This window comes from Saccostrea cucullata, unplaced genomic scaffold, assembly GCF_032062105.1.
Source record: "Saccostrea cucullata isolate Sc308-1 unplaced genomic scaffold, CSIRO_AGI_Scuc_v1 ctg380, whole genome shotgun sequence".
Lineage (NCBI taxonomy): Eukaryota > Metazoa > Mollusca > Bivalvia > Ostreida > Ostreidae > Saccostrea > Saccostrea cuccullata.
This window is the reverse complement of record NW_026934466.1, coordinates 97,040-225,675: the sequence shown is the minus strand read 5'-3', so window position 1 is coordinate 225,675 and position 128,636 is coordinate 97,040. Positions and strand designations below refer to the sequence as shown.

General features: G+C 32.4%; 3 protein-coding genes, 1 long non-coding RNA gene and 2 pseudogenes across 5 annotated transcripts; 1 reads left to right on the top strand and 5 right to left on the bottom strand.

Moving 5' to 3' along the window:
* Positions 1-7,530: 7,530 nt before the first annotated feature.
* On the top strand, positions 7,531-12,164 carry LOC134240815 (uncharacterized). The gene is made up of 5 exons (XM_062722891.1): positions 7,531-7,603; positions 8,919-8,947; positions 10,363-10,440; positions 11,139-11,280; positions 11,786-12,164. The coding sequence occupies exons 1-5, from the start codon at positions 7,547-7,549 to the stop codon at positions 11,891-11,893; spliced, it is 414 nt and encodes a 137-aa protein (XP_062578875.1). The 5' UTR covers positions 7,531-7,546; the 3' UTR covers positions 11,894-12,164.
* Positions 12,165-21,470: 9,306 nt separating this feature from the next.
* On the bottom strand, positions 21,471-22,853 carry LOC134240819 (beta-1,4-galactosyltransferase galt-1-like; annotated as a pseudogene).
* A 19,090-nt stretch (positions 22,854-41,943) lies between these two features.
* LOC134240813 (uncharacterized) lies at positions 41,944-52,795 on the bottom strand. Of its 2 annotated transcripts, none has more exons than XM_062722890.1 (2): positions 52,545-52,795; positions 41,944-43,828 (listed from the first exon to the last, which is right to left on the bottom strand). In XM_062722890.1, the coding sequence occupies exon 2, from the start codon at positions 43,800-43,802 to the stop codon at positions 41,985-41,987; it is 1,818 nt and encodes a 605-aa protein (XP_062578874.1). In that variant the 5' UTR covers positions 43,803-43,828; positions 52,545-52,795; the 3' UTR covers positions 41,944-41,984. The 2 variants fall into 2 exon arrangements, with proteins under 2 accessions (XP_062578874.1, XP_062578873.1); XM_062722889.1 differs by lacking the exon at positions 52,545-52,795 and adding an exon at positions 44,230-44,337.
* Positions 52,796-60,768: 7,973 nt separating this feature from the next.
* LOC134240809 (uncharacterized) lies at positions 60,769-63,205 on the bottom strand (annotated as a pseudogene).
* A 2,562-nt stretch (positions 63,206-65,767) lies between these two features.
* Positions 65,768-106,228, bottom strand: LOC134240808 (scavenger receptor class F member 1-like). Its single transcript, XM_062722887.1, has 8 exons — positions 106,168-106,228; positions 104,521-104,763; positions 103,884-104,138; positions 102,644-102,775; positions 100,833-100,973; positions 100,427-100,567; positions 66,449-66,580; positions 65,768-65,943 (listed from the first exon to the last, which is right to left on the bottom strand). The coding sequence occupies exons 1-8, from the start codon at positions 106,226-106,228 to the stop codon at positions 65,768-65,770; spliced, it is 1,281 nt and encodes a 426-aa protein (XP_062578871.1).
* Positions 99,308-100,337, bottom strand: LOC134240812 (uncharacterized). The gene is made up of 3 exons (XR_009986528.1): positions 100,211-100,337; positions 99,563-99,703; positions 99,308-99,402 (listed from the first exon to the last, which is right to left on the bottom strand). It is a non-coding gene; the product is annotated as an uncharacterized LOC134240812 (long non-coding RNA).
* Positions 106,229-128,636: the final 22,408 nt, after the last annotated feature.

Here is a 128,636-nt window from a genome sequence, read left to right as displayed (position 1 = left end):
TATTGGGCTTTGTACAAAATTACATTTTCTGCCATAATTTTGTGATTTTATATGAATCCATCTACATGTATCTATTTTCGTGTTATCCTCTTATTTACATGTAGTTGCTACTAGTTATCAGACTACTGTAAATCACTTTTTATTCGCGAGAACTTTATTTTCGCGTAATTATGCGAGAAGGTATGCTCGCGAAAATTTCATTCTTGCGTATAATAGAATTCCTTAAGATTATATAGAGAAATGACCACAATTCCTGAAAATTTTGTCTCGCTAATAAAGAGTCAATGACTATCTCGCGAAAATAAGGTGTGGCGAAAATTAGGTGATCTACAGTAACTATTTTGTCGATCCCTGATTATCCTATACCTCTTATTTTTTATCTTCAGATTATTTGTGTGTTATTACTTAATTATTTACCATTCCATGCACTCTTTTTAGTGTTGTATTATATACTCATGTGACTGTTAAGGCACATGAACCTCTTGTATCAATTGATAAAGTCTTATCTTTTCAAATTCGAGTTGTGACTTAATAATATCAAATCTGAGAGTTTATGTGTTTTTTATATATTTTAAAAAGTTTATTGAAAAGTTTTAAAAGTATCAGTATTATGAGAGCTTATATAAGCTTGTTCACTGATGAGATTTGTTTCTGATGGTTAACAAATGTATATTGTATAAAGATTTTTACAGAGTTAATATGTATTTGTTGAGGTATATTCTATTTAATTTTCAGACCGGTATATACATGTATTTAAAGCAATATGAGCTGCATGTTTGAGAATCTAATTTTTCTGTTAAAATATGCTGTTATGTATAATTAAAACCTTTATGATGAATTAGACTAAAAGAAAGTATTAAAGTATTTCACAAAAATGATTTTGTGCAATGGAATGTATAGGATTTTATAAGAAATCAATATTGTACTTGACGACAATAATGTAATTTTGCTTCATTCTATATATAAGCACTTAGGTCTTCCATCGAAAATATGAACAATAGAAGTTAATAAATGTTCTTATGTTTTTTTTATTAAAATAGTTTATTACATTTTTTCAACAAAAATTTTCGATATCAAAGTTGCAGCTCATATTGCTTTAACAGAACACATGGGTTCAGCTTTGTATTTTTTTTCTATTTGACAATTTTGTGACTTAATTATGAAAAAAAATAAATCTTACATTGAAATTGATATATTTGGTCTTTAATCTATGATGAAAGTCAGGTTAAATCAGATAGAAACTGATTATCCCCTGTTCAGTGTTATAATATTGATAAACATTTTCGGCATTTTTTTACAGAGTTATTTTTTTTTATGTCTGTCAGATATTACATGTATTATAATCTTGTACATTGTATTGTATGAATTGTTACTTACTGATATTTGACATTTAGTCAAAGAAAAAATCCATGTTGAAATTTATAGATACACAGTTTTATGTGTAAATAACACTGTAAATGTACAATACTCAGTATTTTTTAATTACATATTTTATTAGGTCACCTGAGTAACTCAGATGACCTATTGCTATCCGTTTTCGTCTGTTGTAGTGCGTCGTGTGTCGTGCATATTGTGTAACATTTGAACATTTTCAGCTTCTTCTCTGAAACCACTAAACCAATTTCAACCAAATTTGGTATACAGCATCTATGGGTGAAGGGAAACAAAAATTGTGAATTTTATGGTCCCCGCCTCCCTGGGGCCTGAGGGGTGGGGCCAAAACCACTAAAATTATTGCAATCTTTAAAAATCTTCTTCTTTACTCCTGGACATCAAGCAGGCAAATTGTTGGCATGAATGTAATGAGCATTGAGTCGTCTACCAAAATTTTGAAATTCATGGCCCCAGGGTCAGAGGTTCTGGTGCTAGGGCAGGGCCATATAGATTATATAGTGAAAATGCATTAATTCTTTGAAAATCTTCTTCTCTGCTCCTGAGTATTAAATAATCTAACTAAGCTCATAGTTATGATGAGCAAGAGTGCCTCTTTCAAAATTGTGAATTTTATGGCCCCAGGGTCAGGGGTTCTAGTGTTAGAGCAGGGCTCTGTTGATTATACCGGTATAGTGAAAATACATTTAATTCTTTGAAAATCTTTTTCTGTGCTCCTAGGTATTAATGCCAATGATCCAAGTATATATATATATATATATATATATATATATATATATATATATATATATATATGAAACAGAAAAAAATCCACAGTGCTCGGTAGTTTACAGGTAAATCTTTTTAAAAAAGAAACACGAAAACCTTTAGTTTAGCTTAAGCGCTTTCATTTCAAATCTTCAGAAGCTTTATAATACGTAACATAGCAACATAACGTCATAACGTCATAATAAGCGGAACATTACATACAAACGTCTATTGTGACGTCATAGTCAAACTTTGCGGGAAAACTGTAGAATGAAAATAATAAGTACAATTTTTACAACAATTATGCTCAATTGTTCAGTCTAGGTTTGAACAAATGTATAAAATGTTTTTCTTTCTCACGTCTCTGAATATCACTTTCACTTGAAAGTTTGTAAAAAGGAAATATAGTGAATTGTTTATTTCCACAAGATATGTTTATCACAAGAATGATACGACAAGAGCTACCTATGCATCTGTTGTGAGCAATGATACCATGCGGACTGGATCGAATCCCAATGCCACGAGAAATCAGAAAGGAAATCAAGCATTGCCCCCAGAACAAAGTCTACGACGCCATTACACTCGATGGACAACGTTTAATAACGCGAAACGAAATTCGCCCCACTCCTATCCGAAAAACCAACGAATTATTAGACGGTACAAACCCTCAAACATTTATAGAAATGAAAAAACAACTTTCATCGGACGTGGTGTGCGGCACTATTTTTTAGGAGGCGGCAAGCCCAACCAAGGACAGAGGCACATACAACAATTATATCATCAAACAACGCAAATTTAGTTGATGTTGAGGAAACAAATAAAACCAAGGAATCAATAGAAGTTGATCCTAAAGTGTTTAATCTTTCAGATAGGATATTAACTAAAGCAGAGATAAAGTTATTATCTAGAGGCTTGAAATATACACCCACCCCACGCATGAATAACCAAGAACTTAAAACGGACATAAAGGAATACACAAGGCGACTACGACTAAGGGAATACTTTTACGAAGATAACGACGAATCAACAGAAGATAGTGAAAATGAGGAACCAGAGGACCTGGTTAGAAATAAATCCCACTTTATTCCAAAACGAGGTAGAAACCGAACTCTAGATACGGTATGTGAAACCCTAGATAATATAAACCTACCTAATATTAAGAAGAATATTAGATCTAATCTTACAAAAGAAGAGCAAAAAGCTTTAAATGACTTACATAATGACGAAAGTATCGTTATCAAAGAAGCCGACAAAGGAGGCGGAGTAGTCATCATGAATAAAACATATTACGAACGTAAGATTTTGAATATGCTACAGGACCCTAACTACTATGGGAGTATTAATGCAAATCACGAGACAAAAACTTTAGCAAAGATAAAACAACTTGTCAGTGGGCCATCCTCGGGAGATATAACTGCTAAGGAGAAAGACTATCTCATAAACTTTGAAACAAAAGAGAGTCAATTTTACGGATTACCAAAAGTACACAAGTCATCAGAAATCAAAAACGCCATACAGGCTCAGAGAGGAGAGTATATTTGCTGTCTAAGTCCTGAAGATCTCTCTTTTCGGCCAATCGTAGGAGGGCCTAATTGTTCAACTCAAAGACTGAGTCACTTGTTAGACATTTTATTAAAGCCTTATTGTGAAAAGGTTCCCAGTTTTATAAGAGATGATATAGATTTTATCAACCATCTACCAGAACATATTCAACCTAATACGAAACTCGTGTCATTCGACGTCGTGAATTTATACACAAATATACCCGTGGACTTGGGTATAAAAGCGGTTAAATACTGGATTGATAGATACCCAGACTTACTACAGGATCGTTTTGAGCAAGAATTCATCTTAGAGGGATTAAGACTTATACTTCAAAACAATACATTTGCCTTCGGAGTAGAGCATTTTATTCAAACCAAAGGAACAGCGATGGGAACAAAAGTGGCTCCCACGTATGCCACCTTAACATTGGGATACCTCGAGCAAAAACTCCATCAACGACTTGTCACTCTATGGGGAGAAGAGGACGCTGAAGCTATAACATCAAAGTGGAAACGATTTTTGGATGACTGTTTCATTCTTTGGAATGACAACATTGAGAAATTATCAATTTTCCACCAATTATTAAACGACTTAGATTCCAACATTAGATTTACCATGGAAAGCAGCGGTATGGAATTACCATTCCTTGATGTTCTTGTCATCAAAGAAGATACCAAACTTTCAACGGATATCTTCTACAAATCAACTGACACCCAACAGTATTTACATTTTGGATCCTGTCACCCTCATCACACAAAAACAGCAATTCCATACAATCTGGCTAGACGTTTATGTGCTATCGTTAGTGACGAAAACACCAGAGATATCCGACTGAAAGAACTCAAGTTATACCTTTTAAAACAGGGATATCCTCAAAACCTGATAGATAACGGGATATTGAAAGCCAAAGGATATGAACGGTCAGAATTACTGTCTACAAAAACCCAGGAAAATAAAACGGATATAATTCCATTTGTGCATACCCACAATCCAAGGAATCATAATTTGACCTCCGTAGTACACCAACTTAACAACGTTTTGAAAACGGACCGGTCAACACAACAAATATATAGAGATGTAAAATTTATTAACAGCAGAAGACAGCCCAAGAATCTTAGAAGAATTCTGTGTTCGTCCCATTTTAAGAATAGTTACAAAGTGACTAAGTGTGAAGACGCGCGTTGCGGGACGTGTAGACATATAATGGAAGGATCAACTTATGACTTTAATGGAAGACAATTCACAGTCAATGCAAACATGTCTTGTGCCACTAAAAATGTAGTATATGTAATTACGTGTGCTGGATGCCAAGAATTTTATATCGGGGAAACGAGCAATCAATTGCGTGCCCGGGTGCGTGTCCACCGACAACATATTAACTCTCCGGAATATCGGCAAATCCCTCTGAGTGAACATTTGGATACTTGTGGAAATAAACAATTCACTATATTTCCTTTTTACAAACTTTCAAGTGAAAGTGATATTCAGAGACGTGAGAAAGAAAAACATTTTATACATTTGTTCAAACCTAGACTGAACAATTGAGCATAATTGTTGTAAAAATTGTACTTATTATTTTCATTCTACAGTTTTCCCGCAAAGTTTGACTATGACGTCACAATAGACGTTTGTATGTAATGTTCCGCTTATTATGACGTTATGACGTTATGTTGCTATGTTACGTATTATAAAGCTTCTGAAGATTTGAAATGAAAGCGCTTAAGCTAAACTAAAGGTTTTCGTGTTTCTTTTTTAAAAAGATTTACCTATATATATATATATATATATATATATATATATATATATATATATATGATGAAGAAAGGTGCATCTAACAAAAATGGTTATTTTTTATGCCCCCCCCCCCTCACCCGGGGGGGGGGGGGGGGGGTATATAGTCTGAAAATAAATTAATGCTTTGAAATCTGATCTTTGGTATTAATCTACCATTTCATGATAAAATTTGCAAAATTTTTAAATATGTGGCCCCAGGGTCAGTGGTTCCTTTGGGGTGAGGTGCACGACTGATTATAAAATGGAAGTGCATTTTCTCTTTGTTACTCTGAGCTACCTCTGGGCATTAAGTAAATAAATTAAGCATGCTAAGTTTATAATTTTGATAAGCAATGGTGCCTCTTTCAAAATTGTGAATTTCATGGCCTCTGGTTTAAAACACGAACCAAATTTAATTGTTTGAAAGTTGTTACACAATACTCAGGTGACCTATAAGGCCCGTGGGCCTCTTGTAACTCTGTGTATACATAATAGCTAAATAAAATACCATTGCACTTGATGTTTTTAACCTTTCTTTTCATAAATAAACATTTCCCATACTAGCTATAATAATTATTATAGTATGGGGAAAGATATATTCATGAAAAGAAAGGTTAAAAATGTCAAGCCCCTGTGCTAGATACTGTTATTACATTGTTAATATTTCAGCATTAATTATTTTAAAAATACATATTTTGCCCAAAATAATACATGTTAAACAAGCATAATACTCTGTGCAGTTGTAATTTATAAATAATCATATAGTTTGAATGTTAAATTTTTTCCGCATAAATAATATATGCATAATGAGGAAATATGCATTTGCCCTTTTTATCTTTATTTTGATTGGTTGAAGGGTTAAATTTGTTTTCACGTACTATATGCCTTTGTCATGCAATTTCTGTATTTGACAATGATAAAAAAATATTTGGGTCAGTGAATGAAATCATAGTTGGTTAATTTGGTCATATTTTTTTTTTAATTGAGAAAGGTATTAACTGTATTTAACAGTATTAACAACCATTTTCTCTTATAGGCCATAATTATTGGAGTGTCAATTTAGTGGACAATTTTAGAAGAATATGATTACTAGTATTCCTGGTGGAAGAAACAATATGTTTATTGAGAATGGTGCTCAGCTGTTATCAGAGTATAAAATGCTTTATGTTAGTTCATGGTGCAAGGTTATTGTATTACATATATATATAACACATGTATGTACTAGCACTTGTTTTGAATCAATAAAAAATTCAGACTGTAACCTTTGAAAGAGTTTTCTTTAATTTATAAAACTTTTTCTTTGGTTGGAATTGTGGAAAATAAAATTGTCTTTTTTAAAATTTAAAATTACCTGATCATGGATTTTCATATTTATGAATTTGCACTCTATATTTTGACCAATTAAATTAAGATGTACATATAACCATATTTGAAAGCTTATCAATAGAAAAAAAGAGACTGCTTCTTTATCATGTTTGCATCTGTAAACAAACATAAACGGTAACTAAAACAGTATCAATATCAGTTTTTCACACATTTCTTCAGAAGGAGGGGGGGGGGGAATATACATGGGTTGGTTTGAAAAACATGAATATCGCTGTCAAATCATTATTTCAGCAGCTTTTCTGGAGAAGAAGAGAATTATTTTTAATGAAATAACTTTAAATTCCCACCTATATGACTATTATAATGCAGTCACACATTCATGATATTACTATATATATAATGGATGTTTATAGTCTGGTTTTCATATGTATGAAACACTTATGCCCTGCCTATATATTTCAAGTGTCTCAAATTCAGTACATGTATGCATATTTCAAGGTCAAGAGATCCAACTCTGAAAGGACATAGCAAAAAAATTATTCTTTGAATATGGCCTTATGGGCCAGGGGCATGAGAATTTCTGTAAAAATTCATGCATGATAAACATTATATGCATAAAATATTTATTAATTTATTCATTTATTTAAATAAAAAAAATTATCGAAGGAGGGCTTTTCTCGCGGAAAAAAGAATGCCAACGGTACAAATTTTAAGTTATATTTTTCTGTTGACCTTGACATTAGATAGTAAATAAACACTGAAAATGGCGGACAGCCTGTCCGTCTTGACAGTTTTTGTGTCCTCTTTGCTGATCAGACAGGTAAGTTAGGAAGAAATTGATAAATTGAAATACCATTCTATTTATTTCTCCCAAAAATTCTATTGTAAAAATCCTGCTGAATTTGCTGGTTATGAATGTTTTCTTTGTCAGCTGTTTTCTACGTCGATGTGGCGTGATTTCTTTAATTCACTATCAGCTGTTTTGTAAGTGTTGTATTATGGTACACCTGGATTTGAATAGGCATAGCTGGAGGAATTTAAAAAACACAGACATTGAAAGGGAACTGTGCAGAATAACTTATTATGAATCAATGCAGAGTTTTGTGTTTATTGTCACCAATCTTTCATTACCTGATTTGATTACGTCACCAAATAAATGGAAGCACAATTAACTTTGTAAGACTTACAGTTAATGCCTATTTTCACAAAAAAAGTGTCTCTGAAAAATCAAAATTTCCCTACAATAATACTGAACAGATCTATAGGAATAATTTTAGCTGGGGGACCTAACAGTGTTTTATTGGAAGGGGGGGGGGGCACTACCAAAAATCAAAGTACTCAGAAGTACAGAGAGCCGGGCTCATTTACAGAGTAGAATGAATTTCTTACATGAATCACGTTTATATTTTGATAAAAAATTATTTTAAAATTATCAATATAGATGATAAGACACTGACAGTGAGTTTTTCAATCCTAATACCACGGTCCGATTTTGTCAGAATCAGAATTAATCTGGTACCGCAGCTGAATGTAAACAAACAGGCCAGTCTGGTTCCCTCTCCTGCTTTACCTCGTATGTGTAGAGAACTACGATAACATTGGTTATCAAAAATCCTTACGCTAATGAACTATGCTCTTTGACTTAGGATGAAGTTTTCAAAGTCATTACTACTAATGTTTATTTATATAGATTAAACTTCGTTTTGTTTTTGTTGTTTTATTTAGCGTTTGTATTATCTCAAAAGCAGTTGAAAGTAAGAACTATATTTTTGTACGTAACTTTAAAATGGCAACTATGGGGTCAACTTCCTGCCTTGAACAGGATGACATAAGCCGGCAATTGCTCTTTGAGCAATAAGCCCGGCTAAAAATCCTTGACCGGGGGGGAGTGAGAAAAAAATATGTTTTTCTATAGTATACTACATTGTATAGATCTACTAAATTAGATAGACCGTTCTATCATAAAAATGATACTGTCCTACGGACCTGGTTGGCTTGTCCAGAGACACTGTAGTGAGTTAGATTATTCTTACTTCTACGAAAATAATTTATAATCTTAGTAGTGATCATGAAAATTAATACAGATGATGTGTTAATGAGTGCAGTAATACTCTAGTAATTTTTTTTTATTTCAGGTCGATGCTTATTACTGTGATAGTGGGAAGTAAGTATGTTTTGTGAGATTCTTATATTTACTGTAATTTTGATTAAAGTTACACCTCTTTAGTAATAATACTCTATATGATGGCCTACATAAATTGCCATACTCAAAGTTTAGTGCAATTGCTAGGTATTAGTTATTCTGGTATTTACATGTATGAATTAGTGCTACATATTTTCACACCGTATATAACTTTATTGTATAGTCTATTTATAGTCTCTATATAATCTATACAAATGCAAACAGTTCATAACACTACATATTCACCGGATTTTAGGCCGTATTCACCGGAGGGTCAATGCGCGTGCAGCGGCATTGTGACGTCACAATCAAAATATCGAATAACGTTGTAAACAATGGTTGCAACGGCTGCAGCGAGCTACGTATCTGAGCAGGAAAACAATTATTCAAACCTATTTCAGGATTAATTTTTAACATCTGGACGTCTTACACATCGCGAAACTCGGTAAGGAAAACACAGAGGTTACAAACAGTAACCTGGATTTTTTTTTTATTTACAACAATGGAATATCGCAAATGAAAATGATGTCGTCATACAGCCTTCAATGTCTTATGTATTCAAATCCCGACTATATAGTAAAACAATTATGGACTCTTTTGGTGTTGAATATGGTTTGTTATTCAACAGAAAAATATCCATATTGACCTCGGCTTCGCCTCGGTCAATATGAATATTTTTCTGGTGAATAACAAACCATATTCAACACCAAAAGAGTCCATAATTGTATAATATTGTATTTATAAATGATTTCTTAACGAGTTAGTGGTAGTCATTAATTAGATTTTGCTTGTTTTTTTTTTTAAAGCTTGTACATGTACACATAAATTCCTCAGTAAGCAGAAGGATATTTCACATATTGTTGTTTAGTTAGCCCCTTTGGGATGGGGTTGGGAGGGAGCAGCAATCAGATTAAAATCAGATCTTTGTTATGCTCTGAAATTCTGATGGTTGCTAAATTTCAGAGTGTAACAAAGATCCTAATGGTGGGGGACCAGGTAAGGACATTGTTTGTTTTCCAGTCAGTTGGAAGCATAATTGTTTTCTTTCTATCTGCATTAAGCACCTTTTGAAACATCATGTGTTTATACACCCTGTTAATTAGTTTTACTATGCAACAACAGATTAATTAATGTCATAATTATATGTATACCCACTGTGTTGCTTTTATTACCAGAGCAACCAGTGTTGACAGTGAATTGAAGGATTAATTAATTTAAAAGATTATTGCACAATAGAAAATATTAATTTAAATGTTTTACAAAAAAAAGTTAGACAAAAAAAGAATCTAGGTACACTTTTGTCTAGATTTTAAAGTCACGCATTTCTGTTAAAAGCCTATGCATTATTTATCATGTTTATTTCACATATTATACTGTTTTTACTTTTTGATTTGTAGGTGTGAGAACAATGAATACTGCTGTGGAGAAAACATATGTTGTGTTTCATACACAGTTTGGGAGCTGTGGTATTTCTGGTAAGTCATGAATCTCCCTCCCCCCTCCCCAACATAATACAGTCATGCTTTCTAGTCACCAACATGGCACAGTGGTAAGAGCATCTGCTTTAGAGTCACGAAGTAAGGAGTGATCCTTTTGTCACTGGTTCAAATCCAACAGTGGGATGTGGAAACTGATCCTTCAGATGAGAGTGTATAAACTGAGGAACTGTGTCACAGTTGATGCTGGCACAAAAAGAACCCCTCACTGTTCAATTGTCCTGAGGGCCCCACTGACTCTCCACTGACAAGCACTGGTACTTGTGGACAGACCCCCCCCCCCCACATTCAACCCCGGGGCTTGTCGGACATTTTTTTCACAGGGGGGGGGGGTGTAGGGTAGGGGTCCTGTCCACAAGTACCTGTGCTGACAAGTGGTAGTATCTCTGTAAGAGGCGTTAAACATCAAACAAACAAATAATTCTTTCTTTATTGGAAATAAGGATACAAATCTGTGCTGTTTCAAGAGAATGAAAGAATTAGCTTTATATTTAGAGTTTCTCTAGTCAGTATCATTTTAAATTATAACATTTATGAAATTAATATCAACATGATCAGTGAAATCAAACAACAATCATCAACATGATACATTCTTCTTCTTTTTTTTTTCAAGTTTTATTTGGATGTTGTTATTTGAGGCCTTTATATATATGTAATAAACTTCTTTGTTTTATTAGGTTTGGTTTGGTGTTTTTCATGATCTTGTTAACTTCCTGTATATACATGTGGCGATCTGGATACAGAGAGAGAATTATTTATTTTGGAACAATCCCTCCATCCTATAGTCCTTTGTCTCACAAAGAAGCACATTTACATACCGTAAGTCACAAAGGAAAACAAGAATTCTTACTGAACTTTTATTCTTGAGCAACAAATATCTGCAAGTTTCACAATCTTTTTTTACTCATGAATATTTTTCATCGCAAACCAATTATTCACCTTTGTATTTATGTACATGTAAGATGTTGAATCTGTTGCGAAAATTAGTAAATTTAGTTGCAGATTGATTTCAGACTGAAAAATTACAAATAAAAGTTGTTGCGATTGATTAATATTTATGAGTAGAAAATGCATATTTTTTCAAATGTATGTATTATTGCTAGAGAAATGTGAGAAATGCTTAAAAAAAAGATGAAAGAAAGACATCTGTTTTGAAAACATGCTTATATATTTTAAGGGAAAAAACTGTTTCCAACTTTCAGTAAAGTTGCATGCTATACTGTAGTACATGCAATGAATTATATGATTTTTATTGGTTCAGAACTTTGCAGCACTTTTCTAGTCTGAATTTTACCTGACAATTTTTTTGTGTTTTATTTTGTAGTCCCGATACTCAGATGAATTTGGTCCCTTGTCAGGAAATCCAAGAATGTCACCACCCGCTTACGACGAGGTTGTCGTCCATGGATACCATCAGAAGCTTCCCCAGTGAATATTGTGAAATATCGACAAGTGTTGGTCACTACTTAAAGTGAGGAATAGAATTAGTGAGTTGTTGATGGAATATGAAAACAAAAAAAGTATTTATTTCATAATTCTATGTATTACTTGCTGAATGTTTTTTTTTTTTTGGAGATAGACATTAATTAAAAAAGGTGTGCTTTAAGGTACTGCTACATCTTTCAGGTCAAGGTTACATTTAAAGCAATATGAGCTGCAACTTTGATGTCAGATTTTTTTGTTGCAAAATTGTAAATAACTATTTCAATGACAGAAAAAAGTAACGTTAATAAACATCTGTTGTTTATATTTGCAATGGAAGAACTATTTATAAGCTTCAATTGAATCAAGATTACATAATTGTTGTCCTGTATAATAATGATTTCTTATATAAAACGGTATATTGGATTGTATATAGAAGTCTTTCTTCTGCTTTGTTTTAGTCTAATTGATCATAAAGGTTAAAGCTACTTACAAATTTAACATAATAACACATTTTCAGAGCAAAATAGAATTTTCAAAAATGCAGCTCATATTGCTTTAAGATTTTAATTACCTTTTAAAAAAAAATATTTTGGTTTTTCATATGCTTTAAAAGAAGAGAGATATATTTTATTTCAGATAAGATTTCAAAAAGAATTATCCTTAGTCATCAATTGTCATTGTACAATCAGACCTGAAAATTGACTTACACTGTACCTTAATTATTTAAACATGTTAAAGATAGATGCTAGAAATATTTTTTACATATTTGTTGATTGTTGTCAAGTTGAATCATTTTGTTGCTGAAATAATGAAAGTATATATACATATGTAAATACTTCTACAAAAAAGTATAAAAAATCAAAATATTACTGCAACAATGACATTGTTAATTAACAATTAAACATTTTTGTTTGATATTGTGTATATGTATTTCTGTGCAATAATGATTGTAAATCTAATGTTGTTGATAAAGTCTTAGCTAAATAACAACATACTGGGGTTACAAATGAATCCCGAAAGAGTCATGTTTCATGTTTCAAGAGTCATGTTTCATGACTCTGAAAGATATTTCTCTATCATTGGTTCAATCGAGTTTCATCCATATTTAAGAGGAGGGGATTTCCCCCAATGCCAGACAATGGCCAGTTAATACTTACTGTACAATTGATTCAAATTGTTTCTTGCCAAGTAATCGAGTCACAAAATTTCTCTGTCAAAGAAAAGTTTGAAATTCATGGATGTATGACAAACAAATTGAAGTTGTAGTCACAAAATTTCTCTTTCAAAGAAAAGTGTGAAATTTACGGATGTATGACTAACTTCAAGGAAAAACATATAAAAGAAAGTTTCTCACATCATTTGACATGGAACAAGTCATTCATTTTATCATTGGTCACTAATTAAGGGGCCATTTATCAGTTGGATTTGGCAACATTACGTTCAGAAAATGGCCTTTAATTTATTTTAAATGATTGCTACTTCATATTACATTGATTGCTGAATCTCATTTTATGTGATGTATCTGTAGTTCATCAGAACCTAAAGTTAATTTTGTGACATGCAAAAAAAAAAAAAAAAAAAAAAAATCAAGAACGAGAGAAACTCCCCTCTCCCCCTTTCTTAAAATTATTTCAGCTTCTGTTAATTTTTTTTTAAGCTTACTTAGATGGTAATTCTAAAAAAAGGACTATCTTATTAAATGTATTCACTTCTCTTATTAGATAAAAAAAAATTGATTTAATGTCAAATTGAAAAAAAAGTATTTTTTAAAAAGCAATCTTTTGAGAGAGCTATTGACAACACAGGAGTAAAAGTCAGGGTTGTTTTTTTATGTTCAGAGATGAAGATGTATATACATGTATATGTACATGGTTGGTATTGTAGAGTATTTTTGAAAAAAAATATTGGTGTATAGAGTTTTAGTTTATGAATCTTGTTATTTTTCTTGTTGATTTTTTTTTATTTGTTTGTCAAAGGATGTCAAAGTGTACTTTCATCAATGGAGATATGAACTCCATTGAATCATTTTATGTTAGTTCCATTTTCTTTTGTAATTAGTTATATTATTTTTTTCATTTATTTTTTTAAATTTTGGTTTGTAATACTCACATTTGTGGTCAAGACAGACATGTCCATATATTTTCAGGAAAAATTGTAAGGATTTTTCAAAGAGTGTTTTGCGTAACATTCAAGGAAAAATTTGAGGAATGCTTTCTTGCATTTTCACCAGCTTGAATTATATAGAAACAGAAAGATTACATTTAGTTATTATATTGTTAATTTCAGTGTTTAGAAATCATCTTTTGCATGTAACTTTCAAACAAATTTAATGTAGCCTTTACAGGCCAAGTAACTGAAACATATTTATGGATAAAATTTGTCTTGAAAGTACATGTATCAATACTCCTGTTTGCTACTTGAATGCAGTAGGCTGGGGCTCAAAGTTAACAAAGTTTTCCACATATCCTTCACTTTTTGCATTCAAAAAAATACAACATCCAAGTTGTGTATTGTCAGGAATTAGACTGACATTATTAAGCTGTTACTTAATATTAAAGACCATCCAAATTCAATCAATGGCTAATTAAAAAATAAAATGAGTGCATTTTGCACATTGCATGGTTTTTTTTTCTTTTTTTTTTTTATATATATATATATATTAGGACAATTTTTGTTTTGTTTGAAATCGAATCTTCATTCCTTTCCTGAAGCATTTTTTTGCACATATTTGATCTCATCCTATAGTTTTAAATTTAATAATCAATCAACTTCTTTTAGAATTTTAAATTCAGTAAAAAAAAACTGAAGAGAGAGTAGGACTAACTTAGTAGCAATAAGAATATTCTTCCTGTTTAAAGTGAACAACAGCAGTACAACAGAAAAAAAAAAAACGAAATGTCTGACAAAAAAAACCCAGTAGCTTTTACTACAGATAATGGTATATACCTTGTCTAAGTTTATTTCCATCAATGCTGGTGTTTCACCCAATTCGTCATTTCCCATTGTGTTTTCACAATCAGTTTGTAAATGCACGTATCATTTATTCAGCATTTCAGGGTTCACACAGTATTTTTGTTTGATTAATCATTTACAATGTGTTTAAGTTCATTATTAAGTGAAAATTGTTATAAATGTTTTTGTAACTTTGCAAAGTTTTGTTGTGTTACATTGTATTAGTTGTAGATCACTTTTATTGACCATATAGTTTATCAGCATCAGTCATGGCATTTTCCTTCTGTAAGACAACGTGTAATTTACTCTTGTAAGAAAAAAATTAAAATAAAGATTATTATAGAATGTTTCTTTCAGATTGCATAGTGTGCAAACCCCCTATTTTCTTTTTTTTTTTTTTTTTTGCTTTCTCAGAAAAAGAGAACATTTTTTTGTTAGGTTCAAGCATTAAAGATCTTAAACTACCCACCCAGTTGTTTTGTAAAACTGAAAGATGTTTTTTTCTCTTTCTCTCCAGGAAAACATGCACTATTGTTAGTCTTGTTTATTGAATCTGTGATCATGTCTCGTAATTGTGATATCATGTTTTGTAAAAATCATTTATCATGAATGTTGATTGTGATATAGTATTTTTTTGTCTCGCTGTAAATTATTAAATCATCTCTATTTTAAATTGTTTTAGTGTTTTTGTTATATAGGAATGAAATATGTGGAGATTACGAAGAGTAATCAAGCTCAGAAGTTAATTAGACAATGCAAAATAGGAGCCATATGGCACGCCAAATTCACATGAGATAAACAACAATGAGAGCGTTTACAAACCGTAAACTATAGTTAAGAGTTGTTAATCATAGTTTCACAAATCGTGACCTCGTTAACTATAGTTAACGGTTTGTAAACTATAGTTTACAAATCATGAAACTGTATTTATCAGATAATCTATGTTTTGCCATGGAGGAAACATAGTTATCGCGTTAGTTTACATCCTATAGATTACAGTCCGTAAACTGACTAAACCTAGTTTATCGATTGCCCCATTTTTGTGAATTTGGCTCGCCATGTGTTCCTTGTCATTATCCTTGTCATGGAAATAACAGGAAAATCCGTCGTCAATTCAGTGTATAAATAATGGACTAAACAATTAGTATGAAAAATGTCAGTCACCATTTGACATTTGCTGACAAGGTCATTGTATCGACCGTAAAACTTACGAAATGATGACTTTAAACGAGATTGCTGATATGCTGATGTTTGATGAATTTAAGACACCTAGCAAAATTGATAGGCATCATTTTGGGGGTGGTTTACAATGTTTTAAAGAAACATTTAACAGTAAAAAAGCTTAGGACTCCATGGTCACCCTATTTTTTAAAAATGAGTGAAAACAACAACGTGTAAGAATATCTAAATAATTATTTTAAAAAATCAAAAATTGAAGTTATCCACATTTGTCTGAACTTCAATCAGATAGTGAAAGTGATTTCATTGCTTTAAACCTCAAAACAAATTTACAATAAGATACACCTGACAAAAACAGCCAAGGTCTGAAAAAAGCAACGAATTTTAAAAGCACAAAAATAGTCTGATATGTCATTTTCTTAAATATTAGTACTCTTGTTCAATTCCTATTCAGGGAGGCAGTTCAATATCTGGAGAAGTCTAGAATGCAAATTTTTGCCAAAAAAAAATCGAAAGGTTTATGGGAGGATGGAACCAGAATCAGGAACCCACTACTTTAAATTTTGTCATGACAGCGTCCTAACCCACAGGCCATGAAGAATAAAGTAGTTTTGGGGATAAACAGAAAGTTAATGTTTTATCAAACCAACAATATTCGCCAGATCTTTCATTCTTTCACTTTTTTCATTTTGCAAACTTGAAAAAAACACCATTCAGAAAGAAAAAACAAGTCAAGGAAATCATAGGATCTGCCATATTCCAGTATATGAAGGGCAATACTCAAAAATGCGTATTAAAAACAATCAGAAATTGGATAAAAATGTGTTTCAATTAGAAGAAAATATTTAAGTAAAATCATTGAGGCTAAATCCTTGAAATGCGTTTTTGTTGCTTTCTGAGCACAGAGGACATTATTTATTGAACAGCCCTCGTATGTACAAAACAATCGAATCGGTCTCTGTTTTTAGAAGACCTATTTTCTGTGGTATTCATATGAAGCAGAAAACTCTTTAAAAATCTTATACATGAAAAAAAACATATATATGTTGCATTCATATACTTTCATTCATATGTCAACTCGATATATTCCAGTGAACTTGAAATAAATGACACCAAAGAAACTGCAACATTCTTTTCAAATTTGGATACTGTAAAATCACAAATTTTCGTGTGGACAAATTTTCGAGGTTTGAGGAAAAACGTTTGGTTTGTGGGGACTTGAATTTGTGGTTGGAGAATGTTAAGTAGTAATGTTAATTAAATTTTACATTTCGTCATGGTCATAAATTCTCTCTATGTCTCGAAAACAACAAAAATTAAACCCCACGCAAATTAGTGATTTCACATTATTATACTATGTCTAGGAAAAAATTGATGATAACGACAAAATTTTATGATAAACGTAATACGACTAAATACTATCGTCAACTTCCCTTATTTTTGTAGCAATATCGTAAATCACTATCACTTTTTTGCATGCATGTAAGGTTATAAATGTACTCCAACCAGATGATTCGATGTGGAAGGTTACCTGATTCCCACGAAAGAACAATTTATAAAGCGAGGCAAGTTAATGACAAGAAAAAATGATTAATCAAGAAAATCAACAGACTTGTTTAAATTCTTCATGTCGATTTAATGACGTCAGCAGGTACAAGCTATAATTAAGTCCAAGTGACTGAGGTTTTTCAAACAAGTTGCTAGACCCTTACCTACACACTGGATTGTCAACAGCCGTTTGACCAATCATGACAAGGAGCATACACATGATACAGTGGCGTAACCAGTAAACAAGGAATGCTTAATCTTCTATGGCACCTGATCCCACATCTGAATTTTTAGAGGTCCGTGTTTGCTCTGCTCCTTCTTTGTTAAGTTTGTATTGTATAAGGTATGTTATTTGTGACAATCTGAGGAAAATTTTAAAGTAATTTTCCTTCTGAAACTTAATTGAAATACATGTATATATGTCTGATACACGACCATTGCATGCATCAAATATTTAGACTAGTAACTTTGCGGATTTGCTTTGTATTCCTAATGTTTTTTTTTTTTTTTAGAAAATTTAAAAAATGTATGACAATCTACAAAGATGTATTCTAAGTTTAACTAAGTTCTCATATATTTAATGATTTAGTCGGGGGGGGGGGGGGCTTACTTAAATTCTAAGTAATATCATAAATGACCTAAGTTTAAAATGCTTCATGATCCCGGGGCCAGGGGTTAAAATGTTTGCATCGTTGTAAGACATCTTTCTATTTCATCACGATAAAGTTAAAAAAATGTTTAAAAATTTAAATCAAACATTAACATCAAAACGGACTATTTACTAATACTTTTACAGATATTAATAAAGCTTATTGACAATATACGTGTATATTTGTTTTGACAATAAAAATGGAACTCGTAAATTTACTTCCATTCTTATTTGTCACCTACTAAATTATTACATTTAAAAACGTAATTGACTGTACACAAAAGTACTCTGACGCTGGTGTTTTTAATCATAATTCAATCATTATAGACTAATTTGGTATATCATTTTTAATTTTAGACAATATTTTATTCACAGTTGTTATTGTGAAAAGGATTGGACAGCAGGCTCGGCCTATTTTAGCCCCCATTTTTAATTTGGAATAAAAGACACCACAGAGTCCGAGTCTGACACATCTGTTACATATTGGGATATTTTTCTAGAAAATTACATTAATCATATACTCTATCCATAAAAGTTTATGATTAAATGAGGAACAGTTGCATTGTCCATTTTCCCCTATATATTTTTACATAAACGATTATTGAATTTATATATCTCCAAGGTGATTCGACTCACTTTTAAAAGCATGTTCTACATACAAGCCATTTCTAAAATGAGAAAAGCTGTTGACAAATAAGCTGATGATACAAGTATATTAACAGTCTCGTTAAAAATAATGATTTTGCGAATTCTATTGTCATTACAATGACGTATAAAGCAAATGCAATTTATCATCAAGTAACTGTTGACTCATTTTTCAAACCATTCTATTATTTACATACTCAAGAGGAGTTTCCATTGCGCAATATTTTGCGCATCATAGTAAAATGAAGCGTATTTACTGCAACTTTTTTTGCTTAATTATTAAAATTAAACAAAATTAAGAAAATATAGGTAAAAAATTGTAATTACAATTTTATATAACTGATTTTTGAACCGATTTTGCAATTCATAGGTAGGTTGACGTCGTAACAGTGTGTTTTTGACGTTATGATAATCTGTATATCTTAAAGAAAGGGGTAATAATAAAAATGTTATTAAAGAAAAAGTAATAAACATACGCTCTTCAAAATATAGAAATTGATAATGTTTTCATTATTATCATTATGTTTTCATATAAATCCCCTGTGCCCGTCATATTTTGTAGTACTCTATAAAAACAGGAAAAGTCGTTAATTTTGAGACACCCCCTCTGGTTACAAGACGGTAGAATTTGTGCTTCTTACATATATTGTATAATATAGTATTACTCATCAAATATTATCGTTTAAACAAAAAGGCTATTGTAGTCTTTGGATAATTGCTATAAATTGGTATTTTCCTATATAATCCTATAGTAAATATACCTGTATTTTGAACGGTCCATCAAAAATACCTGGACTGTAGATTTTCCCCAAACTTTGCATATACACTAAAGTTAATGTAAGTCATATGTGGTATAAAAATGAAAAGTTTTTTATTGTAGTTTTTACACAATAAAACCCCAGTCGGCCCCCTTAAATGCCTACAAACATTTCCGTTTAACTGATCACAAAAAGGAGCACACAGCAGATGTGGTTGGTCGACAAGTTACCATGTTTCCTCCATGGTACCTAGCGGCTCCCAATTAGACGTTTTAAAGATCCGTGTTTGCCTTGTTCCATTTTTATATATATCGTTCAAATGAAAGGATTTATAGCCCAGAATTCGCATTAATACCATTTTACTGCATATGTAAACATGAGAAGTCTGTGACGATACATATAATCGTTCTGCACAGATTTGGTCGACAAGGTTTTTGTCAACCCATGTTGAGAGTATATATCCACACACACTGTCGCCGATATCAATATATGAAATATATTGAGATAACGAACAGTATTCAAGCTCAAATGTCCATTAAACAATACAAACGTGGAACAGAGCAAACACAGAGCTTCAAAATATTAGATGTGGGATCAGGTGCCATTGAGGGGCGAGCATACCTTTTTAACCGATCATACCCGTTTTATGGTCCTCGTCATGATCGGGAAACGCAGAAAAATCAGTCGACAATTCAGTGTGTAAATTATGGTTAAAAAACATAAAAACGTCAGTCAGCTTTTGACTTACAGGTGATAAATTGTATTTGCTGACACCGTCATTGTATCGACCATAGAACTTACAAAACAATCACTTTAAATGAGACTGCTGATATTCTTGTTTCATCAACATGTAAATAACCTTCCTCGTCTTAGAAATTGCTGATACGTGGAACATGCTCTTGGGTATCAAATAAACCGAGAGATGTAAACACCATATGCATGTGATGAAGGTATATTGCTACATAACTAAGCTAGGGAAGTGGACGATTGAAAAGTTATTCATCATGTTTATTATATAACTTAGTTGGTAGATTACCATTAACTATTACCAAGTAAATTATCCAAATAAGAAACAGATGTGTCAGACTCTGTGGTATCTTTTATTTCAAGTTCACCGGGATATATCGTATGAATATAAGAATGGAAATAACCATTGTTAATCGACAATTTGTCGTCGATATATCTAAACGTCGAGTGGAAAGTCACATCAGATGTTTTTTTTTCTTTCCACTTATAAGATTATATGAATAAAAAATAGGTCTGCTAATAACGGTGCGCAATTGGTATCCATGGGAATTACAATAGACTGTTGGAAGACATGGACTCAAAAAACAACATAGATATTGTCAATCAGAAACTCAATCAGAAATACCACATTAATATTTGCAGTTAGGAAAGCTACATAATATCGTCGTCGCGAGTTCGAATCAGTCTTCGTGACGTGGGGACTTGTCCCTTGGATAAGAACTATAAACTGAGTCCTGAATAGCGGTAGGTGCTGGCATGAAAAACATCCATCATTGCTTCTTGGCCACGAGTGCAGAATATGTCTATAAATGTATTTGAAACTTTTTTCGTCTCAGTTCGAGTAAAAGAGGTCTCGAAATGGACTTTAAACAAATTAAGAAACATAATGTCGTCGACAATTTGTACAGAACGACAAAACTGCACATCATTATACATATCTTATACCATCTTCGCTAGCCAAGGGTTTCTGATACGCTACTCTCCTCATAAAACCAGTGTATGTGGAGAGTAGCGCATCAGAAACCCTTGGCTAGCGAAGATGATCTTATACACTCACGATTGAAATAAGTAAATCAATGCTATTTTTGATCAGTTTATTGGTTTTACTAACTGTTGTTTGCATCAACTTGTTTCATTATATTACTAGTGTCTGAGCGTGGAGTTGTTTTTAAATAGTCTTATCTATTGAGTGCATTTTTCACACGTCTTAGTAATTCTTTTCTATATCTATACATTGAATCATCTTTGACAATTCTATCACAGTTCATGCCATAGTTCCAATCACAGGTTCGATAATGATATATTAAAGCAACGGTTTCTGGAATTGAAACGGTCTTAAAATTTTCCTTAATAGGTCTACTTAAATGGTGAATTCCTTGTTCAAAAACTCTTAATGGATAAGCAATCATTTTTGTTCTAACTTTACTGACTGTTGAAGTTCGCATTGTAACGTTTGACGTCAGAAGTTGAATAAATTCATCATTTTTGACTGGCTCTTGGTTTACAAAGTTAGAATCAAAGAAAACACTTTGAAATCTAAAAACAGCCACATCTTCCTGCTTTGAAAGGGAGTCCCTGGCCAAGGTGTGTAAATAAGGTAACATGGAATTCCATGTTTCTGTTTGTTGAGGAACGATAAATTCGTCAATGTCATTAAAAGACACAAACTCCGACACACGAATATTTCTATACATGCAATCCCAAATAGCAGCGGATTGTCCATGATACCAAATTTCATGTGACTCCATTGTCAAATTCCAAGGGAAATGTGTAACAATCCCCAGTTCTGAATAATACTGAAGCAATTGGTTGATATCACGTCTTTCTCTGTTGTATCAAATATAAATATGTTCTGTACCTAACATTCTGGACAGTTCTGTAAATTCAGTTAATCTTAATACAGTGGACCCTCACTTATCCGGACACTTTGGTTCCCAGTCAATTTGTCCGGATATGTGAAGCGTCCGGATACCTGAATCACTAGTTACAAAAATAAATAACATTTCAAAAATTCCGTCCTGATGAAAATTCGTCCGGATACTGAAGCATCCGGATATCCGGCGTCCGGATATCTGAAGGTCCACTGTATATTGATAACTCCGAACAGGGGAGGGACGCACGTGGAAAACTTGAATTTAAACTGTTGTTCAGTGACTTCAGGTAGGACTTTTATGGGTACAATCTGCTTCATATCTTCATCGTTAGTCAAATTTACATTTTGAACCCTACCACATTTTGGGGGTACTTCACATGAGCACAGATAAACTGAATTATCTTTAACGTGGCTTTCACACGTTGGGTAGAACTGCACCTCCGATTGAAAACCTCGTTAGTGTCATTGCTTTGCAAAAGACACCACAATCTGATGAAATTACGCGCTCTACCAATCAGTATAAAACGAACAAATTGGCGTCCTCGCGTGTATCAAAAAAGACGGAATACAGATATATCCAATTATAAGGAAATCTTTCTCTAAAGTTATAATTCATGTAGATTTGAACAAACTTGAATCTACCCTACCACAGGATGCTTCTACATGAGATTCATCTTTCCTGGCTTTGTTGTTCTTGAGGAGAAGATTTTTAAAGATTTTTTCTATATATTCATATGTTTAACTTTGATACCCCATTGTGGCACCACCCTTCCGGGGGTGGGGGGGGTGGGGGGGTGTCATGATTTGAAGAAACTTGAATCTACACTACCTGAGGATGCCTCCACAATTGAGTCTCATCTTTCCTGGCTCAATTGTTCTTGAGAAGATTTTTAAAATATACCAATAATTTTTCACTACTTAATAATTTATTTTCTCCCCTTTGAAGAGAGCGTGACCTTTCATTTGAACAAACTTGAATCCACTTTACCAAAGGATGTTTTGTGGCAAGTGAGCTAAAAGATCTATAACAATGACTGACTGCCTAATTTAAATGTAAAATATATATTATACATCAAAATAAACTCTTTGACAAGAAGTTTCTCAGATTTGTGCTATTCTTATTGTGTGCGTTGTACGATTGCTATTTCCATATTATACGATCTCTTCATAAAAAGATATACAGTGTTTTAATTCTAAAAATATTAAGTTCATACTCCCAAGAGCCATTAGATAACAAAAGCAGCAAATGTTGGTGGATAATGAGAACAATAAATCATTTCAAAGAAATTCGATGTTTTGAACATCGTCGATTTGATTAGTAAGATTTGCTCAGAATTAAAGTAACATCAGTATCCAAAATATGTTGTTTTGTTATTTCAGGTAGGACTAATACTGGTGCAATTATGAATTTATTGTGCAACACCTCGAACGCATCTTGTGTCTTTTAACTCCATAGAAACTTCTTTCCTTTTTCTAAGTGTCGATGCAATGGTTTGTCAACTGATGAAAATTTCCTAATAAAACGCCTTACATTCCTGCAAAGACCTAAATAGATCTTAATTCACTAACGACGCTTGGAACTGGCCACTCAGCCACTGCTTCACTTCAATATCTGGATCGGTGACATTCAGTCTTTAGAAATGATGTGTCCCAGGTAGGATACCTTTGTAGTAAATAAATAACATATTTTGGTATTTAACTTTGGACCAGCCTGATGCAATATCTGAAAAAGATGTTGTAGGTTTTTAGCGTATCATTAAATGATCTGCCTACAACAATAATGTCATAAAGATATACTAAACATTTATCCCAATGACACTTGTTCGGGTAATAGATTGCCATTATATTCGTCTGACACGTCTTTCGAATTACTTCGCAGCTCTTTGATTAACCTTCAAGGATGAAATTACACTTTGCAATGCAAATAATCATGTTTTAAGGAGGCTGGAGGTCAACAAATTAACCACAAGATTTAACATATCTTTTAAGATATGATATCTGAAGCTGTCAACTATCATTTGGCTAAGAAAAATTTCATACATTTTATTTTTTAAATTTGATCATTTTTGAATATCTTTATATGGAGCTCTTCTTGTAAAATGAGGTCAAAATAGTCTGAAATGGCCACAATCCCAGCCCCTTTCAGGTCTTCAACAAAATATTAAAAAAAAATGGGTGTATATAACATTCACATTTTATATCTAAATTATGATGTCATGATGGTCTCATCTTTGAACTTGTTAGAAGTTTGTTAATCTTATATCAAAATTACAATTGGATTTGGGGATGTTTACTTCTCCCTGGCACCTGATACTACCTCTAATGTTTTGGAGGTCCGTGTATGACATTGCAAAACATAACGACCCAACACTACAAAAAAAAAAAAAAAAAAAACGAAATATGTTATCGAGTTTGGTTATGCTTAATTTTTTACTTTCCCTTACCTTACAATTTTGCTTCAAGTTTGCAGCAAACAAAATTGTTCGCAGGAGGAAAATGTTCTTCTTTATTCTCAATTATCTTCCGTTGAAAAGGGGAATGGTACTTCCTTTCTAAGAACTTAAATCCCATCCACCCAGAATGTTTTGTGGCAAGTTTGGTTGAAACTGGCCCAGTGGTTCTTGAGAAGTCGAAAATGTGAAGAGTTTACAAACAGCAGATGGACCCTGGACACTCGAGACTTCGGCTCAGATTAACTTTAAAATACAAGCCAATCTGCAGGCATGCTTATGAAAATTTCCTAAGATGTGTCTTAAGACGCGTCTTGGGATATTTCCTAAGACATATTTTAGGAATATCTTAAGATAGGTCTTGAGGTGTAAACGAAAGCATATTAGGGATTAAGTTAAGATGTCGTAAATTCCATCTCAGGCATTTTCTTTCTTTGAAATAAATTCTTAGTTGTTTTCCTCACACCGGCGCTTCTCAAATAAATCACCTACCGTAAATCTGTAATTTTTTACTGTAGAAATTTTTTAGCGATTTTGCGCGTGCATTGCATTCGGAAAAATATTTTTGTTTTAAATAAATAAACATGTAAAGAAATTTTTTCTGAAAGCGGGCGTTTTTTTTAACTCAGTGAATAGGCGTCGGTAAGCACTGTTCATTTTTTAAAAGAAACCTGTTTATGCTACTATATATAATATATATTTTAAAATTACTCGTGCCTGTAAATTGCCCTCATTATATGCAATATCGTCCTATGGTTTGACAAGCACTGAGGCCCCTTTTAATTATTTTGCCAAGAAAGGGAGGCCAGTTATTTAACTTTGTATCATCACGGGCGATAACTCGAACTCAGTGCATTTACTAGAGAGTTCTAAATGTAAACACGGCGTGTAAATTTTAGGTGAGAAATAACCAAACGTTAAGAAAATTATTCATATTTTTGTCTTTATTTATATATTTTAGGTTAAAAGGCATACAGAACCTCTTTAAAGTCTGTTATAATTAATTTAGAAGTTATTTTCAGTGCAAATCCTTTTGTATTTTTATCAAAATTGTTTTGGAGCGATTCTGCAATTTCTTGCCACGTTGCGAGTATATTAATTGGTGGTATTCTAATTGTGCATATTAATTTGAAACATTACCTGATATGAAAATCTTCAGTGATTTTTATGTTTAGCGCCAGTAACAATTCGCAAAATTTTGAAGCGTAAAAATTAATTAACAGCTTTTTGACCCAAATTCGCAAAAATAAACCGACATAAAAATTTCCAGATTTTCCAAAAGTCATTTGAGAAATTGAATGTTTAAGGAAAGTTTGCAAGACTAGTAAGCAAGTAATATCAGCCCGAGAAACTTGTTTTTAATTTAAGAGGTAGTCCACTGAAAATCAGGCAATGGGTGGCACATCGCATGTCATGGATTTTTATTATTTTTTGCATATAGACTTATTTAAGCAAGTGTTTACACATGACAACATCAAAAAAAATTTTAGTGCTCCACTAGTCGTATTTTTGGTAATTGCTCAATTTCAAGTGCAAAAAGGTCAACATGGGGGTAAAAAAAAATTACTATGTTTTTATTTTGTTTTATATGTACCAGATGCGCAAAACCTGGATGTGTCTATCAATATTATTTATACCATAGACTCTTATCTTTGATTTTAGTGATGAATAAGACTCCAATTTATATTTCTTTAGAAAAAAATATGTGGTCCAAAATTGAGATTAGCAAGTAACTTTTTGAATTCATTATCCAATTTTCATTACGTTATAAAACCCAATACATTTCAATGACATATTTTTTTTCTCATGTTATTATGAATACAAAGTACAAACTTTTGAGTCACTCAATAAAATCAGTGGGCACCCTTATATTGAGAGAAATAAAAGGAGTCAAATTTACCTATGTTTTACAATTTTTCACAATTAAACCGATCCCGACCGGAATTATATAAAGAAGGAAATACTATAATTGTAATGTTAAATTTGGCTCTTTTGTTGTAATATGGCCAAAAAATTACTTGATTTATTTTTGTACATGTCTTATGGGCGGCAGTTGTCTTTAGTTTTATAACTTTACAAATTTTGCATTATTTTCAATCGGGATCGGTTTTATTTCAATCGGGATCGGTTTTTACCATAAAACTAGAAATATTCTGCATTTGTTTAATGTATCAGAAAAAAATATTCTTGTCTTTTATTTCTGTTCAGTTAGTCAACTGTTTTAAAATTAATTTATCCATGGATTCAAATGTTTATACAATTTATTTAAAATACTAATGTCTTTTACGTACATGAAGATTACAATCATGTATAACATCTGTACGATTTCTTGATACTCGGTATTAAAAAACAAGTATTTGTACATGCATTATGCAACAAATGAGAGTAAACAGCTTATCTTTATTAAATATCTTATTTCCAACTAAAGTTTTTTTCATTCTCTCGTGAATTAAAGACTTCAATTCTATCATTGGCGAAAATATACTTGCACTACCGAAATGCAGAAAATATTTAAATGTGCACAGTCTCGGCTTTATCCAATTTTTTAAAACCTGTCATCTATAAAAGCCGTTTCCTCTATATTTTCATCTTATAAAATTTAATTTTATATTAATAAGAAAATAAGTTATTTCATATATAGTATTATGATTTAAGAGCCTAGAAATCGCAAGCAAAAAGCCGGGACGGGGTGAGGGTGGGGAGGGGGGGGCAAGGCGGCATATTAAAAAAAAACTTTCATTAATGGGAAAACATTTTAGAATTGGCCAACATGGTCACATTTTTTAACTTCATATTGAATGTGAGTATGTGATTGTTTCAATCACCAAATTTAACCAAAAAAAAAAAACCCAAGCAAAAACAATACAAAACAAAAAATACGCCCACGAAATCTTCCGTTTTAGTGGCAAATTGAAGTGGGGAGTTCAACAGTAATTTTCCTCAATAAATATTTTTTAAATCTTATTTTTCACTTTTTCAATAAAATATTTTAAATCGTACCGCGGATCGTTTACTTTGGTTTGACTGCATAGATAAGTATAATCAAGTGTTGTTGTTTTTTTTTTGTTTGTTTGTTTTTTTTTGTGTGTGTGTGTGTGTGTGTACAAATATCATGAAATAAATATCTCAACTCCGTTGACTTGAATTAAATGTTGCGTAAATCTAAAATATTCATCTTTCCTTGGTAATCAGGAGAAAATAAAATCTCTTCACATCCCAATTTTATAAGAAATATTCAATATAAACAATTAATTATTTGTACGCATAGCCTAGTAAATCAGTTTAAAAAATTAGTTATCGGACATGTACAAAATTACTTTTCAAAAGGGACTTCTAGCTGAGACGTCGCCCGTGAAAAAAATACATTTCATACATAAAAATATACGATTATTTAACATGTAGGATAATGCACTCTGAAAGGTAATTGAACAGAAAAAGAGAAATTATTTATTTTTAATCGTTTTATTTGCGCTTTTATGCAAAGAATTTACAAACTTCTTTCGAAAACTTGTAACTATTTAATTGTGACGCAATATTAGTCAGGTATATGACGTCACTGATACATCAATGGAAACGTGGATTCAACCTGAATAATACTGCCAATCTTAATCTAAATATTACGTTTGGAGGAGAAAATGAATTCTATTTTGAAAATAAAGTAGTAATTTTTTGTTAAATAATTTTATTTTGTGTATATATTCTAAATATTTCACTAGGATTTCGATAGTACGGTGTTCAGCAGATTTACCGATGCCACGGGAGATAACTCTTACATCGCAAAATTTCATAAAAACGTCTATATATTTTGACAGAAAACTACTATCAAAAGTGTTTTGCCCACCAATTTTATTTTTGAAACTGAAAGACAAAATATTTCTAGATTTAGTTCAGCGTGAATTATAGTCCTGTTAAATAAGTATTGGAAATTACAGTTCGTTGTTTCTGACCTAAATTCAATGGTTTATATAGGGGAATTCAAGAACACGAAACAAAAGGATATTTTACTAAATAAGCAATTTTAAACAAATCTTCGATTACCTTATTCCATTTGGACTACATTGATATTGTTTTCAATAAAATTTCAAATATTCGTCACATTCGATGTGCCGCCTATTAATACAACCCTGCCTGGTTTTTCGGCGGACTTCCTCTTAAACCCTTATTATCAATAAAACCAAAATAAAATTTTAAATTGGATCAGAAGAAATATTTCTGTACATTCAAATAAATAGCATTATATAGGAAAGCAATACTGTACAGGACAACAATAATGTTATTTTGCTTAAATTAAAGCTTTCAAAAGGTTCTTCTCTTGCAAATATAGAAACAGAAGTTTATAAATGTTCTATTTTTTGTCATTGAAATAGTAAATTACAAATTTGCAAAAAAAATTTCCCATGTCAAACTTGCAGCTTATATTGCTTTAAATGCTGTAGGTCAAATCTATTTAAATTTTCCATCTTAATTCAAAAATCTCATTTGGAGATTCGTTAATGTATTAGACGCTCTAAATTAATAATAATAAATATCTATACTTTTTCATTTAAATAGATAACTGTCCTTTTTTTGGTTTAAATTTTGATCATACAACAGCCTTGTGCATAGGTCTCATTTCTGTATACGTCAGAATTAAACATTTTATATTTATTTAAATTATAAATAATATAGGAATTTTGTCAAGGAATATAAAGATAAAAAACTAACATCATTTCAAATATATGTGATTGATTGCATATATGATTAAGGTTTTCTGCGAACATGCTGCATATACGCAGGGATGTGCCAAAATCAACGACTGAAATGTTTGCCGCAAGTTAACAGCAATATTTGCAACAAGTTTGCAATAATGTTCGTCTAAAGTATGCAGTAATGTTTGCATCAAGTGTGGTTAATCCGATGTTTCTGGAGACTTGCAGCAAATCTCCTTTGAATGATAAATTGTTTGCTCTAAGCTTGCTGCATACTCGCCGCAAACTTGCTACAAAAACAAAGGCTTTGTCAAGGCTGTCATATCTCTTTCAATGTCAGCAGCAAGTTTGAGCAATGTTTGCAGCAGACTTGCAGCAAATGATTACAGCAATCTTGTAGCAAATGTTTGCAGGAAAGAATATTTTTGGTAAGGAAATTGACATACATTGTTCTATTGCTAACTTTGTTTTTAAGTCAGATGATGCTGTTATTAAGTATCCTGACAAGTAAAATTAATAATTTTGATTACGTTGTTGGTGAAATGACAGTTAAAATATTAGTATCTAGAACAAAAGTTTCTCTTCCTTTGCTTGCCATATCTATTTATTTCTTATGTTAGAAGTGATTAAATGTACCAATCAGGCAATGTACATATTTAAAAATATGAACTTTACAAGATATTTTACATCATGGAAGGGAATTACTGCCAAAAGTATATGTATCTTGATTTTATTCTAATTCTGCCTACTTCTCTATTCTTTGTATTTATTGTAACTTTATGTCACTTTATTAGTTTATTAGGTTTATTAGTTTAAAGTTTGAAATGCTAAGTAAGCCTTTTTGGCTGTGAATCAACAATCATTTTTAGAGTCAGTTACCACAGATGTATTTAATGTCAGTCCTTAGTACTTTTACTGTTTAACACACATTCGATATTGTTATCCAGATGGAAGGGGATTTTGATGTGTTGCCAGATGAATTGAAATATATACATTATTTGCCAGCTCTATAGAAATATGTTTGACAGATTAAACTATTGCAGATTGTCACGGTACACCCATTCTCAATATAAGGGCACAAATGCCTCTCTGATTTTTTAAAAAATGAAGTTCAAGAAAACAATTTTTCTATCAATTACCTTTGAAAGAAAGTATCTGAAGATTTTGTTTCCAGATTTTTTTTCATCAAATTATAATACATGGAATAATGACAAGACGATAAAGCAGAGGGTGATTTTATTCAGAAATGTAGCTTGAAATGTACGTTACTCTTTCTTCAATGTCCAAAAAGATATGTTTAAAAAAATGTAGTCATTAAAATCACAATTGGAATAGCTCATCTTAACACCAGCACATCCTACCAACTCTGTCAGCAACATATTTTCTCATCATACGAACGTGCGTTTGATTTTTCCTTTCAAAAAACAATGGTTACTTTTTGATCCAGATGTATAAAAACATTTTTTAAATATATGCTTTAAATTCTTCTCTCTGTTTTGTTTAGAGCGATCAGTTTTGGAATCTTGTCATTTTCTATAGATACTGGAACCTAACATGTACAAGTAGTAAAATTCTATTTTGTAGTTACTGTCTTTGTAACATATATCCATGCCGATTTAGAAAACTACGTAAATGTAACGTAAATTTCAAGATATATTTCTGTTTAATAAAAAGCTTAAAATTCATCTAAAAATTCATCGTTTTGTTTCAGTTTATTAAAAAAAGATTCTCTATGTAATCACATTGTGTTATATGTCGCAATCACAACTATGAAGACACGATTGCCTCAGAATATGAGTAGGTTACGTACATTTCAAGCTTGTAATAATATGTAAATTAGTAATAAGAAAATTTTGAAAAAAAGCAATTATTGACATAAAAATCATTTTAATGAAGCGTTTTAAGGCAGTAATATAAGAAATCATAATGTAACAAACGAGGTTATTTGTCATCAACTACATGAATGTCACGTCACTTCGGTAACGTTCATTTCACATATTATTGGAGAGTCCCCTCAAACCTCAGTTCATTACCATTCTTTTGTGCTATTTCGCTGAAATTGACACCAGTCGTAGCCTAGTTACTTCTACCTGTGTGCAAGGGTACAGACAAAAAATATAAGAGTCAGACGTATTTTCCTATGATCTAACAAATGCTCGAGTTTGGCCATTGAAATTTAACATAAATCTATTCCGAATATATCCATCGACAGTTTGTTAACAATTTCATTTAGTATGTTGCCACATCGTTTTTCAAAACACTAACATAAGTGCTTTTCAGCAGATCTGGAAAAATATAACCCAAAATGCAATAATTCAAACAAAACTGAGTATTGTGTGCCTTTCAGTATTTTAAATGTACGTGACCGTCTTGTGTTCTGGGTTTAGGCCTATTTGTTTCTTTTTTTCTATTTTTTGTTTCTTTTTTTACCAATTATAAGCCTATACATACCTTGTTTTAAATTATCAACAACAATTAAATTAATATTGACGAGAAGTCGCATATTAAAAGTAAACAAACTGCAAAAAGGTTGCCAAAGATGAATTTAAAACACTTTGAAATAAATTTTCTAGCATGTGGTAACAGTCTAAAACATTTACGAGGATTAGGGGTGCATTTATATGGATTTATGTGGCCAGTTGTCAAATGGATTGTAACGATAATTTTGTTTCGCTCGTGTAAACGCAATTCATTGACTAAATTAAAAAAACAATGTCAGTTAGAAATACGTAAAATGTACGTTACCATACGTAACGTACATTTCAAATATAAAAATCAATTCTCTTCCACAAGCGTACGTTAGACACGCAATATATTGATACTATTTGAACTTGCATATCATAAGAAATTCATCATACATGTTTCGTAATCAGAAATATATACCAGGTATCAAAATTATATTACATATAATTGACCTTGATATATTTTTTTTCCTCAGCAGAAACGTTTCTTTTCATTAATTTTGGGATTTAGTCGACCTCCAACCTTTGAAACTTTCCTTTGTGTACACATTCGAGTGTATGAAAGTAGGAGAATACATGAAAATTCGTGCGAGATTCACTTAATTCGAATTTCATGGTAACGTACATTTCAGTCACATACATTTCAAATGATCACTTTTCATGTAAAAAATAATTTTTAATTGTGTTAAGCAAAACGTCTTTGCCAGTTTACAGGATACAAGGGGTTGCTTATTCAGAGTCGTCTCATATTTTCTACTTAATATATATTCTTAATGGAAGAATATAGGTAACGTACATTTCTTTCTTATCTCTACGATTGAAAATGTCTTTCATTCCGTAAACATATTTATAAAAGTTGCTCAAATTGTTCAATTTCATGTTACATTATCTAAGTAGGAGTAATTACTCTATTGAAATTTCAAATTTAGCCCATCAATAAATAAAGGAGAACAAAACTATCAGCTGTATAATATTTGTGTTTGCTTGTAATGTGGTTGAAATAGAATTAAGCGACAGGGACATTGCACAATAAAAATTATTTATTATCATAAAAAAATGTATTTATTGTTATGAAAAGAAATATATATGATACAAGGTTTAACTTATCAGAAAATTTTTACTTAAGAATCAAAACTATATATTACACAGAGGGGATTCAGAATAATATTTGCCTCGGCGACAGTAACGTACATTTCAAATAAGCTACTATATTTGAATTTGGAACTCCTTAAATATCCTTTCAGATCGATAATTATATGAATTCTTATTCATTGTTATATGACTATTTATAATGTTGATTTAGAAATTACATCAGTGGTATTTCTTTTAAATGAAAATGAGGCGACATCATTTGAGCCCTTATATTGAGAATGGGTGGGTAGCCAAACAATGTAAAGGGCATAAATAAAAAATTCAAAATGTGTTTCTTTCAGTTGTAATGAAAGATGTCTGGTTTTCTAATTGATTTTATACTATTATAGTACCAAACTAATTGGTTTTGGTATAAAAATGAAAAAAGGAAGGATCAATACCCATAACGAGATCTTAATACTGTATCATAATGTGTTATTTCATTACTATTTTCACTGTCTTACACTTTTCCTAGGTCATGTTAAGAAATGGATTTAATGAATACCGGTATGCAAAGAGCAAGTTACCTGTTATATAATGTCCAACAGAAGATACATGTATATGGAACTTTTTGTCATTTTAGGTTCCAAATAGCTGAGCATACTCAAAGTAAGGAGAGAAAAAACACATTTTCTTTATTTTTGCACTAAAATCAGTTTCACCACAATGTCTTCCTCTAACAACCTGTGCCAAACTTAGTTCAATACATCAATTCTTTAACACGCATTATGATACTTAAGTTATAGTATTACAATTCCTTTCTTCAAATCGATATATTATGACCTTTTTAGTGACATATGTTACGTCCATATAAAATATAAAAGAAACTGCCAAAGTTTGGCTTGTGCGGAAGGACCGTAAATCGAAGGTAAAATATCAAGTACTAAATAAAATAATAAAATTATTCTGCATACTCATTCTATTTTTTAAAGCACCGATCAATTTTTTTCAGCAACTTAGAAAGTACAGCAAAATTATTACAAAATGCACATTGTGGCACCATTGACTCTTTTGATGATTAGTGGAGCATGTGGATCGGAAGTACACCATTCACTTAAAGGTTAGTTTTATAACTGTATTCCATTTTTGTAATTGATTTCATTTAAATGTTTTTCAATCGTGTGCTGATTTTATAATCGTAATTATTGCAAATGATTTTTTCCTGGAAATTGAATAATCAGAAAGTGAAAGGCATCATCATATCAAATGTCTTATTCTTTCAGGTCATTTATTTCAATACCTGAAATCTGCTCCATGGCGTCATACAAAAACATTTGCCAAGATCAAGACTCCGATATCCATTGATATAATATCCAATTACAGACTTCAGACAGGAACAATTATTAATGGCAATAATTTCGGTATGTTAATAACTGATTCTTCCTTTTGCAAACTCCACTTTGACAAAGTTCTACAATGGAATATAATAACAAAGATATGAAAGGAGTCGATACAAGTTTTATTCAACAATTTGTAATAGATCTTTGATGTCAATATAGAAAAAGGAATATGTCCTGAATGAGTTTTACAGCTTTATTAAAACAGCTAATATATTGTGTATTAGGATAAGCACCTCTTGTCTTCTCCTTAATACTGGATTTTGATAAAAGGACAAGTTTTTTTCATGTCAAAAATTCAATATATTATTTAATTAGATGTATTTCATAATGAAATATCAAGAAAAGGCAAAGAAAGCAAACTCACAGTTCATGAAAACAAAATTTAATTGGAGCAAACAAACATGGACCTCTGAAAACAAAAGAGGAGGGATCAGGTACCATGGAGAAGTAATCATCCCCTATTGACCAGACACATCCACCTTGGGCACTTTTTAAATCAGTGTGAAAATAAATGCACAATAGTTTGTATGAAAACTTCAGTTAACAGTTGACTTGATGGTATACTAGGATTATATTAGCTGACAAGGACATTGAAATGACGACAGAATTAGCGAAAGGTTGATTTCAAACGAGACTGTTGGTAGCCTTGTTTCATCAACTTATTTGTCAAAAGTTCTCCTCCTTTAACACTTGTTTTCTTGTTTTTAAAAATCAAATGTTACAAAACATATCTGTTTACAAATTTACTTTAATTTGACTTTAAATGCAGGAAGCAGTAAAAATTGTGCAGATATCTTAAGAAGACAACCTTCTAATAGAGGAAGGAATGGAATTTATACAATCTACCCTGAAAAGAAAAAACCAGTAAAGGTTTACTGTGACATGACTACTGATGGTGGAGGTTGGACGGTAAGAATGCTAAGAGTGAAAGTTTTGTATGTGAAAAAGTGTCGATTTATAACATTAATAAACTGAAAAACTTGAATGAATTACAGGTAATTCAAAAAAGGTTTGATGGTACAACCACCTTTTATCGCAACTGGAAAGACTACAAGAAAGGCTTTGGGAACATGTCTGGGGAATTTTGGCTTGGTATATATATTTTGGACTTAAAAAAAAAATGCGTGACAGGTTCTTTATTTAAATAAACTGTTGATGTTAATAATTTTAATAGAAATTCAATATCTGAATAGGTGATGAAATAGCAATATTTAACTAAACTTTTTAAGCTTTATATTTCTATGAACAGGGAACGACATCATTCATGTTCTAACTAAAAATGGGGATCAAGAGTTACGTTTAGAAATGACAAAGTTTTCTGGATCAAAAGTTTATGCAAAGTACTCCAGATTTTCTATTGGGGACGAATCTAAGAGGTTTAAACTGTCGATCAGTGGATACAGTGGGAACGCTGGTAACTAAAATTTATTTCATATATACTGATAACTTATTATTATCTTTTTCAAAACTTTAAATGAGATAATTTTTACAGCGTTTATTTTTCTATTACATCGTAATTAATGATTTTAATCAAATGTTTTTTCTACAAATAAAATTACAGAAAAATATATTACTAGAGTATATTACCACAATTTATATAGCCATGTCTTTAATTTTAATATACAAGTCTTGGACTTTTTGATATTATATTTTGTATTTATGTATTGATAATTTAGCTCAACTCACGTTCATGTAGAAAATGATACATAAACAAAAAAAAAATCATATTGAACGATATACTGAAATGCCTTTGTGAAAATCAATTAACACTAGAATTTATTTTCAAAGACAAAGAATCCTTATGAGAAATTCAATGATTTGCAACAAAAATGAAATTCCTGTGCAATACAGGTATATTCATCTGTTTTCTTAATGATTATATAAAAAAAACTATTAAAATAGTTCGGGAAAATTCATTCAAAGATTTTTGTGGAATATCATGTAAAGGAATCTGTCAACGTAAATAAGAGGCCAATATTTCAAAATTTATAAAACATTTCGGGGAATGGTATTTATATTTGAGAAAGTACTGGAATCCAAAATCTGCAACCAAAGCTTATTTATTTGTAAAATGTTATTGAATATTATTGCATTAAGAAGAGACATGCATAAACATTTTCCTATTAGGAAAAAAATGCAGTACTTACTAAAGCAGCATTTATATGTAGATCCATTTTTGTCTTTCTGATAAAAACAAATTCCTAAAAAAACCTAATAGTAGTACTTCTTTTTGCCATATGCCTCATCAAATATACATGAATTCGGATTAATTTGACTATTAATCATTAAAGCCATGACAAAAACTGCCAATCATTGTTTATCTATTTTGTCGACATAAAATGATTTACTTCTCTATTATCATTGAAGGAGATTTCATAACTGGGTATCATAACTTGAATGGAATGGCCTTCTCAACCAAGGACAATGATAACGACAACTATGGCAGTAACTGTGCGGTCGCAAAGCATGGTGCTTGGTGGTACAACGCTTGCTCTAACTCTGATCTGAATTCCAAATACACACAGAAACAAAGAAATTCATTTAGTTATTTAAACTGGGGAAATTCACCACAGAATATGAGAGAAACTAAGATGATGATTAGAAGAAAATATTGAAATAAATAATAAAGTAGTTAAAAATGAGAATTTGTTTTGTTTTTTATCTTTAAAATATTCTTATTATGTCTCTCTTCAAAAATGGGAGTCGAAAATTTACTTAAGGTACTTACTGAAAGTGCACAACAATTTATGTAAGACTTACGGAAGAAGTTTGAAATATGGACCAAATAAATTCCTTTATCACATGTAACATATAAAAATATAGCAATTAAGTTGTTTTGATTTCTATACATTGAATGTTTTTGAACTGTATGAACGACTCGTAACATTTCGACAAAAACGATAAACATCGTACATATAATATCATTTTACCTCTTTTCTATCAACTATATAAAATATTATAAAAATATAGACTTATATGTACCACAGTGAATGTAAAATGCAATTTGAAAAAAAAAAAATTGGAAAACTCTAGGAAATGAGATTCTTTGCAGGATAATTTAAACTGACCTTTATCAACAAAATTTTACGAAGTCATTACCAAGTTACCATGGCTTACAAAATAAATAATGATTAAGAAAAGAAGGAGACAGCCTTTCACAGAACATTTTCAATAATAAAAGGTTTAGATGATGAGACAATTCTGATGATATTAGCAGGACAATTTGTGTTGTGCTGTTGCTATAATCATTTGAATAGGACTATGAAAAAAAAATGAATGACAAAACACTATTATTTTTAAACTGGTACCGAGAAGACTGCCTGATCAATATTTAAGGCTGTTGATGAGTGTGCCTGGTCTACGTACAGGAGATGTTTACTCATCCCAGGCTTCTGGTCCACCTCTGATATTCCCAGGAGTTTGTATGTGTTTTACTGGATTAACGAGATTAATTGCTTGTTATTGCAATACAATTGCATCGATCGAAAGAATTTTTCTGCACGACCTGAAACAAAAATAAACGTGTAAGTAAAAAAGGTGGAAATACAATGGACCTGATTTTATCAAAAATTAAACAAACTATAGAACAACTGCACATTCGACAAAATATTTACACAAAAACGACAAAATATTCAATCATCATAATTGGGCATATTTTACATTATTAATACAGTATATTCATTATATAGAAAACAGCTCACTTTCGGTTTTGATAATTGAAACATTTTTTAGGAGATTGTCTCCACCCCACTCCCTTAAACCGTTGCTACTTAGCAGCATTTTGAAAAGTGAATTTTGTAAAAATTTGTTCATCAAATGTGATCGATCATTTTCACCTTGGAATTCTAATCATGAAACCGGTTCTTAATAAAACATAAAACATGTCAATGAATTGATACTCACAACGCTATGATATGTTCAATTAGAATTTACACTTAATTTATGTTTATCTCAAGGGGAACATATGTCTAAAATGTCTTTGTGTGAAATTTTCTAAACTTCGATATTTCTTCCTTGCCACTTGCGTTTAAATTTTAGAGATAAAAATAATACCTTAATATTGCTAATTTTTACACAGAGCAACGTGCAAAAACAGTGTGAAATGCTAAAAATAGATTATTTTCAGACATCATTTTTTTTTACAAAACAATGCTCTAAAAAACCAAAAAAAAAAAGTCAAATCACATTCAAAATCAACATGTATTTAAACTTTTTGACTTGCATCTTTAACATCATGCACGAAAAAATTATTAATCAGCACAATGTAAGTATCACCAAATTTTTCTGTCGTATCTTTAACAATTTTTTCATGCATAATATGTGATATCTTAGTGAAGAAAAACTCAGAAATCCAGTTCTTCTGAAAGGGTTCTAAAACTGATCAATCTTCTAAAAGTGCACCAGTTCATTCAGTAGTGAAACATCTACATTATTTTAACACAAGCAGCAATATTTAGCTATAAGGCCCCATGCTGAAGGTCCGTTCTTCTGTCATCTCAGTGGTGTTATCAGTTTACCACAATCCTAGGCAAACAATCAAGTTTATTGGCCTCTACACTTTAGTTTTTAAATCACATTAGATTGAAATCAAATGCCATACAGAATCTGAAGTTGCACATATAATATGGAAAATTGAAATATTCCTTATTCATACGCCCATCATCACGCATTCATCAACTATGCCGACAAGGCTCTGTTATCGTCCAGAATCTGTGGCCAATAATTGTACTTCCGTCATTGTGACTTTGTCCCTTCTACATCATATACGTTTGATAGAAGTAGAAATTGTGTGTAAACTCATTGCTGATCATTGATATTTGCGTATATCAAAGTATTGAACTGTTATTGATCATCGTATGTATATTCATTACATTGTGCCATTGAACAGTTTTTTATTTGTATGCAGTGCATTAGTATTAATTTTTCAATTTATCTGAAAGTAAAGCCATAACAAAACCCTGCCATATCATACCGGGGTAGTTTCTTTATTCTATCGAAATAAATGATCTTTGAGTTTATAGACTGTATCTCCAAGTTGATTCGATACGCTAAAGCATGCATGTTCTTTAAACAAACCATTACTGAAACGAGACAAACTGTTGACAAATAAGTTGACGATACGAGTATGTTGACAGTCTTATTACTGAGGTTGGCTCCTGTTATTAAAGTATTGAGAATTTTATGTCTAGTATGTTTTTAGAATCTACACACATAGCTATAAAAAAAATCAAAACAAAATATGGGGGTCAGTGCGCTTCTTTTAGCAAATTGGAGCAATTAATATGACCTTTTTTGCACTGTAATTAATTCTATCACATAATTCAATTTTTTCGAAGTTTTACTATCATATTTTTTATCCAAACGAATTATTGGACCAAACACAGCCTATTTTCATCTTTACTATTCACATTAAATACAATGTTTTGGACAACAAAAAAAGTTTAAAATTACTTTGCATATTCAATTATTTGACCTTTCTGCACTCAAAAAATATTATTTTTCTGGAGTTAACAATTTAGAAAGCAATAAAATCATTTGAAAGTGATGACAATTTCCTGAATTTAAGCAGAATGGTTAAAATTATCTTATATCTTAATATTAAGTCGCGTATTGACTCACATTTTGCACATCATTCCAGTATATACCCCGGTACATGTAGTACTTGTCTACAAAATTTTCCGTTTAATTAATCACTACAAGGAGCAAACAGCTGTTCGTAACTGGTCAAGTTCGCCTACGCCTACATGGTACTTTGCTGCTCCCAACTCCGACGTTTTAGAGGTCCGTGTTTGTCCTGCTTCATTTTTTTATATATCGTTCCAATGGACTTTCTTAAGCCTGGTTGTTGTTCTTATCGTGATATTTCCTTGAAGGATCTAAAGCAAAGAACTGACATTGATACCATTTTACTGCATATGTAAATATGATAAGTCTATAAAGATACATATAATCGTTCTGCGTTGATCTGGGTGACGATAGTAAGGTACAAATTGTCAACCATGTTGAGAGTGGTTTAAATCTCCATATGCATTGTTGCCAGTGTCAATATATGAAATATATGGAGATAACGAACAGTATACAAGCCTAAATGTCCATTAAATAATACAAGATAGGAGCAGAGCAAATAACGACCTTCAAAATAATAGAAGTGGGATCAGGTGCCATGGAGGGACGAGCATACCCTTCCCACCGGTCACAACCTCCGATTGCTTCTTGTCATGATCTGGAAACACAGAAAATCCTATGCACGTTGCAACGGGGGGGGGGGGGGGGGGGGGCAGTGGGTGCTGGTCCCCACATTTTTCCCCAACATTACCTTTACTATATTGAAAATGTTCATTGAAAGATAGGTCCCCCAGTTAATACTACAGTAAAGTAATATAAAGGACATGCATTATTGTATGCAACCCCCCCCCCCCCCCCCCCCCCATGGAATAGGATTTTCGAGTTTTGGGCAATGATTTCTTTTTTTTTTTTTTTTGGTTGTCAACTTTTCATGGTAATTAAAAAAATTTTTTGTCTGGCTGCCCCCCTCCCCTTTCAAAAACGATGCTACGTGCCTGTCCATCGACAATTCAGTGTGTAAATAATGGTCTAACAATTAAAAAAAACGTCAGCATTTGACTTACGAGATGATAAACTGTATTTGATGACATAGTCATTACATCGAACACGGAACTTAAGAAATAATGACTTTATATATATAGACAGGACTGCTGATATTCTTGTTTCATCAACATGTAAATAACCTACCCCGTTTTAGAAATTATTCATACATAGAGCATGTTCTTGCATATCGATTCAACCGAGAGATATAAACCTCTTATGCAGGTGAGGAAGTATATATTCTGCTGCATTAGTAAGGGATGTTGACGATTGAAAAGCGAAAGACATTGCGTTTATTATAATCCTTGCTTGTTAGATTACCTTTATTTTTTTTTCAAATAAAATATCCTGATATGAAACATATGTGTAAGACTTTGTGGTACCTTTTATTTCAAGTTCACCGGGAAATATCGTATCAACATAAGGTTCAAAATAACCATTGTTAATTGACAATACGTCGTCGATATATCAAAATCGTCAAGGCCAAAGGAGATGTTTTCTTCTTTTTGCGTGTAAGAATTTGGACAAAATCTGTTCATATGAATACAAAAATAGGTCTGTTAATAACGGGGCGCAATTGGTGTCCATGGGAATTCCGATAGATTGTTGGAAGACGTGGTCTCCCAAAACAATATAGATATTGTCAAGAAGAAAAACAAGCAGATCTCGTATATGTTTGGAAAGCCCACATTAATATTTGAAGTTAGGAAAGATACAAAATATCGTTGTCGTGGGTTCGCATCCGTCCAGACGTGGGGAATGGTCCCTTGGATGAAATCTTATAAAGCGATCCTTAACCGGTCCTTAATAGCGGTAGGTGCTGGCATGAAAAACATCCATCATTGCTTATTGACCACAAGTGCCAAATATACTTTTTATACATGTATTTGAAACTCGTTTCATCTCAGACTGAGTGAAAGATTCTCGAAATGGATGTTCTTAAACAAAAAAAACCAATATAGTCGTCAATATGTACAGAACGACAACAATTTACATCATTATACATATTTTATGCACTCACAATTGAAATAAGTAAATCAGTGCTGTATTTGATCAGTTTATTGGTTTTACTAACTGTTGTTTGCATCAACTTGTTTCATTATATTACTAGTGTCTGAGCGTGGAGTTGTTTTTAAATAGTCTACCCTATTGAGTGTATTTTTCACACGTCTTAGTAATTCTTTTCTATATCTATACATTGAATCATCTTTGACAATTCTATCACAGTTCATGCCATAGTTCCAATCACAGGTTCGATAATGATATATTAAAGCAATGGTTTCTGGAATTGAAACGGTCTTAAAATTTTCTTTAATAGGTCTACTTAAATGATGAATTCCTAGTTCAAAAACTCTTAATGGATAAGCAATCATTTTTGTTCTAACTTTACTGACTGTTGAAGTTCGCATTGTAACGTTTGATGTCAGAAGTTGAATAAATTCATCATTTTTGACTGGCTCTTGGTTTACAAAGTTAGAATCAAAGAAAACACTTTGAAATCTAAACACAGCCACATCTTCCTGCTTTGAAAGGGAATCCCTGGCCAATGTGTGTAAATAAGGTAACATGGAATTCCATGTTTCTGTTTGTTGAGGAACGATAAATTCGTCAATGTCATTAAAAGACACAAGCTCCGACACGCGTATATTTCTATACATGCAATCCCAAATAGCAGCGGATTGTCCATGATACCAAATTTCATGTGACTCCATTGTCAAATTCCATGGGAAATGTGTAACAATCCCCAGTTCTGAATAATACTGAAGTAATCGGTTGATATCACGTCTTTCTCTGTTGTAGTAAAAATAAATATGTTCTGTACCTAACATTCTGGACAGTTCGATAAATTCAGTTAATCGTAATATATTGATATCTCCAAACAAAGGAGGGACGCATGTGGAAAACTTGAATTTAAACTGTTGTTCAGTGACATCAGGTATAACACTTATGGGTACAATGTGCTTCATATTTTCATCGTTAGTCAAATTTACATTTTGAACCCTTCCAAATTTTGGGGGTACTTCACATGAGCACAGATAAACTGAGTTATCTTTAACGTGGCTTTCACACGTTGGGTAGAACTGCACCTCAGATTTGAAAACCTCGTCAGTGTCATTGCTTTGCAAAAGACACCACAATCTGATGAAATTACGTGCTCTACCGATCAGTATAAAACGAATAAAATTTCCTTCCTCGCGTGTATCAAAAAAGGAAGAATATAAATATATCCCATTATAAGGAAATATTTCTCTAAAGTTATAATTCTCAGTTGACATTGTTATGTTAGGATTTCGAATAAACTCTGATTGCTCAGCAAAATGCTTCTTCGTTGTTAACATCTTCTTGGCAATATTTGAAGTTTTATACTCCATAAAACTTGTTTTTGTAAATATAGGTCTTTGGTAAGACCCTGACTTTGTGGTGCTAGCCGTTTTGTTTTGATAAAAATTCATTTTATTTTGTAGAATTTTCTCTGCAATTCTTATGGCACTCTCTCTAAGTTTCCTATCAAATTCTTCTTCCTCAAGTATTTCGAACTTAGAAACCGTTGTTTTCTTTGATATTTCCTCCTTCTTGAAGGACTGTTTCCTGGATGAAGTAAATTTTCCGGAATTTTCTGATACTTCAGTATGATCATTAAATTTATCTTTTCGTACACTGTTTTGGTGTAGTTTTCCATTTAAGAAAACGCGATCACTGTGTCCTTTCAACTTCCGATCAACTTTCGTTTCTGATTTGTCTTCATCATATTCGAACACTGAACTGTAGTCGTCGGACTGCCTAACTTCCTGCCCTCTCTCGAACACACTCTTGTAGAAATAAACAGTAACCAGAATGTAGGCGCACATGATCAGGACCACCATGTGAAGAAGTCGCCGACCTCTCATGGCAAAGTTTTGTCTACATTCTATAGCTGTGAAAAAAAATGGACAATTAACAAGTTTTTGGACAGTATTTATCAAGATGAAAATAGCCAATGTATGAATATCTAGCTGAAGAATCATAAAGATTTAAATGTGCTCACTGAATGAATTTTCTAGTTAATTCTTCGTAGATTTCCTTTATGAAAAATGCGTTGTTATGTTCAATCTCTGTTTTTTAAAAAGAAATTAAGGAGCAACAGAAATTGTTGCATTTTATTTCAAGTTCAAATACTTCTGTATTGACATTGTTACTTTTGCTTCAAGAAAGTAAAACATAAGAGGTATTGGTAAGTAAATGATGAGAGAGAGAGAGAGAGAGAGATCACCTTAATATAAACTTTTTTTAAAGCAAATAAAAATAAATTTGAAAACATTAGAATATCTGTCTTACCTGGGAGAGCATTGATTCAATTCAAATTTCAGATAACGACCTGACATATAACACTTTGATATGTCTATTTTATGCCTTCAATATCTTATCTGCCGTTTACAATGGGACACCGCTACACTTGATTCAACTATAAAGTGTACGGTCATATACTTAAAACACTGAGATTGTAAACTAAATAGCGATAATAAATACATAGATAATGATGGGATGTGATTGAAATGTTATAACATGTTTCATTATGCAAAATGTAGAGAATTCTTTTTAAAAAAACATATACATTTATATTTCTTTACTTCTGTGTAACATTCAAATGTATAACTCTCTTAATTAATCTGAATAATATGGTCATAGTTAGAACAAAATATGGACTGATTTTTTTTTTGCCAAAAAATCTACAGTATCAGGTGAATTAGCGGAAATACATGTTGATCATATCTGGGTATTTTACGAAAGAAAGACATGCATTAACAGCAAACTGTAAGCGAAACATTGCATTCAATAAATAATGTCATCAGCTCGATGACATACAACATAGAAATTATATGCCATATGCCATTAAGCTTGACTTTCTCTAATTATTGAATCTTTAATGAGTTGAAAAACCACTTTTTATCCCACAGTTCCATTGTGAGAAGCTGGAAAACAAGGGCTAGTCGAGACACTGCATTTAAAATGAATAGCCAAGAATCAGTAAGTTAAAGTGAAATTAAACGCTCCATTAAAGCTGCTGTAAAAAATTGTTCAGAATCCCAAAGATATATTAACAGAAATTATGTGTAATTTACAACAACCAATGTCTGTTTTGTACACACATGAGCAGATACATTTCCATGAACAAAAATGATATAATGGACATCAAAAATGGGTACCGTCCTTGGCGACAAGATCATACAACAACCGACGTATATTTGCGAAAATTCATCACTGAGTATGTTTGATTGGCTTTAAGACACATAGCAAATTTAATAGACATCATTTTTGGGGTAGTTCACAAAGTTTTAAAGAAATATTTAATAGTAAAAAAAGTTTAATACTCAAAGGTTACCCAATATTTTGACAAATGAGTGAAAACGACAGCGTGTAGGAATATCTAGCCAATTATTTTAAAAAATAAAAAATGTCCATGTTTGTCTGAAATTCAAACAGATAATAAAACTTGAATCCATTTTCTTTAATCCCTCAAAACAAACTTACATTGAGATACACTTGACAAAACAGCAAAGGCCTGAAAAGAGCAAAGAATAGCATGAGAACAAAAACAGTTTCATATGCAATTTTCTTAAATATTAGTGGTCTTGTTGTTTAAATTTTTATTGAGAGAGTAATTTCAATTTCTGGAAGAATCTAAAAAACAAAATTTTTGCAAAGAAGTGAAAAATTTATGAGAGGAAGGAGCCAGAATGAGGAATCCACTACATTAAATTTCTACATGACAGCGTCCAAACCCACAGGCAAGAAAGAGTAAAGGGGTTCCGGGGATAAAAAGAAAGTTAATATTTTGTCACACCAACAACATTGGCCAGCACTTTCAATCTTTGATTTGTTTCATTTCCCAAACTTGAAAAAACACCTTTCAGAAAGAAAAAGAAACAAGAGGCCCAGGGGCCACAGCGCTCACCTGAGCACATCGGGCTTGAATTTATCCCCCTCCAGGCGTTCATCATTTGAACAAATTAGAATCTACACTACCTGAGGATGATTCCATATAAATATCACTAATCATAGCTTTGAAGTACTTGAAAAGATTTTAAAAGGTTTCCCTATATATCCCTATGTAAAACTTGGGTCGGCCATTTTGGCCCCACCCTAGCCCCGGGGGTCATGATTTGAACAAACTTGAATCTACACTACCTGAGGATGATTCCACATGAGTTTCATCTTTCCAGGCCCAGTGGTTCTGGAGAAGAAGATTTTTAAAGATTTTTCTTATATATTCCTATGTAAAACTTGGGTCGGCCATTTTGGCCCCACCCTTGCCCCGGGGGTCATGATTTGAACAAACTTGAATCTACACTACCTGAGGATGATTCCACATGAGTTTCATCTTTCCAGGCCCAGTGGTTCTGGAGAAGAAGATTTTTAAAGATTTTTCTTACATATTCCTATGTAAAACTTGGGTCGGCCATTTTGGCCCCACCCTTGCCCCGGGGGTCATGATTTGAACAAACTTGAATCTACACTACCTGAGGATGATTCCACATGAGTTTCATCTTTCCTGGCCCAGTGGTTCTGGAGAAGAAGATTTTTAAAGATTTTTCCTATATATTCCTATGTAAAACTTGGGTCGGCCATTTTGGCCCCACCCTTGCCCCGGGGGTCATGATTTGAACAAACTTGAATCTACACTACCTGAGGATGATTCCACATGAGTTTCATCTTTCCAGGCCCAGTGGTTCTGGAGAAGAAGATTTTTAAAGATTTTTTCTATATGTTCCTATGTAAAACTTGTGTCGGCCATTTTGGCCCCACCCTTGCCCCGGGGGTCATGATTTGAACAAACTTGAGTTTACACTACCTGAGGATGATTCCACATGAGTTTCATCTTTCCAGGCCCAGTGGTTCTGGAGAAGAAGATTTTTAAAGATTTTTCCTATATGTTCCTATGTAAAACTTGGGTCGGCCATTTTGGCCCCACCCTTGCCCCGGGGGTCATGATTTGAACAAACTTGAATCTACACTACCTGAGGATGCTTCCACATGAGTTTCATCTTTCCTGGCCCAGCGGTTCTGGAGAAGATTTTTTAAAAATGCCATTAATTTTTAACAAATTCATGATGATCTCCCCTTGGAAAAGGGCGTGGCCCTTCATTTGAACAAACTTGAATCCCTTTTACCCAAGGATACTTTGTGGCAAGTTTGGTTGAAATTGGCCCAGCGGTTCTTGAGAAGAAGATGAAAATGTGAAAAGTTAACGACAACGACGACGACGACAGACAACGGACAAATTTTGATCAGAAAAGCTCACTTGAGCCTTCGGCTCAGGTGAGCTAAAAACAAGTACAGGAAATCATGGGATCTGCAATATTCCAATATACGAAGGGTCATACTCAAAAATGTGTTCTAAAAACAATCAAGAATTGAAGAAAAATGTTTAATACGGACATGTGTTTTATTTAAAAGAGAATATTTTAGTTTAATCGTTAAGACTAAATCATCGAAAAGCGTTTTTTTTTTTTTTTGTTTCTTTCTGAGCACCGATGACATTATTTATTGAATGTCCCTCGTATGTTAAACATGATAAATTCAATCTATCGCCAAATTCTCTTTATTATGTTTTTTTTTCAAATCTTTTATTGTCTTTAATTCGATACAGAAGAAAATTTTTTTAATCAAGAATATTTTCCTATAAGAAGAAGGTTATTGAAAAAATACATACAAAGGTATCAACAATCTCGTTTAAATCTAACATTTTGCAAATGTTATTGTTTGCAATATGTCCTTTAATCAGTCGAGTATTGATTGATGTTTTTTTAACAAATTGTTTTGCCTTGTTCTTCGATGTGTTTACGGATTTTACATTTACCCGAGATCATGACAAAGAGCACATTTCAGTTGGGACTGTGGACAGGGGATGCTTACTCCGCTTTGTCACCTGATCCGATCTCTAATTCAGAGGTTCGTGCTGTCATTGCTTATAATTTTTAGTGTTCCTGTATTATATGCTTCTACTTCTTGGTATCATCTGAGTTAAATACGAGAATGGCATGTACGTTTGCAGAATTCGGTTGATTTAGGTTGCTTTATATGTATATATCTTAAATATAATTTATCATAGGATTTCTTGGATTGATGCTGTTAACATGATAAATACCTAGTGAACTGAACAAAGTCCCTAATTTCACACCAACTAGCATCTTTCTTTACATAAAAGAGGGAAAAGTTCATATTTTTAAGGAGATCTGCAAAGTATCCATGAAGAATATTACTTATATTTTACTTTACATAATATCATTTATGCTTTGTCATTTCAACGGCAGAAATCTTACTTAAGAAGAAAAAAATTCCCAAGGGTCAGCACGAAGGTGAATTCCTCTGTTTTTGATCTGATAAGATCACTGTCTTCAGTGGAAAAAAAACTTTGGACGAGAAGATTTATCTAATTTGCACCTTTTTAAATAAAATCAACTTTATCGATATTTTTAGTCTGGACTTAATCTATGCTTAGCACGAATATGGATTTAAAGATAAGTATCCCAAATTCTCAAGATCTGCTGTTATCAATATCTGAAGGCAAGGATGATGCACTGTCATATCATATCAATATTTATTTTTTTGTTGTTAATCGTTTATTTTAAATGTGTTTGTCATATTTAATTGTACATTGCCCTATATCTTTATACGAGTGTATAAAGGGATGGGTTAGTGATGAAATATACTGTATATCTAAATTAATGTAGAAGTATTAATTTTTTTTCTAAGAAATTGCCGAAAAGCTCATATAAAAGATATGATTTTTTAAAAAGTAAACATAATCTTTAATGATGTATACCTTTCATATGGATTCAATAATTCAAAAGTGAAACTGTTCGATTGAAATTTGTTGGTACACCATAAAATATTAATGTGTGCAACGTTATGTATCTGAAAATGCCAAATTGACACCGAAAGACATTGTAAAGACATTAAACATTTCATAAATCACAGCATTTTATAAAATTCAGAAAAAAATATGTAAAATTTCTATCAGATTGGTGTCCTATTTTCTTACAGATGCCTGAGAGAAAACACGCGTTAAATATTCCAAGGTTTAAAAAACCCAGTGTTATATAGAATAGATTTGATAAACTTGCTTCAAATTCATGGATGACAAAATATAGTTGTATTTTTAAATCCGAAAAATAAGATAAATAATAATAATGTGGAATAAAAGGAAAAGGAAAAGGTGATATTTTATTTTGGCAAAAGAAAGGCAAGGGTCACAAGCATGTTTTTATGTATTTTAAGAAGTTCAGTAAAACAATGCAATGGTGACTTTTATGTTCAAGTTGCATTTAGGGAAGTTAAACAGATTTCTTACAAAGGAAGTCCAAATACCTGTACCAGGGTTATTTCCTGTATCTGAAAATGCATTTAAAATACGCTAGGGGAAATACATTCAATTCACAAATTTTCAAGGTTTGAGGAAAAAAAATGGTTTGTGGGTATTTGATTTCATGGTTGGAAAATGTTTATTGTAATGCATTTGAAATTTTACATTTCGTGGTAGTCATCAATGCATGGGTCTCTTCATACATTCCCAAAAAGCAAAAAAAAAAAAAAAATAATAATAATAAATAAAGTAAAATAAAATAAAAAAATAAAAAAAAAATAAATAAATAAAAAAGGAAGATGTACAATATCTGATAAGTCATTGGGAATGATATTCATCAGTGTCTTTGGGCCGTCCCTGAAGGTGAATATATGCTGGGGATAAAAGATGGATAAAAGACCTAATACGCGTGTTAAGAGAACAAGGGGATGCATGGAGGGATTGAAACTAGTAAGAATATGTATTACGTACTTTCCCTATTTTTTAGATGACATTTTACATTATTTATTGATCGGCCCTCCTGGGACTATTAAGTTCGTTTATTTTTTTTAAAGATCGATAGCATATGTACTATCAAATTTAAAACAAACATTCGTCAACTTGTTCAAAACTATTTAAGAAGACTCTACAATTATCTAAGAATCAGAAAATAAAACTTAAATTATGAAGAACTAGGCAGGTAAAAATACTAGTATTTATCATTAAATAAAAATGCTTCCCAAGCGAATTCCATTCAGAAGAAGACTAACAAGGTTTAATTTTTGTAATCCTATTGCGTACAGAAAAGTAGTTAATAAACACAATACATATTTGAAATTGGTTATTTTTCCTAGATACCCCGGCTTTACATTCAAATGAAACACAGGAGTGCATTCTTGCATTTTCAAGATATTCAAGGTTACATTGATATTTCGTACAACTTTGAACTTTCAAACCATGTGTTGAATCTTAGTTTTTTTTCCGTGAATCATTTTAAAATTTATAAAGCAAAAGTTTTTTTTTATAGATATTAGACGTAAGACGTGCTTAATCTCAATAAAAAAAAACGAGATTACATTGTAAATCAAGATAAAAAAACGAAGGGATCTACCTTATCGGGAAAAACTCTCAAAAGAGATTACGTGGTTTAAGAAATCACTTTGAAATGTTTAATTAAATTTTTTACAGTTATCTGTTTAAACAAATGTTAACTTCATACACATATGGGATACCTGTGACAAAGGAAGATATAATCTATAAGTTAATTAGGGTTCGGGTCACTACTTTACTACAGAGTTATTTTGAGCTTCCCTTCTATAGAAAGGTTGAAATGTTTATTAGTTACGTAACTTTCTCTATTGATTTGAATGCAATGTTGAATAAGCACCGCATTTTAAAACGACAAGTTTGGTTTGATTTTGTATTTTAATGTGAGTTTTTGAATAAACATTATTTTTTGTGAAGTGTTAATAAGTGCTACATACTTCACACTGGAATTACAGACCCTAAAACTTGCTACTACACCCCAGAAACGAAACGAACCTTTCCATGCAAGAAGCGGACCGTACCGTGCACAAAGTGAAAAGTACCGTGCACAAAATGAAATTAACAGTACGCAAAAAACCCCGAAACGTACCATGCATAAAATGCAACGAAAAGAACCGTGCAAGAAGCATACCGTACCATTCACAAAACAAACCATAAAGTACAAACGAACTGAACCGTACAGTGCAAGTAGTGTAGTAGCAAGATTTAAGATCCCATTTAGCACAGAAAATGCCTCGGGATCATTGAACATCTTAAGCTTGAGTCAAAATACCTACAGTGTATGTTGTACTGAAATGTTATAGAAGTATTAATATTAAGATTTTTTTTTAATATATTGCATCACAAATGTGGTATCATCTCCAAATTTAGATACTGATTCAACGATATATAAACGATTGACAGGATAAGAAAAAATGCCTTGTGTTTAAGTTAGTTTCATAATATCGGGGTCTGGTCTTTAAAATTTGGGATCTACCGTAAAGATACATACTACAAACAATTTTTTAATCTTATATACAGAAACGTCAACGTCACATTTTCTTATTTAATTTTTTTTTTCATTTGAAATATACAAGTAATTAGAGAATCTATAATGTGAAAAAAGTAAAAAAGTGAAATATTTCTCAAATACACAAATTATAATGAACCATAAAGTTACATTTCCCCGTGTTTTTTTTAAAAACCAAATAAAATGTATATGGCTTGCAAAATTACTTTGTTCACAAAGAAAAAATTAACTTATGTAGTGAGAGAAACACATATTTAAACTGAAACTAAAGAAAAATATTTCATTTGAATGTAATGAACATTTATCCTTTACATGCTTGACATTTTCTAAAAAGAGGACATTTGAATATCTGATAAAAATGTTCCAATGCAGTTAATACATCAAATTATAATATAAAGCAAAAGATACATGTACATGTACATATGTGTTCTTCAAATATTTCCTATTTTTGCTTTGATTTTACAAAAAAGTACCCCGAGGTTGATTTTTAAACTGATTCTGGAAATTCTGGATTCACTGACGAGACAAGATCTTCCATTAATATTGAAAATTTCGATAGGAACTAATTGTGCTCCTTTATTAACAAACGTGTTTTTGTGTACATTTAGCAATGAAGAAGGAGAAAGCCCAGGCTGTTGCCGAAAACTTTTTTGCAACCAGTAATGATGTTTTATCAATCAACTGTAGTTACTTTGAATTATCGACTTATTATATGCCAATGAACTCAAAAAAAATACACCACAGAGTAATTATCACCTGTTTCATCTGTTTATCGACTATATCTATAAGATTGTCTGGCATTAACAACTACTCAGTAATTAAAATTTTATGTCAAAAGAAAGGAATTTAAGCTTTCCATCGTCTGATTGCATAATCATTTAGTAATATTAAACTATTACCTAAATAACGTCCAAGTTTAAAATAATAGTTTCATAATACAGTATCTTTTTCATTTATTTTTCTTATGCCGAAAATGAGAATCTTTGTTAGATATAAGATTAGAAATGCATTCTTACAGCTTTGATACGACGTACAACTATCTATTTTCATTGTCATACAGTTCAGATGTCTAAAACGACTACTAAAACGATCTACTAATGTCTTAAAGTAACAATGGTTAGGTACAAATTGGGAACTGAAAATAAAATACATGTTCTAACTCATAGCAATCATGCAAGATGATTGTGCATTCCCCAGTATCACCTTATCAAAAACAGGTGTAAAATTTACATATCAAAAATATCGCCTTACCTGTACCCCTTGTAATAGACCCAAAAAGATTCTGCAGACATGCTCCAAGAACTGATAAATGACCATGGGGTTTTCATGCAGAGGGAAATAATTGATCTCAATCTTGGAGACAGATATTTGTGTGATTTCAATAGGTTATCATGGAGGCCAATTCTGAGCCTTAACTCTTTATGCGCCTGCATGTTATGTAATTTTAAGGGTAATTAGTCATTCCAGACGGCTTAAAATAGTTTTGCAAAAACTTTGACCATGATGAGGTGGCGTTTTTTCTCTCTATTTACCCCAGTACTTGGAGTATTTGGGATTAATTCGAGATTAAACGTTAGGGTGTAACTGGCGAGGTGAGCGAGGAAAAGTGTTGAAACACATATACAGAGGGTTTTGAAGATTAGTAGTGGCGGATCTAGCCAAGAGTTTTAAAAGTTTGTTTATTCGTCAGCGGTGACGAATTCCGAAACACAATACAAATATTTATTATAAACTCGCTACATATATAGATATATACCCAACTCTTAAGTGTTCTGCACTGGATGCCGCCATAAGCCGCCATAAACTGGTTAACTAAACAAAACTAAAAAAAACCGTGCACTTTTAATTTCAAAGAGTAACTATTTTTTTTATATAGATTTCTTTTTATACAGATAAAATAATGCAAAAATACCTTATCAGGTCACTCATTATATTCCCATATCATCTTGCATGAAAATAAAAATATACCCAGAAAGCTGAAACCTTCTTTTAAAAACCAAGAAGAGATAGAAATCAAACTTCTATCTAAACCTACGAGGTTCGTTCAATACATCATTTACGGACCTCTTGAAATACATGAAAACTAAAAAAATATTGTTTGGAACCGTTGCGTTTCTTTATCATAAATTGACTCCTTTTTCTTTGATTCCACATTTTTTTTTATTTATAATATTATTCGGCTAAAATAAAGTGCATCAATGTTTAGTCATCCAACAAGCAAGTTTATCAAATCTTCTACATTGTTAAAACATTTGTTTTTTTAATAGACCGCTTTCCTAACTAGAACTTTTTAACTGTGAAAAAATAAAATTAAATATATGTACATTATGATAAACAGTATATACTGCATTGCTTATCGAATTACATTCGTAACTTGTGCTTTTTGCAATTACATGTGCATATTTAAAGTGAAGATAACGTAATAGTGATAATGACTATGAAATTGCATGAAATTGTATTTTACTGTAAAAAGCTGTAAATTTCATAATGAAGCTCTCTTTTCATTGTGAATTATAAAATTGTAAAAGATTTTAAAAGAATACGAGGGTTATTCAAAAAGCCTACCTACACGCTTCTTATAATAGTCGAAAATTGCTGAAAAAATCTTATATAGTGTTGAAAGGTGTAGGGATTAGTTTTAACACTTCGGAATTCAAATCATTACGACTATATGACTGAATTTTCTATTTCAAATTTTCTCTTTTACAAATACTTAAGAAAACACGCCTTAAATGTTCCCAATGTCTATTTGCATAAATCATTTTAAGGACAGATGATACAAACAAATTTTTCTTTGGAGGAGACTTAATATCATGTCACAAGTTTAGAAAAGTGGATAATTCTTAGAAATGTTTCTTCTAAGAACCGGGAAATGAAATAGACTTGGAAAATATTAGTATTACTTCAAATGAAATAACAAAGATAGACAAAACACACCCAGTAAAGGTTTACAGGTGAAAACAAATTTTGGAATATGTTACCTTGGTGCTTAGAATGTAATATAAACTTTAGAAAAATATACCTAGCTAGGTGAATTTTATTAGGAAAAGCAAAATGGTCAAAATCAGCCTACGTGATATTACTGATTTCTTGTCATTTTGTTTTTTCTCATAATATATACCTGGATTGGTATATTTTCTTGAAGTTTATATTACACTTTTAGCACCAAGAAGATAATTCTAAGAATTATCCACTTTTCTAAACTTGTGACATGATATTAAGTCTCCTCCAAAGAAAAAAAAATTGTTTGTATCATCTGTCCTTAATACATACGTATAAAAAGGATGTTTGATAAACTTGGGTGATGGATGGAAAAAAAACTTGTTTTAACTTATTATAGTCAAAAGAAATTCAAAAATATCATTTGGAATCAGAGGTCTCGAAAAAGGTGTCGACCTATTATTGCAAAGAGTCGCAAACTCCAAACTTGGGGTTTCTTTTTACTCAAAAGATGTTGTAAAATATGGATATACATCCACAGAAATGATCTTTATTGTAACTCACGTTAAAATCATAACAAAGAATGTTGTTAAATTTTTTAACCGTAAGGAAAGTGCAAATACCGCTCCCGAGGATAAATTTCTTGTACATGACAACTCTGATGCAAATAAACATTAAGAATCGAAGAAAAAGGAGATTTACTTTAGCCATCCCCACATTCGCTAGATCTCATTCATTGTGTTTTTTTCCCCAAAACACAAAAAAAAATTAAAAGGAGGCTTATTAATTTTGTCATAGGAAGTGTTATTCATCAGTGAATATAAGACAACCTTATAGACGAGTATACTGAGGTAATTGGCCATGGCTAAAAGACAACGGGAGTTAATAAATTAAGGATTTCAATATATTATGAGACTGCTTTGTGTGTTGTTCTTATTTCTAGATTTGCACTACTGTTGAATGTTACTCGTATATAAATAAATACCAGTACACTTTTAATAATATATTAAAAATAAAGAGATAATGAACATTATTCAAGATCAGTAGCTTATAAAAGAATACAAACTAGGAGCAAACCAAACACAGAGCTCCAAAACATCAAAGATGGGATCAGGTGCCATGGAGGAGTGAGCATCCCCTGCCGACCGGTCACACCTGCCATGTGCTCCTAATTAGTTTTGATATATTTTTTTTAATTTGTGATGTTGTATGTCTTTGATACATGTATAATCAATAAAGTTTTTTTTTAAAGTAAACTAACAGATTTTACATTGGGACACATTAGATTGAGAAGAATGGCAGCATTTATAAATCTGATAAAATTGGCGATTTGGCAAACTTCTGATACGAGTAGTTTTTTCTTGAATCTTCACCAGCTTCTTCAGAAATAATATTGACAGGTCCTGCATTAGATGCCATATCTTGCTCTTTTTGTCTTTTACGGTATCTGCAGAGAAGTAAAAAATAATATCAATAGAGATATTCCCTTTATAATAAAGCTTTCAAATACGTATTACAAAATTTTTCAAGGTTAATTGAAATCAAACTTTCCTATTTCTTATATGTAACAGTATTTTAAAAATTACTGTCAAAATTTATATCCAAACGAATTATCTATATCACCAAAAATAAAATAAAATGGATGAGATGGTAAAATACTTGAAATTTTATTACAAGATATATTATTGTAAGATATATAAAACAATAAACCTACTTAATCATACATATGAAGAATATTAATCCCAAAATTGTTTCTATGCTTATGCACAGGGCTGCAAGAACACCATTAAATCTTGAATGCCATACTCCTGTTTCTTCTACTGCACAAAACCATTACATATTACATCACATTACAATGCAAGTATAATATGTTTTTTTAACTTCAACTATAAACTGCGTAATGTACGATGCTTTTACAACATATTTCCATAATGTGTTCATAAAAAATCGTTTAGTATCGATTAGCTAGGATAAGATACATAGTTTGCAAGCACTGTGCACCTTGCCACCCTCCTATACATCCATCTTTACAATTTCCGGTCACGTGATGGCAGTCACGTGATGTCTTGCAGAAGAGACTGCTCTCTTTTTTACAGTTATTGCCATAAAATCCTGCATTGCATACTAAAACAAAGCTTGTGTTAGAAAGATAAATTTTCAAAAGTTAATAATTATAAGAATAAACCGTACGTCAGGAAAATGAATTAAGATAACTAAGATAACAAAAAGAGAAAGAAATGTATTAGACGTGAATTTATAAGATATTGATTACAAACTTATGTTCATGTAGAGACTCTCTTACGTTTTTCATACTAATTGGTAGTCCATTATTTTTTCACTGAATTGACGACGGATTTTGTTCCATTATTACCCGATCATGACAAGAAGTACACGGCAGGTGTGTCCGGTCAGCATGGAATGCTCACTCCTCCATGGCACCTGATCCCTCCTCTGATGTATTGGAGGTCCTTATTTGCCCTGCTTCTATTTCGTATTGTTTTAGACACTTTGATCTTGAATACTGTTCGTTACTCCATGTTTCAGCACAGAACACAGATATATTGTACATATGGTTAAACGGATGAATTACCTTCATTGCATAGGGGTCCCTAATAACCCTCGGTACATTCCTGTAGACAGAATCCATCCACGGGATCACAGACAGAATTTCGACAAAATCTACACACTTGGGAACACTTCTCACCGTACTTCCCTTTGCAAACTATGTAATGGAAAAATTAAGTTACATATTGTATAAATCAGAAGTTAAAAAAACACACAAATGCACTATTTTCAAGTAAAATCTTTTTCAAAACTATTACCTCTTTCACACTGTGGCCCCTCCCAGCCGGGTTGACAGCCCCTTTCAGACGCCCCAGTTCTTGTATAACACTTTCATGGTATTCGACAATTATGAGAGCAATTCCATTTACAGTTTCTATCAAATGTTCCTGGCAAACACTCTTTAAAATAATTGAAGGAATAAGGAGGAGGAATCTTGAAATTGATTTTTTCATAAAAATATTCTGAAGTTTTGTAAATTGACATTAAAAATCAATTTCTTTACATCGTTTTTGGTTCACGTTTGTCTACCTTTCAATAAAAAAAAATGTCTTCCATTTCTTTCATTTAGTTGTACAACATGAAAATAAAATGGCTGCTATAATTGAGGCTATTAAATTGAAATTAGATGTTATGTCTGTTTTATATTTCGACAAAGAAATTATCCTTATCGATACGTTAATCATACGATATTTTCTGTAATACACTGTATATAATTTAAAATTCTGCGTGACGCACTCGTTTTACAAATCTGCCCTCTAAAACCATCGACAAACCCTCCAGACAGGACCCACTCACGTGGTGGCATTGTCAGTCACCACCAAAACAGGCTCCACATGTTAGGCTGCAGTCCTGACCATACCATCCTCCATTACACTCTGATATTAATATTAAAAAGTTTAAACTTTATTGCTCCTGAAAATGCACGATTCACTACATAAATCAACCATGAAATATTCAAACATGCCCTCCTTAGAATACAAGAGGCCAGTGGGTGACAGTGCTCACCATGGATACTTTTTCTTCAGTATTTCATCGAATTCCTCTTTAATTTCAAAAGAAATTATGGGAATTCTTTTATCATGTCGCTGAACATACATATTTGCTCTAAAATAGATTCATCTTGGGAAAATACTTGCAAATATAAATACATTTACCGTATAAGTTAATTTTTAACTTAATGTGAAAAGTTAAACATCTAAATTTTTTAATCAAATTTGTTTTCTGTTTATGATCTTAATTTAAGGACCTTCTATATACTGCAACTCAAGCAAAATATTGTTAGACATTGAAAAAATTTAATGCATGAAGGTGGAAATTTTGAGCATATCCATTTCATTTTCAGTATAGGGTACATTGCATAATCCCACAGAAAATAAAGATGATGAATGCAGATGAGTAGAAATAACTATATATTGTTAACTTATTTGAGGAAAACACTTGCATAAAATACTTTTTTAATTTATCTTGGCGTATTAAAATCTTACAAATGCTTGAATTCATTACAAATTGAATAAAGCACTGTAGATTTATTTTTTGGGGGGTTTACTTTAGATATAGGTGTATACTCTAATTGCAATACAAATACCACAGAATCAGATCTGTTAGTGAGCAGTGTAGGGAGGATTCTAAAGCAAATATTAAAATAATTAAATAAAAATTATTTTCAGTTTGTTCAAATCAAAACTATTGTTTGACACATAAAACATAAAACACATAAAATAGGCCTAAAACAAAATACAATTTGTCCAACATCGGTAACAAAGAATTTAACATTGAGGGGAAAATCTCGGAGGTTAAGATTGCAATGCTTGCTAAACAAAATTTGTCGATTTTATTGTAAACCATGACATTAATTTATCTATATTTCCGATCTGCTCTGTAGAACACTGTCCAGCGACAGTTAAACTGACCTTCAAGTCGGTTACATACGGTGAAAAATAACTCTTCCTTCCCATTTCTACTTACTAAAATTTTGTGTTTGAAACCTCAATTAAACTTATTTTTAAACTTTCGACAAACATTTCAGTAAAAATTTAAATTTGTTAAACTATTCATTCACTTTAACAAATATAAAATTTCTTTATAAAATTAAAACTTTGAATGGAATTCTAAATGAATCATTTAATCTCGCGCGTGTGCTCATGTAATAAATAAAGATTAATTAAAATACATATATTTTGTTCATCTTGAGTTATTCCGACAGCAAAAATACGAAATCAGTACAACGAGTTACGGAAAACATTCTTTTCGTAATGTGTTATATTTATGTTTTTAAAATCCTTTCAGTGTAAGTATTTATCTTTATAGAAGTTATTCTTTCTTGCAAGTATGTAAAAAAAACAATATCAGAGAGAGAGAGAGAGAGAGAGAGAGAGAGAGAGAGAGAGAGAGAGACTCATGCAAACCGGTCAGTGTTACATACATGTACATCAGTGAAAAAAAATATACCCGTAATTATATTAAATGCTTTGTTTTATTTTCAGAAAGCCACAATTGATAATTCTAATGATTTTTATTTTCCACAACTTTGGTTTCATATTCAGACCATTTGCACATTGTTCTCTGTACAGGCTGAACGCACGAAACCATCGTGCGTCACCTGTCAATTAAATTCGCATGACGCTATAAGTGGCCCTGGTAGTCTATTTACGCAGAAAGAATTTCTAATTGTGATTTGAAACATTTTACACCTGTTTAAAAAATATATATTTGGTCACAGCCGCAGGGCCGGGGTGCTGTTTCTTTATCATACCTTTCGAATTCTTTAGCTCTGACCACATTAAGTTTGCACATCACACTCAACTGACATCCAGCAAAATTCATCTTCCGGCCGATTTCATCACATCGCTGATTACAAACTTACGTATACTTTGTGAATCATCATTTTTAGACACAAGTTAGCATGTATCCCGTAGATTATAATTTTAAAAATTACAATAATATAACATAAATTTGCAAACTTCTGATGTTGTTAACTCGTATCACATTTTAGAAAGGAGGAGGGGGGAGGGGTTAACAAACCTTTTCTAAAATCCCTAATATTATCTATCGCAAACCGTTTCTTTCTTTTTCATTTTTTAATTTATTCGATCAGTGCTTACTATCAATTCAAGATCTATTATTGTAGTCGGCGGCGACGCACACATATTGTTCCGACGAAAATAGTTCCATCATGATAAGTAGATACAACATTAATGTTCATGATAAGAATAATGCTGTGTATGTCATACGTAAAAGAAACCAAAATTAACGTAATTTTTTTCTCCCCAAAGATCACTTTCCCCCAAAATACAAATTAAAAAAAATGTACGCTCGCTCCCTTCTCCCTCCTAAGCTTTTTTTTTGTAACATTTTTTGATAACAGAGAATATCTAGGTCATTCTTTGATTGATATCTTTTCATCGATGAATTGATTAATTTACCCTAAGTACGCGGTCACAAAATTTCCGCGGAAATTTGTACAAGCGTACTTAATATATATGTAAGGCATATAGTGACAGTCTAGGAAAACCATGTAATTTTCTATTTGTGTATTCAACAGAAAATAAGATTCCGCGGAATTTTGAACCCATGGAAAGAAGTACGTCTACAGTAGTCTGAAAATAAATTAATGGTAAAATCTGCTCTATGGAATTAATCAAATAAAATTTATGACAAAAATAATTTTGAAATATGTGGCCCCAGGGTCAGGTGTTCCCGTGGGGTGGGAAGCACAATTGGTTATAAAGTTGAAATGCATTTTCTCTTTGTTACTCTGATCTAACTATGGGTATTAAGTAACTAGAGTATGCATGCTAATTGTATAATTATGATAAGCAATGGTGCCTCTTTAATTTTATTATAAACTAGTTATTAGCTTTATAATACATGTAATAAAACAAACAGAAAAGAAAATATGAAATCAGAAGAGGATGTGTAAATGATACATGTAATCTCTATCACGTGAACTCCTACAAATATCATCTGACATTTAATTAATAAAGGGAATCCATTGGCAAACTCTCTGTATTCTTATTTCTGTAGCTGTTTGTATTTCGCTCTGCGGTTCTTGTCTGAGAGATTGTTGGTAGGAGTATAGAGCAGCCTGGAGGTTCCCTGTCACCTGTTGACAGATCCCCAGAATCTGCCACGATATGTCTCTAAGAAGTAAATGTATAAACAGTCCCTGATCATTACGAACTAGGGTTTGTAGATCATCTAGAGCTGTTTGTGCTCGCAATGTGTCTACATGTCTGTAGCACAAAATCTCTAGCATGTATAACAATACCAACTTCTTTTCTGTATAGCACTCTGTTGTTCAGGTATCAGTTCACTGATGTAATGGATTTCATTGTTAAGTGTGATATTTTTTGCTACAGCCTGTCTCATCTTTGTAGACCAGGACTGCCCCCCTACAGCCTCAGTATACATCTCTGGATCTACATTTGACCCATGCATCACATATGGCTGTGCTAACTTGACCTTGGACATCTCTATAATAGATAAAGCTTCCATGTATCTAAGTGTCTTGTAATAATACATGGCTATGTACATCATGTCTGTGATACAACTAAATTTGGCTGCTAATTTCAGCATGTAACAGGACATTTTGTCAGCTCTATACCTCAGTTTGTTGTCAGATATGTACGTTTCCATGTGTAACATAAAAGCAGTGTTCTGAAGGACACAAGCAGTAAGTTTCTGTAGCATAATGACTTGATACCGTGTCAGGAGGGCTGAACCTATCATCTGTTCTATTGTATGTAGACTTCTCCTTTGTGTGTCCATTTTTTTTGGTTCTATGTTATAATGTTGTATTTCAGCAAATAGATTTATATCAAACCAAACCTCAGAAATCAAAGTATGATCATCTGTACAGATGGAGTTTCTGGGGTTATGTAGGACATCTATGATACAAGATCTAATGGAGGGGCTATGTAGCAGGAATGCTAAACCCTTCTCATACAACTCAGACAGTCTTATAAATAATTGATGTTGTTTGACGCCATGAATTTTACCCAGAAACATGTTGTTGCCTGGAATGAAAAAGTTAGGACAAACCCCTTCATACACCCATTTGAGGATGAGTTTGAAACAGACCCAAAAACCCCCCAGGAGATTTTGTGGACACCACTGAGGTATTGTATTTTGTTGAATCACCCAGAAAAGTACTGTCTTCATATGATAGGAACACAGTAATTTATCATCCTCACCTTCTCCATTAATAGCTATTTCTGTTAAGATCAATTTAAGTAAGCCGTAGGTTAAGAATTGACAGTGATTCATTGCAAACACAAGTTTTTGTTCTGCTTTGGAGAAAGAAATTCTCCATTCATGATCTTCATGATTTCCTAGCTTATGTCCAATTGCTACAAAGTGACATCCATTTTTCACTATATCATCAACAACATGAGGCTGGGGCCATGAGTGACATCTGTCAATCCATGGGAAGGCAGAGGGAGGCCAAAAGTCACTGACAAAACAGTGGGCAAGATCAAATTCTAGTGTTGCATATGTTCCACTGACACAGGGTCCATGTGGAGAGAGGCTATAAGGTAGTAATGACTGAGATAATAAAGCGATCTGTCTGCATTTAGAACTAGATATATAATATCTGTTATTCATTCTAACACAAGCTTCGCGGATGTGTCTGTTCATGCTTGGTGACAGTAAATATAACAAAGTGAATCCTGGTGGACTATCAGAACAGTCACAGGGGATCAGTGTTTGTCTGTGTGTGTTGTAATACTGAGACTGAGATAAGTCCGAGATCACGCGATGATCATTTTGCCAGAACATTATGTCTATATCTGATCCTTTCAGTCTGAGTCCTTCTCTGCGACTTCCACTCACCATCTGTCTGTCCTCATCACGTGTTGCCACCATCTCCCAGATGTCCATCACATCTCTCCTCATGGCCACCACTTGTGAGGTCCCGACTTCACGACACAGTCCCACAAACATCGACTCTGACATGTGTTGTATTGCTTTAGTACTGAGAATGATTAAAGTGAAATTTATATTCTTGTATAATTATATTAATAATTATAATTAATGTTTCACTTTTGTAAATCTATAATATAATTATCATAATTGATAAGCTTAATAAATTATTATGTTTTATTAAAAAGAAATATCGACAGTGCGCATTTTCTCTTAATTAAAAAAAGAGAATTTTTACATTCATACGTGTAAATCATAAAATAAAAAAAAATCCTCAACTGAATCAGTTATTTTTCAACAAAGTTAACTAAATCATTTATTTTTTTTATATAGTGAAGTTTATAACTGAAAAAGTCAGTGGTGTAAAAAGATAAACCAATTTAACTATCAACAAATTACATTTATTACACTGATTCAGATGAATGAGGAATTGTTTTTAGTCTTGTCATTAAAACTTACGTTTGTGAGCTTCTAATGCAGTCCATTGTCGGTGGCGTATATTCCTTTCTGCTTATAATGTGTATGCTAGTGTGAAGTCACAGATTTAACCTCAGGTGCAAAGACTGTGGGTAGATAAGGAGCTTCCTCTCGATAAGTATTGGGGGTCAAGCTCAGACATCTACAATTCTAATTTGACAAGTGAATATAATATTTCAGACACATCTCAGTTATATCATGATGTGTAACTCTGCTTAGGAAATATGGAAACTTTCTTACTGAATCAAATTTCGTCAAAATATTGAATTTCCTACTTACCCAATATAACTCAAGTTATCAATTTCGTTTCCTGCATGTATTTTGGACTCCTGTTGCTTTCGATGAAATTTTCTGATACAGACTTGAAATATAAATAACACTTAAATTTTGGCTTAAAATATTTCCAGCCAGGGTATTAGTTTGTCCTTAGATATAAAAACAGCGTATTATTCTGATCATTGGAATTTGGGGTTTTCAAGAAAAAATCCGTTATTTAGACTAACTCAGACAACTATAAAAAAAAATTCATTGTTCTTTTGAGTTAGTATTAATACACTGAACGTCTCAGGAAGCTGAATCATGATTTCAAAACTACATGTATATGTATAGAGTATGTAAACAATATTTAATTTCACCAAACGGAATCTACAAATGATAAAATGCTATATACAATATCACAGTCAAAAAGTTTAACCCATAAATAAAGGCATGAAGAAAGGACATCTGAATTATATTTATCAGGAAGAATATGTAGACATATTTACAACAACTCCTATGGTTCCATAATGGCATATAGTAAACATAGGAACATATAGATGAACTAGTTATTAGTTCAAAACTCAAATTAAATGAATTGCAGTGAAATTAAATGACGTGTTCACTAGATGGGCCCCTCGCCGTTGTTTTATGAAGACCTTATTCTCTGAAATCACATCTGGGCACCATTTTGTTTCCAACAAATGCTTGAAAATCACAGTAGAACAATGTCGACCGTTCTGATAAAAACTGATTTTGATGAAATTGTATTTTATAAAACTTGGTTAACAATAAAAAAATATTTTTGAAGCATCTTATTAAATAAATCTTTTCAGTAAGCACGATTTAATTGGGCTGGTCGCGTTAGGGGAAAACAAAGGTATTTTTTTTATTTTGGCCTTAGCATTATTGGTAATAATTGTACCAAGGAATGTTATTAATAAGCAGTTTTTGTTTACCATGAGGAAAGACCAATTACCGCCCGAAGGTAATTTTCTTGGACATGAAAACGTTGATATGCCAATAAACATTTAAAAAATGGAGAACATTTTGAATAAAGAAAGGAGAGTTTAGCTATCCCCACATTCGCAAGATCTCATTCATTTTTTTTAATTCTAAAACGCTATAAAATAATTAAAAGGAGGCTTATTCATTAATTTGTCTTAGGAAGTGCTATTCCTCGGTACATGTTTGGGGATCCTTAAAAATGAGTATACCGAGGTTATGCTTCAAAAACTTAACACATATGTAAAGATTAACAAGGAATGCTTTGAGTATATTATAAAACTGCTTTGTATGATTTTCTTATTTTTGATGACCCTTTACACTACTGTTGAGTTTTACGCGCATATAGATAAATAACAGTACATTTTTAATAATATATTTGAAATATATAGAGGTAATGATCATTATTCAAGATCAATAGCTTTTAAAAGAATACAAAATATGAGCAGACCAAACACATAGTCCAAAGCATCAAAGGTAGGATCAGGTGCCATGGAGGAGTGAGCATCCCCAATCTGTCACACCCGCCATGTGCTCCTCACTAGTTTTGATATTTTTCAATTTGTCATGTTGTATGTCTCTGATATAATCAATGAAGTTTTTAAAAGTAAACACATGTTACTTTGAGACACGTTAGATTGAGAAGAATAGCAGCATTTATAAATCTGATAAAATCGGCGATTGGGCAAGCTTATGATACGAGTAATGTTTTCTTGCATCTTCCCCGGCTTCGCCAGCTTCACTAGAAATAATGTTGATAGGTCCCGCATTAGATGCCGTATTTTGCTCTCTTTTTCTTTTACGGTACTTTTTTCTGCAGAAAAAAAAGAAAATCAGTAGAGAAAACCTTTACAATAAAGTTTTCAAATACTTTTAACAGATATTTTTATAATGAACTGAAATCAAACATTTCTATTTACTTTATTTTGACAGTATTTTTAAAAAAAATTGAATACTGTCAAAATTTATATAAAAAATGCTTTATCTATATCGCCAGAAATAGAATAAAATGGATCAGATCGTAAAATACTTAAAAATTTTATTATAAGATATATAAAACGATAAACCTACTTAATCATATATATGTAGAATATTAATCCCGAGATCGTTCCTATGCTTAGGCACAGGCCTGCAAGAACACCATTAAATCTGGAGTGCCATACTTCTGTTTCTACAACTGCACAAAACCATTACATATTACATCACATTACTATGCAATTACAATATGTTTTTTTAAAACTTCAACTATAAACTGCGCAATGTACAAAGCTTTTACAAAATATTTCCATGATGTGTTCATAAAAAATCGTTTAGTATCGTTTTATAGCTAGGATAAGATACGTACTTTGCAAACACTCTGCATTCCGCCACCCTCCTATACATCTGTCTTTACAATTTCCGGTCACGTGATGGTAGTCACGTGATGTCTTGCAGAAGAGGCTGCACTCTTTTTTACAATTATTGCCATAAAATCCAGCATTACATACTAAAACAAAGCTTGTGTCAGAAAGATAAATTTGAAAAAGTTAAAAGTTATAAGAATAAACCGTACGTCGGGAAAATGAATTAAAATAACTTAAATAAAAAAGAGAAAGAAACGTATTAGACATGAATTAATAAGATATTGATTACAAACTGCTGAGTTTATCGTATGTTCATGTGGGGACTTTCTTACTTGAACATAACCGAGACTTACGTTTTTCATACTAATTGGTAGTCCATTATTTTTTCACTGAATTGAGGACGGATTTTGTTCCGTTATTACCCGATCATGACAAGGAGCACAAGGCAGGTGTGTCCGGTCAGCATGGAATGCTCACTCCTCCATGGCACCTGATCCCTCCTCTGATGTTTTGGAGGCCCTTGTTCGCTCTACTCCTATTTCGTAATTGTTTTAGGGACTTTAATGATCTTAAATACTGTTCGTTATCTCCATATGTTTCTGCACAGAACACAGATATATTGTACATTTGGTATAACGGATAAGTTACCTTCGTTGCAGAGAGGTCCCTGATAACCCTCGGTACATCCCTGTAGACAGAATCCATCCACAGGATCACAGGCAGAATTCCGACAAAATTTACACACTTTGGAACACTTCTCACCGTACTTCCTTTTGCAAACTATGGAATGGAAAAAGTTATAAATTGTATAAATAAGAAGTAAAAAGAACCCCACACCAATGTACCATTTCCAAGTAAAATCTGTTTCAAAACTGTTACCCCTCTCACATTGTGGCCCCTCCCAGCCGGGCTGGCACCCCCCTTCACACGCCCCCGTTCTTGCATAACATTATCCTGGTTTTCCACAATTCTGAGAGCAATTCCCTTTACAGTTTCTATCAAATGTGCCCGGTAAACATTCTTTAAAATAATTGAAGGAATAAGCAGGATCTTGTAATTGATTTTTTCATAAAAATATTCTGAAGTTTTGTAAATTGACATTAAAAATCAATTTCTTTACATCGTTTTTGGTTCATGTTTGTCTACCTTTCAATTAAAGAAATGTCTTCCATTGTTTTCATTTAGTTGTACAACATGAAAATAAAATTGCTGCTATAATTGATTTTATCAAATCAAAATTACATATGGTGTCTGTTTTATATTTCGTCAAAGAAATTATCCTTATCTACAAGTTAAGCATAAGATTTTTTCTGTAATACGCTGTATATAATTTAAAATTCTTCGTGACGTACTCGTTTTACAAATCTGCCCTCTAAAGCCAGCCGCCCACCCCTCCATACAGGAACCACTCAGGTGGTGGCATTGTCTGTCACCACCAAATCAGGCTCCACATGTTAGGCCGCAGTCCTGACCATATTGTCCTCCATTACACTCTAATATTAATATCAAAAAGTTTAAACTTTATTGCTCCTGAAAATGCACGATTCACTACATAAATCAACCATGAAATATTCAAACATATCCTCCTTAGAATACAAGAGGCCAGCGGGTCACAGTGCTCACCATGGATACTTTTTCTTCAGTATTTCATCGAATTCCTCTTTAATTTCAAAAGAAATTATGGGAATTCTTTTGTCATGTCGCTGAACATACATATTTGCTCTAAAATAGATTCATCTTGGGAAAATACTTGCAAATATAAAAACATTTACCGTATAAGTTAATTTTTAACTTTATGTGAAAAGTTAAACATCTAAATTTTTTAATCAAATTTGTTTTCTGTTTATGATCTTAATTTAAGGACCCTCTATATACTGGAACTCAAGCAAAATATTGTTAGACATTGAAAAAATTTAATGCATGAAGGTGGAAATTTTGAGCATATCCATTTCATTTTCAGTATAGGATACCTTGCATAATCCCACAGGAAAATAAAGATGATGAATACAAATGAGTAGAAATAACTATATATTGTTAACTTATTTGAGAAAAACACTTGCATAAAATACTTTTTTAATTTATCTTGGCCTATTTAAATCTTACAAATGCTTGAATTCATTACAAATTGAATAAAGCACTGTAGATTTATTTTTGGGGGTTTACTTTAGATATAGGTGTATACTCTAATTGCAATACAAATACTGCAGAATCAGATCTGTTAGTGAGCAGTGTAGGGAGGATTCTAAAGCAAATATTAAAACAATTAAATAAAAATTATTTTCAGTTTGTTCAAATCAAAGCTATTGTTTGAGGAAGTGGTGTGGTGAATAAAATGCAACAAAACACATAAAATAGGCCTAAAACAAAATACAATTTGTCCAACATCGGTAACAAAGAATTTAACATTGAGGGGAAAATCTCGGAGGTTAAGATTGCAATGCTTGCTAAACAAAATTTGTCAATTTTATTGTAAACTATGACATTAATTTATCTATATTTCCGATCTGCTCTGTAGAACACTGTCCAGCGACAGTTAAACTGACCTTCAAGTCGGTTGCATACGGATCAAGCGGTGAAAAATAACTCTTCCTTCCCATTTCTACTTACTAAAATTTTGTGTTTGAAACCTAAATTAAACTTATTTTTAAACTTTCGACAAACATTTCAGTAAAATTTTATATTTGTTAAACTATTCGTTCACTTTAACAAATATAAAATTTCTTTATAGAATTAAAACTTTGAATAGAACTCTAAATGAATCATTTAATCTCGCGCGTGTGCTCATGTAATAAATAAAGATTAATTAAAATACATATATTTTGTTCATCTTGAGTTATTCTGGATTAAGATCCGAGAATCGACAGCAAAAATACGAAATCAGTACAACGAGTTACGGAAAACATTCTTTTCGTAATGTGTTATATTTATAATTTTAAAATCCTTTCAGTGTAAGAATTTATTTTTATAGAAGTTATTCTTTCTTGCAAAGTGTGTAAAAAAAAACAATATCAGAGAGAGAGAGAGACTCATGCAACCCGGTCAGTGTTACATACATGTACATGTACATCTGTGAAAAAAATTAGTTATATTGAACCCTTTGTTTTTATTTTCAGAAAGCCACAATTGATAATTCTAATGATTTTTATTTTCCACAACTTTGGTTTCATATTCAGCCAATTTGCACATTGTTCTGAAACCGTCGTGCGTCACCTGTCAATCAAATTCGCATGACGCTATAGGTGGCCCGGAAAGTCTGTTTACGGAGAAAGAATTTCTAAGTGTGATTTGAAACATTCGGTTTTACACCTGTTTAAGAGTATATATTGGGTCACAGCCGCAGGGCCTGGGCGCTGTTTCTTTATCATACCCTTCGAATTCTTTAGCTCTGACCACATCAAGTTGGTACATCACACTCAACTGACATCCAAAATTCATCTTCCGGTGTAAAGACGAATAATGACCCCCATCGAATAATGACCGGGGGGTCATTTTTCAACGACAAAAAATGACCCCCACCCGTAGAAAAAAAATCATTTTTTGTAGAAAAAGAGTCCTAGGGGGTCATTAATTTATATGTAGTCCTATAGAATAATGACCCCCATTGAAAAATGACCCCCATTAAAGTGATACAAAATATACACTCTGATATCTTTTTTACAGCGAAACTAATTTTTAAATTTTCTGTAACCAGAAAAATACAAAAAGTCGTATGAAATAATTAAGAGATTCACGTAGTCTTTCAATGCTAAAATTGTGTTTGAAAAGAGATTCTTTAATTGTCAAGTAAATGAAATTTCTTTTTAATATTCCTCCTTATAATGTTTGCTTAAAGAATGATATTCCACTTGTTTTTAGAAATCAAACCATGCAAAAATCAGGTTTAAATACTCTTAATAGGAAAAATTAAATTTTCCGTCATTTTAACTTTTAGCATGTTTAAGTTTGGCAAATCCTATTTGACAATGAAAGAAGAGGAAATGTTTATCCCCCCCCCCCAAAAAAAAGAACATAACGTTAAATCAAAACAAACAAATAATAATAATAAATGAAAAGCAAAAATATAAATAAAACTCTTTACCTTTCAATAATTCTGAAAGAGGCTCTAGATAAAATATTGAAATGAAGTTAAGCCTTCACACAAGTACTATCATAATTTACTTCTCCATGATTAAAGCATACTTTAAATGTTGGTTGAGGTATACTTGAAAGTATTGTGGCAAAGTAACAGTTAAAAATTAGTAGAATAGTAGATTATTTTAAGCTTATTTTTAATTCCTTCTTATAGAAAAATAAAGGTAGGGTTTTTTTTTTGCTTTTGTTCAATATCGACTTCCTCCTAAATAAGAAAGGGGATGGGGTAAGTATAAGACCTAAAAATATGCTCTGTAAAGCTATGGGCTAGTGTTAAATACACAGTCATTCTAATGCAAAAAATATACATGTAGACATAAACTTTTGATTTAGCACACAGTATTCATTACATTTCTTTTAACGTAGAACATACTTCGTATGACATCATAACTGGTAAATGTGTTAAACCTGTGCTAACCCATTAAGACGTCATAATTAATTCAATGCCACTTTTTCCCGTACTTGACAGCTTCAATAGAAATGGTAGAAAATACTGCATTTTGAAATTCACAGAATTCAATCATGCCAACATAATCTTAATTAGATTTAAATATATTTGGTTTATAATGCTTAATGGCAATATATTTCTGGAATAAGAGAAAATATGTGGGCACCTTTTTTTTACTAGATCTAGATCTGAAGTTGACAAACCCAAGACTATCTAGTGTAATGAAATTACAATGTACATACAACTTTCGAAATAATTTGAATGGTATGTAACCATTTTGAAGGAATGCATAAATCGTAAGAAATCTTTAGTTGCCAGCTATATAGTGTAATGTCTTGATGAAACCCTAACCCTGAAAGTCAAAGATGTACGTGTTGTAGATCGTTTGATCGTGTGTACTCTTTTGTGATATCTATAATGAAATGATGTGCATTCCTTTTAACAATTATTTGTTACCTATTCATATTCTTGGTGTTTAATTTCAATTTTTCTATTTAATATGATCTTTTTAAAGTAAAGGTACAATTTCTGATAAATATTTAATCTGAAAGTAACCCCAATCAGTCATTTAATTATTAAATCCCGTGTCAGTGCAAAAAGGTCAAGAATATTAGTATCGGTAAATAGCCTATCTTTCATTAGTTAGAGGGGAAAGTTATATATTTTAATCACTTTTTGTAATCATTTGGCTATGTTCTTCATCATATTAAAGATTGAAAACATTGTGACAAAGACTTCTAAAAAATATTTACAAATGTAGGGTGCATAATTGACTCAAAATAATAGAGTTCATTTGACTATTTTTTTTTTAATGGTGGACTTATCTTTTATGTTAATTGAATAAAAAAGAAATTATTCTTGATAACATATTGTTTAATAATGGAGTTTTATGAAGAGACTTACTTTTACATTTGACAGCTGACTTTCACATTTTAGTGACTGGAGTTTGTCTATGTTTAAATTGTAAAAGTCAGTCGTCAATTGTAAAAGTAAGTCTCTTCATAAACTCCATTATTCAGTTAATAAAGTTTATAAACGACGATGTTTGAAGAAGTATTTTTGTAATTTTTCATGTTCCCTTTATGACAAGTACCCCTAAAAATATTTGAAAATGTGAAATCGCAGTATGTAAATACCATACCAAGTGTCACAGCCTGTTCTAGATTATTTAACAAGGAAACATATCATGATATTTTAACTGATTGATAAGCAAGTACTAATTTATCATTTTGAAAAGTTTGAAAATCTTGTGACAAATACTTTTCCGACATAGGTTCTACCTTAATTCTTCATTTTTTTTACCCACCCTTTTACTCAGTTCTGAATATATTTTCATAGAATTTAATATGAAAATCAGAATAAATATTTTCATTGTTGTAACGTCTTCTTTATAATGTATCATAATATGAAAAGTTAATTGAAGACCATTTCTTTTTATTTCCCCGTAATCGAAGATTCTGGGGTATATAGTTTTATCGTGTTCATCTGTATGTCCGTCTGTCTATCTGGGGTTTGTTTGTCCGCAAAAACCTTAATCTTGACCATAACTTTTCATTTATTGGAGCTATGACTTTCATATTTAATATGTGTATTCCTTGTGACAAGACCTTACGTTGGGTACCACCAAATTTGACCTTTTGACCTTTACCTTTTAGTTTGTCCCATTTTACACAAAAATGCCAAATTTTTACTTTGGCAATAACTTTTAAACGGTAGATACTAGTACTCTCATACTTCAAATATGTAGTTTTTTTGGCATTACCTTTCATTGGATACTAAAAACTTTGACCTTTTGACTTTGGAGTTTCCGTACTTATGATTTTTTTTTTTACCTTGGCCATAACATTTGAAAGGTAAGGGCTAGGGTATTCATACTTCACATATGTAATCCTTTTTACATCAAACATTTTCTTAAGAAATCATCAACTTTGACCTTTGAGTTTGACCTACCTTTCAAAAACTTATCCTTAGCCATTACTTTTGAACAATTGGTGAACAAGGGCTTACCTATTTTGCAGTTGTATTTCTTGTGAGAAGACCCTACTTTGGGTAACAATATATTTAAAATGCATTTAAGAAAATTTTTATCTTCGCTATGTTGCCATACAGGGGCATAGCTGTTTCACAAACACATTTTTTTATATATGAGGATTTGCGGATAAGAGATGGATACCTCAAAGCGTAACAGACGGACGGACGGACATCCCGATCACTATATACCCTCCGCTTTTCAAGCGGATGATATAATAATATATAATACTGCTGATTTTTTTCTGTCAGTTCGATGATTTCCACCATCAAAAAACAATGTTTACCTAACCCTTAAGGCTTGATAAATCTTTTACTCCTTTAGATTCTGAATCATTGCATTGACCTTAAAATATAGCTATAATTGTATAATGTTATGAGATCAACATATCATCGCTCAGGTGAGCATTTTGGCCAATATGCTTCTTTATCTAATTTTTTTTGCCCCCTAAAAATTTTAGCTTTAATCTGCAGGGGGTCATTTTTCTACGGGGGTCATTTTTCTTCACGTGGGTTCTGCAAATTTTTAGGGTGATGACACTTTTTCTACGGGCAAAAGGGTCATTTTTCTACGTCGAATAATGACCGGGGGTCATTTTTCGCTGTCGAAAAATGACCCCCGGTCATTATTCGATGGGGGTCATTATTCGTCTTTACACCGGCCGATTTAATCACATCACTGATTACAAATTTACATATACTTTGTAAATTATCCTTTTTTTAGACACAAGTAAGCATGTATCCCGTAGATTATAATTTAAAAAAAAATACAATAATATAATAAATTTGCAAATTTCTGATGTTGTTTACCAGCTAACTCGTATCACTTTTTAGAAAAGGGTAGGGGTTGTAAAGACGAATAATGACCCCCATCGAATAATGACCGGGGGGTCATTTTTCAACGACAAAAAATGACCCCCACCCGTAGAAAAAATTCATTTTTTTTGTAGAAAAAGGGTCCTAGGGGGTCATTATTTTATATGTTAGTCCTATAAAATAATGACCCCCGTTGAAAAATGACCCCCTTTAAAGTGATACAAAATATACACTCTTTGATATCTTTTTTACAGCGAAACTAATTTTTACATTTTCTGTAACCAGAAAAATACAAAAAGTCGTATGAAATGATTAAGAGTTTACGTAGTCTTTCAATGCTAAAATTGTGTTTGAAAAGAGATTCTTTAATTGTCAAGTAAATAAAAGGAGTATATATGATAAGAGCCAGTTTTAGCCCCCTAAAAATCGACATTTTAGAATGACATTCAGACATGTTTAATTGATATTTATTTTGTAGAAGAGATTATATCAGAAATATTTCCAATATATTTTTCACATTTATATGCACTCACTAGCTGTAAATGACATTAGAAATAATGCTATTTTTGCAATCTAGCAAAAAAGCCAAAAATATGCCCTTTTCTTGATGTTTTTTTCTTATGGGAAACATAGAGTGCAGTGTAGAACATACATAATTTTTCTGTCACTAATTAGTATCGGATAGATACATCTTTGGTAAAAATATAAAGCATGTTCTAGGCTGCGCTCTATATTTTCTGGAAGAAAAGCTGCTTGAAAATAAGCAGTTTTACATAAAATATGCTAAAATGGCGGGAAAACGTGATTTTTATGATGTCATATTTCTAAAATAACGGCATTTTGATCAAAATGAAAATGACCAATAAAGGTCGCATATATAGCTGTATAAATTAAAGCTATATATAAAGTAAAATTAAGATATTTATTTTAAGGGGCCAATTGAGACACTTACCATATATCGCTCTTTCTTTTTAATACTCCTCCTTATAGAGTTTGCTTAAAGAATGATATTCCACTTGTTTTTAGAAATCAAACCATGCAAAAATCAGGTTTAAATACTCTTTAATAGGAAAAATTAAATTTTCCTTAATTTCAACTTTTAGTTTGTTTAAGTTTGGCAAATCCTATTTGACAATGAAAGAGGAGGAAATTTTTATCCCCCCCCCCCAAAAAAAAAAACATTACGTTAAATTAAAAAAAAAAAAAAAAAAATAAATGAAAAGCAAAAATATAAATAAAACTCTATACCTTTTAATAATTCTGAAAGAGGCTCTAGATAAAATATTGAAAGAGTCTAAAAGCTGTTTCTCTGAAATGACTTGGTAAAAATATTGAAAGCCTTCACACAAGTACTATCATATCATAATTTACTTTGCCATGATTAAAGCATACTTTAAATGTTGGTGGAGGTATACTTGAAAGTATTGTGGCAAAGTAACAGTTAGAAATTAGTAGAAAAGTAGATTATTTTTAGCTTATTTTTGATTCCTTCTTATAGAAAAATAAAGGTAGGGTGGCTTTTTTTTTGCTTTTGTTCAATATCGACTTCCTCCTAAATAAGAAAGGGGATGGGGTAAGTATAAGACCTAAAAATATGCTCTGTAAAGCTATGGGCTAGTGTTAAATACACAGTCATTCTAATGCAAAAACTATACATGTAGACATAAACTTTTCATTTAGCACACAGTATTCATTACATTTCTTTTAACGTAGAACCTACTTCGTATGACATCATAACTGGTAAATGTGTTAAACCTGTGCTAACCCATTAAGACGTCATAATTAATTCAATGCCACTTTTTCCCGTACTTGACAGCTTCAATAAAAATGGTAGAAAATACTGCATTTTGAAATTCACAGAATTCAATCATGCCAACATAATCTTAATTCAATTCATATATTTTTTGGTTTATAATGCTTAATGGCAATATATTTCTGGAATAAGAGAAAATATGCAGGCACCTTTTATTTACTAGATCTAGACCTGAAGTTGACAAACCCAAGACTATCTAGTGTAATGAAATTACAATGTACATACAACTTTCGTAATAATTCGAATGGTATGTAACCATTTTGAAGGAATGCATAAATCGTAAGAAATCTTTAGTTGCCAGCTATATAGTGTAATATCTTGATGAAATGTGTCTAAGTCAAAGATGTACGTGTTGTAGATCGTTAGATCGTTTGATCGTGTGTACATTTTTGTGATATCTATAATGAAATGATGTGCATTCCTTTTAACAATTATTTGTTACCTATTCATATTCTTGTTTGATTGCAATTTTTCTATTTAATATGATCTTTTTAAAGTAAAAGTGCAATTCCTGATAAATATATAATCTGAAAGTAACCCCAAACAGTCATTTAAACAATAAAATGCTTTCTTTGTTTGTTGTTACTGGAATGAACGGAAACAGTTGTTGCAGAAAAAATACATAACCCGCGTAAGCGGGTTATGTAAATTTTTTCTGCAATAGCTGCGACCGTTCATTCCAGTAACAACAAACAAAGAAAGACATTTTATTGTTTATATTTATATCTATTAAATTATCATTTTAAGTAGGATCAAAAATATTAATTATTGTGTTAATGATGCGAACGTCTTTGTACGTTTCATTGATGGAACGGCCACTGATCAAGAAATCTGTACAGGTGATATGCCTAATGTAGTTTATGCAGGGATGAACGCAATGGGTTTTCTTAAGAAATAAAGAAGAAAATATTCAGTGGATGTAAATATTTAATTATTAAATCCCGTGTAAGTGCAAAAAGGTCAAGAATATGAGTATCGGTAAATAGCCTATTTTCATTAGTTAGAGGGGAAAGGTATATATTCTAATCATTTTTTTGTAATCATTTGGCTATGTCCTTCACCATATTGAAGATTGAAAACATTGTGACAAAGACTTCTAAAAAATATTTACAAATATAGAGTGCATAATTGACTTAAAATAATAGAGTTCATTTGACTATTTTTTTTTAATGGTGGACTTATCTTTTATGTTAATTAAATAAAAAAGAAATTATTCTTGATAAAATATTGTTTAATATTATTCAGTTTAAAAAGTTTATAAACGACGATGTTTGAAGAAGTATTTTTGTGATTTTTCATATTCCCTTTATGACAAGTACCCCTAAAAAAATTTGAAAATGTGAAGTCGCAGTATGTAAATACCATACCAAGTTTCACAGCCTGTTCTAGATTAAAAAACAAAGAAACATATCATGATATCTTAACTGAGTGATAAGCAAGTACTAATTTATCATTTTGAAAAGTTTGAAAATCTTATGACAAAGACTTTTCCGACAAAGGTTCTACCTTAATTCTTGTTTTACTCCACCCTTTTACTCAGTTCTGAGTATATTTTTCAGAGAATTTAATATGAAAATCAGAACAAACATTTTCATTGTTGTAACGTCTTCTTTAAAATGTATATTAATATGAAAAGTTAATTGAAGACCATTTCTTTTTATGTCCCCGTAATCGAAGATTCGGGGGTATATATATATTATTATAACAGTAACTTGATCCGAAGGGTCGTATCACGTCGAGTTGACAGGCGCGGATCATCAGATCTAACGAGACGCGAAGCGTCGAGTTTGATCTGATGATCCGCGCCTGTCAACGAGACGTGATGCGGCTCTTCGGATCAAATTGCTGTTATAATGATAAATTTATTATATACCTCCTTATTAATAGCTAAATATATCAAAATAAAACTTTAAAGATCAATTGTATAATATTTATCTATAAAACAAAGGGACTTTTTAACGCGCAAGAAAAATAACGTCATGATTTTGCGTACTACGTCATCAGTTTCAGAGAGTGGTGATATGGATTCAGAAAACCACAGTGTGGTGATCCGGAAAATCGGTTATATCTACCGGTAGATACTAGTACTCTCATACTTCAAATATGTAGTTTTTTTGCATTACCTTTCATTAGATACTAAAAACCTTGACCTTTTGACCTTGACCTTGGAGTTTTCCGTACTTATGATTTTTTTGAACGGTAAGGGCTAGGGTATTTATACTTCACATATGTAATCCTTGTTACATTAAACATTTTCTTAAGAAATCATCAACTTTGACCTTTGAGTTTGACCTACCTTTCAAAAACTTATCCTTAGCCATTACTTTTGAACAAGTGGTGAACAAGGGCTTTCCTATTTTGCAGTTGTATTTCTTGTGAGAAGACCCTACTTTGGGTAACAATATATTTAAATTGCATTTAAGAAAAGTTTAATCTTCGCTATGTTGCCATACAGGGGCATAGCTGTTTCACAAACACATCTTTTTAAATATGAGGATTTGCGGATAAGAGATGGATACCTCAAAGCGTAACAGACGGACGGACGGACATCCCGATCACTATATACCCTCCCGCTTTTCAAGCGGAGGATATAATAATATATACTGAAAGGAAAAAGAAACGCACAAGAACATGATATGGGAAAATTTTCTGACTATGTGACCGAAAATTATGAAAATTGGTCAGTTGTTTATTTTGTTTACTTTGCACTAAAATCACTTGTCAAAACTACTCAACCATGATGTGTATGGCATCACGTAGGGGAAATGATAAATAGTCAAAACCACGTGCATGTTAATGATGATAATTTTTTAATAAATTTTTGTAGATCCATACTATGCATTAGAATGATAGACATCGTTTTTGCATATTTGCAGTCAGTATAAATTTCTTGCAATCGTGGTATGGCTGGCGGAATCTACTGTGGGTTTAGTAATTGAATTCAATATTGCATAAGTGAATAAAAAGGCAAAAACATGCTGATGTACAGATTGTTTTCAACTTTTCAACCAAATAAAAGTGTTTTTTGGTTGTCAGAGAGTGAACTTAAAATGTTTTTCAAACAACCATGACGGTGACGTTGGCGCGTACCAACGTCACAACAAGATAGGGCTTTTCATCACGCCACCTCGGTTATTGTCAAGGCATTATCACCGAAACTGATATTTATACAGCAGACAAACATACTCACTTTTTTCACCGTAAACTGACAGAAACTCTCCGCTCTAATTTGGGCCGCGAGCTTGGCCAGCTTACGTCAATTTTAGTCTCAAACGCACACGTACGCGTCGTTTGCGTAATGTTTTTTTAGCATGTTTACACTGGAAAAATGTAGCTAATTTTTGTCAATACTTTTTTACAAACATTCACAAGTACCAAACCTGCTGGGTTCTGTATATTCTATCCTAAATCGAAAATTCGCGGGATTCGATTGAGCAGGGGATTTGTTGACTTTGGAATAATACAGCTAATCTCAGCTATTAAGACTACCGTCGGAAGGGTTGACTAATAATGCTATGAAAAAATAAATGCTCTGGTGAACTCAATGCACAGGAAAATCAAGTTTGTTACTGATGCGAAAGGGAGATTATGATAATTTTTAGTTTTATTTTTTGGGGGTATCACCATATTGATATCAGTATCTCCGGAACTATCACTCAAAATCGCACAAAATTTTGGTAACTTGTTGATTAAAGATGAATTAAATTGTATGATAAAAATGCTGAAAAACATATTTGAAATAATTGTTTTAATTTAACTCAAAAGTTTAATATGCGTTTCTTAATCCTTTCAGTATATAATATTGCTGATTTTTTTCTGTCAGTTCGATGATTTCCACCATCAAAAAACAATGTTACCTAAACCTTAAGGCTTGATATATCTTTTACTCCTTTAGATTCTGAATCATTGCATTTACCTTAAAATATGGCTATAATTGTATAATGTTATGAGATCAACATATCATCAGTTTATTCCCAATAAGCTCAGGTGAGCATTTTGGCCAATATGCTTCTTTATCTAATTTTTTTTTGCCCCCTAAAAATTTTAGCTTTAATCTGCAGGGGGTCATTTTTCTACGGGGGTCATTTTTCTTCACGTGGGTTCTGCAAATTTTTAGGGAAGTGACACTTTTTCTACGGGCAAAAGGGTCATTTTTCTACGTCGAATAATGACTGGGGGTCATTTTTCGCTGTCGAAAAATGACCCCCGGTCATTATTCGATGGGGGTCATTATTCGTCTTTACAGGGGTAACAAACCTTTTCTAAAATCCCTAATATTATCTATCGCAAACCGTTTCTTTCTTTTCATTTTTAATACGATATATCCCAGAATGAGGTGACATTCGTACCGAAGTTAGTACATTTCATTTGCTAAATACTAGTATTCGTTTGGTGATTTTTTAAATGCAGCCTATGAGTTGATCGCTATTTTATTGGAATATCACTTCTATCTGCGCAGTTATCAATCTTCATGTTTACTGCATGTAATATTTGTCTCCATATTTTACATGATTACACATTTTTAGTGTTAGTCTAACTGCAACAATTAATCCTTATCTGAACCAAGGAATTTCCAAGTAATTATCATAGAGCAGAATTAATGTTCGAGTTTGATACCTTTTAAAAAAAATGATTCTAGAAACAGTACATATTATCAATTATATAATTATATTTTTGTAATTCTTACAAACTAATTCATTTACTTAGTGAAATCACGCATCTGATTTGTACTTTGAGAAAAACGATCTTCTATCAACAATTTAAATGAACACGTTTCAAAATAAAATTGAAAGTAAGGAAGATCAATAAATTGATTTCTGAAACTTAGGTGTGTTCTTTCTTAGTGTTATACTTTAACTACCAGAGATTTTGCGTTTTTACTGCAAAATTAACTGAAAATTTTCGATTAGAAATTTAAACATTTTCTAGTCACTTTTACATCAAGTAACCTATATATTTTCTGAAAGGTAAGATCATAAAGTATTTAATTATGTAGAGTAAAATGACATCGCAGTTGCCATGGCAACGAATAAAACCCATATTTGCCAAAAATATGTCTTTCTCTCCTTTTTACTTCCCAGAAATACAAACAAATTTACAAATAACAGTTCTATAACAGAAGATTTAGTGATACTATTATAACTAAGCATATTGTCAATTAGTTTTAAGTAATACTGGTCAAATTCATTTGAAAGGGAGGGTTTGACGATTCAATTACGTATAAATATCCGTCATCCGTAAGCAGGTTAAGGCCTTCTGGCACAGCTGCCAAATTGAAGTAAGCAATTTTCAAATCGCTTTCTCTCTTACAGTTTTTGATTGATTTCAATAAAATTTGGTACAAATAGAGCGAACACTTACATATACAATTCTTTATTTTAGCACTATTATTTCAATGAAAATTGTTGCCATGGTAACAAAAAATTGGAATTTTGAGAAGGGGGCAATTTCAATAAAATGAGGAAAAATACCGCATATTCAATAACATGCTGACCTTTCACGGTAGCTCAGTCGGTAGAGCGCTCGCTCCGTGATTGGGAGGTCGTGAGTTTGAATATCGACCGCGACTGACCTAAGTCGATAAAAAATGGGTAGCAACTGTTCCTTCGCCATGCGCTCGGCACTTTGAAGTAAAAATTGCGGGTCCCTTTATGTTATCTAAGGAAAACATAGTATAAAAAATTGGTACTGAAAGAAGTTGGCATTGAAAAAAGTTGGCCTCTACCCCAACCCCCAACGAAATAGGATTTTCGACCTTTCACCCCCCCCCTTATTTTTGATTGTCAACTAATTCATGAAAGTAAAAGAAAATTCTCTGGCTGTCCCCCCCCCCCCCACTTTCAAAATCGATGCTACGTGGCTGTGTCGTCAGAATTATGCGAGAAAATATCTCGCCTTAAATACCTTTTTTCTCCGTGGAAAAAAGCCATATTTCTTACATTAATTGATTGTATGTTGTTTTATGTCCCATTCGAAAATTTTTCACTCATGTAGAGATGCCACCTCATACCGACGAAGGGTAACAAATTTTGACCTTGACTCGGCACTAAGGGGCCATTCAGAGTGAGGGATCTTTATCGTACCAACGCCTTCCATGACACGGGACCTCGGTCTTTAAGGTCTCATCCGACGGATCCACATCTTTCACTTCAAGTGCCGAGCACATGACGAAGGAACAGTTGCTACGAATTTTATATCGACTTAGGTCAGTCGCGGCCGAGATTCAAACCCACGACCTCCCTATCACGGAGCGATAGATACTGTGAACGGTGCCACATGTTTTAGATGTACATGTACATTTGTAATGTACAGTCGTTTTTGGCATCAGATGCCCCCCAACGCATTTTACTAGCGTTTTATGATAGAATAAAATTTCGTGCCTACAGATTCGAGCAATCTGAATCCGAGAATTCCCAACAATCTGTACTCGAACATACAATATCACTAGTTCATCGAAAAGTTTTAAAAGACGGTCATAGCGCCATGGAAAAGAACCCTTTTGATTCCATCCTACATTTAACATCCTTTAATTTCAATTAAAGTGTGAATTTTAATTTTAATCGTGATCGAATTGTTAATTGCTCTTAAATACAACTCTTTTTATAAGGGGGCTAGAAGAGGATTATCCATTACCAGGCTTTAAAATAGTATTTAGATTTCAAAAATACCTATGGATATGGATATATGATCCTTAATTTTTTTCCATATGTTTAACTAATAATGTAAAATAATATAATTATCCAATACCAGGCTTTAAAATAGCATTTAGATTTCAAAAATACCTATGGATATGAATATATGATCCTTAATTTTTGTTTCCATATGTTTGACTAATAATGTAAAATAATATATTTATATATTTCTGCAAAGATACCCCCTTGTGAATCGACAAAAACTTTGAAAAGAATTTGTTGAATAACAATTTTTCGGTGATTTCTTTTGTGAAAAATGCAAGTTTTACCAACATTGTTGAGCTTTATTAGGCATAATTTCCACATACTTCTGATTATACTTGCATTGACTTATTATGTTCCCCAAACGAAGTTGGGGAACATATTGTTTTTACTCTGTTTCTTCTTCTTATTATTATTATTAGGTCTTTCCACCTTTCTGTGGAAAGACCTCTTGAAATGCTTCTGTTTATTATTATTTTTCCGTTATCGAAAATTGAACCGAAAGAGTTCTCGAAGAACTTTGCAGTTCATGATACTTGCCATTAAAAGTTATTTCGAAAAAATACCCAAGGCGTATGACCTATGACCCCTTTCGGAGTTCTTGCCCCTTGTACGTAAAACCTTGTTATCGCTACTCCTTCGAAACCGTAAACCGTAGAAATATGAAACCTTCACTAAAGTCTTCGACTAATTGAGAGGACTCTGGAATCTATTCATTGCGAAAGTATTCTGTGACCCCTTCAATGAGTTATTTCCCCTGAAACTTTTTTTATTTTAGATATAATTAAAAATTTTCAAAACGAGAAGTGATAGAGACATGGGACTAACTGTATAAGATTTATTGACCTTTGATCATGAAATCAATGCAAAGGTCAAAGGTCAAGGTCATTCAAAATTTGAGAAATTAAGCTCTTTTTATATCTTTTTTGTCTTTTAACATATAAAAACTGTCTTAGCATCAATAATATGTACTCTTAAAACTATTTTAAAGATTTAATTCGTATTCCTTAAGATTGACCTTATTAAAAATTGCCCTTTGTACGAAAAACCTTGTTATCGCTACTCCTTTGAAACCGTAAACTGTAGAAATATGAGACCTTCACTAAAGTCTTCGACTAATTGAGAGGACTTTGGAATCTATTCATTGCGAAAGTATTCGGTGACCCCTTCAATGAGTTATTGCCCCTGAAACTTTTTAATTTTAGATATAATTAAAAATTTTCAAAACGAGAAGTGATAGAGACATGGAACCAACTGCATAAGATTCATTGACCTTTGATCATGAAATCCATGCAAGGTCAAAGGTCAAGGTCATTCAAAATTTGAGAAATTAAGTTCTTTTTATATCTTTTTTGTCTTTTAACATGTAAAAACTGTCTTAGCATCATTAATATGTACTCTTAAAACTATTTTAAAGATTTAATTCGTATTCCTTAAGATTGACCTTATTAAAAGTTATCGCCCTTTGTACGAAAAACCTTGTTATCGCTACTCCTTTGAAACCGTAAATCGTAGAAATATGAAACCTTCACTAAAGTCTTCGACTAATTGAGAGGACTCTGGAATCTATTCATTGCGAAAGTATTTGGTGACCCCTTCAATGAGTTATTGCCCCTGAAACTTTTTTTATTTTAGAAATAATTAAAAATTTTCAAAACGAGAAGTGATAGAGACATGGGACCAACTGCATAAGATTCATTGACCTTTGATCATGAAATTAATGCAAAAATCAAAGGTCAATGTCATTCCAAATTTGAGAAATTAAGCTCTTTTATATCTCTTTTGTCCTTAAACATATACTTAATGTCTTCGCATCAATAATATGTACTCTTAAAACTATTTTAAATATATTTCATTTTTGTCCCCTAAGATTAACCCTTTTAAAAGTTATTGCCCCTTGTGCGAAAAACATTGTAATCGCTACTCCTCGGAAACTGTAGACCGTAGAGATACCAAACCTTCACTAATGTCTTTAGGGTCTTGAGGCATAACTTCACTGTATAAGTGCGAAAGGATTTGATGACCCCTTTTATGAGTTATTGCCCTTTAACATCTTGGTACTTACTATTAAACCTTATAACTTAAAAACTATAAGTCGTAGAAGCACGGGGTCAATTGCATTGTGACCCTTCACCTTTGACCTTGAACATTTTCTCAAGGTCAAAGGTCAAGGTCATTCATTTTTTATTTTTTATTTTTTTTCTATGATTTAAGACAATTTTTGTTTCTTTTGCATGGAATTTGATTTTAAGGAGACATATATAAAACAAATTTGAAATTCAAGAAGGTGGAAAGACCTCTTATTGTTCTGTGAACAATAAGTCTCCTAGTTATTATTTTTCTTCTTCTTCTTCCTGGGTACTTTTTTGTCCGGGAATGATCTTGTAAACTGTTCGTCCGATGTAGGTAAAACCTTTTTAGGGTCAGTAGACATGTAATGTAGATCTGCGGAATCAATGTCATTTTGCGCGCACGTGCTTGCAAGAGCGCGCACGTGCAACACGTGAAATGACCAATATAATAGATGTAACCGCAACTTTTCTATTTTTTGATGAAATGCTTTGAAACTCATAATGTTAGGATATATTAGTAGTAAAGACATGATGGCATGGTCAAAATAGCAAGATCTCACGCGCATGCACGTGCGCTTCGCTCTGATTGGCTGAAACTAAAGTCTCAATATCTTTCTTGTTTTTTGACAAAATCCTTTGAAATTTTGAACATAGTCATACGTTATGAAGATCTGCAGCATGATATATTACAATTATCATAAAAGCATGCGCATGCACATATGCTGCAATCTGATTGGCTGAAATTTTAAATGCCTATAACTTTCTTGGTTCTCAACAGAACAGGGTGAAATTTAGAATATGGATAGATATTATAGATTACTACATTATGCTACAATCAGAATTGAATGCAAGGACATGCATGCATGCACGTGCACGCGCACAATACGCAAAATGACAAATTTATTTGAAAAACGGTACAATTATATTTTTATGATTTTTTTTATTGATTCTAAGGACATTAAGAAATGCTAATGGTTTAAACAACATGCCATGACAATCTTGCATGTGCATGCACGTGCGTGCGCGTGCAATAAGTTAAATGACATAAAGTCTGTATCGTTATAGCTTTAATAATTCTTATATGAAATCCTTTGATACTGAGCATGTTTTAAAAATGTCTTACAGGAAAATGGCACAAAAAAGGGATTTGGGGAGCGTTTGGGGAACATCTGTAACGGTCCCCGTTACAATTAGCACTAGTTTACACAGCATTTAAAAAAAACAAAAAAGGCGACTTTGATATTCAATAGTGCCTTTTACTATTTTCGTACGATCATCTAGCAAATATTTTACATACTCGCTCGGTTTTATTTATTTTTTGTAACAGTATAATCAACTTTCGCAGTTCCTCAATACACATACTTGTAATCCAGGCTAATCTGTAAAGGAAATGGAGATAACGAACATTTATATAATAGTGTTGCATTATGCATGTACTATGCCTAAATAGTAGGCAGGGTTTGACACATGGTGCACTATTGTTATTATTATGCTGACTGTTGTTATTATTTATGCGGCAATCCATTTGATTTTTTCCTGAAAATAATGGTGGTAACACAGCGCACTTGCAAAAACTCATTCAAAATCTTCATGCTAAAATTAGTTGCATGCTTAGTTATTTTGGTTACTAGTATTTTCTCTAAATAAGTCAGAATTTTCTGTCCCAAAGATACTCATCTTTATTTTCTGTTTTGTTAGTAAGACTGATTTGTTTACAGACGTGGATTCTCATTGATAATTTTTTTTTACATCCTTCAATCAAGCGCTATATAAAAAAGCGTTTTAATGACCCCATGGTAGCAATTCATCTAACGATCTGTATATAATTAGTTTGAAACTTTGTTGTACACATTTATCTAAGATTCCTTAGAATAAATATAACTGTTTTCAAATAATATTTGTCTATTTTCTCCTTCTTGTGTCAATTGTATAAATTAAGTTTATATATTTAATAAAATTCACCCAATTAGTGATCGTCTCTGTGGCGTAATCGATAAGGCATCGGACTGGCAACCTCATGGTCGTGAGTTCGATTCCCGGTGAGTGCATTGAAGAATTTTATTCAGAAAATAAGGCCGTGCACTATTTCGGCATAGTATGCTTACGCTATATAAATCCTTAGACCACTATGCGAGAATAGTAGGGTATGGGTTATATAGAGACAAACTGACAGGAAGCATAATAATATTCAATATCAAAGCCTATACAACAATAGGAGCAGAGTAAACACGGACCTCCAAAACATCGGAGGTGGGATCAGGTGCCATGGAGGAGTGAGCATAAAGGACTATTCTATGAGGGAATTTTTTTAAAGTTAATCGAAAGTTCTTTAATTTGATTAAGTTTGATAAAGACTTGCTTTTAACTCTGTGTGGACTAAAAAAATTATTTAGATAAATAATAGTTCCTAGAAGTATGCTATAAACAAAGATGTAATGTCATTTAGACTGCAAACTTAACCCCCCCTCCCCATCCCCAGATAATTGGAAAAAAAATACTATAGTAAAATTAAACAAAAAAAGTTGCACTTAGTAGCAAATATGCGTACGTATAGCAAAGTGTGATCTTTTTGCATCGTGATTGTGTTTATGAGTGGAGCTTTTTACTGGTCAAGTGAAATGAAAAAGTTGAAAACAGCAACCAGTCATTGATCTAAAAAAAATCTATAATGCAATGCAAATTACAAATATACAATACAAATTAGTGACCAGGAAAAAAACCCACTGAACCCTTGGAAATCCAGAGATGGGATCAGGTGCCTATAGGAGGAGTAAGCATTCCCTTCAGACCGGTCACACTGTGAGGCTTTGTATTGATTATGTATAAACGGAACACCCCATAGTCAAATTTAGTACTAAATCAAAGGCTTCACTGGGCCTAAATACTAATTATACCAGCAAAAAAAACCTGCATGTGTGCAGTATATAAAAGGAAATTATCAAACCTTCATGCCGTGGTAAAAATCTCAGGCACAGATCCAGAATTTTTTTCCCAGGGGGGGGGGGGATCCACCCCAGTCCAAAAAAATGCAACACAGAAAATATCTTGACAAGAAAAAAACAACAAACAACGTAAACTCACGCAAAGTTAAAAAACCTATTTCGTGGGGGAATGACTTCTAATGCATCAAACCTTTGACTTTTCAAACCAACTTAACACAAATTCGCATTTACCGGTGGGGGGCTTCATTTTCCGAGTGGGGTCTGAAATGGAGTGGAAATGACTGAATCTGAATCGCTTATCGATATATCATGTGTACATGGAAGTTCAAATTTTGTTCCCATCTGTGTACATAATAACTATGGTAACAGAAAGGGAAATAATTCAGACGAAAGTTTCGCGATTTTTATTAATTTGTGATAAATAAAAATATATTCTTCAAAAAGAAAAAATAAAACCTTCTAGTATTCCCTGTGATTTCAATATAATTATGGATGCTTTGGATATATTTTTATTGTTACATATGATCATAAAAAAAAAAATAAAGGCTAACTGCGATATATAGCCTATCCTGTCGCCTTGATAAAAACCAGTTCTCCTTTCAAAAATCTTGAAGAAAGAAAAGATTAATATGCTTGTATTTATTTTTTCATTTTAAAATGGTAACGATAATATTTATTTGATATATTGTTCTTAATTACATGTACATATAGGAATGGCACAAATTCGACAAGGATTTCTGAAACAATGGATGCGCGCAATCGGGGAGCTGAGTCAATGACTATTTACTTGTATATCTCTCCCAAAGCCATGGACAGCTGATGGAATTTTTTGGGGAGGAAATGCTAATTATATCAAAGTTCGACATGTTATTAAAATTTTGATGTAAGACATATAGTGACAGTCTAGGAAATCCACGTAATTTTCTAATAGTGGATTAAACAGAAATCGAGATTCCGTGGAATTATGACCCCATGGAAAGAAGTACGTCTACAGTAGTGTGAAAATAAATTAATGGTATGAAATATGCTCTATGGTATTAATCAAATAAAATTTATGATAAAAATAATTTTGAAATAGTGGCCCCAGGGTCAAGGGTTCCTGTGGGGTGGTGTGCACGAATGGTCATAAAGTTGAAATGCATTTTCTCTTTGTTACTCTGATCTAACTCTGGGTATTAAGTAACTAGAGTATGCATGCTAAGTGTATACTTATGATAAGCAAAGGTGCCTCTTTCATTTTATTATAGACTAGTTATTAGCTTTACAATACATGTAATAAAACAGACAGAAAAGAAAATAAGAAATCAGAAGAGGACATGTAAATTATAATCACTATCTGGTGAACTCCTACAAATATCATCTGACATTTAATTAACGAAGGGAATCCATTGGCAAACTCTCTGTATTCTCATTTCTGTAGCTGTTTTGTATTTCGCTGTGCGGTTCTTGTCTGAGAGATTGTTGATAGGAGTATAGAGCAGCCTGGAGGTTCCCTGTCACCTGTTGACAGATCCCCAGAGTCTGCCACGATATGTTTCTGAGAAGTAAAGGTATAAACAATCCCTGATCATTAAGAACTAGGATCTGTAGATCATCTAGAGCTGTTTGTGCTCGCATTGTGTCTACATGTCTGTAGCACAAAATCTCTAGCATGTATAACAATACCAAGGGTGGTACAGGTAAATAAAACCATCTTTTCTGTAGAGCAGACTGTTGTTCAGGTATCAGTTCACTGATGTATTGGATTTTATTGTATAGTTTGATATCCCATGCTACAGCCTGTCTCATCTTTGTAGACCAGGACTGCCCCCCTACAGCCTCAGTATACATCTCTGTATCTACATTTAACCCATGCATCACAAATGGCTGTGCTAACTTGACCTCGATCATCTCTATAATAGATAAAGCTTCCATGTATCTAAGTGTCTTGTAATAATACATGGCTATGTACAGCATGTCTGTGATAAAACCAAGTTGGCTGCTAATTTCAGCATGTAACAGGAGATTTTGTCAGCTCTATAACTCAGTTTGTTGTCAGATATGTACGTTTCCATGTGTAACATAAAAGCAGTGCACTGAAGGACACAAGCAGTAAGTTTCTGTAGCATAATGACTTGATACTGTGTCAGGAGGGCTGAACCTATCATCTGTTCTATTGTATGTAGACTTCTAATGTAGCTTTGTATGTCCCTTTTTTTTTGTTCTATGCCAAGATGTTGTATTTCAGCAAATAGATCTCTATCAAACCAAACCTCAGAAATCAAAGTATGATCATTTGTACAGATGGAGTTTCTGGGGTTATTTAGGACATCTATAATATAAGATCTAATGGAGGGACTGTGTAGCAGGAATGCTAAACCCTTCTCATACAACTCTGACAGTCTTATAAATAATTGATGTTGTTTGACGCCATGAATTTTACCTAGAAACATGTTGTTGCCTGGAATGAAAAAGTTAGGACAGACCCCCTCATACACTCATTTGAGGATGAGTTTAAAACAGACCCAGAAACCTCCCAGGAGATTTTGTGGACACCACTGAGGTATTGTATTTTGTTGAATCACCCAGAAAACTGCCGTCTTCATGTGATAGGAACACAGTAATTTATCATCATCACCTACTCCATTGATAATTATTTCTGTTAAGATCAATTTAAGTAAGCCGTAAGTTAATAATTGACAGCGATTCATTGGAAACACAAGTTTCTGTTCTGCTTGTGAGAAAGAAATTCTCCATTCATGATCTTCATGATTTCCTATTTTATGTCCAATTGATACAAAGTGACATCCATTTTTCACTATATCGTCAACAACATGAGGCTGTGGCCATGAGTGACATCTGTCAATCCATGGGAAGGCAGAGGGAGGCCAAAAGTCAGTGACAAAACAGTGGGCAAGATCAAGTTCTAGTGTTCTATATGTTACACTGACACAGGGTCCATGTGGAGTAAGGTTATGAGGTAGTAATGACTGAGATAATAAAGCGATCTGTCTGTATTTAGAACTAGATATATAATATCTGTTATTCATTCTTAAACAAGCGTTGTGGATGTGTTTGTTTTTGCTTGGTGACAGTAAATATAACAAAGTGAATCCTGGTGGACTATTAGAACATTCACAGAGGATCAGTGTTTGTCTGTGTGTGTTGTAATACTGAGACTAAGTCCGAGATCACACGATGATCATTTAGCCAGAACATAAAGTCTATATATGATCCTTTCAGTCTGAGTCCTTCTCTGCGACTTCCACTCATCATCTGTCTGAACTCATCACTTGTTTTCACTGAATTCATCCGCATCTCCCAGATGTCCAGCACATCTCTCCTCATGGCCACCAGTTGTGAGGTCCCCACTTTACGACACAGTCCCACAAACATCGACTCTGACATGTGTTGTATGGCTTTAGTACTGAGAATGATTAAAGTGGAATTATATTCTTGTATAATTAATAATTAATTAATGTTTCACTTTTGTAAATCTATTACATAATTTTCATAATTGATCAGCTTAATAAAATTTTAGGTTTTATTAAAAAGAAATGTTGACAGTTTATCGGTGGTTCTTTTAGATAGTGAAATTTATAACTGAAAGTGTCTTAGGGTATGTTTTAAATTCAGTGGTGTAAAAAGTTAAAACCAATTTAACTATCAACAAATTACACTTATTACAATGATTCAGATGAATTAGGAATTGTTTTGAGTCCCCTACCGGTGCGTCTGTCCGTCTGTCTTTCTGTCTGTCTGTCCGTCCATCTGTCTGTCTGTCCCCGTCTGTCTGTCAGTCTGTCCCACTTGGTTTTCCACACTTTTTCTTCTAAACGCTGGCAGATATTGAGCTGATTTTTTGGAACATGGGTGTATCTTGATGAGTTACAGATCAAGTTTGAATATCGTACCGATTCAATGACTTTTTACGGAATTACGGCCTTTTCAATTTTTCAGGGTTTTCCGCACTTTTCTCCTAAACGCTTGCAGATATTGAGCTGGTTTTAAGACTTTAACTTAATTAGTTATAGATCAAGTTTGCATTTCGTTCTGTTTAATTGAATTTTGAAAGAATTACGGTATTTTTATTTTTTAATTTTATAATTGGGTAAAATATAGGGTTCGTGATGCACTACATTTATGTCGTGATGCACTCAATTTATGTTCTAAACGAGATTGTCATGAATTGAAACTTGCTGGATAGCCTTTATAAATTGATTAATTATAGATTAAGTTTGCCTTTCGTTCTACTTCATTGATTTCTGAAGGAATTGTGGTATTTTTATTTTTTTTTTAATAATTGGGTTCACAATAGGGTTCGTGATGCACTAAATTAATGTCGTGATGCACTACTGGATCAATCGGCAATCCTCGGTTGACTCCGCTACGCTCCATTCAAACATGTGCGAGGTACGAGTCATCCGAGGAACTCCGAGTGCTACTGGATTAATGTATCATGATTTGACACTTGCTGGATACCTTTATAGTGACAAATATAGATCAAGTTTGTTTTTTTTTTCTGGTATAAAATTATTGTTCAACCATGTAACATAAGCTGTTCTGATCAAAGCATTTGTGTGTGTCAAATGGCATTCAAAGACGTCACGAGTCTTTCTTTGTAAGGCAGATCCAATACATTTCATTCATATTCAAGTAATAACTGAAATGTCCATATTTTAGTAACAATTTTTCATACACAGGCTCTAATAAAATGAGACCGAAAGAGAAAAGAGGAACCCGGTAGGGAACATGTATTGCTCATGCAATACTCTCAGAATGCTTGTTAGTCTTGTCATTAAAACTTACGTTTGTGAGCTTCTAATGAAGTCCATTTTCAGTGGCGTATATTTCTTTCTTCTTATAATAAGTATGCTAGTGTGAAGTCAAAGTGTGCGTAGATAAGGAGCTTCATCTCGATAAGTATTGGGGGTCAAGCTCAGACATCTACAATTCTAATTTGACAACTGAATATAATATTGTAGACGCATCTCAGTTATATCATGATGTGTAACTCTTCTTAGGAAATATGGAAACTTTCTTACTGAATAAGATTCGGTCAAAATGTTGAATTTCCTACTTACCAAATATAACTCATCAATTTCGTTTCCTGCAGGTTTTATAGACTCCTGTTGCTTTCGATGAAATTTTCTGATGCAGACTCGAGATTTAAATAACACTTAAATTTTGGCTTAAAATATTTCCAGCTATGGGATTAGTTTTGTCCTTAGATATGAAAACAGCGTATTATTTAAAACTGGAATTATTCTGATCATTGGAATTTGGGGTTTTCAAGAAAAAATCCGTTAGTTAAACTAACTTAGACAACTAACAAGAATTTTCATTGTTTTTGTTATTTTTGAGTTAGTATTTAACTAAGTTAACTAACATGAATATTTCTAAAAAAAAATTGATTTAGTTCAATAACTTTCTATATATCATTGATTTATTATAATATCAGTTGACACTGAATTTAAGTTTTTATAATTATTTTATGTTAATTTTATTTGTTTTCCGAAATGTTGTGCTGGTGTTCTTTTTTATTTGCATTTTATTTTTTAGACTCAGCCTAAAGTCAAGGTTTAGACAGGTTTTTGTCAGTTTCAGCAGGGTTAGTTAGCGTACGCGTAAAATTGGGTTAGTCATGCCAGGCACAACTAACCACTACTGGGCCTGTGCGGCTACGTTCTAATCGTAGATTATGAAAAAAAAAGTTTATATTAACATCCATGTCGTAAATAATGTTCGGCAAATATACTCAAAAGATACCACAATCCTCACCAGCTTGCGTAAATTTCATAATCCGTATCGGAATTCACACTCAAACGCTGAGGGAAAGTCATGTCTTTTCGTTGTCACCAAATTTTCACTAACCTTGCAGTTTACGTTCGAAAAATACCATCCTTTGCGTCAACATTGTCGAGAATATGCTGTAGTAAATAAAAATATGTTAACAAGAGGTAGAAATGCTTTAAAATGCGGAGAAACAAACACAAAGATATTTAGCTTCCTTCGATCTAAACACAGTCAGTGCAGACACAACTCGGCGTCACTTCCGGTGTGACATCAAATTCATTCGTTTTCAATCGTAGCTACTCAGTTATTTCCGAAGTCGTCTTCGGGTCTTTTTTCCAATACGGAAAAGGACGAGAGTGATCCGACAGTCCCTGCATTGTGTAAAAGGAATATTGAGGTTTCATTTGTAACATACTCTGGGCAGTGCTATCCAATATTTTATTAAATGTTAATAATGGATCTATACATGAAGACTTATGACGAGATTACCTCGAAACACGCATATTAGTTTTTAATGCACAATGAACGTACCTGTTTCTTTTGCAGCTAACATCACAGGTATTTTTGTCTATCTAATATAATATAAAGTTAATTTGCTATATGCATTCAGACGAAATTTATGTTCTGTAAGTAAAACCTCATATTTTCATATTTAAAGTAGATGAACAGATTCAGAATTGTGAATTTTTGTAGCAAATGGGTATTTTCTTACTATTTCGGCATAAGAGTAACTTTTGACAATTCCTCAAAGAAACTAAAGGGAAAATCAGTTATTTATTGGTTATTTATTGGTAGGCCTATAGGAAAAAATAGTACTTAATGACTTAAAGGACAAAGAAAGGTATAAGAATGTACACACGAAGGAAAATTAATTGAAATCACTGTTTAAGATTGGAAAAAACTTTAGCTTCGGTTTTCAAGATTGTAGAAGGTCTTGAGCCGTTGAGTACAACTAAAAATATAGCAATAGTGTAGTTTATTATACCTCTACTGTAATTACTCTATATAAAATTAATACCATAAAACTGTCCATTTCCCCGAAAAGAGACAATTTATCTCATCTGAGGACTACTCTCTGGAAAATCGGAGCTACTCCCTGAGACTACTCCCTCATGAATATTTATTAGCAATTTAAACCAATCAAAGTGTTCAGTGGGCGGAGCTTTCAAGGAATCGCGAGTCTGTGACGTCATGTTATTAGCAATGTAACTATGACGTCAAAACATTTCGACATGCGATGTCAAAATCATACGTGAATTCTAGCAAAATGAAGACAACGGTTAATTTTCGAAATGTCAGTGAAAATACTTTTTGAAAATAATTTAACTGTTCTGTTTTAGGACATGATGCATCACTGATAACACAATCTATAAAACCGCAAATGTTTGTAATCATGCCTACATAGTGTTTTAATTATTTTTTTTTTTTAATGTCGAAATATCTCATAATAAAATTAAATCGCCTATGATAGTTTCGGTATAATAAAACACTTATGGAATGTGAACTCGGGAAATTGCAAATTTGTGGTTCCCCTCAGCAGGAAACTATTTCCCGCGGCGGCTTCGCCTCCTCGGGAAATAGTTTCCTCCCTCGGGGAACCATAAATTTGCTATTTCCCTCGTACCCATTCCATAACTGTATACTACTTGTGTGCTAAGTTATATTGAAATCAAGACCAAAACTGTAGGAATGGTAGCATTTTGAAAAATTGTTTACAGACAGGCAGACGGACACACAGACAGACGTATAATAAGGCTTCTCTCATCACCATGTCGTTTAGGCTTAATCGGCAACGCATCTTGCAACAGTATAAGAGTCATTATCAAAAATCGCCAAAATTTTGGTCACAAGCCGATAAAAAAGTATATGAAGTAAAAATTATATAAATTTTCATATTACTATTTAGAATACATTATTCAGTAGTTGGCAGAATATTAATTTTATAGCTGTGTGATATATTTAAAGAAAAAATGCATTGATAATAGCTCAAATTAGCACATTTTGTGATGTCACACACTCCTTTCCATTGAATTAACAAGTGTTTTATGGCATATGTTGTTCATTTTCTTTTCATTTTTTTCCTTGTATGCCTTAAACTATTCATAATAAATGCCATAAAAACACTAAAAGTGTCTTAAATAAGCTCATCTTGTAAATATGAAGACTAAAAGGTGTGTCCCACGAGTTTTTGTCTCTCCTGTTACGCAAATGAAAATCAAGAAAATAGAAATATTTAGAATTAACTTTTCTGGGTTTCATACTTACCATTAGCCTTGGTTACATTTGCATGTTACTAGGTTGTTAATGTAATTTTTTTAAGCTTGAATAAAATGTCCAAAATATAACTACGATTTACGCAGTAGAAAAAAATGACGTCCGTACTGTTACATTGAAATAAAGCACAATGGAGTGAAACAATTTTAACTTCTTTTACAAGATAACTTAAACATTTTGCTTCAAACCTACTGCATCATCAGCTTGTATGGTAAGCAATAAGGAAAAAAATGACCAAATATAGAGCAATTGTCTACCCTGTTATATGTCCATCCTGTTACGTGTTAATTTGTAACAGTAAAGACAATTTTTGTAACAGGAAAGACTAACATTAAATAAAATGTGGATTTTAGACCTATCTCATCATTAACCAAGAAATTTATTGCATGATTTTTATTAAAATTGAAGTAAGTAACACAAATACACCTTGAGTAAGGATTCATTGTTTCTAATCGTTAATTGACACATAAAAAGTGATTTTGTAACAGGAAAGACATAGCATATTGTAACAGTACGGACAAATTTTGCTTAAATCAGAAAAAAATGTGGACTTTTATTAATTTGTCAGATTTAATATTATTTTCATTTTATTACTTTGTAGTAATTATTTTATTTTTTATTCTTTTTTCAACTATGAAAAGATAATTTTTGATATTAAAGGACTTCTAAATATGATTCTGTAACAGGAAAGACGGGCATTGCTATAAAATAAACAATTTTTGAGAACTTTTTTTCTTATTTAAGCACAGTATAATATAAATTCAATATATGATTTTTTATTTATTAATTCAGTTTAACAGGAAGGACACAATAAATTATGGTTCTTAGCTATAGGCAGTATATATTTTTCCATCTCTAAAAAAAAGGTTTCACTCAGGTTAAGGGATTTGATACCCCTGTTTAGGTTGGAATTTAGGCCCAATTCCTGAGGGTCATTCGTCTCGTGAGGTTAAACCCAGGGTCATGAAACCCAAACCATGGTATAATTTACAATACACCACAAAACAGTCAAAATTGTATGGTTTATCTATTATTACTGATCCTGGCTTTGCAACATGTAATGAGAAGATTTTTAAAGATTTTTCATAATTATTTGTACCCCCAATATAACTCTAAATTAACCAATAGATGCCAAACCCTACACCAGTGATCATGATTTGAACAAATTAGAATGTACACTAAGTATAAATGCCTTTATTTAGATTTGACTGATCGATTGATTGATTGATTATATACTGTTTAACACCTTACCAAGGGTTTGCTGTTCCTGAAAAGAGATTTGTTGATATGTGTCTCAACTTACGCCAGTAATATTTTGATCATTCATAATGCCATACCCTACCCTAAGGCTTCATGATTTGAACAAACTTTAATCTACACTATGTCATGAAGCTTTACATATAAATTTGATCTTTTCTGGTCTTTTTTAAATGACCTGTCAAAGAATTTCATTCTTTTTTAATTATCTATTGGAAGAGGGTGTGACCCTTCATTTGAACAATTTAAATTTCCTTTTCATAAGATATTCTGTGCTAAATATAGTTAAAATGACCAAGATAAAAAAAATGTGAGAAGTTTAAGAAAACAATAACAATTAAGTAAACACCAACAAACAAAACACAAATCTCAATCAGAAAAGCTCATCTGAGCATTTGGCTCAAATACTGTAAGCTATACTAAACATCATGAGTGTTTCTTTTTTTTTCTTTTTGTTTGTTTGTTTGTTTTTGTTTTGTTTTGTTGAAAATTGCCAAGTGATTTAATTTCCCAGTCAGTGATAAAATGAAATTAAATTCCCAATTTTGATGACCTAGCTAGGACCCATTTCCAAATTGCAGTGGAAAATTCTCAAGTTAATCAAACAACTTGCCAGAAACATACACTTTTTTGAACTACCAGGTAATATTTTATGTTTCTATATTTAAAAAAAACAGTGAAAAAAGAAAGTTTTCTTCTAAAGAAAGGTAAAAGAAAATTATACAGGCAAAAGGAGGATGGCTCTCTAAATCCATGTTTTTCTTTTAAATGGAGTTTAAATATTTTTTTCAGACTCTAGTGTCTTTCAGTGTCCTTCCTTTACATTGTTCACGCCAATATTTGCATAGGCAAGCAATTTTCTTAATGTAAATCTTATTTTGTTTTACATTTTACTTGTAATTCAGCAATTATTCTATGTTATATCTAATTAACATGTAACATTGTTTTGTAATATTACAATACTGTGTATTTGGAAAAGTCTCTCCTGTAACAGTCATACATATTCATTATTTTCATACTCGATTTGTTCCTATCTTAACTTTAACGTAAAGTTTAATCATTATTTGGGAACAGCAGCGTAAATTTTCAGGATTAATTAAATGATGTGTTTAACAAAATAAAGAATTTGATGTAGATACACAGAAATTTCTCTCCTGTTGCATGTTCTGTTCTTTCCTGTTACACTTTTTAACTGAGAGACCAAAAAACCTTTCAAAGTCATATTTTTCTGGAATTGCTTTAGTTACTCTATATCTTTATAATATATTAACAGATTTCAGACTGAAACTGATTCAATATTTACTTTCCAATCATTTCTAAACTAGAATTTAGGATTCTGTTACAGGAGAGACATGTCTATTGCAAAGTACTGTCTTTCCTGTTATGGGCCTGTCTTTCCTGTTACATGCACTATAATTATGAAAATATGTGGTTTATATGTAATTGTAACAAGATTGGATCTACATGCATGCATAAAATGCCATTTCTTATCAAATGTGTGAATGTGGTTTTTTATACTAACTTTTACGACTGTAAAATGGTGAAAATATTGACCAAAATGATGTTCAGATTTGAAAATTGTCTCTAAAATCATTGAAAAAATTATTTTGCTCCTGTTTCATTGAAAAATTATAACTGATTTTTTTATTTGCCATGCTTTCACAAACTAGGCTTAACTAATTTTATAATTATTTTTCCACCACTTAATATTAAAACTTGCATTATTGTGTCTGTAACAGGAAGGACAAAATTTTAGGTGAACCAGTATTTTGATTTCTTCTTACTCTGAAATCAAATAATTTCCAGGTGGGAGTTTAGTGTTTTTGTGTTCTTCAGATATGTGTTTTATAGTAACGATAAAAAAAAATTAATTCTAAATGCAAGAAATTTGTTGATTTTTCCAATATTTTTTTCTGCGGTTTTTGATAATGACTCATAACTGTAATAAAGATTTTTCATCTTATTGACCAAGAGACTGGTTGTTTGTTTCTATTCTATAATTTACTTTATTGGAATCGAACTGTCATAAAACACTTTTGCAAGGATTTATTAGTCACTTTTAATGGTGCCTCCTTCACATTACCTATAGAATCGTTCTCATCCGGTCTACCTAGCTATTAAAACTTCCACTTCAGCATAATTATTTTACGACCCATTGACTGTCAGTCCTCTCACCACAATATAAACAAACCCATTGCTGCTTTTCTTTTATTACTGTAGAGTTGAATATATCCGATAAAAAACACACGTGCTTTTGTTTACTATCCCCACATTCGCTAGATCGCATTCAGTGTGATTTTTTTTATTCCAAAACGCTACAAAATAATTAAAAGGAGGCTTCTTCATTTTGTCTTAGAAAGTGCTATTCCTCGGTATATGTTTAGGGATCCTTAAAAATGAGTATACCGAGGTTATGCTTCAAAAACTTAACACATATGTAAAGATTAACAAGGAAATATTATGAAACTGCTTTGTATGATTTTCTTATTTTTGATGACCCTTTACACTACTGTTGAATTTTACGCGCATATAGATAAATAGCAGTACATTTTTAATAATATATTTGAAATATATAGAGATAATGATCATTATTCCAGATCAATAGCTTATAAAAGAATACAAAATATGAGCAGACCAAACACAGAGTCCAAAGCATCAAAGGTGGGATCAGGTGCCATGGAGGAGTGAGCATCCCCAATCTGTCACACCCGCCATGTGCTCCTTACTAGTTTTGATATTTTTCAGTTTGTCGTGTTGCATGTCTCTGATATAATCAATGAAGTTTTTTTAAAAGTAAACACATGTTACTTTGAGACACGTTAGATTGAGAAGAATAACAGCATTTATAAATCTGATAAAATCGGCGATTGGGCAAGCTTATGATACGAGTAATGTTTTCTTGCATCTTCCCCGGCTTCGCCAGCTTCACTAGAAATAATGTTGACAGGTCCCGCATTAGATGCCGTGTTTTGCTCTCTTTTTCTTTTACGGTACTTTTTTCTGCAGAAAAGTAACCAAAAAAAAAAATCAGTAGAGATAACCTTTACAATAAAGTTTTCAAATACTTATAACAGATATTTTTTTAATGAACTGAAATCAAACTTTTCTATCTACTATATTTTTACAGTATTTTAAAAAAAAAATTGAGTACTGTCAAAATTTATATAAAAAATGCTTTATCTATATCGCCAGAAATAGAATAAAATGGATCAGATCGTAAAATACTTTAAAATTTTATTATAAGATATATAAAACGATAAACCTACTTAATCATATATATGTAGAATATCAATCCCGAGATCGTTCCTATGCTTAGGCACAGGCCTGCAAGAACACCATTAAATCTGGAGTGCCATACTCCTGTTTCTACAACTGCACAAAACCATGACATATTACATCACATTACTTTGCAATTATAACATGTTTTTTTTCAACTTCAACTAAAAACTGATCAATGCACAATATTAATGCTTTTATAACATATTTCCATGAAAAATCGTTTAGTATCGTTTAGCTAGGATAAGATACGTACTTTGCAAACACTCTGCACCCCGCCACCCTCCTATACATCCGTCTTTACAATTTCCGGTCACGTGATGGCAGTCACGTGATGTCTTGCAGAAGAGGCTGCACTCTTTTTTACAGTTATTGCCATAAAATCCAGCATTACATACTAAAACAAAGCTTGTGTCAAAAAGATAAATCTTAAAAAGTTAATAATTGTAAGAATAAACTGCACGCCTGGAAAATGAATTAAAATAACTTAAATAACAAAAAGAGAAAGAAATGTATTAGACGTGAATTTATAAGATATTGATTACAAACTACTGAGTATATCGTATGTATATGTAGAGACTCTCTTACATGAACATAACTGAGACTTACGTTTTTTATACTAATTGGTAGTCCATTATTTTTTCACTGAATTGACGACGGATTTTATTCTGTTATTACCAGATCATTACAATTAGCACACGGCAGGTGCACCCGGTCGGCATGGAATGCTCACTGCTCCATGGCACCTGATCCCACCTCTAATGTTTTGGAGGCCCTTGTTCGCTGTGCTCCTATTTCGTAATTGTTTTAGGGACTTTAATGATCTTAAATACTGTTCGTTATCTCCATATGTTTCAGCACAGAACACAAATATTTCATACATTTGGTAAAATAGATAAGTTACCTTTATTGCAGAGAGGTCCCTGATAACCCTCGGTACATCCCTGCATACAGAATCCATCCACAGGATCACAGACAGAATTCCGACAAAATTTACACACTTGGGAACATTTCTCACCGTACTTCCCTATGCAAACTATATGGAATGAATGAATAAATGAGAAGTAAAAGAACAATGCACCATTATATGAAGTATTTTTTTTTATATCAAAACTGTTACCCGTTTCACATTGTGGCCCCTCCCATCCAGGCTGGCATCCCCCTTTACACGCCCCCGTTCTTGCATAACATTGTCCAGGTATTCGACAATTTTGAGAGCAATTCCCTTTACAGTTTCTATCAAATGTTCCCGGCAAACATTCTTAAAAATAATTAAAAGAAATAGCACATCATTTTGGATTATATTTGTCTACCTTTCAATCGACAAAAATGTCTTCCCTCTTTTATTTATTTAGTTGTGCACCATAAAAATAAAATTGCTGCTATAATTGAGGTTTTCAAATGGAAATTACATGGTCTCTGTTTTATCTTATTTGACAAAGAAATGATCTTTAACAATAAGTACTGTTAAATATTTTCCTCTGTAATACGCTGTATATAATGGTATAAATTTCTTCGTGACGTACTCGTTTTACAAAGCTGCCCTTGAAAGCCAGCTGCGCACCCCTCCACACAGGTACCACTCACGTGGTGGCATTGTCTGTCACCACCAAAACAGGCACCACATTTATGGGCGCAGTCCTGACCATACCACCCTCCATTACACTCTGGTATTAAAATTTCAAAGTTTAAATTTTATTGCTCCTTGAAATACTGTAGATTCCTAATTATCAGTGAGGAATTCATTATCGCGTAATTTCGCGAGAAGCATTAAACGCGAAATTAAGTTACTTGCTTTTATTTTTATGGTGCTAAATTCCATGTAAATTCTCCCGATCAATCGTTTATTCGCGAATAATTATTCTCGCGATTTGACGTTAAAGAGCTATTTTGAGATTATAAGTGCTCGCAAAAAATAAGGAATTTACAGTACACTCCATGAATTAACCAGGAAATATTCAAACGTAGGGAAAAAATTATGTCCATATCCCCCCTAAGATATCTTTTACAATACAAAAGGCTAATGGGTGACAGCGCTCACCATGGGCACTTTTTCTCCAGTATTTCATCAAACTCCTCTTTAAGTGCGAGAGAAATTATGGGAATAATTTAAACGTGGCGCTGTGCACACAGGAAAATATATTTGCTCTTAAATAGGTTCACCCAGGGAAATATTTGCAAGTATAAATACATGTACCGCATGAGTTGATTTTTAGCAAAATTTAATTTTAGCGATTTTGATTTCTTTTCGTGAATTATAACAATAATTTCAAATGTAGGTATCTCGACACCGTCACAAAATATGGAATTTGATAGACATAATTTCGGGAGTACTTTACACTGTTTTTAAGAAACGTTTGACGGTAGAAAAGCTTAGTACTGAAAGTTACCCTATATTTTGAAAAAATGAATGAAAACGACAGCGAATGTCTTTACAATTATTTTAAAATATCAGTAATTGTAGTTATCCACGTTTAAACAGCTAATGGAACAAATCTATTACTTAAACTCCTCAAAACAAAATTTACCATAAGATGTACTTGATAAAAACAGCAAAGGTCTGAAAAGATCAAAGAATTGCAAGAGTACAAAGACAGATTTATATGCAATTTTCTTAAATATTAGTGGTATTATTGCTCAAAGTCGTATTCGGGGAGACAGTTTAATTTCTGGAGGAGTCCAGAAAATATTTTTTTTTGCAAAAAAATCGAAAGATTTATTAGAGGAAGGACCCAGAATCAGGAATCCATTACATTAAATTTCTTCATGACAGCGTCCAAAACCCGCACGTTTTGAAGAGTAAAGTTGTTTTCAGGATAAACAGAAAGTTAATATTCTTTCACATTAACAATATTCGCCAGATCATTGATCTTTTGACTTGTTTCTATAAAACACCTTTTCAGAAGGAAGAAACAAGTCCAGGAAATCATTGGATCTGCCATTTTCCAGTATACTAAGGGTCATACCCAAAAATGAGTTTTAAAAGCAATTAGAAATTGGATAAAAAATGTTATGGACATGTGTTTTAATCAAAAGAGATTAATAAGTTAAATTATGAAGACTAAATCATTGAAAAGCGTCTTTTACTTCTTTCCGAGCACCGAGGACATTATTTATTGAACAGCCCTCGTAGTTTACAGTCGATTAATCTAATTTATCAACTGCGAAACTATGATTTACTTAGCTCATTTTTGTGCGTGCCATAGATATCTTTACAATTTTTAGTATGTTTGACCATAGACCTAAAGCATTCACCTGTCTGTTTAAATACTTAATTTGTAGTGACGTCACTTTTACACAAGGTTTGACCTTGGTATGCACCTGTCTGTTCACTTACGTATTTCACAGTTATGTCCCTTATATCCGGGTTTACATCCTTGACAAGCCCCCGTCTCTATGTGGCAATAATGACAATTCCTTCGACAGGGGATAGAACAGGTCGGTCCATAATACCCTGCTTTATTGCAACCTGAAATGAATGGAGAATACGATTCAATACAAAAGAATTCTATTTCTTGAACTTTTCCCCCTATTTTAGTAAATGCTAAACTGTTTTCAATTGAAGACTTGTATATCTATAAATTTAATTTGGATGGCCGTAGCTTTTCTAATGTTTGAATTGATTTTTGAGAAATAAAAAAAAGTGTCCAATACTTCTAATTTTCTCTAAGTTTATGGGGTAATCGTAATTTAGAAAATTTATGAGGAAAATTAATTTTCATTGTATTTTTTTTTTTTTTGAGATTTAAGGTTAATATGTAGAAAAAGGTGCCATTCTTATATATCCAGAAACAAAATCATGAACATGGACCACTGGAAAAACCAGAGGTGGACAGGACATATATATATATATAGAAGATTAAGAATTCCAAATTAACCGGTCACACCCACTGTTTGCCCCTTGTATTAATCAAGTATATATATGCCGTACTCCGTCGTCAAATTAATAATAACACCCCCACCCCAAAAAAAGGAGAGAGAAAGAACATTTACATGTACCTGGTATAAAACACTTCAAACAAAACTCCTTAAAGATAGTTTATTTACAAAAAATAGTCTTTATAATGACCGTGAATTTCCGAAAAATTGACTTTGCTTAACGACGTTTTATATTCTTGTAACATCACCTTTGTCAGTAGCTTGCCTCGTTTACATTCATTCGTACTCGGGGCATGCTTTTTGAGTATATTTCAGTTGGTAGACAATAAACACTATAAGTGTAGATTATATTGGAATATTGATATATCAGTAAGAAAAGTTACGTAGGATAAATCACTTGTCATTTAGTTAACTAAAAAGTGACTGAAGGCTAACTGAAAGGCGACTGCTTGAAAGATCTACACCATTCAGACACCTTTCCAGACTTTTCAGTCACCATTCTGTTGTCTGAAAGGAGCAATATCAACCTCCCTGCTGGGGATGGTCACTGCTCCGTAGCACCTGATCCCACCTCTGATGTATTAGAGGTCCATATGTTTGCTCTGCTCCCATTTTTTGTATTGTTTGATGGACTTTTCAGCTTAATTCTATTCGTTATCTCTATATATTTCATTGACTATTGAAAAACTGAATCATACCATTGACCTCAACTTCACATAGTTCATTGTGTGCATCTGGCGAATATTGACTGGAATATGACGAATTCTGAGGCCTCTCGTTGTAGTAAATGACGTACTGCCCATGTACGAGACACGGTATGTCGAGGACGGCTGGAATCGTGGCTCTACTGTAGTTTGTGTCATGAAAACATAATTCACCATCCGCTTTGTTCGTTGTGTTAGAAACATAAACATAAAATCCTAAAAATCTTGTAGCAAAACCATTCAAGGAATCTGAAAAGATTTAGCATTTTTTGAAATTGGATATTTGTTCAGCCCCAAAAATTAACAAGAAACTCTTCATTTTATATTGAAAAATTCTCTCTCATAACGCCCCTTCTTACGAATAACCATTTGGCTTTTTAATGTATATATATGGATTTGTACCTTTTAAAACAAATTTTGATGAAAAAAAAGTCTGGAAATTATATTTTGTAAGTTTTGTATATTTTTCTTTGAATAATGCAAAATTTTTCACAATTTGGTATCTTTCAAATACCACGGGTAATGCATGCTGATTTTTTGTCTATGAACATCTGATGGCACTTTAATCTTAAATCATCAGTTGATAAGGTACCTTGCGTATGTTCTTAATAAAAAATAAAAATCTAAATACCCCATGGTGTATTGTCAGTCCTATAGTATATCCGGATATCATGAATGCTTTGGATTGACGTCAGGTTTACCCACCAGGTGGCGGTGTTGTATCCATTTCCGGATATCACACATTGACCTCCAAAAGCTGAAAGATCAGTCTTCAGACCGTCTACGGCATTGCTGGAGTCGAATGGTGCTGTCCCATACTTCTTATAGATATACTTATGTGATTGGTGTGTAGGTTTATTCAAAGCAATGTTTTCTGAAAACGAAAACGAATTTTGGATAATAAGCTATCAGTCTATACATATTTTATACAGACCCTAAACCGTGCTACTACACCACTTGAACGGTACGGTTCGGTACGCTTTGTGCACGGAACGGTACGCTTTGTGAACGGAACGGTTCGTTTTGCGCACGGTACGGTACGCTTTGTGCACGGAACGGTTCGCTTTGTGCACGGAACGGTACGCTTTGTGCACGGAACGGTACGCTTTGTGGACGGTACGTTTCGTTTCTTGCACGGAACGGTTCGTTTTGTGAACGGTACGCTTTGGGAAACGGTATGCAAATGAAGTGGGCGGAGCCTGTTAGCTTTAATTCTTGACTGTTAATTATATTTCCGCTATTAACAAATTAATTTCTCGGTTTTAATTTAAACATAAATTTACACTACAGCGGTGATGGAGGAAAAATGAAAAAAAAAATGAAAGGAAGAAAAAACATCATGCCACCGATGTCTTTGGCATTATGTATAGATATAGAACTCGTAAATATTTCCGTGCTTATTTTTTACGTATGCTGAACCTTCATTTTAAAAAGGAAAAAAAAAATAAATGAAATATTTTTTTCACTTTAAAATAAACTTGTAACATAATTAAAAGAAATTAATATATACCGGGTATATACTTGTTCTATACATATAACGCTACGCACATATATAAATTATTTTTAATTGATTGATCTATAGAAATAAATATGACTATATATTCCTGCTTCATTTTTATTCCTAGTAATTAGATGTGTACATTGTTTTTTTTATTTTTAAAATTGTAGATCTATCGTTTAAACGTTTGCTTCAGAAGAGAAATATCAGTAAACAAAATAAATACGAAATCAGCAGCAGAAACACGAAATCATTACAATAACTTCCGAGCGCTTTCTCGCGAGAAAACATTCTTTGTACAGACAAGTATTTATGTTTTCAATAATCCTTTCAGTGTATTAAGTAATTATTTTAATTAGTTTTTCCTTTATTTTATTAAGTTATTCTATTTTTGTAGATATCGTGAATGAGAGAGGGGGGGGGGGGGAGAGAGAGAGAGATGCAACCCCATTATCTGTAAAAAAAAAATAATAATAACTTGTATTTATTCTCATTCTTCGTTTTATTTACATCGCCAAAGTCACAATTAATCAGTCTATGATTCTATTTAATCAACCCATTTACAACTATTGTGCATTGAATAATCCGTTTTCTGTACATGCATGCTGCACGCAGAGAGGATCACCTGTCAATCAAAATGGCATGACGCTAGGTGACCCTGAAAGTCTGTTTACGCAGGAAGAATTTCTCCTGTAATTTAAAACATTCTTAGTTCACACCTGTTTAAAAAAAATATTGGGTCACAGCCGGAGGGGCGGGGGCGCCGTGTGTTTAACACACCTTTGAAATTACAGTAAAATTTGTCTAATCCGGACTCTGTGTACTCCGGATTTTTGTCCATTCCGTCTATAAATTTTAGTCCCATGCACTTCTTTAACAAATTCATTAGAAAAAATTCTGTGTAATCCGGATACTGTCTATTCTGTATTCCGAACGGCCATACTGGTCCCAGCTGCTCATAATTAACGGTAATTATTTCCTCTAATCCGGCCACACCTGAGTTACTTCAAAGCAATTAACACCTTTCGTGGTGATAATCTGTGTTTACATTAGCAGTGCCATGAAACGAACTCAGTGAAACGCGGCGGTGACACAGCCCAGTTGAAAAAAAATATCTAGTATATGACTGAATTACAATTAAAAAATAATAATTTTGTTTTAACTCGATCCTTTTACCACATTATAACAAAAAAATAAATATGTACGTGATTTACAAATCAATATATAAATCGGGATCGAAAATCGGACGCATTTCAAAATGGCGCAATAATACTGTGGGGGAAGACGTAATTTTTTACATAAAAATTGAAAGTTCAATCTAATAATTAGCACATCGTAAATAATTGTGCATTACTCTTTTTACATTGAATGAGCTCTTTGACAAGCGAAACATATTCGCTTGATATATAGTAGGCCTATATTATGCGTGCCTGTAGATTTTCATTTAGGTTACATTTCACCCGACTTTCAAACTTCGTGAAAAACAAATAAATACAGTAAGTCATAAGAGACTATTTTATAATTTCTAGACTCCAAAATATTGATTGATTTCATCATTTAATTATATTTTATATTATGTATAATAATGAACTTGTAAATAAACAACGAAATTTTCAAAATTAATGTTTTCCTGCATTTTTCCTGCACTCCGGATTCTGTCTAAACCGGCCAAATTTTATGGAACGGGCGGTAGCCGGTTTGGACAAATTATACTGTATTTAGTTCTGACCACATCAAGTGTATTTAATCACTCAACTGACATCCAGCTAAACTCATCTTTCAGGTTTCACCACAACACTGATTACAAATTTTACTTCCTAAATTATCCTTTTCAGACAAAAATGAATAAGCTTGTATCCCTAAATTATAATTTTCTTTCTTTTTATATTTAACAAAAGCACAATTTAAAGTCACATGAAGTTGCGTAAGTATCGCCTTCTGGGGGGGGGGGGGGTTACAAACATAACTCGTATGGCTTGAAAGAGGATTGATATTTTTTTAAATTTCATTTTATTTAGTAAATTTCTTTTTTTTTTCAGACACTAATAAGGATGTTTCCTGTAGATTATGATTTTTTTTATTTACACCAACGTACCATTTTGCAGACTTCTAAAGAACTTTTAACCAGCTAATTCGTATCGCTTTCTAGAAAGGGGATGGGGGTACAGTGCAACAAACCTCATTATAGCTTTATTTTTTCGCAAACTGTTTTTCTTTTCTCATTTTTCATGAGATGCATTTCAGAATGAAGTAATATTTATACTGCAGTTTGCACATTTTATTTGCAAGAAATCGGCTGGCGATTTTTGTATGCAGCGTGAAAGTTGATCACAGTTTTATTTATATTTATTAGTAAGATTATCATCTCTGTCAGTTCAGTAGAAACCTTCACGTTTACCGCATGTAATATTTTAATCCATATTTTACATGATTACACATTTTCAGTGTAAGTATAACTGCACCAATGATTCGCCTAGAGTAAAAATCTTAACAGAATTAATGTGAGAGTCTAATACGGTTCTTTCTTAAATTTTACTCTAGACAGTTTATATATGTTTTAAAATTCTTACAAAATAATTCATTAGTAAAATCACACATCTGATATGTACTACATATGAATGCATACTTGCGACAAAAACGATCTTGTATCCGATAAGATTTAATAATTTAAATGAACAAAATGAAAATCAAAAGAAGAGAAAACCAGGGAATTAATTCATGAAAGTGTGTTCTATCTAAATGGTATTATATAGTCTATTGAACCTATTTTTATGTCAAAAATAATTATAGGATTATGAAACATGAATGTACATGTACACATTAAAAGAGGGTTTTTTCCCCGGGCACGAGCACGATCATATTGAATTTTGGGGCATCTTATAATATTAGTTTAAATATCTGTATAGTTAACTTACGAATATTTAAATACAACTAATTTTTCAAAAGGAAATTGATTTAACTTGCTAATATAAAGGAAATGAAAGACTGCAAAGACGCCGACATTGTTCGAGGTCCACTGTGCCCCGTACGTGTTTTGCGGGAAGAACTCGTAGCCTGTACTGTACCTTTGACCACAAACACAACCAGTTGATCTAATTTATAGCAAATAAGAATCGTCTCACACTCTGTCTAGTTGTTTTAAAGTTGTAGTTTGCTTCGAGTAGTTTCCTTATTTTTACAGTTGAAGGCCCAGACGCATGATACAAGATAATGGTGTTTCGAACAGGCAGACACAACCTCCGTCCTCCTTTCACAGGCACCGTAGCGAGAAATAAATCAAAATGACTTATTTGGTCATTACACGATTCAAAAATCATTGGGGGCGTGGTTTGCATAATTAACCAAAGAACGGTACGGTTCGTTTATTGCACGGAACGGTACGCTTTGTGGACGGTACGGAACGCTTTGTGAACGGAACGGTTCGCTTTGAGAACGGTACGGTACGCTTTGTGCACGGAACGGTTCACTTTGTGCACGGAAAGGTATGCTTTGTTCACGGTACGCTTTCTGCACGGAACGGTACGGTTCGTTTCTGAGTTGTAGTAGCACGGTTTAGGGTCTGTACAATGACATACTTTTTAAAATATCTAGTTTTCCTTTCACCAATAATTTATTTTGAAGATTTGCATTTGAATAAAATTTAAATATAACCATATTTTTTTTTTACTATGAGGAGTAATTTTGAAGTGTTGTTTCTCGCTAGAAGCAGCACTTTGAGCAAACGCAAAAAAGAAAAATACCCATACCCAACCCCGCACACCAATACATACCTACACACAGAAAACAAGTAATCATGGCGCCTCCTCAGACATGAATCTGTCATTTACTAAAGAAAAACAAATCATGTGGAATGAAAACTTACACTACGATTAAAAATAATAAAAAAACTTCATACCATATCCAGAGATAGCATGTAGAAATGTAAGTAACATACAAGTATAAAGCATGATTATGGGACATATTGATATCAAGAGTATATAAGTTTATATACCTGCAAATAAATATATACATCATTTTACCTATTTGCTATCTGATAAAATCAAACACAATAATGATAGTAAATCACGACACCTGCGTCTAACACCCAATGTAGAAAATAATATCAGTTTATAAATTTATTTATATGTTGTTAGAATTTTTTTTTATTGAAGTACAGTGTGTAATAAAAGCGTGTTTACAAATTTCGACCCCTACATGTATCTATCTAAGAATGCTTCCATACAGTGATACACGTGTATTTTTGGCTAATCTTGGCGTTAGAAGATTTTTCAAATATTTTTCCTATACGTTTGATTTACTATTTAAGTTTTTGTGCAAAAAATACATATACAATGTATATCCTTTCTACCAATTTGTATAACTTTGTTATCCTCCGCAAAGTGAATCTTCATTTCTGACGATGATTCTATTAAGTTATAACGTCTTATAACGGATTTGATGTTCTTGAGAAGATTTTCAAAGATTTTCCCTATGTATTCCAGTTAAAAAAATGATTGCTCATTGTGTCTATACAATACCCCTGGGGTCATGATTTGAACACACTTGATTGTACACTAACTGATAATGATTCCTTAAAGCATTGCTGTGACGTCATGCCTTTGTTCTTGCAGTCTAAAAATTTACCTGTAGCAGTCCGATAATAATAATTACCTGTCTGATAATATATTATCGGACAGCAATGATAACAAAATCGGACGGTATTTAAAAAACAAAAAGAAGAGAGAAATAAAGGTTAAACATGTCCAAAACCATAAAAATGTTAGGAAAAAAATTCAGGGAAAGCAATCGCAAAGAAAGTTGTTTTAAAAACTAGAGGTACTGTGAGCAATGAGCTCACTAAATGATACCCCCCGCCCCCCCCCCCCATATGAATATCATAGTAGTGTCCATGTTTTGCTCTGGAAAATCCAAAATATACATCAGATTAAAAAGTAAAATAGGAGGTGCACAATGGCAATATGTAATAAAGATTCTGTGAAAGTTTCGTTAAATTTCACTCAGTAGTATAAGAGGAGTTGCAGATAAGAGATGGGTACCCCAAAGCGTAACAGACGGACGGACAGACGGACGGACGGACGGACGGAAATACCGATTACTATATACCCTCCCACTTTTCAAGCGGGGGGTATAAAAAGCAAATCCAAGAAGAAATTGAGCTTAAACCTTCCTCCAAATCAATACTTCCCACCTTTTAACAATGTTTTTGATACAACACTTTGAATAAGCAAATTTAATCCATTTCTGAAAAATAATCGGTAAATCTATTAATTTTTTAAGGATTGTTTCCAGGTGGTTGCACTCTTAAAACCTGAGAATTTCCATTAAATAAACTAAAACTCCAGCAGGATGAAAATCTCCATTTTTACTTTCCATGGTGATGGTAATAATATCACCAAAAATGAAATCTGTACCAATTTATGCACAAAATGAATAAAAATTTTCCAAATTTAAAATGAAATCATTCACCACCGGACCCCACTCCTGCTTAGCTAAACGACTACCATTGAATGAATGAAATGAAACAAGAGTTCACTCACTGTTTTTACTGTCTCATTTCTTTTGTCTACTTCTTAGACGTGTAAAAAACAATGGATGCCTCTAACTCCTATTGTGTTATTATCGGACTCCTCCAGGTAACTTTTGGACATTTAAATGGCAATGTTTTAAGTAAGATATATGCCTCATACTATTCTATATGTAAAATTATCAGACAGTTTTCGGCCCTAACGGGCCTCAAACAGTCTGATAATTTTACATATAGAACAGTATTCGGCATATATCCATTACATATAAATTTCTTTGCTGTTTTTGAGATTTTTTTTTCTTGTTTACTTCTGTCTAAAACTCTGATTGCCTATTGTGGCCCCGCCCCTATCTCGGGGGTCATGATTGAAACAAATTTCAATCTAAAGTACCCGAGGAGGCTTCCATGGAACCATGACCACCCATGGCTTTGCTTATCTTAAGAAGATATTTAAAGGTTTTTTTCCATGAATCCTCTACGTACACTGTACAACTTTAAACACTTCTTGCGACCCCAACCTAACCCTGAGTGTTATGATTTGAAAATTGAATCTTATGTCTTAAAAATTACAATATAAATTTCAATGTGCGAAGTAAAGCTTTTATTGGCAGCAAATGATGACTGCAGTGGAGATTTTAGACTCCTTTATAAACTTGTACTTGATTTTTCGGTTATTTCCCGATCATGACAAGGAGCACTCGGCGGGTGTGACCGGTCAGCAGGGGAAGATCACTCCTCCATGTCACCCGATTCCACCTCTGATGTTTTGGAGGTCTCTGTTTGCTCTGCTCCTATTTTGTATTGTTTTAGGGACTTTGATATTGAATACTGTTTGTTATCTCCATATATTTATATAAGAAGTGTTATAAGCTTTTGGTCAGACGTCTAATCTGTGTAGGATGGTCAAGTAGGCATGCACAGTCTGAAAAACTGACAAACTGACACAGTATCAAATGTCATTCTATATCAAAGTGTGCTAATGATCTTAAAATCGTCAAATCACTTACTATATAAAGAAAAGGACAGAAGTGTATACATTGATTTCTCAACTAAAAGAGAGACACGATGGAGAAACCTAGCAATAATGCCGCTACAAAAGTGCACAATTTACTCATTAACATGGTCAACGACAACATGGAATTCCACCAGGTCTTCAAATTTTCAACTATTTATGGAACATTTGGTTTGGAATTTTCTTCATCAGTATCACCTTATTTATGGATATTGCCATTATGTTCAACTATTTTCATGTGGAAAATATTTTACAACGGAAAACTTTTTGGCACGGCTCAAAGGTTTCTGATTCTTTTAATGTCTGTTGATGTTCTATATACGGTGTTTATGGGATTCCGTGATGGAATTTTAGAATACATGGACATGAATTATGGATTCATAGAATACAGGATTTGTAGATTCATGATTATTTCTACTGTTGTTTTACAAGTAATTCATTCAACATCCCTCCATCTTAAATGTCTTTCAACATTTACTCAAGCCCTTTTATTCGTATTTCCAATAAAATTCAAATTTTATTATGGCAGATTTATTATATTAATTTCTTTTTGGTTTTTCATTCATGTTACTTTTTGTAGTTTACAATTTATCGTTCCATTCAGCTTGCCACTAGAACCTGTTCGAACTGTACAGGAATTTTCTCCAGGACATCCTTTAAAAATTATCAATGCTTGTAAAGCTGATTTTTACCGTAGAGAAGACACATGGAATTTTATTTTAAACGTAGAAAATATGAGTTTGATAAGTAATGTATTCTATTTTACATTTCTGCCTATTGTTATCAACAGTGGAAGTGTTATTACGTTATATATTGTAATGAAAAAACAGATAAAAGCTTTAGAAGTGTTAATTGCTGGTAGAGCAAATTGCAAAATCAAATATCTGCGTTTACTTAAAGTCAATATGCTTTTCGGGAGTGCTTTTGTTTTGCAAGAGCTTCCAATTGTTATTTTGAGAATTTATCTGTTTGTAACATCAAAAGCCATGGCTGATGCTTTCCTCCATTCCTCGGTGTTTCTGATATATATTTACGTCTACTTCATCTTTGCAGTTAGTAAACCAATTGAAATTTTCATCTATGCGAGTCAAAGTGAAACTTTCAGAGCGCAGATCTCAATTTTTTTAGGCTTTAGATAAATATGAAAAGACGCTTCAGTCCGCATTATTTTTGGGAGCTCTCGCTGTAGACAAAAAGGCTCTTGTGAAGTATTTTTGGATTTTTTTTTAATTGTGTTTGAATTTCTTACTACTGATGATGAATTTTTGTTTTTAAAATTTGAGTGTGCATGCATCTTGCAAAGTCAAGATTTTACAACCATGAAGAGAAACATTGATATGTACTGAATAGAAACTACCCAGAGAGGGAAACATCCTCTTCCTCTGAGTATTACCCAGTCACTCCACTGCAGTTGGTCAGAGCTATGCATTTTTTGTAAGTGGTTTCCTTTATGTTTTTAATGTTGTTTAACGTCCCTCTCGAGAATTTTTTACTCATATGGAGACCGCACTACTTGCCGGTATTTTTTGTTTAATATTCGGTACTCAGAGCCATTGAGCAGGGAGGTATTTTTTTGTGCCAGCACCTATTGCGACATGGGACTTCAGTTTATATAGTCTCATCCGAGGGAATGACCCATATTGGGATTCGAATCCGCTACGTTAGTATCAACTCCTTACTAACGACCCAAGAGCAGACGCTCGTACTATAAGCAATTTTTTTTAAAAACAAAATAAGGTAAAATGCACTTAATGTAAGAATCAAATGGCAAGCAAAAAGAATATGGACCCCATTATACAATTAAAGTATTAGCAGCAAGAAGACGGACTTGTTAAATAATAAAAAGCAGTCAAATTGATAAAAGTAAATGGGCCGATTTCTTCATATAATACATTCGACTGCAGCAATAAACAAGACTGAAACATCAATTCCAGCTCCAAGGACTTCATATTTTATGTCGCTCATTGACTAAGTACAAATAGATTTAGTCCACGAGTGACATTAAAAGTGGAGTCCTTTGAGCTTAATTTGATGTTCAATCAAATATAAGTATATCAGTACAAATGCAGTTATTTATTAACAAAAACTAATTTGTTTGATTTTATAATTAATAAAAGATGCTGAAGTTGCAATTTCACACATTTTCAGATTATGCAACATAACATACGGAAATAAGATATTCTTGATCTAAAAAAAAATTGACAATTTAACACCGATACACAAATTTATAAAATCCTTAGTATTTAAAATTTAAAAATCCTTACATCTTTAAAGACAGTGCTGGGTATCTATAGATGTTATCTCAGAAAGTTTATTTTCATAGCATGAAGCGAAGTGGTGATCTTGTGATCCAAAGTTGTAGTTTTTTTTTTATTTTGCTAATTTTGTACAAATATATTGTTTTCTTGTAGATTATCCGCTTGTGGACTGTATCTGATTTCTATTATTATTAATATATTACATATATATTGTGTATACAAAACGTTGTTATGCAAAAGGCATTAAAAAGTAAAGTGTGATTGTTTATTTGTTGTTTAACGTCCCTTTGAAGAATTTTTACTCATATGGAGACGCCACCGCTTGCAGATGAAAAGTAGCAAATTTTGTCCAATACTGGGCACTTAGGGCCATTGAGCAGGGAGGGATTGTTTTCGTGCAAGAACCTACTGCGACACTGGACCTCGGTTTTTACAGGTTTATAGGGACATTAAACAATATACAGTCAATCAATCAATCACATAAACGGACAAAATTGCAGGATATTAATTTGTTATACATGTCTATGTATTTATTTCATTTCAAAATATATAAAGCATGTTAATCACAATTCCTTTTGTTATGCTTTTTACTTCAAACCTAATATATTTGTAAAATGTAAAAAAAAAAAAAAAAAAAATCAATCAGCATTTGACTCATGGATAAATTGTATTTAGTGACAAGGTCATTGCATCTACCATAGATTAATTAAATAGTGAATATTATTTACTCAAATTCATATCATATGACATATCAGTCCAAATGGCTATCATATCAGCACGTGGTACATTGGCATGAGTTTGAAATATGCAGGTGATATCATTACCATTGTATTCCATTTCCAAAAAATTCATACATTTATCGGGGCTAAAAGATCTTTGAAATTACCAAATATACTTGGGAGCTCGATTTTGGTCCAAAACTCTGTCCGACTTATACATGTATGAGGAAACATTTGGAGATAACGAACAGTTTTTAAGATGAAAAATCCATTAAACAATATAAAATAGGACCAGAGGAAACACGGACTTCCAAGACATCGGAGGTGGGATCAGGCGCCATGGAGGGGTAGGCATCCCCTGCCGACCGGTCATACCTGCCGTGTGCTTCTTGTCATGATTATGCGAGTCAAAGAAGGAATTTACAGTATTCCAGTATTTTACTGGACGAAGAAATGAAGTTTTTAAATAACAACCCTCTTGTTCATTGTTGATTAGTTTTTTTGACTATGTAGTAACACTTTGCGATAGAAAATAGCTTAGGTGAATGAAAATTAAATTCAAACTAGAATTTATTTAAAAAAAATTAGTTTAACAATGTAGAAATATAAGTATCATACAGGAGAAAAGCATGATAATTTGACAATGGTGGTATCAACAATATATAAGTTTATATACTGCAAATAAATATACATCATTTTATCTATTTGCTATCTGATAAAATTTAATATGATAATCATAATAAACCACAACTCCTGCATTTAACATCCAAATTTATAGATTATATATGATTATGTCTCATCATAACTTCGCTTTTCTTCAGAAGATTTAAGAAGATTTTTTCTATGTATTCCAATAAAAGAATGGTTGCCGTCTTGTCCTTTCAGTACCCCTGGGTCATAATTTGAACACTTCTTGAATATACACTAACTGATAACGATTCTAAATAAATTGCTTTGCTGTTCTTGAGAAGAATTTTTTTATGCATTTATATATACGTAAAACTTTGATCGCCCATTGTGGCTCAAAGTCTACCCTCGGGGTCAGGATTAAAACAAATTTCAATCTTAACTACTGGAGGATGCTTCCCTATATCTATGACTGCTCATGGCTTTGCTGATCTTGAGAAGAAGATATTTTTAAGCTTTTACCAATATTTATTTCTTGTACATTATACAACTTTCCTCAATTATTATGGCCCCTCCTTAACTGTGGGGATTATGATTTGAATATTGAATCTTTTTTCTTGTATATTCTTTTCTTGTATTCTTATGTTTATACCATATAAATTTCAGATTTTCTAACCCAGTGATTCATGAGAAGAGATTTTCAAAAGATATCTTCAATATGTGACAATCAAAAGCGTACCAAAACTGGTAGTCTTGATAGTATCTATATAAAAAGAAATTTATAAACAATATATGACATTATAATATATTGAAAATTTTAAATTCTATTAACTTCAAATCTGTACCCAAGTCCCTTTAAAGAAATTGAGTTTTGATACCGACATGGTACATGTGTGTGTGTCTGTCTCTCCTCCTGTCTGTTTATAACTCCATATAAACTCTCTGCAATTAAAACTTATTTTAGGCAATAAATTTTCGAGATCTAGAATGTATCAAGGATTCAAACCTATGTTAATTAATACTCAGGACTCAATTGTATTTTTGTTTCATGTGGATTTCATTCTTTAACTGGTGCTTGATAGTTTGTTCATTTGTCTCTAATATTTTCTGCGTGACTCTAAATTATGTTTCGGTGCCAATTACTTTTGAAACGTGTAATTAACTTAGTACACTTTGCTTATAATTCTATGATGACGACCAAAGAATTTTTGAAATACTGACTTTAAAGGGTTTGTTGAAATAAATGTAACTTCAGCTTTTTTGTCAGGAGATAACCGCGGTTTAAAAAATTTTGTTTTCAGGGCAAGCTCTTGATTATTGATTAAGCTGAGAGATTTAAATTTCATATGCAGGTAGGTTACTTGAAAAATGAGGAAAGGCGAGGATGGAATAGCCGAAGCTGACGACAGAAAGCCTGCAGCTATCTAATTTATGAAATACTAGTTAGTAGATCGTTCACAACTATGGCAGACTGTGTGGTTCACACGAAAGTAAATACACTGTATAAGATTTCGAACCCTTGTAATAACTTGATTTAAAAAAAATAAATAGAATATACTATAACCATGACAGGAAAATAAGAATTCTAAGTTTTTATTTTTTAAGAAGTTTTGAAGGCAATCGTGACATTCAACAGTTTTAAACATGATGATTTTCTCTATTTTTCTCAGGAATGTGTGAGAAGTAGAGCTCTAAATGGCAGTGCATGATGACGGCAGTGGGGAGATTTTAGACTACTTGATTTGTGAAGTGTTATAAACTTTTGCTCTGATGTTAGTAGGGTGAAGACAGTGTGAAAAAATACACATGGGATAGTATCTTACGTCACTCTTTAGGTTCAAAAATTCAATATCGTGTGATAGGTTATTCTGAGCTGTGTGAAAAGTCTCGAAAAATACTTCAAACAAAATTACAAATAAACAAACAAATATTAAAACACGATTGACATGAATTGGGGTAACGAAAATTCATCTTTATCAAATCTTGAATAATGTCATGCGGTAAAATAATCAGAAAACTTTACATGACCTGCATATTGAGTATCTGAAAAAATAATCCCCCATCGTGCTCATGTTTGTATGGTGACGTAAGTGTATTTAATAATGAGGACCTTAAATCACTTATTTTATGGTCATACGCAACGTAATTTGAACATTATTGGGGTCTTCCCTGGAGTTGAAGAGTTCCACTAAATGAAGGACCTGTGTGCAATACTTTAAATGTCTATATATGGATTTATACACCTCTTCTAAAACAAATTTGATGGGAAAAAAATCTGGAATTTATGTTTTGTAATTTTTTGTATATATATATATTTTTTTTTGATTAATTCAAAAATGTTCATACTTTGATATATGCATGCTGAATTTTTGTCTATAAACATCTAATGGCACTATAATCTTAAATTAAGAATATCTTGAAAAGTTATCAGTAGGTAAGGTACGTTGCGTATGTCCTTAAAAGGTCCTAGATAAAAGGGAAACCCAATCCTTCAACTACCGTCATAATTTCATAAATGTTATTGATTCTTTTGAAGATTACGCCCGACAATGAGATAGATATGAAAAAGAAGACGTTGATAGAATCAATGAAATGCATCTGATCCATGTTAAAACATTGAAGAGCAATATGAAAACCATCTATCCTTTTGCATACAGTAATCCAGAAGTGAAAAAAAAATTAGATAGATTTCATGATTAGTACGTAATGGTCCCCGCTGACAAAGCAGGTGAAAACATTATCTTCGTTTGTAAGGCTCATTATATACTGTGAAATCACTCATTTTTGTGGGGTTTAATTTTAATGGTTTTCAAGATATGAAAAGTTTTTCCACCACGTAATGCAAATTTTCACACATATTACTACTGAATAATTCTTCAACCACGAATCAAATCCCCATGAACCAGTAAATTTCCCTCAAACCACGAAAATTTGACCAAGAAAATAAAACATGTGATTTTACAGTAAACTGTATCTTAGAAGAACTTCGATTTAATTCTACAAGTGGTAATCCAACCTATACTCATAGTTCCCTTTCTGTGGAAGAAGTTCTTCAAAATCATATGGAGTTTTGAATATCTTTAGTATCCCAAAGACCTAAAATGAATTTGAATTACCATATTAATATTGGATTCCGCAACGTCATAAAATCCTTACAAAGATACATAGCGGGTTCAAGTAATTGTTCAACCAAGCCTCATTCTTTACTCCTCACTAAGATATTAACAGTAGTGAAGGAGAAACTTCAAGAGCACTGTGCAACAATATCCTCAAGAAGTGGTGTAAATCAGATGTGGATACTTAAAAATTCCATGGAAAATTTGGACAATTTGAAATCACAAGATTTCATCAAAACTAACATCTTAAAATTTTACGACTTTTCAACTTTATACACAACCATTCCCCACGATAAATTAAAGTCCAGGCTTTTTGATATTGACAGCTGCCTTTTTAACAAAAATGGAACTCGTATATTTACTTACCTTGTCATTGGTCCTTTGCAAAACTATTTTGTTAAAAACATTCCGATTATACACACAAGTACTCAGAAGTGGACATCAAAAAGATATTTGATTTTCTGGTTGACAAGGCCTACCCACAATCTATTGGAACTCCTACATGTATGTAAACCAATTTAACCCCGTTATTACTAGACCTATTTTGTATTCATATGAAGCAAAATTTGTGCAAAATCTTATGCGTGAAAAGAAAAAAAACACTTGCTGTGGCCTTGAACTCGACATTTAGATTTATTGACGACGCATCTTCAATTAACAATGGTAATTTCGATTCTTATGTCGATACGATATATCCTGATGAGCTTAATTGAGATAAAAGATACCACAGAGTCCGACACATATGTTTTATATCTGGATATTTTATTTGAAAATAGACGTTAATGGTAATCTAACAAACAAGCTCTATGATAAATCTTTTGACTTTAACTTTACAATTGTCTATTCCTTACTTGTGCAGCAATAAACCTTCATCAGCTACTTACGGAGTTTATGTATCTCAGTTGATTCGATACGCAAGAGTATGATCTACGTATGAACAATTTCTAAAACGAGATAAATTATTGACAAACAAGTTGATGAAACAAGAATTTCAACAGTCTCGTTTAAAGTCATTATTTCGTACGTTCTATGGTCGATGCAATGATTTTGTCGGAAAATACAATTTATCACTGAATCAAATACTGACTGATGTTTTTCATACTAATTGTTAGTCCATTATGTATACACTGAATTTACGAATGATTTTTCTGTAATCATCCGATCGTGGCATGGAGCACACGGCGGGTATGACTGGTCAGCAGGGGATGCTTACTCTTCCATCTGCTCCTATTTTGGATTGTTTAAGGAACTTTAGATCTTGGATACTGTTCGTTATCTCCATATATGTTTCATCAATGCAAATTTTCAGAAAAGTTTCACTAAAGTACTACGGTTTTCTATCAATTGCAATTAAACTAAATTGACGCATTTACAAGAGTTTTCTAGATGTAAAACACTGCACGATTTGAAGTGCTTTCTTTAAATATGAATCAATTTTTAACACTCGTGCATCATAAATCTTCTAAAAAAGATCTAGAAGAACAAATCATCCTGTGAAAATCTAATATGATATACATGTACTTGATCACCACAAAAGGATTAAATTGTCCATTTTATCTCGTAGAACGTCATATTTTTTCAAAGTGTGCTATTCTTATTAAAATCATTAGATCACTAACTATATCAAGGGAAAGGATAGAAGTATAAACATAGATTACACAACCGAAAGAGAGTCACGATGGAGAAACCTAGCAAAAACGCCTCTCAAAACCTAAACAATTTATTTATAAACATGTTTAACAACAAACTGCAATTACACCAGGTCTTCAAATTTTCATCTATTTATGGAACATTTATTTTGGAATTTTCTTCAACTGTATCACCTAATTTATGGGTATTGCCATTGTTCCACTATTTTCATGTGGAAAATATTTTATAACGGAAAACTTTTTGACACCACTCAAAGATTTCTGATTCTATTGATGTGTGTAGATATTCTATATACGTTGTTTATGGGAATCCGTGATGGACTTTTAGAATACATGGACATGAATTATGGATTCATAGAATTCAGGATTTGTAGATTCATGTTTATTTCTACTGTTGTTTTACAAGTGATCCATTCGACTTCCCTTCATCTTAAATGTATTTCAACTTTATTTGTATTTTCAACAAAATTCAATTTTATTTCGGCAGATTTATGATATTAATTTCTTTTTGGTTTTTCATTCATGTCATTGTTTGTAGTTTACAATTTATTCTTCCGATCAGCATGCCACTAGAACATTTTCCAACTATACAGGGATTTTCCCCAGGACAACTTTTAAAAGTTGTCAATGCTTGTAAAGCCGAATTTGTTCGTAGAGAAGACACATGGAATTTTATTTCAAACATAGAAAATATCAGTTTGTTAAGTAATTCAATCTATTTTTCTTTACTGCCTATTGTTATCAACAGTGGAAGTGTTATTACTTTAAATATTGTAATAAAAACAGATAAAAACTTTAGAAGTGTTAATTGCTGGTAGAACAAATAGCAAAGTCAAGTATCTGCGTCTACTTTAAGTCAATATGTTTTTGGGGAATTCCTTTGTTTTTCAAGAACTTCCAGTTATTATTTAAAGAATTTATCTGTTTGTAACATCAGAAGCCGTAGAAGGCACTTTTCCTTATTTTTCAGCATTTCTATACCTTTACATGTACGTCTACTTGATCTTTGCAGTTAGTAAACCAATTGAAATTTTTATTTATGCGAGTCAAAGTGAAACTCTTAGGACAGAGATCTCAAAATGTTTACGTTTAAGGTTAATGTGAAAAGACGTCATAGTTATGTTCTGTCAAAGAATGACTGCACTTAACGCTAGTTTTTGGGTCTTTTTCAATCTCTGTTGTCACATTTATTTTTGTTTTTATTTTTGACTTAAGTCATTTGTTATAGAGTTTGGTCTATTTCCAAATAAAAGGCAATGTCATAAACGTTATAGACTGTGTTGCAATAAAATAATTCGTTGTTATCTTACCCCAACTCTCTACAAATATAGGGAAATTAGGCTTATCTGCCCTTGATTGGAAAGAAGATTTATAAATATGCATAAGAGGCAGAGCTAATATTGTGAAGAGTGGTCTAAAATTAGAATAGTTACTGTATTTATATTTGGTGCATTCTCTCTCTCTTTCTCTCTCTCTGCATATGTTTGTCACTATCATTTTTAAAGTTTTCAAATAAAGTATATAATTAGTAACAAATAAAACCGACCGGTAGAAGTAGCCATTGATAATCAACAGCAATGACTGATGTCAACAATGCGCGTGTTCGAATAAGAGTGCCAACTAGCTCAGTCGGTAATGCACAGAATCAATAATATTGAGGTCTGGAATCGAGACCCGCTAACAACATTAAGACTTGCTTTAGTTTTTCTCTTTTTATAAAAAAAAGAAAGAAAAACGTCACAATTACTGAAGTTTTTCTTAATTTCTTCTCCCCATAATTTAGCGTGCTGGGGATAGTATGATTTCATTTTTATTTACTGGATCTAACTTTGGATGTTCATGATAAGCGATGGTTCAAAACATAATAAATAAATCTCTTTTTTGTAGACTACGAACATGTAGAGACATATAATACACTCGAAAATATATATAGTAAAATGAAACGCTTTTGAGATAAATATAAGAAAAATCTTATAGATATCTAAGAGAAAAAAGAATAGCCCGTGGCTCTATGGGAATGGATTGAAACAGATATGGACAATCACTATCGCCCAGCAGAATGCATGTTTCCTTACACGTCACGTGATGGAATTTTATTATTCACAGAGTTACCTGGGTATAGAAATCACGTGGATAATTATAATATTCAACAGGTAACAACGTGGTCAAAATGGCCTGTTTACTGTAGAGAAAGTGAACACACGAAGAAACAGTTTTTTCTCTTTTTAACCATGAGCGCATGTTTGTCTATTGATCTCCTTTAAATATGAGGTAATATATATAAATATACAGCTACCTTAAAAAGGAGAACAATAGACAAACATGTGCTGACTATGTATTAAGCCTGTAAAAAGGTGGGCGTACTCATTATCCTATGGAGATTCCAGAATACGCGATGACCCCTCCCTATAAAAACGACTTCGAACTTCGTTTATACGAACTTTTAATTAACGTAATTACACAAAGTTGCAGTTAAGACATTGGCCATTTCTACCATTAAAAGTAATATGCCCATTTTTAAAATTAAATATGTCGCAATTTCTAAGTTTCCTTAAGTGCAGTCATCCTTTTTGAGCTGCTGCTTCTATAAGCCACATTATGAAATAAGGGCTGTTTCATATGTTTTTTTCTCTCTATTTTTTATTCATGAAGAGAAACATTGTATTGATTTCATCTAGGGTGAGTAGCATCCTCTTCCTTCCGAGAATAACCCAGTCCTATCTGAGTTGGTCCGTGTTGTGCATTTTATCTAAACTACATGTAAGAGCTAGACCCTGGAAAAGACAGTCAGGCATCAGACCTGAATAAGCGGCATTATTTTGTTTGTTTCAATGTTGCTTATTGTCCCTCTCGAGAATTTTTTATTCATATGGGGACGTCACAATATGCCAGTGGAGAGCTGCAATTCTTTTGTTCTATTCTTGGCAATTACGACCATTGAGTAGTGATGGGTCTTTTTCGTTTTACATGTTGCACCTACTGCGAAACGGAACCTTGGTTTATACAGTGTCATAGGAAATAATGGTCTCCACAACCCATAGTGGGATTCGAACCCGCAGACGCTCTAACCACTGCGCCACACGTGCAACTAAGCGGTATTTAAAACGATTTAAGGTAAGCTGATGCATTTAATGTAAGAATGAAATGGTAATTAGTAAGAACACGGACTCGATCGATTATACAACCAAAGTGTAAACTGCAAATAAAAGGATTTGATAATACTGTCAAACTGCTAGTAGAAAGTGGACCGATTTCATCATATTGGCTGAAACAGTAAACAAGATCATGAAGATTGAACATATCAGATTTAGCTCCAAGGATTTCAATTTGAATGGCGCTCAAGGACTAAGTACATGTACAAATATAGTTGATTTAATAACAACAATTGATATGTTTGATTTCATAAGTAATTATATTGTTTGCAATTTTATTTTCAGATCATGCAACGTTACATATTGAAATCAGATATTTTTATTGATATTAAAACAAAATGACAATACCGATTCACAAATTTATCAAACCCGTTCTATTTTAAATGGGATCCTACTTAGAGCTAATTGTGAAAAATTCTATACTCATCAGGTGACATTTGTAGACTTGGGAACTTATTTTTTCAAAAAAAAATCAATTCATAGCGATCTGGATGATCGAATTATAAAAATTACGAAAATGTTTCATGTCGATGTGGAATTTTATTTATTTTTGTAGAATAATGCGAAGTGTAAATGAGTCTTGCAATCCAATAATTTTTTTTTTATTTCAATATTTTTGTTCTTTTGTAAATTATCCATATGTATAAAGTCTATGAAAAACATCAAAGGTAGGGTCAGGTGCCATGGAGAAGTAAGCATCCCATGCCAACCGGTGTCACCCGTCGTGTACTCCTTCTCATAATCGGTAAATAATCTGATGGCATTAAAATGTGTATACTAATAAACAGTAAAACTTGATAAAGTAAAGTAAATTGACAGCTCAAAGCAAGTAAAGGGAAAAGACTAAATCCATAACACAAGACGACAATGATGAAGTCCATCGTGATTAATTTTGAATAAATCCAAGAACAAATATTGATAATCAATATGAAATTATCAATCTAAGAGTGACATGAAACATTCTAAAAAAAATTGAAGGATTGCTTTGTTTCAATATCAGTACCTATCAGTACTCGTTTTTAAATTCACATAGGTTTTGAAAACGGTAAAAAAATGCAGGCTATGAATTTGTTATGCATTGTTATTTATTCCATGAATTCCAAAATGTTTATAGCATATTGATCACAATTCCTTTTTGTAGTAACGTTTTTTTTCAAAATGAAACTTCAAACTTTGTAATATTTTTTTTACTAGATATTTGTAAAGAGCCAATAAAAATGTAATATCTCTATGTCTTATGTATTTTATTTATATTTCAAAATGTATATGGCATGAAAAACCTACGTTATATTTCACAATTCCATTTGTAAAAAATATATTTTTTTTTGTGTTTGTGTTACTTCAAACTTAATATATATTTTTTGTAAAATGAAAGAGCCAATAAAAATGTACACGAACGATTCCGCACGATTAACGCACGATTAAATGTCTCACGAACGTCTTTTTCACGATTTTCATGCAAAATTTTGTAAAATATTTGGCAATATATAGAAAGCAAAATAAAATCTCATATCATTTCAACTTTGCTCCAAATATATGCAAACTTAATTTTTTAGATTAAAAATAATTATTTCTAAGGTAATTCTCCGATTTTTGTTTTTTTACTATTAGACTATGTACATGTATGTGGGTCGTATAATTTGATTGAATTGGATATCATGATTGCAGAAAGGGGCATACGATTGAAAAAAAAATGACAGCATGGAATGAATTAAATTATAATTACAACTTTTATCCTTATGTTTCCAATGATTCAATGTCTGATAAACTTGCCAATTATTCAACTTTTTTCTTTGCAGAAATTTAAAATTAATTATTACAAATAGGCTCAAGAGATAAACACAGATAATCAAACCCCCGAAAATCATGCCGTGTTCATTATATTTGTCATTTAGTTATGTAAGCAAGAGAAATGTTTATTTCTTTGTAAAATATATATATATATATATATATATATATATATATATATATATATATATAGAAAGCACAGAGAAATTCACTTTTTACAAAATATATATCAATCTGTCTCCTAGCAGTGCAGGAACAGCGCGTTATTTTGTTAAAAAAACTTGCTTTCGTGTTATGTACTACACGGTCATTGAGAATGGAAGTGAGATACAGTTATTTGGACATTAGCTTTTAGAAACCAAAAATAAATTAATTTTGATTTATAAAGCACAAATTACAACAACTCTTAAACTAATATAACTGCCCTATATACATATATATATATATATATATAAATATATTTATTTATTTTCAATGAATTGATTTCAAGATTATCTTGACCACAATAAGAGGTAAATGATAATAAAAACAGTATTTTTCAAAAAAGGCGTTAAAGATCAAAGCACGGTTTATCACAATATTGATTGCGCTATTTGACAAGGACTTAATATTGTACGACTTAATATATTGCTTGTTTACGGGCAATAATTAGTTCGTTCTGCATTTTATGTAAATTGCGCTTTTTCATTTTATTTGGATTTTAATTATAAATTAAGAAAAACAAACAAGGAATATGCTTATTTTACAAATAACATTCCGATAAAAACTTACAAAACGAAATTTACACGATTCTGAAGGCACGATCTCGCACGTTTAAAAACGCTTTTGATACACGACCGATCTCGCACGTTACACGAACGATCACTCACGATACAGGTACGATTCTACACGTTTGGTTTGTCAACAATAACGTTCCAGCCACTGTATATGTTCTCCCGTGAATAAGAATGAATAGAATAGAATAGGCCGATCATAGAGCAATAGAGGGATATGTATGTCCAAGGGAACGGTATATGACCATCATTAGTATTCCACAGATAGTCGCTTACAGAAGGATATGGAAATAACGAACAGTATTCAATCTCAAAGTTCAAAAAAAAATACAAAATAAGAGCAGAGCAAACACGGTCCCCGAAACATCAGAGGTGGGATCAGGTGCCATGGAGGAGTGAGCATCCCCTGCCGACCGGTCACACCCGCCGTGTGCTCCTTGTCATGATCAGGAAATAACGGAAAAAATCCGTCGTCAATTCAGTGTATAAATAATGGACTAGCAATTGGTATGAAAAATGTCAGTCAGCATTTGACTCAATGATAAATTGTATTTGCTGACAAGATCATTGTATCGACCATAGAACGTACGAAATAATGACTTTAAACGAGACTGCTCATATTCTTGTTTCATCAACTTGCTTGTCAATAATTTACCTCGTTTCAGAAATTCTTCATACGTAGAGCCTGCTCTTGCGTATCGAATCAACTGAGATATATATACTCCGTATGCAGGTGATGAAGGTATATTGCTGCATAAGTAAGGGAAGTTGAACAATTGTCCAATCCGATGACTTGATTACAAAACAGGCAGGTTTGTTTATTACATGTTTATGTTTATCACAGGGCGGCACATTGCTGAGGTCAGCTTACACATTATTTCCATTACATGGAACCTCAGCGTCCATCGTTTTGGACGAAGCAATGCACATGTAATTCACATTCAGTCTGAGACTCGGGAATACATGTAGTTAATTGTCTACTTGTCGTCTAACAAAACTATAAAATTATATAACATATGTTTATAAATTAATTGTGATCATGGAGTTTGTAAATTTGTATAAAACTATAAAATTATACATTATATGTTATAAATCACTTGTAACCATGAAAATTATTAAATTCGAAATCAATCTCTGATTGAAATACATTTAAAATTGCCTTTTGAAAAGGAAGTAAAAGAATGCCTTGTGTCAAGCATTAATTTTTTCTACTATTTTTCATAGAATTCAGTCGTAGTGCTAATCAGATCTTTTCGCCCTTTTCCGTCGCACGCTAGAAAAGAGACATTATTTTTTGCATGCGACGGAAAACAGCGAGGTTATCCAAATGTCGTAATGCAAGTTAATTAGTACGCAAGAAAGTTGCACATATGCCTCAGTTAGTATATGAATTTAATCTTATTTCAATACAAGAGGCCCGAAGGCCTCTTCTCTAACCTGAGTAACTTTGGCAATGCTGTTCTTTATCAGACATTCCTTTGAAATACCTATTGTAACACAGCGGGGTCATGATTAAAATCAACACTGCCCTAATATCCTTAAGTTTCAGCTTTTTTTTGGCCTAGTGAATCTTGAGAAATTGTTTTAAGTTTTTCCCCAGTATATTTAAAACAAAATTTGAATTCTCTATTGTGGCTCCGCACTACCCGGGATGATCAGGATTTGAACAATTTAGAACCTACACTACCTATGGATGCTTCCACATAAGTTTCAATTTTTCTTTCCCAGTTGTCCTTAAGACGAAAATTTAAAACGTTTTACACTATAAATTTCAATTTAAAACTTGGATTCCCTATTGTTGCCCCGCCCTACTTCGGAGGGTCATGCATGCATTAAAGAAATTAGAGTCAACACTTCAATAGGTTGCTGCCACATAAGTTTTCGCTTATACCAATGTAAAACTTGAATTCCCTATTGTGGCCCCGCCCTACTTCGGGGGTCATGCATGCTTTAAAGAAATTAGAGTCAACACTTCAATAGGTTGCTTCCACATAAGTTTCCGCTTATACCAATGTAAAACTTGAATTCCCTATTGTGGCCCCGTCCTACCCCCGGGGGTCATAATGTGAACAATTTAGAATACAAAATAACCCCATGATGCTTCCGCATAAGTTTTAGCTTTTCTGACCAAGTGGTTCTTAAGAAGATTTTTTAAAAAAATTTCTTATACATTTCTGTTAAACTTGGATTCCCTATTCAATTGTGGCTCCTTCCTATCCCCAGGGGTTTCAGCTTCGGGTTCAGTGCTCTTTGATCAATGAATTGAACTATGATGAATATTCTAAGAATTCAGTGACAACGACTTTCTTCATGACATCACGACAATACACCTGTGAATGAAAACATGGATGTTAATGTTTTCATTTGACAGGATGTGTTTTTCTTATTCACAGAGTTCGGCCTGACAATACTCGTGAGTTGGATTTTGTTTTCTCAAATTTCCACTTTAAATTTTATGTATTATTAGGTCTTCCGTTTCCAACGGAAGACCTTATTTTTTCGTTCGGTTTCTTTTTCCCTATTATTATTATTATTATTATTTTTTTTCTTACCGATTTTTGTGCAAGCCAGTTCTCGTAAACGGCTTGCTCGATTTTCACGAAACTTTCAGATCTGATAGATATTGGTCCG

Bases quoted from the DNA above. Each gene is read 5' to 3' on its own strand.
- LOC134240813 (XM_062722890.1), bottom strand. From the start codon at position 43,802: ATGAGAGGTCGGCGACTTCTTCACATGGTGGTCCTGATCATGTGCGCC.
- LOC134240808 (XM_062722887.1), bottom strand. From the start codon at position 106,228: ATGGACAAAAATCCGGAGTACACAGAGTCCGGATTAGACAAATTTTAC. The intron at 66,581-100,426 runs GTAACAGTTTTG...TCCATTCCATAG, and splicing joins GGGGCCACAATGTGAAACGG to TTTGCAAAAGGAAGTACGGT. The intron at 65,944-66,448 runs GTAACTTATCCG...GCTTTGTTTTAG, and splicing joins GGGACCTCTCTGCAACGAAG to TATGTAATGCTGGATTTTAT.
- LOC134240815 (XM_062722891.1), top strand. From the start codon at position 7,547: ATGGCGGACAGCCTGTCCGTCTTGACAGTTTTTGTGTCCTCTTTGCTG. The intron at 8,948-10,362 runs GTAAGTATGTTT...TTTGATTTGTAG, and splicing joins TATTACTGTGATAGTGGGAA to GTGTGAGAACAATGAATACT. The intron at 10,441-11,138 runs GTAAGTCATGAA...TTGTTTTATTAG, and splicing joins TGGGAGCTGTGGTATTTCTG to GTTTGGTTTGGTGTTTTTCA.